The 144,179-nt window shown below is 39.2% G+C and overlaps 1 protein-coding gene across 3 annotated transcripts; it reads right to left on the bottom strand.

Annotated features, from left to right (window-relative positions):
• Positions 1 to 32,982: 32,982 nt before the first annotated feature.
• LOC126298869 (pre-mRNA-splicing factor 38B-like) lies at positions 32,983 to 118,466 on the bottom strand. Of its 3 annotated transcripts, none has more exons than XM_049990383.1 (9): positions 118,157 to 118,420; positions 93,802 to 93,966; positions 81,157 to 81,281; positions 74,263 to 74,414; positions 72,227 to 72,287; positions 67,339 to 67,458; positions 62,377 to 62,765; positions 57,357 to 57,686; positions 32,983 to 33,355 (listed from the first exon to the last, which is right to left on the bottom strand). In XM_049990383.1, exons 1-9 carry the CDS (start codon positions 118,176 to 118,178, stop codon positions 33,004 to 33,006), a joined length of 1,716 nt encoding a protein of 571 aa, XP_049846340.1. In that variant the 5' UTR covers positions 118,179 to 118,420; the 3' UTR covers positions 32,983 to 33,003. The 3 variants fall into 3 exon arrangements, with proteins under 3 accessions (XP_049846340.1, XP_049846342.1, XP_049846341.1); XM_049990385.1 differs by lacking the exon at positions 32,983 to 33,355 and adding an exon at positions 39,994 to 40,396 and having other exon boundaries at positions 118,157 to 118,414; XM_049990384.1 differs by lacking the exon at positions 32,983 to 33,355 and adding an exon at positions 43,257 to 56,758 and having other exon boundaries at positions 118,157 to 118,466.
• Between the last annotated feature and the right edge of the window lie 25,713 nt (positions 118,467 to 144,179).

Below are 144,179 nucleotides of genomic sequence, written 5' to 3'. Positions count from 1 at the left end.
ATAATGTCTTTTCTGGAGACTAGAAATCTACTTTGTAGGAATCAGCATGGGTTTTGAAAAAGACGGTCGTGTGAAACCCAGCTCGCACTATTCTTCCGCGAGACTCAGAGGGCCATAGACACGGGTTCACAGGTAGATGCCATGTTTCTTGACTTCCGCAAGGCATTCGATACAGTTCCCCACAGGCCTTAAATGAACAAAGTAAGGCATATGGACTATCAGACCAATTCTGTGATTGGATGGAAGAGTTAGTAGATAACAGAACGCAGCATGTCATTCTCAATGGAGAGAAGTCTTCCGAAGTGAGAGTGATTTCAGGTGTGCCGCAGGGGAGTGTCATAGGACCGTTGCTCTTCACAATATACATAAATTACCTTGTGGATGACATCGGAAGTTCACTGAGGCTTTTTGCAGATGATGCTGTGGTGTATCGAGAGGTTGTAACAATGGAAAATTGTACTAAAATACAGGAGGATCTGCAGCGAATTGACGCATGGTGCAGGGAATGGCAATTGAATCTCAATGTAGACAAGTGTAATGTGCTGCGAATATATAGAAAGATAGATCCCTTATCAATTAGCTACAAAATAACAGGTCAGCAACTAGAAGCAGTTAATTCCATAAATTATCTTTGAGTACATATTAGGAGTCATTTAAAATGGAATGATCATATAAAGTTGGTCGTCAGTAAAGCAGATGTCAGACTGAGGTTCATTGGAAGAATCCTAAGGAAATGCAATCCGAAAACAAAGGAAGTAGGTTACAGTACGCTTGTTCGCCCACTGCTTGAATACTGCTCAGCAGTGTGGGATCCGTACCAGAAAGGGTTGATAGAAGAGATAGAGAAGATCCAACGGAGAGCAGCGCACTTCGTTACAGGATCATTTAGTAATCGCGAAAGCGTTACAGAGATGATAGATAAACTCCAGTGGAAGACTCTGCAGGAGAGACACTCAGTAGCTCGGTGCGGGCTTTTGTTAAAGTATCGAGAACATACATTCATCGAAGAGTCAAGCAGTATATTGCTCCCTCCTACGTATATCTCGCGAAGAGACCATGAGGATAAAATCAGAGAGATTAGAGCCCACACAGAAGCATACCGACAATCCTCCTTTCCACGAACAATACGAGACTGGAATATAAGGGAGAACCAATAGAGGCACTCAGGGTACCCTCCGCCACACACCGTCAGGTGGCTTGCGGAGTATGGATGTAGATGCAGATACCTCGCCCCACTACATCCAACATGTGCTTGATGCAATTTAAGCCAAGGGAATGGGCAGGCTAATCCATTCCCCAAATGTCTGCTTATTCTGAGAGCTCCTGCACATGCAATGTTTGATGCATTCACGCTTTCTCATTCATAAATATGAAAGCAAGGATGAATACTCAACTGAAAAGACAAATGTCGGGATGGAGTAGAGTGTCACAGTGATGTTGACTGGTAAGTGCACTGTGTTCAAAGACTTGGAGGCGCCACACCCATGCAACAGTATGCCTCCCCTCCCTCACACCATAACATCTGGGCTACCAAAATAATCCTGTTTCACACTGTTCATGGGTGCATTACATATGGCCTCATATAGCAGTAATACTCTACACCTTCCCAACTTTTGTCGTCTCAGGACTGCATTCAGCCCTGTCTTCATTTTCATGGATGAAAATGTGTCACTGCATCGAACAGTGCAGGTGCAGGGTGTCCTTGGAATGAGAAAATATTTGGTGAATGGACAGACTGCCCATTCCCCTGGCTTAATTCCCATTTAGTAAGTGTGTTATGTGTTAGGGAGACGTATTGCAGCACACCCACGTCAGCCAATGACCATCCAGCAACTGACAATTGTGCTGTTGAAGAAATGGAACGTCCTACCAGAAGAACTCCTTGCCAAACTTATGGGCAGCCTGGGAGCACACTGCAGAGCATGCATTGCTGTCTATGGTGATCACACCCTATTAAGAGACATCTGATGCCTTTATGATGTCCAGATTTCTGCTTGAAACTCAGAACACACAAGTATCAATTATGATAAATTAATGGTCACTTAAAAATATTCTAAAATTGTCTTTTTCAAGAAAACACATTTGACTCTGAACTAAAATCAGTCTAATTGCACCTCACAACTGGATGAAGACTTTTCACCATAATGAAAAAGTCTGTTTGATTCTTCAACCTAACTACTTTTCCTGGATCTTTTTTTAACGAGAGGGAGGAGTGTCAGTATCACACCAGCCCGCAAATGGGTAAAAAAATTTTACAACACTAAAGACTGTCACCAATGAAACAAGCCACTTGTAAGGAGACAAGTAGTTAACTGTTGGCATCTACAAATTCAGTTTCTGTCTTTCTTTTAGCCTATAAAAGATGACTAAGGATGTGATACTGCCCCAACACCACCCTGAATATTGCTTGAATATGCCACACATATTGCAAAATAGAATATTTTCTTTGGCTTTGGCGTTCTGTTTTCTGATATGTGTGGCATGTAGTGTGCATTGTTTTGGTTCATGTGGTTCACTCTGGCAAAAGAGTTCCTTAAAGAATTGTATCTCGCATATTCGTCAGCCACCATATTAATGAAATGGAATATCTTAACTTAGTCTCATAATTGACATTATCAATAAACCAATTTTTACAATGAATTTGTAGACCTAAATAATTTGTTTTTCAAATGAAAATGAAATTTCTGGCAATAAAAGAAAAAAAGGAAACAGGTAGCAATGGGAGAAACCATAAGGAAGAAGAACTGAAAAAGTGGGGAAACTTATGTTAACAGTAAAGGAAAGACTGTCCCCGGAAAGACACATGTTGATATTAATTGTTCAGGTAGAAAAAATGCTGGCAAAAAATAAATTGTGAGGAGAAAAGAAAGTTTTTTGAGACATTTTATGGAAGTGGGTCTTGGGATGTGCAGACATCAATAACATATGGTTCAGTTAAAAATGCTCCCACCAAAAGGAAGCGTTCTACAACCGACAAGAAGAAGTTTTGTAGGAACTATTGTATTCCCAGTGTGGATGGAAATGATGTGAAGGTAAGCAAAGAAAGTTCTCTAAAGACACTGCAGATTTCTGGCAGCAGGGTGCATCAAGCCATGGCCAAAGCAAAGATAACTATTCAAATGACCAGTACGGAAAACACATACCACATAATAAAAGTGCTGACTCAATGATTACTCACATCCATAATCATATTAACACATTTCCCACTACATTGAGTCACTACAGCAGAAGAGATTCGTCAAAAAAGTATTTGGACAGTAGATTTAATCTTACTTTGGTGTACAGATTATTCACTGATAAGCTGAAAGAAGAAGATCCCAATGTTAAACCTCCCAGCCAATCACTATACGAAAAGGATAGATGTCAAACATGCGACAGGCTAAACATGCTTATTACAGCAGAGGAGACACTTAGGCCTGGTGAGGTAGACACTGAGAAGTTATGAAGATTACAAAAGGAACAGGAATTGCACCACAGGAAGGCTGAAGCTGCAACAGGTTGTCTGAAAAGGGATATGGAGAATTCCAAGATGGAAGATAATCTTACAGTTTTTTCAATTGTTTTGCAAAAAGCATTACTGCTGCCAAAATTGACAACAGGTGTTTCATACTATAAACGTCAACTCTCCTGCTTTAATCTAGGAATTCATGACTTTAAAAGTGGAAAGGAAGCAATGCATTGCTGGAATGAAAGTATTGCTTCAGGAGGATTTCAAGAGGGGAGCTCTTGTGTATTGAAGGATGCACATTGAATCTCATGATATTGGTCATATTCGTGTGTATATGGGGAGGGGGGGAGAGGAATTTTAAAGTTATGGCAATTTGAATGTGTTTGGTTCAGAGTGACAAAAATATCATTGAGGAGATTACCACAAATTTACTGAACCTGGCCACTGACATCTTCCAAATGACAGTGGTTTTGGGAATATAGAGAGGAAACTATGGCGTTATCCAAAAATATTTGCCCCACAAAAACTTCATTGTATTGTTGAGAATGCCAGACTGAAGAAAGGTAAATTTTAAGTTCTAAAATGGATTGTAGTGAATTCTAAAGTATTATGGTATTGGAAAAAGCAATGACTAGCAGAAAAGTAAGTCTTTCTGGAGAAAAGATTGAGTGGCTTAGGATTAAGGAAGTGAGATTTTCAGAAGAGAAGCAGGAGGTAATAGGGTACAAAAAGGTTCAAATGGCTCTGAGCACTATGGGACTTAACATCTGATGTCATCAGTCCCCTAGAACTTAGAACTACTTAAACCTAACTAACCTAAGGACATCACACACATCCATGCCCGAGGCAGGATTCGAACCTGCGACCATAGCAGTCGCACGGTTCCAGACTGAAGCGCCTAGTACTGCTCGGCCACCAAGGCTCGCAGAGTACAAATACAGCCACAATGACATGGAAGAATATTCTTCAGTAAATTTCAACAAGCGATTAAATACTCATCACTGTTCTCTCAGTCAAATTGCACTGTCTACACTGTATCCATCAGGGCATCCTCTATGCCCTGAGAAACTGAAAGATATTCATAGCCTTCTAATGTATGTAACCCCAATACACCATGAATTCTATAAGGTTCTCAAAATGGCTGAAGTAACAGAAATGAGCAACGGCAGTAATGAAGAAGAGTAATACAGTACCCATATGGGTAATAGGGGAGCATAGGCGTCACCTTATGTATACTCCAGTGTTCTTTCCTAATACCAAAAATTGCTTATTTAAGCTGTATTACAGAAATACTAAAATTATTTCTGTGTTTTTCAGTTGCCAAAAAGATCTATGTATGTATGTAAAACAAAAACAAAAAACTTTATGTTTTGTCTCTGAAGTGCATTAATGTGGTGCGAAAACAAAATAACCTGGCATACATGGATATTTCACATTGTTTCTCTGCAGCATTAAGTGTAATAATGTGCTGCAAGGCTCAAAATGCCTGTAAAGGTTTTTCACACGCATGCACCATACCACATGTATCACCATAATATTTTCGAATAAATAAGTTGCTACGAACTCGTAACTTCAGTCTTTTATTTCTCAAAATTAACTTAATGTCACTTTGTTCATCCTGGCATAAGATGACTCATATATCCAATGATAACATTGTGCAACAAAGAAAGTTGATCCATCTGTAATGGTGAATGGTGCTTATCAATCTTCATATGCTTGCAGTATGTTGAACTATAAACTTAATATTGCCATTAAGTCCTAATAAAGCATTAATTATGTCTTATGACTGTTGCTGAAAGTATTATTATGAAATATGCCCACAAACACTAAAAAACAGCTACTGTTCTTATTTGTGTATACTACACAATATGCTTTATGTATTCCTGTAGCAAAGAGTTTGAGGTGGATTCAGAGAAACTCATGTGAAGAACTTGGCATTCACTTCTATTTACTCTCCAGTTGAAAACAATACAGTACTTGAATTGGGGGCTCTGAGAGAACAAATAGCTTGCATAAAGTGTCTACAAGTATGGTTACATAGTCGTCTAGGATGGGAAAAACAAGAACTATTTAATAAGTTGTTGACTAAATGCTACATATAAAGAATGTTTTGGAACTGTTGAATCGTTTAAACAGCAGTAAGTGTTTATTACACAGAGCATGTTACTATGTGACAAATAGTTCTGCAAAAAATTAAAGATTCACAAAACAATCAGTGAGGGTTTATGAACATGGACTTAGACAAGAATATGTTTATATAATTTGAGATTACAGTTCTTCCACTCTTGAACATACATGTAAAGTAACAGTTGGTTTTGCACATTAAACAGCAGCGTTTACAACTATTATCTAAAACCAAGTTATTCTCAGAGAAAACTTCATAAGTGTACTAAATCTGAAAAGTATGTTGCATCAAAATAAAATTCTATTTATTGCATTGCCTGTTCAAATGAACCCCAGAATGTAAAGTTTGTGTAGACTTCAAAAATATTTTCAGGACTGAAGAATCATTTACTCACATTGACACAATTTAGACAGTTTATTAAGGAATAACTATGCCATATTTAGTACAACTATCGTATGAAGCATTTTTCTGCTGCTCCTTTTTTGTTTCAGTGGATTGAGTGGACCAAGCAACCATAATTATTTGTGAGAAACTGGCCAAAATTGACACCTGGGTCTTCATCTCTGTAAAAAATGCAAAATTTCATAAAATTTCATTGATTACATATGTAAAGTACATAAATGGTACAGAAAAAATGCTCCAAGCATACAATTGTGTGAACAGTACCATAAGTATAATAAACTATTCCTTGTGTTTCATTAAACAGTAGATGATACTGTGGCTCCAGTTGTCACTGACAGCTGACAATTTTGTCAGAGTCTTAATGCAAATAGAGAAAAAGAAGTTATTTTACACTGATATGGGGCATAATGTCTAAGAATCTCAAGATCGAGATTTCTACCAATCATGTCTAGAGCAAATCGTGACATCACGTTTAGGTGAGAGCATTACATTATTTCTTTTACAATTAGTGCTACACAATGAGGACAAATTATGTCTGCATCAATTTCCACCTGTTTAAAGCTTATGCCCACAGCATAGACATATTACAACATATGAACTATATGCAAAATCATACACTGTAGTCAATAAATACTTAAATTACATAGTAGGGTATTTTCAGAAGAATAATATTACCATACTAAGCATCAAACATGGGATGGGCTCATCTTTTTGGTCTAAAACAACACCCATAAGGCTTATGGCATCTAGTAGAGATTCATTGTTGCTTCGAAAGCAATGTTTAAATGGCAGGATCTTCAGACATTGTAAAACTCTGTGTCATCGGTAAACGAATTTTGGTACAGTATGTGACCTATGGTTAGGAAGCTTTCCATTTCAACTGACAAAACAAATACTCATTACATGGTCTTTCCAGTGGAGCCACATGGGAACAACCAAAAATAATGGAAAAGTGCTGACAGCCTACAACTGGATAAGATCTTGCAGCTTCATGCATCTTCTAACACATTTGAACCTCCATAGGTTTTCTTCCAGGCCAATTTTTGTCCTACATATGACTTTCGTATCAAGTGATGCCTCACTTCCAACAGAAAATACAGTGCCTCAAATATTTGAAAGCAAACAACATATCTGTATCACCTCTACCCACACTTGCCACCAACACATAGTTATTCTTTCAGCCACATGTCATGGTTGTTAATTTTTGGTCTGTTATCTAAATGTGAGACCAGTTCTATACAAAGTACAAGAAGCTGGCACCAAAAACAAAAATGATCACAGACAATTATTCATCTGTAGGTAACTGATACATGGTACAAATGTATACATAAGGAAGATCTGATATATCAAGTTTTCGAGCTATAGATATTTTTGTGGGTTCTAGGTGAGATTTGCACATGCACACCTAGATTGAAACATGAAAGTATCTATTTTGTGTGCCAAAGGGACCAAAATCAGAGGCTCTGGGAAGACATCACTGAAGCACTAACTGAAGTCATCTGTACCCCAAGTACTGCAAAATTAGTTTTTCTTTTTCTTTCTTCACAATACACCTCAGAGTAGGTGATTGAGAGTGTAATCCGATGATCTGTTGCAAACGCGTCACTCTTTTTACGATTTCTTATGATTAAATGTCAGTTAATAACCTATTTGTATTAAAAAGCCTACATTTCGTCACATTATAGTTGTCACCTTGTTTGCTGTAGTGCCTTTAACCTATAAAATGACGTCGAAGTATATTTGGTGCGTGGCTACCACCACAGGGATCGTTTCAAAGTATCAAAAATATGAAATTCTTGACAATATAAAGCAAGCATTACAAAGACCCCAATCGGTGATTAGAATATTGTAAAGAAATAGCTGTAACAACCAGCTGTGTTCTAAGTGACTGTGCAGTGGATGATTTAAGGAAGAAATTAAATGGACTATAAGGAGTGTATAGAGATGCTGAATTAATTGTAGGCCACATAAGTGAATGAACTGTATTTATTTGTACTCTATGTAATCTAATCTAACCTTCATAAAATCCTCCCTAAGTGAATTACGTTTTGGTTCCCCGATTTCTGGAAGAATACGTGAAATGGTACACTGTGGGGTTAGATTTCTATATTGCAAGCAGGAACAACTTTCGCCAGTTACTAAAATTCTTAAACAAACCACACGACGGTCTTCGGCAGAAATGGCAATTGTGATTTAAACAGGGAAACAAGTTACCAGTTACGTATTTTTTTATGGTTAGCAGGACCCATTTGAAGCGTTTATTCTCACAATAAAATAAAAAGTTATAAATATGTCCCGTTTGCAGATTCCAGTAAACTGTAAAAGAAAACTGCAGGGACGAGAAGCAGTACAACACACATATAAACACACAAAACACGCAACATACCTATCTAAATATTTGCTCTTGATAACGAGAATAATTTCTGGAAACACGTCGTGTAAAGCAACAAATAATACGTAAATAGTGCAGTCTTTTGTTACTTAAATTATGAATGACAGTTTCAGGCCTTCCAGAAACTTCGATTATGATGAACGAAAATAAAAAATGGCATTTCTTAAATGGGTATCTTGCTTGGAAATATGGGAGCTACTTTCATGAGGGCAAATTGAAATGTTTATATCCCCATTCTTAAATGAATTCGTAGTTCTGTATGTCCTGGAACTCATGGAGCTAATTCTGATGTACAGTTTTAGCTCTTCTCGCTGTCCATGGTTTCATCCAGAATTGTTTCCATTTCTCTTCCTTTTCAAGCAATGTACTCGCCATCAACATTAAATTAACTGCTGTTGCTCAAACGACAGACTATTCGGCAGTCCTAACAACTATGGTGTTTACGATAGTGTCATTCCAAGTGGAGTAGTTTGGTAAACTATTTTGTCAAAATCTTTGACAAAATGTTTGTGACAAATCTTCGATACGCTGTTGTTTTCAGTTGGCTTCTCCCGCCTTCGCGAGCTGAACAGCAGAAATGAGCAGCCTGAACTCGCAAAGGACCATTGTAGCGTGACCGTTTAGACATCTATTGGACTGATCGGTAGTCGAGCGTCCCCTTTTCTGTTAGCCCTAGACGCCTGTTTCACTGTGGAACAGGGATTATAGGCCTTTCTGGGATATAATTAGTACAGTAACATGTAGTGACTCTTGCCTTCACTTAGTTACAAGTGCAGAAACAGGTTAGCCCTGTAAACCAGAAGAACACACTAATCTAAAATCTTCCATTCATTGACTTATCTTTCACAGACACTTTTTGTTTTGCACACTATAGCCAAGGCTAGAGGTCCTGTTATTGAATGAAGCTATAAAACAGCAAGAGCAATATAGGTGACTGAAACAACTCAGTATATAAATGATAGGTACTGCTACAGAAAGTCCCACAACTTTAGCAAGGAAACAGAACTACATAAGTAACTCCTCTGGTGTTCAAAATGTTAAATAAAATCTTTATAAATGTATTTCTTTTAAATCAGAAATACATAAGTATAATGAGTAGATAGTACACATGTTGAAATAATGATAATTGAATAATTATGCTTGAATTTATTTTCTCTTTTTTTTATACGTACTTTTCTCTGTGTTTTAATCTTCTGTCTGGATCTTGTCTTCATGGTTTTAAGGTACTGTGGTTGTATTTGTAATTGTGATAAGCGATAAATCTGAATATCTAGCAGTTTCTATCATTAACAAGTTTCACAGTATACTAAATAAAGGTGGAAAAACTAATTAAAGGATTCAATGAGCCAAGACAACGAAAAAAATACAAAGGAAAACAGAAAATGTCTTTATTGATCGTCAGAGGATGAAGATGCATACTCAGTCAGGACATTGACAAAGACTTGATTTCCTCCTCTTCAAATTCTGAATATCAAGATGAAAATACTGGTATCTCAATAGGCCAAGGTGACTGTATGGTGGTCAAAGTATATGGTAAAACATCTTTTTGATGTTATGTTTGCAAAGTTAATTACCTTATTGACAATGGTTTTGTAGGAACATTTTTAATAAGAGTTCCTCAAACCAAAAAGTTCACAATGACTGAAGAAGAATCTTTTGTATCAAGAAATGATGATGACCTAAAAATGTCATCACCAGTTCTCATTTCAAGTGCTTGTTTCAAAGACATGCTATGTTTTGAGGTGATCTGTTTGGTTTAACAATTTACTAATAATACAGTACCAGGCTCATGATAAACAGCTATGTTCTGTTTGTTCATCTTAAGTTTGAATAAATTAGCCATGTGACACAAACATATTTTAGTTTTAAAATTAATAAACCGTTATCTTTTGAAATAAATGTTTTTCTGTTTATTTTATAATCGAAAATATATATCTCATAGCTTTTATCAACCTCTCTTTGCTTTAAAATGAAACAATGATAGTTTTATGACACAGTTTCTATTCACCCCTATCTGCTGGGTGATTAGTAGCGGCATGTTTAAATTTTTTAATTTATTGAAAGAAAATAATTTGATAATAGTATCATAAGCTGATAAGAGTTTTGGGTAGTACTCTTGTTTGAACTTGACAAACAATAAGTAAATTTTTCAGCCAGAGTTCACATTTGTTGCTATTCACACCGTTTTACAGTATGGGTAGTGAACTCATCACTGTTTTTGAAAGTGCACTACTCAAATTAGGCGACACAAATGTAGATGTTGTAAATCAACCACAAACATATGATCTAACTCGTTGGTCATGTGTAAATGAACTAATAGGAAGAGTAATCAAAGAGATAGATAAAGTATGCAAAAAAATTCTGTTTGTGAACTTAATGAAGGTAAGCATGTTATACACGTCCATGCATACCAGCCCAATCCTTCATTTATATCACAATGGGGAATCAATTTCTGGCTGAAAAAATATCTCACTGAGTATACTTGAGTCACAAGAGACATAGTATAGAAACAGTTCAAAGTATTTTGGACAAATGGATCATAAAGAGAGATGCGATGTCTTACAAAAACAGCAAAAGACATTTCTTATGGAAACAGGCTGTATCAATTTTTGTTTTTCTAGAGAACTAATTTGCAAATGCGCACTAAAGATTGTATACCAGAATGTACAGTCATTAGCAAACAAAGTTGATGAAATAAGTGTATTCCTTAATTGTGAATGGAAAAATATTTCAGTTCTATATTTTCGTGACTTTGATTCTTGATGGAGGTGGCCTGTAGAGTGCTAATGTCCATAGGAGTTGTTTGACTGGCCGTCAAGTCTCTAGGAGGAGGCTTCACGTACAGACGGAAGTGTCCCCGATGGTAACGGGTCGAGATGACAGGAGACGTAGGGGTCGAATCTGCTGGGGCCCCGTGCACCAATCTGCCCATTTCGGCAAGTCCGGTTGATATAACAGGAGACATAGGCGATGTGTCGGCGTCCGTAGGAGAAGGAGGCGAGTAGAGTTGCTCCGACAGATGATGGTCATCCGGTTCCTGCATGGGCATGTCTCCTGATGGCGTCTGTTCTTGTATTGGCACCGAGATGACGGTGAGAGGGCAGCGTTGTGAGTAATGAGAGATGTCAAGATCTCAAGCGTCAGGTAGAGCTAAAGGTGGTGTAGCGTCATTCGGAACAGACGTTGCTGGCACACGAGGCCAAAGCTGGTCTGAATGACGCACTGCAACACTTGTGTCTGTCTGGATTTCATACAGGGGTCGGCCACGGTGTCTTAAGATGCGGCCCAGACTCTATTTTGGCCGCCTGCCATATCCCCGGACCCATACAAGGTCGTTGTCGATGAACTGGCCAAGCGAAGGCACCCGTGGCAGTGAGGTGGAAGGTCGCATGAGATGAAGTAGCGTGCGGGGCTGTCAGCCATGTAAGAGCTCAGCCGGGCTGTGGTCGCCCATGGGGGTGAAACGGTAAGAAGCCAGAATTTGGAGAAGCACATCATCAGCAGCAGAAGAAGTCAGGAGTTTCCTCATGTAAGCCTTAAATGTGCGGACCAGTCATTCAGCCTCACCGTTTGATTGTGGATGGAAGGGAGGGGCTGTGACATGCATGACGCCGTGACGAGCACAAAAATCCGCAAATTTGGAAGAGACAAATTGCGGACAATTATCAGCAACAAGAGCAGAGTGAAGTCCTTCCAAAGAGAAAATGCGGGCGAGAGCAATTTTGGTTGCCGTGGGGGTAGGCGATGTGCAACGAACAATGAAAGGAAAGTTAGAGTAGGCATCAATTACGAGTAGCCAATAAGTACCTAAAAAAGGTCCCACGAAGTCAGCATGAATGCGTTCCCAGGGCATCTCAGGCGAAGGGCACGGTGACAAAGATGACTTCGGGGCGGCGGCCTGTGACGCACAAGGGCCGTAGGCAGCGACCATTTGTGCTATTTCAGATTCGATGCCAGGCCAGTACACATGACGGCGCGCCAGAGATTTTGTGCGAGACACCCTAGTGCCCTTGGTGAAGGAGACGCAAGACCGAAGCATGCAAAGACGCAGGTACCACAACAAGCGGTGAAGCATTGTCGGTGGAAAGGAGGATAACACCATTCGTAGCCGTGAGGCGGTAGCGCAAAGCGTAGTAGTTCCGCAACAGATCAGAAGTCTTAGCGGACGGACGATCTGGCCAACCCTTCTGAATACAGTGTAAACCTGGGAGAGGGTAGGGTCAGAACCCGTAGCAGCCGCCAGCCTTTCCCTGGTGATGGAGAATCCGTCCACAACCCGCTGCTTGGCAACATCCAAGCGGAAACACAAAAGTTCGTCGCTATCGAATGCCAGATCAGGACCCATGGAAAGGCGAGACAGTGCATCAGCATTCGCATGTTGAGCCATCAGCCGGAAATGAATCTCATAATTGAAACGAGACAAGTAAAGAGCCCAATGCTGGAGGTGGTGTGCAGCCTTGTCGGGAAGTGACGTTGATGGATGAAACAAGGAAACAACTGGTTTGTGATCCATAACAAGATGAAATTTGGATCCATAGAGAAAAATACCAAACATATGAAGAGCATAAATAATGGCCAAAGCTTCTTTTTCAATTGGAAAATACTTTTGTTGGGCATCCTTGAGCGTTTTGGAGGCATAAGCAATGGGTTGTTCAGGACCGTCAGAAAAACGGTGCGCAAGGACTCCGTACTGAGAGGTGTCCATGTCAAGAACAAGATACTGACCAGGTCAATAAGTAGCCAGACACGAGGACGGTTTCAGTATAGTCTTCAATTTCTGGAAAGCTGCATCGCATCATGAGGATCAGTGAAAAGGCACGTTTTTATGCAACAGGCGATGCAATGGCTGAGCCACCGAAGCAGCAGACGGTAAAAACTTGTGATAGTATGCTATTTTCCCCAAGAAGGCCTGTAATCCTTAACAGATGTAGGGCAAGGAAGGGCATCGATCGCAGCGAAAGTTTGCTGAAGTGGACGAATACCATCCCGAGAGAGCTGAAACCCCAAGTACGTGATAGATGCCTGAAAAATTGTGATTTCTGAAGATTACACGTAGGACAAGCAGTCTATAAGACATGAAAAAGGTTCTGGAGATGTTCTTCTGTGGTGGAGCCAGTGACGACAATGTTGTCCATCTAATTGATACACCCAGGGACAGTGAGCAATAATTGTTCCAAGAATAGCTGAGAGAGAGCAGGGGCGCTGGCAACCCCAAATGGCAATCGTTGGTATGATAGAGGCCGAAAGGCGTGTTAAGGACCAGAAACTGCCGGGAAGCAACGTCGAGAAGAAGTTGATGATAAGCTTCTGACAGGCCGGTTTTAGAAAAATACTGGCCACCCGCAAGTTAGTGAACAATTCTTCAGGTTGGGGCATAGGGTAAGTGTCGATGAGGCATTGTGCATTTACAGTGGCTTTAAAATAGCCACAGAGACGAATATCACCATTGGGCTTAGCAACAACAACGACAGGAGAGGACCACTCACTGGAAGTGACAGGAAGCAAGACCCCTGAAGTAGTGAGACGATCCAGCTCCCAGTTTACTCGATCCCGAAGGGCCACAGGAATGGGCCGAGTCCGAAAAAACTTAGGCCGAGCAGTGGGTTTGAGGGTGATATGAGCTTCAAAGTCGTTTGCACGGCTTAACCCAGGAGAAAAAAGGGACGAAAATGTCGTCGACAAGGAATCCAATTGAGTATAAGGAATAGCATCAGAGACGGTATTGACAGTCATCTATGGAGAACCCAAAAACGCGAAAGGCATCGAAACCAAAAAAGATTTTCTACGTTACTCTGGTCGACCACAAATATGGGAACAGTGTGAACGACGGATTTGTAAGATACCTCAGCATTAAATTGTCCCAAGAGAGAAATCTTCTGTTTATTGTACGTCCGTAATTGCCGAGTGACAGGTGATAGGAGCGGAGAACCCAATTGAAGATACATCTGAAAATTACTTATAGTGGCAGCAGAACCAAAGTTCACCTGCATGTGAACATTCCGACCAAGGATTTGGACTGTGAGAAATAACTTCCCTGAAAGGGAAGAAGTGCAATTGACAGACAACACAGAAGCAGAATCAGAGTCACAGTCATGAACGTCACGTGTGCGGTCGTATTTGCAAACGGAAGACACATGATCCTTCTTTTAGCAATTGTGACACACGGCCCAACGTTGGGGACAATCCTCGCGTGAATGTTTTGTAAAACGCCGCGTACATGAAGAAAGTTGCCGTGAGTTTTGTTGCAGTTTCTGAGAGGGTTGTTTACGGTTAGGCCGAGGCTGTGCGTGGGAGCGTACTGCGGCCACGTCGGCAGACGGGGACATGCCGCACGCGTCGTCAACAGCGCACAGAGGTTTTATGTCCCCGACGTCACCCCACGCCTCTGTTTGTGCTCCAGCGCCGCGAGAAATTTCATAAGACTGCGCGATGGATAGGACTTCAACTAGAGTCGGATTTGCCAACTGAAGGGCACGTTGCCTCACTTCTTTGTCGGGCGCCGACCGGATAATAGCATCCCGTACCATGGAATCTGCGTAGGATTCTTTGTGAACGTCAGTAACAAATTGACATTTTCGACTGAGGCTGTGAAGCTCAGCAGCCCAAGCGTGATAGGATTGATTCTGTCGTTTTTGACAACGATAAAAGGCAACACAAAAGGCAACCACAGGCGTTTGCTTATGAAAATATACTGACAGAAGTGAGTACATTTCAGCAAAGGACAAAGACGCAGGATCTTTCAAAGTAGCCAATTGCGACAACAATCGTTACATTTGAGGTGAAATCCATGAAAGGAACAGATACTTACATGTTTGTTCGTCCATGACATGAAATGTCAAGAAGTGCTGTCGAAGACGTTTTTCGTAATCAGACCAGTCTTTTGGCGTCTCGTCGTAAGGAGGAAAAGGAGGTATAGACAATGACGAGAAACGGCCCACATTGGATGCCGCGACGAAATCTTGAATCACCGATGTGAGAAGCGTTTGCTGTTCAATGAGACGTTGCAATAGTTGCTCTAAAGTAGCCATGGAAACCTGTGGGTCAACGATGAAAAGGAAAAATCCCATCCTTGTCGCCAATTGTTTATAACGTCAAGTTGAACACACATATTTCAAAACGACACAACACATGTAAGTCACTGAGAAAGTTGACAAAGCAAGACATGTGAACACGGTGATATTCAAATGAGTACTGAGCCCAAGTCTAGCGGCCGCTGGCTGGCTGGCCGCTTAGGTGGCGCTGCTGCTGCATGGCTGGCAGTCAGCGCCGCATGTAGAGGACGCGCCTAACTGTGCGGCGGCACTTTGAATGATCGGCGAGTCACAACAAAAATATTGCTTAAATTGCGTTTGTAGAATGGAAGCAACATGGAGGAACTTGTATGTGTGTAAAAGAAAATGTAGATTATAAGAGTATAGCCTCTGTGAGAAAAGTAGGTAGTGTAAGAAACTGAAATCTCAGGTGTGGAGTCAGTGTCTGAAAAAAAACTATTATTTTATGTGTGTATATATTTACTGTTAAAATTTTTTGTTATTATATATACATTTTTTTTTAACTGGACCTTCCTGTAGACAAACTCAAGACAACTGGCAAAACAGTAGTACTGTGTGGTGATTTTAATCTTGATTTTCTGAGCCATAGCCCCCACAGAGAAACATTCTTAAATAATATAAAAGCCTACAGTCTATGTCTGACTGTTAGCTCTTCAACACATGTAAGAAAACGTAGTGTCACTCACCTTGATCAGGTACGTGTAAACATAGACAAGTGTACATAAGAAAACTTTGCTACCAGCTATAGTGATCACCTTTCGCAATTACTAACCATACCTGTAAATCACATTTCAACCAGTGGGCAAAATATTATGCCTAAAAGGACTTCTAGCCAGAAAAAATTGAACACTTCCAGTACCTACTCAGCAAATAGCCTTGGAGATAAGTGTACAACACTTTTACTACCAATGAAAAGATGGAAAATTTTTGGTCATTCTTAAGCATAACTTTGACATAGCTTTTTCACAAAGAAGTGATTTTCAGAAGTGCAGACAGATTTGAAAACTGGATTATGTTGGGCATTACAGTATCCTGTAAAAGGAAGCAAGAACTTTTTCTGCACTCAAAAACTCACAACAGTCCAGAATTTCTTAGTTATTTCCAAAAATACAAGTTAGTTTTGAAATGCATTATAAAAGAGGCAAAAATTAAGGAAAATGAGAAATATATTATGAAGTCAGTCAATAAAACTAAGCCCATGTGGAAAGCTGTGCAGGACCTTATGGGGAGAAAGACAATTCAGAAAAATATTGTGATATCACACAGTGGTGAGAATGTCACTGATCCTAATGCAGTTGCAAACAACTTGAATTCTTATTGTGCAACTCTTGCTGGTAAATTAGTGAAGGATAAATTTGGTAATCCACCTAATACAACATTGAAAGAACTTTCTTCTTTTGAAAAAAATAATAAACCAATGTTCCTCAGTCCAGTGGGCTCAACTGAATTCCTAAATACCGTTAATGCACTGAAGATTAATTATTCAGCTAGTATTGATGATATTCCAGATTATACCATAAAAATAACATCAAGACAAATACTCTCCTTTTTTAGACATATGGAATTCATCTTTATCAAGTGGTATCTTCTCACAGCAACTGAAAATGGGAAAAGCAATACACCCATATAAAAAAAAGTTATCAGCAATGTAAGGGTAATTATAGGCCTGTGCCACTACTGTCTGGGTTTTCAAAATTATTGGAAAAGAAGTCTCTGGTAGAGGTGTATAAAAAAACTTTTACCCAGTAATATAAAGTGTCTGACAGACAGCAAAGTGAAATTTGCTAACCAAACTGAGAAAGTTTCTGCTTGACAACTCCCTCTATTCCGTAGAAGAATTTCTATTATTGTAAAGTGTAAAAGGTGGTGGGCAGGAATTACTAACTAACATCTGTATATACTTTTTCCTTATTGTAAAAAAATTAAAAAATAGGAATGTTCAGAATGTAGCCATATGTCCAAATTAATCTGCAGTGTGAATGTGTAATGACCAGTTCCACATCATTACGACCTGTCTGCGAAGTGATCCATGAAACATGTTACTAACTAACTAACGGCGCTATCAAATATCAGAGTTTTGTGTCAGTTGTTGTACACATTACTTGTAACAACCAGCACTGCTGAAAAATATTTTCCAATCCTCCCCAATTGAAGACATAGCTTCACAGCAGAATGACAGAAGATCGTTTCAATAGACTGGCGCTGAAGCACATCCATCAAGATATTGCATATTTGATTAACACTGAGAAAATGTTGGATATCTTCTGTATAAAACCACAGGAAACTTCCATTTTATCATGTGTAATGATGATTGTGATAAAATTATGACTGTAAGACAATGATATTTCTAATAAGTATATTGTACACAATAATGACTGTAATAAAATTAATTGTATTATATAATATACAATCTGTATACATGGTGATTCAGTTACTCCCACAGCCGGCTTTTATGCATCCACAATTCCTTAGATACGACACGGAAGGTTTTCATACTCTCTCACGCACTATGTGCGAACTAGTCGTCCTACAGAATAAATGAACAGGACGTTTATGCAGAAAATTTAATGTAGTTAAGTTCTGTACTGAGATACATTCTTGGTGGAAGCCACTGTTTTCAAGTTATTAAAAAAAACGCGTTTAAAGGTCACTTTTGTATGTTTTTCCTGGATAATTCGAAAACTACGCCTTTTGCGGAAACATATCTCAGTGCATTAAATTTCCTACAAAAAGGTAAGCTCATTTTTTCTGTAGGACTTACAGTTTGCGTGTAGCAAGTGAATCTTGCACATGGTATTTGGAGGCATTAGCGTTTGCATAAAAACCATGGTTAAGGGCAGCCAAAAATATATATAAGTTTTTGTTTTAAAATTAAACTCACAAAGACAATAAGGACATGTTGACCCTTCTAATCCATGCCCTCCCCCACCCTTCCCCCTCCCAGAAAAAGTTCTGTATCTGCCACTGATCCCATCTAATCTTCAACTATTTAGATATGTTTTTTTTTCCAAAACTCTCAGCATCATGGTCACTTAGCTAATGGAATCTTGAAAACCACCCCTGTATTTCAGACTCCTTTCTATCTAGTTTGTTTAAATCTAAGTGAAAATATCTTACAACAATACTAATTTGGTCCTTTATTGGTGCAATGGGGGTTGTGTCTACGGTAAGTGTAAATAATGGCTGCCGTCTAATTTCAACGATGATCCACTCTGCAATAAAATCATTCAACAGGTCTATCATCTTATGTGAATTTGTGAGATCATTTTATTTTATTTTATTTATTTATTTTTAGTTTTTCCATTTGCATGATGTGCCCTCATAGGATGATCATATCTGGATACAAGGTCTATTATTTTTAAGAAATGTCCCTATTTCAGATTTATGATGGCCACAGAAAGAAACTTGAAATAGAGCAAATGTCCTTCTTACATCCAGTATTTTAGAAACTGTAGCTTTCATTTGGTCACGCACTTCCTCAAAAATTGTATTAATGTTTTGCAGCATTTCCACACACTGTAAGTAATTCACGGATTTTAATGTGTAATATAGGTTTTATGTACTTTTATTTTCGTACTCTGACCTTGCCAACCATCAATTTGTCCACCATGTCATTCATTTTCTCTCTCTCTGTATAACGAGCATGCTACGCAATATACTGGATTTAAAGTAGGCATCAGCACAGCCAAAATTGTCCAATTTTCTGATATGTTTCAGTAAAATTGTACTAACAATTACAGCAAAATGATTTTTCTTATTAGTGTCTCTAGGGGAAGGACCCTGAGGCTTGCATGGCCTGCTGTCCATAACTTTTAGTTTAGCCTCTTCATTCAGTTTACCTTAGAATAATACTCTGTTAGTGATAAAAGATGCATTTTGTTTATTATTTTGAAGTTTAGAAGAAGGATCTGTTGGTGTGGACTAGTGCCTAATGCTGGTGGTCCATTTTCAAATTGCGCATCACCAGAATTTACACATCACTGATTTTCACAGCTTGTATTATGTCCTCTGGGAAAGAGCAAAATTTCAGAATCTTGTCTCCTTTCATTTCTGCAACTGTATTGACTTTTACTTTAAACTTTTAAATCTTCATACATTTCTTCAATTTCACTCTCACTACTAATTTTAGTACATGTCTGTTCTGGGCCTGCAGTGTTGTCATTTATGCCATTGGGTCTACTAGATACATACAGGGACTGGACAAAATCATGAAAACACAAAAAAATACAACACACCACCATGTCTAATATGGTGTAGGAAACACATTGGCATTCAAAACAGCTTCCAGTCATTTCAGAATGGATAAATAAATGTCCTGTAGGGTTTTCAAGCGAATGTTACCATTCTTCCTGCAAAATGATAGCAGGTTCAGGCAACAATGACAGAGGAGGATCGCAATTACGCATCCTTGTCTCCAAAGTAGACCACAAAGTCTCAATTAAATTGAGATTTGATGACTGGGGTAGCCAGGAGAGAAGTGACAGTTCGTACTTGTGCTCAGAAAACCAGCCCTTGATGATGGGAGCTGTGTGAACAGTGGCCCTGTCATCTTGGAACACAGCATGACAATTTGGCAACAAACATTACACCATGGGATGGACCACATTAGCGAAAATGGTTTCATAATCCTTGGCAGTAATGCGATCTAGCAGATTAACCATGAGATCCATGGAATATTACGATTTTGTTGCCAAATCACTGAACCCCCGCCATGTTTCACCCTTGGGACCTAAAATCAGCAGAAGTTGGAAACGGAGAGAAGCAAACTTGTCCAACCAAATGAAATTCTTCCATTGCTCCAAAATCTAGGTTTTATGGCTTAAGCAACAGCTTTTCCTGCTACAGGTACTTGCAGCAAGTTTTGGAATTCCACCTCATTCTGCAATTCCCTGCTTATGGAGCTCCATTCATGATGTTTTGATGCTGACAGGGTTCATGAGTGCAACACTCAGTTCTGCAATAACTTTTGCAGCTGTTGTCCTGAAGTATGGAAGTGTGCTATCGACACTTATGGTCCTAGATGTGCAGTGAAGCAGCTGTACTGTTGCACCCATGCACTGTGTCCAAGGAAGAGGTTTGGTGATGGAAATGTGACTGGAATTGATGAGAGTTGTTTTGTCAGTGGCATACATTTAATTTCCATACCTTGCTGGATATTACAAACAAACTGTTATATCTAATGTCCGTACTGGCTCGTTACACTGGTGGTGTGGCTCGATCTCTGATCCTGGAAGGCATACAATCCAGTGATAAGCAGTTTGTGTGACTGTATGAACCATGTGGAACAAAGGTTGTGTCTCTAAATGGTCAGTTTCTGGCGTGGCCTGTAGAATGGCATGTCTTTCCTAGACAGATGAAAGACACCGTGAAACGAACAAATGAGTAAAACTTTGTATACACATTTGTGAGCGGTCATGTTAACTCGACCCACATGGTCCTCTGTGAGAAAGATTGGAGGTGTATGTCATGTAGCGCTGTCCAGCTGGTACTGACTGCCTGGTTTGTGTTGTCCAGGTCAGTGCACGTTGCTCCATTACCAAAATTTGGAGTAACGGTAAATCTGCATGCAGCCTAGTGAATTCTGTGCACTGTTCGTTTGTGTCAGCTGTGACTGAAGTTCTGCTGTTCATGTCCCCCTGAATAGGTCAGGCGTGCACTACATGCCGGAAGCGGCTACAAGGGTAGCGGAGTACGTGTGGAGTGCACATGGGGGTTTTTTAGGTTAGAGAATTCCCTCCCTAGGCCTAACAAGATGCCTCCTGAGACGCGGCATGGTAGGAGTAGGCAAAACGGAACAGGGAATAACAATATTAATGAGCTAATAATAAACTGCAGGAGCGTCTATAGAAAGGTCCCAGAACTGCTCTCATTAATAAACGGTCACAACGTCCATATAGTACTAGGAACAGAAAGTTGGCTGAAACCAGACGTAAACAGTAATGAAATCCTAAATACAGATTGGAACGTATACCACAGAGACAGGCTGGACAGTGACGGGGGAGGCGTGTTTATAGCGATAAGAAGTGCAATACTATAGAAGGAAATTGACAGAGATCCGAAATGTGAAATAATTTGGGTGAAGGTCACGGTTAAAGCAGAGACATGGTAATTGGATGTCTCTATAGGCCCCCTGGCTCAGCAGCTGTTGTGGCTGAGCACCTGAAGAATAATTTGGAAAATATTTCGAGTAGATTTCCCGACCATATTATAGTTCTGGGTGGAGATTTTAATTTGGCGGATATAGACTGGGAGACTCAAACATTCATAACGGGAGGCAGGGACAAAGAATCCAGTGAAATTTTTTTAAGTGCTTTATCTGAAAACTACCTTGAGCAGTTAAACAGAGAACCGACTCGTGGCGAAAACCTTCTGGTGACAAACAGACCCAAACTATTTGAAACATTTAACGCAGAACAGGGAATCAGCGACCATAAAGCGGTTACTGCATCGATGATTTCAGCCGTAAATAGAAATATTAAAAAAGGTAAGAAGATTTTTCTATTTAGCAAAAGTGACAAAAAGCAGATTACAGAGTACTTGACGGCTCAACACAAAAGTTTTGTCTCAAGTACAGATAGTGTTGAGGATCAGTGGACAAAGTTCAAAACCATCGTACAGTATGCGTTAAATGAGTATGTGCCAAGCAAGAGCGCAAGAGATGGAAAAGAGCCACTGTGGTACAACAACCGAGTTAGAAAACCGCTGCGGAAGCAAAGGGAACTTCACAGCAAACATAAACATAGCCAAAGCCTTGCAGACAAACAAAAATTACGCGAAGCAAAATGTAGTGTGAGGAGGGCTATGTGAGAGGGGTTCAATGAATTCGAAAGTAAAGTTCTATGTACTGACTTGGCAGAAAATCCTAAGAAATTTTGGTCTTATGTCAAAGCAGTAGGTGGATCAAAACAAAATGTCCAGACACTCTGTGACCAAAATGGTACTGAAACAGAGGATGACAGACTAAAGGCCGAAATACTAAATGTCTTTTTCCAAAGCTGTTTCACAGAGGAAGACTGCACTGTAGTCCCTTCACTAGATTGTCGCGCAGATGACAAAATGGTACAAATCGAAATAGACGACAGAGTGATAGAGAAACAATTAAAATCGCTCAAAAGAGGAAAGGCCACTGGAACTGATGGGATATCAGTTCGATTTTACACAGAGTACGCGAAGGAACTTGCCCCCCTTCTTGAAGCGATGTACCATAGGTCTCTAGAAGAGCGTAGCGTTCCAAAGGATTGGAAACGAGCACAGGTCATCCCCATTTTCAAGAAGGGACGTCGAACAGATGTGCAGAACTATAGACCTATATCTATAACGTCGATCAGTTGTAGCATTTTGGAACACGTATTATGTTCGAGTACAATGACTTTTCTGGAGACTAGAAATCTACTCTGTAGGAATCAACATGGGTTTCGAAAAAGACGGTAGTGTGAAACCGAGCTCGCGCTATTCGTCCACAAGACTCAGTGGGCCATAGACACGGGTTTACAGGTAGATGCTGTGTTTCTTGACTTCCGCAAGGCGTTCGATACAGTTCCCCACAGTCGTTTAATGAACATCTACATCATCAAAGTAAGAGCATATGGACTATCAGACCAATTGTGTGATTGGATTGAAGAGTTCCTAGATAACAGAAGGCAGCATGTCATTCTCAATGGAGAGAAGTCTTCCGAAGTAAGAGTGATTTCAGGTGTGCTGCAGGGGAGTGTCATAGGACCATTGCTATTCACAATATACATAAATTACCTTGTGGATGACATCGGAAGTTCACTGAGGCTTTTTGCAGATGATGCTGTGGTGTATCAAGAAGTTGTAACAATGGAAAATTGTACTGAAATGCAGGAGGATCTGCAGCGAATTGACGCATGGTGCAGGGAATGGCACTTGAATCTCAATGTAGACAAGTGTAATGTGCTGCGAATACATAGAAAGATAGAGCCCTTGTCATTTAGCTACAATATAGCAGGTCAGCAACTGGAAGCAGTTAATTCCATAAATTTTCTGGGAGTACGCATTAGGAGTGATTTAAAATGGAATGATCATATAAAGCAGATGCCAGACTGACATTCATTGGAAGAATCCTAAGGAAACGCAATCCGAAAACAAAGGAAGTAGGTTACAGTACGCTTGTTCGCCCACTGCTTGAATACTGCTCAGCAGTGTGGGATCTGTACCGGATAGGGTTGATAGAAGAGATAGAGAAGATCCAACCGAGAGCAGCGCGCTTCGTTGCAGGATCATTTAGTAATTGCGAAAGTGTTACAGAGATGATAGATAAACTCCAGTGGAAGACTCTGCAGGAGAGATCCTCAGTAGCTCAGCATGGGCTTTTGTTAAAATATCGAGAACATACCTTCATCGAAGAGTCAAGCAGTATATTGCTCCCTCCTACGTATATCTCGCGAAGAGACCATGAGGATAAAATCAGAGAGATTAGAGCCCACACAGAAGCATACCGACAATCCTCCTTTCCACTGGAATAGAAGGGAGAACTGATAGAGGTACTCAGGGTACCCTCCGCCACACACTGTCAGGTGGCTTGCGGAGTATGGATGTAGATGTAGATGTTTCTGTGGTACCACCACCACAAAGATGCCCCTTTGGAGAGCGAAGCACTGTGGATGCAAGAAAGCAGAGTGATCAGTCTGTGGTGCACATGTGTTTAGAGCTTGTGCACTGCGCGATGACATCAGGTAGGTCAATGGTGGAAGGGCGGCGGTTCGTGGCGTCAGCATGTGGCACTGGCAAATGTGCGATGGGTGTGTCTCCATGTGGTTAGCTTGTGATAGCATCAGCAGCCAGTGCTGGATACAAACTGTCTGTATCAATATCCAGTGTAGTCATGCAGCCTCAAAGATTGATGCAGGGATAATTTAATAATGACGCAGAGTGTTCACTAGTGTTACAGTTAATACACTACAACAGAATGAATTTCAGTATTTTAATATTTCAGAATACATCCAGAATGACAAATCTAAGGTTCTTCAGTAACAGTGTCCCACAAGTTTGCCGAAGGACTCAGTCATGGAAGCATGGCACGGTACTTGATCTGGCCTCAATGCTCAAGACAGGAGGGATACTGAGACTGCATGCTAAATATAAACTTGTGCCAGTATGGTGTTACCATGACTCGAACACGGGTATCAGAGCTGCAACGGGCAAATCCCGTGGCACAGAGGACGATGTCCAGAGGTCAACACGAACACAAGTACAAAAGCCAATATGGACCGAACTGGATTCAACACCCAATGCAGTGAAGGCACAAGGATGTGAGCGTGAGTCCATGAGATATGACAGAGAAGCAGACATTGATGTGGGAGGTGGTGTCCGAAGCTTGACAGGAAATACTGGCTGTGTGTGCGGCCAGCTGGTAACAGGGACTCTATAGCAGATGGTGGCTGGGGGGCGCCAGATTCTAACAATGTATGACAGCTTGAGGCACATACATGCTGTGTAGTGTGGCATGTTGGTTTGATGACACAGCACAGGCGTTTGAAGCATTTGCAGCGGCTGGCACACATTACATAGTCTGCTGCCAGCTGTGTTGGTGGTGACCTGTACACCTGTGGTGTGCACAGTCTGGGCAGCAGTGCCGGCTGCCATGCTGAGGTAGTGGGAGCCACACACATCACAGTGTGATGACAACTGAATGCAGCTGTGCATCACTGGCAGCTACAGGGGTGGGCACTGGCTGACCACTGGTTTAGGGAGTATCGTCTGTTGTCAGATCCTCCACCAGATCAAAGAAATGAATGGTTGCTGAAGTGGGCAAGATGTAAGCCAGATTGATGCTGTCAGTTGAGCCCCCAGATGGCTTCATGTTGCACTAAATGTCCAGAGTTTTTTTCTCCATGTGGCATCACATGGTGCAGTCTGGAGTAGGGCAGCTGGAGCGGTGGCTGTACTGTGTGAATACACAACATGACCTGAGTGCAGCACTGCTGATTGGAATGCACAAATAATGTCCTGGTGCTGTGCCTTGTAGATGTTGTGCCGCGTCACTGCATGTGCTCAGAGCCCGGCCATGTGAGTATGCAAATTTTTCACCAGGGTGAGGGCTGCGGAATTGTGTGGGAGTGGTACTTCCTCTACAAAATCACCTAGGATTGTCAGAGGTTGTCCATAAATGAGGTTGGCATGTGATGTGTCGATCTTCTCTTTGGCGTTACTCGCAGGCCCAGCAGCACCAATGGAAGTGCCGCTATCCAGGCAGTGTCATGACACGTGAGGGTTGGTTTTAGAGTCCTATGAGGCCGTTTGGCCATGCCGGCAAATGCCAGATCGTAGCTTGTGGTTCTGTGTTTTCGGATACCACATAGTCTCGTGACATGCATGAACAATGCACAGTCAAACTGTTGACCGCAGTCAGTTGTCACGTGACTGGGGCATCCGAAATGTGCCACCCAGGTGTCAATGAAGACAGCAGCGAAGGACTCGGCAGTGATTTCCGCTATGTGCATCACCTCCAGTCAGTGAATGAAGGGATCAACCATAGTAGATATCACTTGCCTTAGGAGAGAGGGAGGAAGGTGACGATAACCATGTGAATGTGCCCAAATTGGCTTGTTGCGTTGGGAATGTACCAACAGGTGCGTGGTTTGCCTCCCAACGTTGGTGTGCTGGCAAGTGGTGCAAGAGTGTGTCCATTCAGGGCAGTCCTTCCAAAGTCTGGACCAAACGAAATGCACAGCCATGAGGATTGCAGTGGTGTTGGTCCCAGGGTCTGATAGTCCATGGACTCAGTTGAAGGTACTTCAGCAGAATTTCTCTGGAAGAAATTGTCAGTGTGTCCCAGTGGAAATGTCGGACCAAATTTTCCATGTAGAGTTGCGTACAGACACTAGCTCCAGTTGCAGGCTGCTGGAGGTATCATCTGGCTTCTACTGATGGGCAGAGTATTTCACTTTCACATATACCACAAGCAGTTCCTGATCATTAGCACTTGAAGCGTGTTGTGATCCCAATAACTTCTTTGAGAAAAAACGAAGCAGCTGCCAGTTCCCACCAACATGATGTTTTAGTGCCATGCTGAAGGTGGTATGGCTGACGTTCATCACTATGGCCAAGTCTATGTCATGTACAATGTGCACAAGCAGTGTCGCTTCTACAACATTCCGTTTTGATTCCGTGAGGCTCTGCTCCAGTGCAACTATCCAATTCACGAGAGTCTTCCCTTTTGAGCTGGGACAGGGTAGTGTTTTAGGCATATGTTCTTGCTTTGTGGCAGCGTTGGGCAGGTCACGGTTATAAAAGTTCAACATGCCAAGGTAACGGCATAATTCTTTATGCATCTGTGGATGCAACACATTCAGAACCCCTTGTACTTTCTCCGGTAGTGGCATCGATCCAGTGGGGGTGATTAAATGACCGAGGAACTCGATTTCTGTCACCCTGAATGGGCACTTCAGTGGGTTGATATCAATTCTGGCTTCACTCAGGCGCTCAAAGATGGTGGCAGCGATGGAGTTCAGGTGACTTTGAGAACAACAGGATGTCATCAACGTATGCAAAACAACATGGCAAGCCTTGGAAGACGCCATCCAGGAACCAATGCCAGGTCTGGGCTGCATTCCAAAGGCTGAACGTCATAAACAGAGTTTCAAAGGGCATGTAGACAGCTGTTTTCTGAATTTGCATGCCACTGGAATTTGTGTGTACATCTTTGCACAATTTATAATACTAAATATAGGGCATAGCTAAACGTGTTGTACTGGATATCGATCTGGGACTGTTTGTGAATTAAGGGCGGGATAGTCCAGACACAGGTGACACTAATTGTCCTGTTTGGGAACTAAATGAAGTGCAGACAACCTTGGGCTGCTTGATGGCTGAACAATGCCTTGCCACAACATGGTCTCGAACTCAGCCTTTGGTGCCATGAGTCAATTTTCATGAGTCGATGTGGGCAGCAAAGATGTGGGTCGGCCAGGTTTAGTTATCATGTGGTGCACCATTGAATGCTTGATGCCCTTCAGTGTGCCAGATGGGTGGGTGAGTTTAGGCAATTTCTCCAAAATGTCAGCATAATGTTCAGGGCACATCACAGACTTTATGCTAGAGAATGCTACCTGCCAGTGTCATCCCACTATCTTTAAAATTGTTGTCACATTGTGACACTGTGATACTGTATGTTCAGCGTGCAGTCCTGACCTACATTGATAGAGGGAGTTCAACTGCTGATCTAGACAGCACATTCTCCAGATCTCTCACTCAGTGAAAAAATGGTCACTGCTTGCTAAGACTGGCATACCACCACTCACCAGTCACTATGACTAATTAACTCTGGCAAAGAGAGAAAACTGTATCGAATGACATATCCATATATGTCATTTAACCATAGTTCAACTCTATGCCCAACACGGCGAGACTCGTTGTTCCTCAAGATGGCAGCTCTGTGTATTAAAGCTCTTACCCTGTTTAACCTCAGACAACTTACACACTTGCAATTCTTCAAGCTTTTCTGGCTATCTGTTGACATCTTGGATATTCAGGAATCCAGCCGGATATTCGTCATTCTCGCATGATATTTCAACAGCGTGCCTCGCTGTCATCTTCAGGTGCTACCCGAGACTGGTCCTTGTGTCGATAGAATCCAGTATTTATGCCTGGAAGGAGTTGGGCGTTCTGTCTTCAGTCCGCACCGAGTCGAGTGTTCCCTCTGTGGTCCGCGTCCACCAGACTCGGCTCCAATGGACCCCTCCAGTCGTGGATGTTCCGACTGCCGTCTGTGCCCGTTTTGACCATTCCCAAGGGTTGTGGAGATCATCTGAGGTGTGTCGGACCCGATCTGAGATGTTGGGTACTCTGTCTCATGACTGTTACTATGATTTCCACTTCTGTTTTGTGCTGGGCGCTCCATAATCGGTCCGCGCCATGTCGTGTGTTCCGTCTGTGGCCCACGCCTACCAGACGTGGCTACATTGACCCTCTTTGGTCGCCAGTGTTCTGACCGCCGCCCGCACCAGGCCTAGCCGTCTTCTGAAGTCGAGTTCATGATCTGGCGTGTGTCAAATCTGGTCTCTAATGTCCGACACCTTGTCTCATGTCTGTTCTCTCGGTCTCCGCTTCTATTTCTTGTAGAATCCCGGAGTGTCCGGCGTTGAGTTTTCACAAGTTCAAGTGCTGGATTCCAGGCAGTGCTGATTTGGGATCCCGAGTCATAGTTGATTAGATTATCTGTGACCTTAATCTCAATGGCTTCTTCAATGACACTGACTCAAAATCTTGAGGTCTGTGTCACAATCTTCGTGTCATTGTAATCCACTGAGTGACCAAGTTCCAGACAATGCTCTGCTTTGGCTGATTTAGTTGCCTCTCTGAGTCTGGTGTGTCTCTGGTGTTCCTTACACCTGATGTTCACAGTTCTGGTGGTCTGGCCAACATATGACATCCCACACTGGCATGGTATGCTGTAAATAGCTGGCTTGCGTAGCCCCAGGTCATCTTTTACATTCCCCAGCATAGCCCCAATTTTGGTGGGTGAGCAAAATATGCTCTTGATGTCATATTTCTGGAGAATTCTGCTGATTTTGGCAGAGATAGGTCCAGCGTATGGCAGGTACGCCATTTTCTTTGCCTCTTCTGGTTCTTCTTCTGGATTCTTTGGCTGATTGGCAGGTTGAAGTGCCTTCTGGATATCTCGAGAGGAGTACCCATTCCTGCTGAACACTGATCGTAAGTTCTGTGGCCAAACTATCAGGATCTGACAGAGTTTGTGCTCTGTGGACCAGTGTTTTGAGCACTCCATTCTTCTGTGCCAGATGGTGGCAACTGCTGGATTGTAGGTATAAATCAGTGTGGTGCTGGATTGTAGGTATAAATCAGTGTGGATAAGGCAAAAAAGCACTTGGGTTGATATGTGGCACAAGAGAGTGCCTCCTCTTCAAACCTTTCCACAAATAGGTTGGCCACCCCTTCTGTTTGTTCCTAAAATTGACCCCCATATAGGAAGTACATCGAGGTCAGTACATGCCTGAATAAGTCAAGGAGAGCCACATCGAACTTCTCTCCAATAAGCTCAAGTGACTCCTTCAGTGGTACCTGTGTGAAGAGAAACACCACATCGAAACTAACCATGATGTCTGTATGTGTGATGTGTTGCTGGCTCAGCCATTGCAGGAAATCCTCTGAGCTCCGGATGTGAGATGCACATTTACCCACATGTGGTGTCAACATAATATTCAGGTATGTCGCAGTAGGGTAGGTTGCTGCGCCAATATTCCTGACAATAGGTCGCAGAGGAACCCCATCCTTGTGAACCTTGGGGAGTCCATACAGTCTAGGTGGTGCTGGCACTTTGGGACACAGCTTCTTGATGACTTGTTCAGGCAGGCCTGTCTCCTTCAACAGAGCCGTGGTCTTTTTGTCCACTTTCTCTGTAGGGTCACTTCCTATTGACCTGTATGCAAGATCCTCCAGAAGTTGTTGCACCTTTCTGTCATATTCTGTTTTCTTTAGGATGACTGTGGAGTTCTCCTTGTCTGCGGGCATCACCACAATGCTGTCATCCTTCCGGAGTTGCCTCAGTGCTACCCTTCCATCACCAGAAACCACAACCGTTGGGGATGGCCAAAACGGGCGTGGACAGCAGTCGGAACATCCGCGACTGGAGGGATCTATTGGAGCTGAGTCTGGTGGGTGCAGACCACAAAGGGAACACTTGGCTCGGTGCAGACCGAAGACGGAACGCCCAGCTCCTTCCAGGCATAAATACTGGACTCGATCGACCCAAGGACCAGTCTCAGGTAGTGCCTGAAGAAGACGGCGAGGCATGCTGTTGAAATATTGTGCGAGAAAGACGTGAATATCTGGCTGGATTCCCGAATATCCAAGATGTCAACTTACACACTTAATCATGAATTATTCTTACAGTATTGTATATACACACTATCTTCATCATTTGCTACCCTTCCTGGAGCAGTAGTTTTAATGGGCAGCAATGTAGTTCTCATGTCACTAAGCAGTAGTAGTTGTAATAATAATAATAATAATAATAATAATAATAATAATAATAATAATAATAAGTGATTTATTTTTTTTTGGGGGGGGGGGGGGGAGTAACTCCTCATTAAAAACCTGGGGCCATCTGGCTCCAGATAGTAGCACCATGTGAGGGGCCCTGCCTGGGGTTACAGGGGAAATCTGGTCAATGGTCTCAAAGGTGGAAGAGGAGTATCAATTCCCAATGGCAGGGAGAATGGAAGAACCATTCAGAGATACCATTTCAGTGTCTCCTCAGAGTGAAGAGCGAGCAGTTGACCCAGTATCTGTTCATCTGGTTGGTGTGGCTGCAAACAAAACTCTGGAAATAACCACTCCAGTTCTATCTACCTAGTGAAAGTTGAACTCATTAACTAAGTGCAGACATGAATTATGAGCAGAATACTACCAATACCCTAGGTGATAACCAATCTTCCGGTGCCCACCTTACCATCGCAACTGGACTATCGGATTCTGGGGAGTTTGGCTGGAGTCTGGAGACATGGAGTCTGAGACCTGTGGCAAACTTTATACTAAACTGAAAACATATATAGAAATATTGAACATTAATACGCTAATCAGATCAGGGAAACTGCATGCAATAAAAAAGATCATGGATGAACAAAATAGCCTGATACTGGTAATTCAAGAGACCTTTATAACAGATGACAACACTATGGACTGCTCAAGAGCGAAACAGACGGGGAAATGAGCAAAGGAGCTTCATTCGTGTGAATGGTCTTTGCAATCAATAAGAGGAGCCTTTGATCAGTAACAGACGTAAAACAAATAGACAACTGACTGACGATGAAGAGACTGAAATGTGCCAATAAGTCTTACACGACAATTGACGAACTTGCACCAATAAACCAAGATAACATGAGAGACAAAAGAGGAGATGATAAGTGCAATTACGCTGAGAGATGAGATTCGGAGGATCAATAGGACAATACCAGAGGCACAGATTTATCAACAAGAATGGACAAGGATAACTGAATTATGTTAACAACACAATATACACATCATGTTGACACATTTCAAAAAGAGCATAGAGGTTACCAGTCAAATCCTTAAGAGAATACCAAATCAACCATGTAGGTACACATAAGAACTGCAGGTAAATCACAAATATACAAGTCAGAAGAGACTCCGATCATTATTTCACCAGAATCAAAATTAGGCTGACACCAAATAGAAAGACCCTGCTGACAAAGTTCGATATGACAAAATTAACATCAAGGTTCAAAGCTCAAAGGGAGGCAGAGATAGGCACGGCATGAGAAGAATTCAAAGAGAAGAAAACCAGTAAAGTGAAAGAGGAAATTCCTCTAGCTAACAGAAGAGATCCATGGATGAATGACACACCATAAAGCAATTACGAACACGAAAACAATGTACACCAAATGTAACAACAAAACAGAAATTAATCTGGAAACGTATGTAGCAGCAAGAAAGTAACATAAGGAGAGTCGACAAATAATATGAAATGGATCAGTTAAAAGGAATAGAAGAGGAGTCCCAAAATTACAACAAATTATAACCCATGAGACTTCAAACATTTAAAACCAGAATCATTGGATATCAACCACAAAATCTGTTTCAAAGAAAAAGGATGGAGAACTGACACTAGGAAACTATTTCAACTAACTATTGAATTGAACTGAACCAACAGAGATTCCCAAGGGAAACGATAAATCAAAAGCACCAGATGAATTGAAGATCAAGAGAGAAATTAAGAAATTGGAAAACAGTAGAACAGCAGGAGAAGATGGCATCATAGCAGAACTGTTAAAGAAAGCTGACCTCAGTACCATCAGTGAAACAAGTATCCTCCAAAATATACGCAAAACTGGAGTAATATCAGAAGACTGCACGTCTTATACAAACTCTACATATGAAATGGGATAGGACCGATGTTAAAAATTACAGAGGGATATCTTTAACTGCCTGTTACATACAAAATTATGTCACAGTAACTGCTAGATAGGACACAGTTCCAATTGGAAAACAAGTTACAAGAATACCACCCAGGTTTCAGACCGGGAACATCCTGTCCTAAACAGATACTTAATTTAAAGACAGTCCTGAGATGCCAAGCAATGAGAAGAGGAGAGACCTCATGCACCTTTGTAGACTTCAAAAAGGAGTACGGTTCTATAGATGGACAGTCACTGATCCAGGAACTAAACGAGGTGCCTGAACAAGAAGACAGTGAACATTATCTGACAGACACTAACACACACCAAATGTAAAATTAAATTTATGGGATAGTTATTGGAGACTTTCGAGATTATAACATGAGTGAGATAGTATAATTGTATTTTACCAATACAGTACAGCATCGATTATCTGAAGTAATTGGGGGACATGGGTGTTTGGAAAACTGGTTTGTTCAGATAATCGAACTGTACATGCTTATTTGCCAAAAAGAAGTACTATACAGTAAATTTATTCATAAAAACAGGTATCTCTTTTAGTATTACAAAGTAACATACAAAGACAACTGCAGTAGGAATATATAGTATGTGGCACAGTTTATTAAACAAAAATATATACATATTACATATGCATTTTGCATGAACAATACACACAGTATACAAAATTAATATTTAAAAAAATCCTTTATTTTCGTCTGTCTAAGCAAGCCTACACACTTACGAGCAGCTAAGTCACGTACGTTTTTCATTACAGATATCTGAAACTGGTCATTTTCATCTTGGGCTTCAAACCATCGCAAGGCAGTATCTAAACAACTGAATGCCTCAGAAGCTGTTGGTATACTTTCATCTTCATTTTCTGGAGCACTGATTGATGAGATGCTTGCAGTGTCATCTTTATCAGTGACGACGTTTACAATCTCACTGTCCAGCATGATTTGGTGTCCTGGATCTGCATCATCGATATTCATCCATTCATGAACGTCTTCTTCATCACATTTGTGGCAATCTACACTCCTGGAAATGGAAAAAAGAACACATTGACACCTGTGTGTCAGACCCACCATACTTGCTCCGGACACTGCGAGAGGGCTGTACAAGCAATGATCACACGCACGGCACAGTGGACACACCAGCAACCGCAGTGTTGGCCGTCGAATGGCGCTAGCTGCGCGGCATTTGTGCACCGCCGCCGTCAGTGTCAGCCAGTTTGCCGTGGCATCCGGAGCTCCATCGCAGTCTTTAACACTGGTAGCATGCCGCGACAGCGTGGACATGAACCGAATGTGCAGTTGACGGACTTTGAGCGAGGGCGTATAGTGGGCATGCGGAAGGCCGGGTGGACGTACCGCCGAATTGCTCAACACGTGGGGCGTGAGGTCTCCACAGTACATCGATGTTGTCGCCAGTGGTCGGTGGAAGGTGCACGTGTCCGTCGATCTGGGACCGGACCGCAGCGACGCACGGATGCACGCCAAGACCGTAGGATCCTACACAGTGCCGTAGGGGACCGCACCGCCACTTCCCAGCAAATTAGGGACACTGTTGCTCCTGGGGTATCGGCGAGAACCATTCGCAACCGTCTCCATGAAGCTGGGCTACAGTCCCGCACACCGTTAGGCCGTCTTCCGCTCACGCCCCAACATCGTACAGCCCGCCTCCAGTGGTATCGCCACAGGCGTGAATGGAGGGACGAAAGGAGACGTGTCGTCTTCAGCGATGAGAGTCGCTTCTGCCTTGGTGCCAATGATGGTCGTATGCGTGTTTGGCGCCGTGCAGGTGAGCGCCACAATCAGGACTGCATACGACCGAGGCACACAGGGCCAACACCCGGCATCATGGTGTGGGGAGCGATCTCCTACACTGGCCGTACACCTCTGGTGATCGTCGGGGGGACACTGAATAGTGCACAGTACATCCAAACCGTCATCGAACCCATTGTTCTACCATTCCTAGACCGGCAAGGGAACTTGCTGTTCCAACAGGACAATGCACGTCCGCATGTATCCCGTGCCACCCAACGTGCTCTAGAAGGTGTAAGTCAACTACCCTGGCCAGCAAGATCTCCGGATCTGTCCCCCATTGAGCATGTTTGGGACTGGATGAAGCGTCGTCTCACGTGGTCTGCACGTCCAGCACGAACGCTGGTCCAACTGAGGCGCCAGGTGGAAATGGCATGGCAAGCCGTTCCACAGGACTGCATCCAGCATCTCTACGATCGTCTCCATGGGAGAATAGCAGCCTGCATTGCTGCGAAAGGTGGATATACACTGTACTAGTGCCGACATTGTGCATGCTCTGTTGCCTGTGTCTATGTGCCTGTGGTTCTGTCACTGTGATCATGTGATGTATCTGACCCCAGGAATGTGTCAATAAAGTTTCCCCTTCCTGGGACAATGAATTCACGGTGTTCTTATTTCAATTTCCAGGAGTGTATTTACTGCCTACACAAACCGAAACATACTTCATGGGCACTTAATTGAAACTATTGGAACAGGTGGTGGGGAGGAAGGGGGGGGGGGGAAGGCAGGAAGGAAGGAAGGTGATCATGTAGCATCTTTCAAGTCAATATTCTTATGATTTCTTAAGAGACTTTCTTCTCCATCCTCTTCTCTTTCTAACAATAACTTACACAACAATTCTTTCCTGTAATATCGTTTGAAAGTCTCAATAACACCTTCATCCATGGGCTGTAATAAGGAGGTTACGTTAGGTGGAAGAAATATTACCTTTATGAACTCATCTTTTTCGTTTAAAGTATCACATGACGGATGAGTTGGTGCATTGTCAAGGAGAAGTAGTGTTTTCTCCCTCTTCCCATTCTTTAGCTGATGAGCTTTTACAGAGGGTACGAAAACGTCCAGAAACCACTTCATATTCTCTGCCTCGTGATGACTGGGTGTTGTGTGATGTCCTTAGGTTAGTTAGGTTTAAGTGGTTCTAAGTTCTAGGGGACTGATGACCATAGATGTTAAGTCCCATAGTGCTCAGAGCCATTTGAAACCACTTCATAAAAGTCGTACTATCCATCCAGGCACTCTTTTGTGAGGTGTACACAACAGGCAAGGCTGACATATTAACGTGCTTGAAACAACATGGTTTTTTACTTTTACCAAATATGAACATAGGCAGTTGGTGACTTCAAATAGCATTAGCACAAGCCAAAGCTATAATACGGTCCTTGCTTGTTTTAGGACCAGGTGCTGCTAATTCATGACGTGAAACAAGAGTTTTTCTCGGTAAAGCTTTCCAGTTAAGTCCAGTTTCGCCAGCATTGTAAACGTTTTCAAGAGCATAATCTTCTTCCCTTAATACGTCCCTTAGTTTGACTTTGAAAGAATCAGCTGCTGAAAAATCAGCCGAAACTTTTTCTCCCTGTATTGTAAGCTCACGAATGCCGTGTCTTGACTTGAAGCGTTTTAACCAGCCCGTGCTCGCTTTAAAGTTCGAAGAACCTCCAAGTTTTTCATTGAACTGCATTGCCTTCTCACACAGAATGGGACCTGAGATAGGTTCTCCTTCCGATCACTTTTGTGTAAACCACTTGTAAACAGCATCACCTAGATCTGTGTTAGTGGTAAGCTTCATAGTTTTACAGCTTGTTGATCCATCAGTAGAATCAAGCATAGCTGTAAAATTTGGTATGCTCGTGTTTTTTTTTTTTTGTTTTTTTTTTTATCCGTTGTTGTCAACTTCCCCACCTGGTACTCATTGGATAAAGTGGTTGCAGATTCACCTTCTTCTAACCTTTTAATCATCTCATACTTGTCCCTCATAGAAAGGACAACACGTTTATGTTAAAGCATTTTGTATCGTAAAGTTCACTTCTGCACACAGCAGCACAAAAGTGGTCATAACACAGAACAGAAGGTGACTGTTTGCACCATGAGAAGCTCTTCTTGGGGAGGCACAATCCTTCAAACTGTGCGGAGCGGCACGCCTCAACTCTAAGCTGGCGCAGCTGTTGCTGTGAACAGCTTTGATACTGACGCTACTTCTACTGCCAGTGCCAAGCCGACAGAAGTGTGCTGATTGTTGAAACACAGCGACTGGCGGATTGCCCGATCAGCAGTGCCTTGTGAAGGCCCCATTAGAAGCAATGTTCCACCAGCGGTGGACCAGTGTGGCGACTACTGTGGGAAACTTTGTTTGGGAATGAGGGGGATGATGGACGGTAGGGTGGGAGAGTAACAGGAGCGAGTGAGTACACAGTTCGGTTAAGCGGTCGTTCGGTTGACCGACATTCGGATAATCGACACTCTACTGTATTATTCTATGTACGATCAGACAGAGTTATCAGGAAAAGAGAAAAGAACAGAAGATACAGACTCTTCATAAATAAGTCAGGCTAGGAAGGAAAATGGCTGATAGTTTGCTGATGATCTGGTAATATGTCCCATACCACAGCAACTGCAGTTAGTAAATAGCAGTCCTGAAAGAGAAGGTTGAAAAAGTCAGACTACAGATTCTCTTTGAAGAAACAGAATAGATGTCAAATCAAAAAAGATGTACCAAATACATCTTGACAAAGCATGGTAAGATCAAGAGAGTTCACAAATTCAAGTATCTTGCACAGATGATGTAGGCAAATGGAATAGAGGAAGACACCAATGAACAAAGAAATCAATAGATGAGTAGAGCATTCTGAAAGACTGGAAACATCTACAATAAATCATGCATATCATGTAGTGTAAAACTGAGATGACCACTATTATCAGGCCAGAAACTTTATATGCATCAGAAACGGTCATGGATTGGAAAGGTGTACTAGAAAACATCAAGAAATTGGAAAGAAGAATCATGAGAAAAATCCTAGGGCTCAATAAGACAGAAGGAGGCTACAGATTGCAGAGCAGACAAGAGACCAAATAGATATCTAACACAGAACATGACACGAAGAAATAAAGACAGAAATTTTGCTGGCATATCAACAGAATGCCGCCCACCTAACAAACTAAACAGATCTGGAATCATGAAGAATGCCAACATGACACTCAATTATGCAAGAAAGCACGAAGTACTCAACTGGAAAATGAACCAAGAAATGAAAGACAAGAACAACTTGTCAGATGAAAGGAAGAAAATACATGGTGAGAAGATGGAAAAAGTATAATAATAATAATAATAATAATAATAATAATAATAATAGGAATGGAATAGTATAGCAAATAGTTGTAGTCGAAATAAATTTCTGTAGCTTGTATGACAAAAATAAAAGCTTCATTGCTCTATATTTCCTGTGCCCACTTCACAGCTGTAATCAAATTAGTAGTTTGACATAATACATTCGTATTTCAAGGAGCTGACACAATGTGAAGGGCTCAGCAGTCAGAAACTTCTTGGAGGATAATTTAGTAGCAGTTATTAATTACAACATAATGGTATGTTGTGATCATGGACTGTTAGTAACATTATTCTCATATAACATACCATTATTGATTATTCAGAATACTATAAAATGTCAGCCTCACCACAAAATGTAAACTGCAATATGAACATAAAGTATTACAGGTGAATACGACTACACAACTTGATACTGTTTAAAATACTCCCTCCTCCTCTGCATGCTCAGCTACAAAGTTTGCTCACTGGGCGCAAAAACGCAGTGTGTGTCAACGGACTACATACAAAATTTTAAATTTTGCAAGAGAAGTGTGTTGGACAAATGTGGACAGACGAAAGTATTCAACAGAATTTGCTCAGCCAAACTAAAATGTCATGTCACATTAAACAGTACCATCCAAATGCTGGTCTTATTCTGACAGTCTATTGAGAGGAGTTATGTGGGTCTTTAATGTATTATTTGTTCTATCGCAATGAGTGCACTGATTGATGGTTGATACACTGATATTGGGACACTGTAGAATCCATTAGCCATATTTCAACACCTGCCTTGCATACTACAATGTTGAACACATCATGGCAAAATCCATTTTTAAAAGCAGAACAGTCGAAGCACACAACTAGATTTTGTGGGTTGGCGGACATGCTTTTGCTCTGGCTTTCTCAGCCTTGGCTGCAAAGCAAACATGCGCCCACCAAAGAGAGAGACTGTGATGAATATGGGCTTTACCATCTAATATTTGTTGAGGAAAATGACAATCATGACTGGCAAACTATTGTACTTACCGAGGACTCAGTATCGCCCTCAGAAAACAATGGTCTGATAATTGTATCATGAAAATGTCGTAATCCCATCAACTTGATAACTATTTATTGAGGCAGTAATCTCTTTCCATCGGGATCATTCTCCAGTGCACCTGTTCACAACAAGGTAAGGATGATTGACAGAACAGAATGAGATTACTCTTCTCAACTGACCTACTTCTGCACCAGCCCACAACTCCATCTAAACGGAATGGGCAGAAATGAAATGGAGAAACTGGCCTAACCCTGCACTAAGAACCTGAGATAGCTTTTGGAACATAACCTGACAGACAAGGAGGAAAGTGGTAGAAAATAATATGTTTGCTGCCCACGTCAAAGACTTCTTTCCTCCTGCAATGCTTAACAGCTGTTGAGATTGAAAGCTTTTGGACAGATGTTATTTGAGTTCACAAATTCCTACTACTTGTAATTCCAACCTACTCATTTCTCTAACCTACCTGCTTAACCCATTAATCGGCCCAACATCTCATCGTAACAGGAAACATTGCATCAGAAAAAGAGTAGATTGCATGAAATGTTTGACAAACTTCCAGGGGTCATGGGAGGTCATCAAGATGTTGCATACCTAACACAACATATTACAAGGCATAGGGGATTTTTTGAAAACAAAGAAAGTTATTCAAATGAAATGGGTAGTAGATGGAAAAGTCGTGCATCAGTATCTCTTGCCGAATGTAACAGCCTTGGAGAATTGGATAGGTCAACCTGCAGTTACACAACAGATAAATTTGACAGTGTCACATTTGTAACAGGCCCTATTGCTAGTTTGAATACCATGAAGAAGAATGGATGTTTGGAAGATGGAGGGTGACATACCAATACATTTTGGCTATAGATGACATGAACATATCATACGCTCCAGTTGAGAACAGAGAAAGGTGATCAATATGCATCATGCCACAAAAAGCCAACCATAACAGCAACTACACACACACACACACACACACACACACACACACACACACAGTCAAATGCTGACTTATGGAATGAGCCCTATTATTGTATAAATGATGCATCTGTGCACAACACTGAATTCTCTTTAATTGCCCATACATTTTGTTGGCTAAAAATTTGTAGAATCTTTCAGAATTTCCTTATATGAGTATGATACTGACAAGAGGTAGGAATCTGATCTAAGATCTGCACATTACCAAAAATGGCACAAAGGGTATGATATAGATCCCATTCCTAAATAAAACTTTTTTGTAAGGGCTTTTCTGAGTTGCTTATGTATCTTTTTGAGAGGTCCTTGTATGTTAGATGTCTTCATGACTGCAACATTGAAAGCTGTGAAGACCACCAATAGTATCATCACCTTCTTAACCCTTGCATGCTATTAGCTCTGGAAAAACATACTGTATGCCTGGGGTCATTTTTGACCCCAAAGTTATTCAAGCAACTTTATGGCGATAAAATTTGAAATATGTCCACAAAAGTAATTAAAATTTATTGAGAAACATACGCACGATGTTGATATTACAACCCCATAGTTTATTAATATAATTAAGTAACATGTAAATTGTAATTATTCACTAAAGTTGTTTGAAATATGAAAACATATTTTGTTTAGTTCCAAAAATTATTTAAACACAAAATATTCATAACCCGCACACTATGTAACAATACTATAATTAATTAATACTATGTGTAGTATCACTTACATGGAATTTTATTAGAAATACACTCCTACTTGCTCTCCGTGTCATACGATGAATGATCATTACACAACACACTTATCCTAGCGTGTTCTTTACAGACAAACTTGTGACACCCATCACATTGTTAATTCACTTTCTTGTTATTTGACCTTGAGCAGAAATCACATCATTTTATTTTCAGATTTGGAACATCGGCTTCCTGGTTATTGTGTTGTTTTTCCTTTAGAAGATCCTTGGAGGCAAATGGGATACAGGAAGAAACCAATGAAAAAAAATCAAAAGATGAGTAGAGCATTCTGAAAGGCTGGAAACATCTACAATAAATCATGCATATCATGTAATGTAAAACTGAGATGTTACAACACTGCCATCAGGCCAGAAACTTTATGTGCATCAGAAACGGTCATGGATTGGAAAGGTGCACTAGAAACGAATGCGTTGTGTTCTGCAATGGGGCGACAGGATTTGTTGTTCAGTGTGAGGTCTGACTAATTCTTTTCCTAGTTCTGAGAGGAATTCTCTTCTTGCATTTCTACTTCTCATATCATGTAAAAATTTACAATACAGAACATAAGCAAGATACAAGCTACATATAGTATATAAAAAAATTACAGCAATTGGGCACCTTTTTGTTCCTTGTTTCACTGAATTATGTCTAGCCATCTTATCAACTGTACCCACTCCTGACTTTGTTGAGTTGTAGAACATTATTATTTCTCATGTCCACTTACATCAAATGTTTGGTGTAGAACAGATGTCAAAACGACTGACTTCTTTTGTGTAGTAACATACGAAGCTAAAACAGTATTCTGTCCATACCCAAAAGTGGTCAATAATGGGTGCCTCTGTTTTGACGGCAACATTTCTTTTGATATCTCTTTTTGGTTGGCCCAAAGATTTCCCACAAACGTCAATTTATTATGAGAAGTTCTTGTCCCAAATAAAAACCTGTAAAAAATTTGTCAGTATTAATGTTCCTACCACTTCCCTTCAGGTGATCAACTAAATCATGTACCACTCGTTTCTCTTGATTTATTTCCCTTCCTTCAGCAGATTTCCCCATATACACTTATGCATTTATGGCATAATTGTTCTCACAATCTACAGCAACCCACACTTTTATCCCATACTTCCCAGGTTTCGAAGGAATTCATTCATTATCATAGAATGGACACTGTCCCCTGAAAGTACACAGATGCAGGGACATAAGCCGGAATGGATGCATCGATGAACATTTCAGACACAGGCCTTACAGGTTCAGCTTTGGAACCAGAAGCAACTTTTGTTTCTTTCCTTGTAAGTTTATCATCAAACTAGAGGCACATCAAAATCTTGAAAAGCTCATTGTGGCTGACCAATATTCACTCAAAGGCTTCCTACAAGCCTTGTGCAAGCCAGCTGTTATTAGTAGACCAAAGAATGCCTGCAGCTCCATAGAATCAAGTTCAATCCAGGGTTCAAGAGTTGGGTGCAGAATTTTATTATATTTTGCACGATTATTGGTATGCATTACTATTACACTCTGCATGTGGTTGGTGATACGTCTGAAACAATCTGCCCTTGTCTGTAATTGTGGTTGAAGGTGACATGGAATATGCGGCTTCACGTAATACATGCCTTGAAACCTGCTTACACACATCAGGTGGTACTGTGTTGTGTGTTATCTGTCCACTTCTAAACACAAAAGCAGATGCACTTGTTATCTGAATACCATTATCATCATCTTCACAGTCACTCATATCCACTTCATCTCCGACCTGCATATCTTCCTCTACCATATCTCCACCAGCATCACTATCATCCTCGTTCCCAAAAATTCATTCATTATCACTTTCACTCTTCTGTAAACCTGCCAAAACCTGTTCAAGACTTTAGCTCCTTGCAAAGCATACATCATCATCTATGATGAATAAACTATAACACCACACCTTCCTTCCACAAAACTCAATTGCAAAACTGTGAATGTGTTGTAACAATATATGTGAATGTACTTTCTATTCATTGTTTACAACAATGTACAATGAATGTCAGTTTATAAGGTGCATTGTTCCTAAGATTTATTTTCATACCAAAAATTATATATGACACTGCAAATCTCATATTGCATACCTGGGGTATTTTCTGACTACACTGCAAAAATTACAAATTGTTGTACTATAGACTGCGATGTAATCATAAATATTTTACCCAGTTATATGTCTGTGAACAGCATATCTCGAGGATGAGTAATTCACACCCACATTAAAATTGTTTATTTGCAGTTAAACGAGCGTTGGGGTTTCAAAAGACCCCAGATATCATGTGAGGGTTAATATGATTAGTCCTATCTTTGATCCAACCATCTGGACTGTAATAGGGGCTTCATGTGAAGGGTATGGACAATATCTTCTTTATATAAGATTGTGTTTGCAGCTTTGAAAGTGACATTAAAAAATAAATAAATAAATATATCTTGAAGAATATCATTTTGCCCTCATAGCCTTAGAAGTACGACAAAGAGCTCGAAACCTGCAGTATCTTACTTCCACGCATATTGTGCCACTAGCAGGACAGGTATTATTGTATCACAGTCTCCCTGAGTCAACATCCTATTATAACATTTAGTAAGGCCATTTGAGTGGTAGGTAGTCACCATTTAACTGGCAATTTTGCATGTTAGAAATCTTCCGAAAGTAATTACAACTGAAAAACTTTTCCATAAGATAAGCACACCTGATATCAGTGTTTCAAAATGATTTCTTTCATTAGTAACTAAGGAACTTCTAAAATTCTGGATGTTGCTAGAGACTTTGTAATGACGTAACACATGAGACAATCAGTGTACATCGTAAGTCATCAACTTCAAGTAACATATTCACTAAAATATAGGCAGGGCAATCTCTTTTTATTTCTATAGTAATAATTCTCAAAATATGAGAAGTCGCCTTTTCAGCAGCTTATTCAATATGCAGCATATCTACACATATCCCATAAATGATAATGAGAGCATGCAGTCCAGTTTTAGCATTTTTTTCAATAACAATAATGATTCTAAGTCTGTATCAGGGTGTACATCAAAATCTACAGTTAACAGGAAGATACGAGACCAATAATTCAGAGGCATACCTATACATAACTTTATTGTATCAAAAGATATTTGAACTTTACACACAGAGACATTTCAAAAATTCTATGTTATCTTTCTTTCTTCCTTTTCATGAAAGAAAAGTCCCCTGAGACTTTCCCAATGAGGTTCTTAAATAAGGTACATAAAAATCAGTACAGAGGAACAGACTGTTTTTTTCTTCTTTACAAAATATCAATAGAATAATAAAACAATGTACTTGAGTGACTGGTACATAAGCTTCCATTTTCAGTGCAGTGTTAACATAGATGTCTATCAAGTAACAATATAACAACTTGTGCAAATGCTATGAATGGGAAAGAACATATTATGAAAATGAGGGGGTGATTTTTTTTTTTTTGCATATGTGTGTAAGGAGGTTTTATGCGAGAGAGAGAGAGAGAGAGAGAGAGAGAGAGAGAGAGAGAGAGAGAGAGAGAGAGAGAGAGAGAGAGAGAGAGAGAGAGGGGGGGGGGGGGGAGAGGGGGGGGCAGGGGGGAGGTGGAAGGGGGGAGGTGGTGGTGGAGGAGGAGGACGAGGAGGAGGAGGACGAGGAGGAGGAGGACGAGGAGAGAAAGGAAAATCATGAATTTAGTGAATCTGTGACAATTACATTTTAGGGTTGATTTCTAGTAAGTTATTTCTTCTATCTTTGTCTCTCCTCTAAACAAAAATATTATTCAAAAGTTACATTAATTTTAAGTACATATATTGCCTTTTTACACATCGGAACCTACAAATAATTTACAAAAGTAAGTACTTTGTGATTACATTAGCTCTGACAAAATGAGACTGTGATATATATCGAAACAAGAGCTGGTGAAATGTTTCATATGAATACAACGTCCTTTCAAAAGCATTATCAGTCATTTACTGCATCATGCTCAGATTATCAAAAGGCAAACTATTTCCCCTGTGTAGACATGTTGTTACGCATTTTGAAAATTCATTTAAATACATTCATTTTTCACAAATACATATCTCAGGGACCTGTGAACACAGCTGCCTGACTGAAGAAAATTGCCATCAACATGTTCTTTGCAAATTGGAAGAAAAAAAGAATTTAAACTCTTGATACATATCCTGTAATATTTCCTATTCACACAGCTTATTTATGAACTTTTTGTCTTGGTTTTTTAAAGTTTATCTGTAGTTTCATTTTCCATGAATAAATATTCAACTTATGAATGGGAGCTAATTAATATACACAGATGATGTGTAGTGGTAGAGTGTGTAACATATGTTTTGTTTATTGTGCACTTTACACAGTTTACCATTTCATATGCATGGTGATGAATATAGTGCTGTAATGCTTGTTAATATTGACAATGAAACTTTTTGGAAAAATATCCAAAAAATGTGCTAAAGTTAAATGATGAGGTGTCTAGAATTTGTCAACTGTGGTGTAAACATTGCTAAGTGGGGCTCTCATGCCAGGCTATACTGTCATTTCAAGCCCTTTAACTGTTCCCACAAATGCTGTTCTATTCCAGTATGTACACACATTTGAAATAGTTTTATTCAACCCCTCCCGACAGGCTAGAAGTTAGAATGTAGCTCCACTTACAACAACTGAAGCTGACATTGTATCTATGTAAAATAAATTAAGATCAAGAGGAAATATGTTTCATCTTAGCAGTGCAGGCTTGTCTTCTATCTGCATATTATGGCAGAGCCTAACATAACAGACCCCCCTTGTATTTATAGTGCAACAGCCAATCACAGCTATCTTGTCTTTCAATTTTAGCACATTTCTGGTATATTTTAGTCAAAAGTTTCAACACCAATGAGAGTTTAATCGTCGTACTTTCAAAAATTTTCAAATGTTGTTAAAAGAAGCACACCATAACATGTTTCAATATCTCTTTTTATAGTACCTCTGTGAACTGTCATCTTCTGAAAACCTCATTTCTGTACCCTGAAAAGGTCACGAAATAAAAGTGTTGTTACATCATCCAACATGGCTCACCCCCCCCCCCCCCCCCCCTTTTTTTTAAGTGTGGCATCCATTTATTTTGATTTAAACTGAGTATATTAGTTCATGATCAAAATAAAATATGATGCTTATGCCAGTAATAAGATGAAATTATAGAATACAGTATGTAATTGAAAATTAAGTTCGCTTCCTCCAGAAAATAAATGTTCTGGACAGCCAACCAAAAGAACAAGACCACTTTCATTTTTTGAGGTAGATTGATTAGTTTGTACTGTTTTAATTAAAATGACTTTCACAAGTTTGTTACATTTCAAATGAATAAAGGGAATATGAGTCAGAAATTTAAATGTACTGTAAGCTTTGAAACAGTCCAAACATTTTGGACTTTTGTAAAACTGGGTACCAAGGGCTACGAGGCTGAAATACAAACTATAACAGGGTACAAAGTATAAGAAAACATGGAAAGAAAATAATTATCATTTAATAAGATGGAAATTAATATTTAAATGTCTTCTGGAACACTGCCACTATAATTACTGATGGCAAATAGCTGAATGGCAATGATGTACAGTAATGTTCAGTGGGTAATTTATCCTCAGTATTACCCAGAATGAACACTTGTTTATGCTAATGATATGTTTGAAAAAAACTTTTGTACATCATGGACTGGAATGCACTAAAAGGCTGAATCATTTGAAAATTTCAAATTACAATTATTAACTACTCTTAGTGTTCCATACCATTGTTGAATTAATAATTTTTCTTTCATTGGGGACCACAGTCAAGTAGAACTTCTTGAAAGAAATTTCTTCCATCTGAGTGCCAATTTGCATTCATTCATTTCACGCAATCATGATTTCGGGTTTATAGCCATTCTCAGATGCAATTTGAAATTTCAAAAACTGTCCAACCTGTCTAAATGATATGCCATCATCAAAGAAATACTTATCTGGCCTTATAAAACAGTCATCACATTAAAGGACATGAGTGCCATACATATACTGTGTGTCTTTGATATGTATTCATATCCTTTAATATAATGACCAGTTTATAAGACCAGATAAATGTTATTTAACACTGATATGTCATTTAGGAAGGTCAGATATTTTTGTGATTTCAAATTGCACTCGAGAATGGCTACAAAGCCAAAATCATGATTGTATGACATAAATGAATATAAACTTACAGTCAATGGCGGAAATTTCTTTAAACAAAAATTGTTCAATTGTTAAATCTCATTTTCTGTATCTATCATTATATGAAAGTGTTGCCAAGTCTGTATCTTGCACAGAAATGAACATCTGGACAGATTAAAATAATGTGTAAAACTAAGATCTGTACCTGTATCACTATTTTCTGTCAGCAAGACTCTATAGCTAATCTATACAATCACAAGTAACAGACAATACTAGCATCTCCAGTAGTTCTCTCCTACTTTCCAAATATTCTTATGGAGATATATGCATGACGTCGATACTGCCACATCAGAGCCGACGAAGACCAACGGAAAACAACAACATGGCCACTGCAACTAAACTTATTTGTGCTGTGTTAGGATATATACTTGGTACACATAAGGCAAGGAAAACAAATTTACTCTATAATGGTTGTTCTTCTGCAAATTATTAATAAGAAACAGAGACCTGGAGTCCCGAAAATGAGGGATGCAAATGAAGACAACCATATGCAAATGGGGAGAACATCTAGTTGATGACAATACAGAAATTAGAGAAAAAAATAATGTTGCAAACTGTGAACACATGAAACAATTCTACTACTCTGAAGAAATGTTTCTGAAGGTAGCAAAATAAAGAAAATGTAGGAAGTTTCAAATGGGCAAAGTAAATAATAAAACTGGCTCAAAAACTGAATTAACACAATGATGACAGGTTTTACAAGTCATTTGTTTGTGGTAGTGGTGACAAGGGGAGGAGGGGTGTTAGTAAAAAGTCACACAGCATTTATATGGGTAATGATGTCATGGAAGTTTTGATATCTGATAACTCTAAGTTAATCGTTTTCTACCAACACCCAGTATTAGAAACTGAATGAATGCTCTAGAACTAAGAATTTGCCTTTGGCACAGGAAAGATAGGACAAATCATGGGAAGGGCAGAAGCTTGAATGACACTGTAATTATTGGAGAACTGGAACTTGGCCAGGGGTTATAGACCCTAGGATCAGCAATAAGGAACAAACTGTTTATCTGAATGGCAACAAAAACCAGACTATGAGAATGTGTGTGTGTGTGTGTGTGTGTGTGTGTGTGTGTGTGTGTGTGTGTGTGTGTGTGTGTGCGCGCGAGCGCGCGCTCGCACGCGCACCCCACCCCCCTCCCCCCACCTCTTGTACCTTTGTCTACAGACAGTAACTACCACGTCTAGTGTAGTGAAAGCTACACACTGAGGAGGATAAAATTATATACCACAACAATATTATACATGAACTGGAGTCACAGAGAACCAAGAAATTTGTGAAACCGAGATGGAACTTCATTACTTGATATGGTATCAGGAGTAATATATTCACGCTGTGCAAAATAATTCACCATTCAACATTTATAACAAATAATACTGCATATCTGTTGCACACATGCCTATGTTTCAATCTGTTAGTTGTGAAGACAAGCAAATGCAGATGAACTGTACAAATACAAATTAAATCAAGAGAACTACAACAAAAGAATCATGTAACACATGTATCCAATAACAACATTGGCAATCCATATAACATAGAATAACAAATATCAGCATCATCATATCATCAAACAGTATAAATGGGAGTCAGTCATTCCAGCCATATCTTACCATACATTCATCAACCCAGTTACAGTGATAAATGTTGTGAAAACGAAGTTATAACAACATACAACTAGCAGCTTTGCCAACTCTTTAACAGAATATGACAACAAAAGCCCAATGAAATTTCATTGGTAGCCATTCACAACAAATGTGCATAGTATGAGGATGGAATTGAGGCTGAACATCTGCTCACTACTAGCACATATTGGTTTATCAACAACAACAGCAAACTCTTTTTTTAGCTATAGTATAATTATCAAAAATATGCTGAACAATAAAGGGATTGCTAAAATCTATCAAAAGTCAGACAAACCTCCAACAAGAATATAAAATAGTTCTTCTTTGAATATTTCACTTACTAATATTGGTGAAGAATTACCGACTTACAAGTGCCATATTACCAGAAAAAAGCAAACAAATCTGGGAAACATTTATTTGCACACTAATTTTTGTTTCTTGGCTTGCTATATCTGACTCAAGAGGTTTGCAGGACCGGGGACAACTGTACCAACCATTAGAACTCTCCTGATTCCTAGTAAAAGAAAACAGTATTATAGTAGTCACAGGAACTGTTATTGAATTCTGTACTTTTATTTTTTGAGCATCTTGTGTTAAAATGGAGGATAAAGCTACATAAACTCTTCCTCAATGAAGCAACTTTGATTACACCAAACATTTAAAGATTCTCAGTATAAAACAAGATTCCCATATTTCTTGTGGGCTGCAGTGTACTCAAGTGAGCTGGAGCAAAACCATTGCTAACCCCAGATGAACTATGAAGGTTAGAGCTAATTTCCCTATCTGAAAACAGCGAAGAAAATGTGCATGGAGTGCAAAAATCTCTGATGAATGGTATTAAAACCTGGGAAAAACCTTACATGCAATAGTAATGATGAAAATATAACAACAATGATATATGCTGTTTACTGGTATGGCTTAATAACTTGCCTTTCATGAGGTTTTAGTGAAAAAGAGAGTCCCATGATCAGATTATATCATCTAACCATGACAAAAAAACTGGATGCGGTGATATGTTAGGGACTAGTATTAGGAGAATGGAAAATAAAAGTTAAAGGCATTGGAAAGACAATTATCAACGCCACTACAACAAAACTTGCAAAGATTTTTACTTCATACTTCTGCATGGACAGTCAATATTTATGACGTTAATATTTCAGTTGCATAACCCTCAGATGAACGACCTCCAACATTCATCACTTTCAAAGGTGAAATAGTAACAATGACAGTAGAAAAGTTAGTCTGAAGCAATACGTTACTGGAAGATCTGGCTCCAATTAACATATGGCAATAACTATACACAATGAATCTTATAATAATATTTAAATAGCAAATTTAATGGTTAATATGCAAAGTGCAAGAGAGAAAACAACGGTGTTTCATACTCACAGTGGAATAACAATCTGTTTTACAGTCAATGCGGCTATTTCGAGATATAAAAGCATAACTAAATTTCCCAACAAAAGACATTATTCTCAATCAATGTGTGTTAAATAAATGGTAGCTATCTTATTCCAGTAGGGTGGCACTCAATTCCCTCCAGCTACTGTAAAAGACAACAGATAGGGAAGAAACTTCTTAGTTTTTCAACCATCAACCATCCTACCACAGCAAACAACTTCCTATTTGGAGTTTATTCTGCCACTGTACTTCTCACTTGCCTCTTGAATTAACCCTTTGACTGATAAACCCATATATAAATGAGTGGCAATTGTTAGATGTCAGGTGTTGTGTACAGGTTCAGTTTTCAGTTTCATATGCTTCACTTGTTTTAAATCAGTTTCTTATATTGCATTGTCTTTAAGAGTAATGTTCTCTGTTATGTCTGTTTCTGTTACTCTAAGCGTCGAAACTACATTGTTCCACAGCCCCATTCTAATGCTTGTTGCTTTCCCAAAAGAGCATTTTCCAGCGTGGCCTTTCCAATGTGTGGCCATCAAGGCTGCCCATCCCACATACTGGTCTCACCAAAAAACAATGTGCTTGATAGTAAATTCATTATTATCATCCGGTGGGGTGTGGAGGAAATTCCAAGTAATCATTTTTATAAAACTGTATAAATGAAAATGTGTAAGTTATATTTAGACACACAAGAGTTTAATTTCTTACTCCTGACGAGATATATATATATTTGGCTGTGAGAGAAAGTCAATTTCTAGGGCTGCATGCGGGTTTTTCGTCATTTCCCAACACCCCAGTGAAAGGATTAATACTCAACCAATTAAATCTACCACCTTTCTGTTGGTTTTAGATTCTTTTTGGCCACAGAAATTTTTATACATAATCAATTTAGGTCGCTGTTTACATATACATACTTATGTCACTTCTCTCTACTTCTTGCTTATCACCACCTTGCTGCTCTAATAGGTTTTGGTTTGATTTATAGGAGACTTTCCCAGCATAACTAATTGATGGTATGTTTTCCAGTATCTAGCACAGCTGATTCCATTTTGGATACAATATTTCAATTACTGACAGAGTTATCTTCTTGATATATCATGTACATTACTGAATATTTTGGTCTGAAAGATATTTGTCCAATTTCCTTGCAAATGCAATTAAAAAGTAAAATATGACAAAATATTAACAATTGTAGCAGAAAATTGTTCAAAGTATTACTTATCTGACAGCAGCTAAGGAGGGATAATCAGAACACCTAACAATAAAGCCTCTGACAGTCTGTTCAGTAGCAGTAGAGGAAATGTTATGCAGAGAACTATGTCTAAAGATCATGACTCAATCCCACACTTGAGATGTCAAGAGACTGAACATTTGCAAAAGGAGTAGTGTCAGTTTATCAAATATAATATTAAAAAATGAAAACTAAAACTGATTGACATACAACTTTTAAAACTCACTTGAATGCCAAGCTTTCTGAATTTTTAAAAATGTTTTCAAGCATGAGATGTAAAATTGCCAAAAAGGATGAAAAGGCATTCCTAATCATCATTGATCATTGGAGTACAATGTAGCAGTCAGAGTGAACAATGGAAGAGTCTCAAATTAACCAAGATACAGATTTTGACACAACTATTCCTTGCCCTAAATCAACTGAAAACTTTTAATTTGTGTTTTCCGTTTTTCCATCCTCCTCTATAAGAAATTAGACAATTTGCAGATAAGAGTTTTTAAATGTGTGTTTCTGTGATTATTCCTGCTTCAGCAGCGGGTAAGTAGATGTTGTTCTGTCACAAATATTGGTGCACAAATCTACAAATTGCATTAAAAAAGAAACAAGCCAGAGGCTGTAGAATGAGAACCGCATAAGGGATTATAATGCCATTACCTATGGAAGAAGGTGTGGTCCCTATGAGAGTGCTGACACACAACACTCCCCACTTGAGGGACAGAGGCACACGCCCAAGTGACAACGGAGCAAGCACTTACACACATTCACTGTCCACTGCACTTAGTCTAGCTGAGAACAGTGGAATAGAGATTTCTGAAGAAGAAAGGTCAAAGGAGGGCAGTGCATCTTAAGACATCAGAAGGAGTGCAGGGGTGGAAATTCATCAAAGAATGACACAAATGTATGGAGAGCATGGCATGTCCATCACAATGGTCAAGGCATGGCAAAGCAATTCAAAGAAGAATGAAGGAAGTTGGCCAATGATGCACATACCACACCACATTACCGATACCACTGTCCAGCAGGTGGATGCCCTCATTATTGAAGACTAGCAAATTATGTTAGCAGCCACTGCCACAGAGCTTCGAACTGCAATAGACATGCAATGCTCTCCATACACTTGTGCCATTGTCCAATGTAATTCCATTCCCCCACACTCCTTCAGCTGTAAGGAAACACAACACCCCTTTGTTCTTCTTCTGAAGCCTCTCTTTCTCTATTTTCAGCACTATTACGTTTGTTGCATGGTTGACACAAGAATGTGCTCGCTTTGTCATCATGTGATGTGTGCCCATACCCCTCTTGGAATGGGCTTGGGGTCTCAGCATTCGTACAGGAACCACACTTTCTTCTGTAAGCAATAGCATTGTGATACTTTCAGTGGTTTTCCACTTTACAGTCACTGGCTTCTTTATTTCTGAATGCACCTTATAATTAAATCACAGAATCAAACATTTTACAAAGTTACTACTGGCGAACATTTGAGGTCACTCGTGTCTCCTATATTATCTACTTTCGTCCATCATGAGTCATTAACAATGTAACTCCATTACTTATGTATTTCCTCTACTAAATACCTTTATAAAAATTTTGATCCATGTCTAAGTATGCTCTGCAGGCTGAATTTCTATATTAATCATAAAATAGATTTCTCGATAAAGCCGATCATATTGGGCTGGAATAGCTGCCCAGTTATCATCATTTGACAGATGTTTTTTGTTCACCATAAAACTGAGAAAACATAGTTAAGAGTACATCTTTATGTCTTACACTAACATACTAAAAATGAAGTACTAACTTTTCAGAGCTATTACAAAATGAATGAAAATAAAATCCACACAACACTGTATATGATTTAATAAAAATATTCACTATACACTATTTATTGGGGTGTTTAGGAGAAGTAACAAAGAAAGACGAATTTCAGCAATAAAAATGCGAATGCCAGCAAAAAGCTGCATATAACAAAAACAGCATACAAATACTACTAGTGATACACAAACAAAATAAGTTTCCAGTGGAACTTATTGTAAAACAGATGTTCAATCAGTAAGAAAGTTGTCTGTTTTAAACTATTCACCACCTTTTTTTCACGTAGAAATCATAAATTAGCACAGTTCAAAGAGAGAGAGAGAGGCTGATAGTACACAACAATTCTGACTGATCCCAGTCGTCAGTCTGTTATTCAGAGAGATTCTCCATGCCCTCAAACTGTTGTTGTCAAACTACTGATGTACTCCTGGACACAGGATGTAGTGATTTCATGACATTATTTCCAACATGCTTAGTAAATTTCTAATTATTTGTCAGGTTTCTTCTTGACAAAACAAATACTTTCAGTGTCAAAGTAGACAACCTGTCAATACACATAGCAAAAGCCAACCAAATCTCAAAACACAATAAAACATTAATTTTCCATTTGTGCTTATGTACCCCAAGATTCGTTTTATTATCTAGTAAGGTAAATGTGTAATGCTGATACTGAAAAGGCATTAGTGCACATAAGTTGGAGTTCAAAGAAATTGGAGGATACATGACAGGTCTGTAATGTACTGTTAGAATTTAACTACATATAACATTCTGACAATAAAGTTGACATAAATAATAGAAAAGGGAAAAAATACATTCAGTCACACGAACAGGTGAATATGCACACACTTTTCGACATTTTTTGTGATACCGTAACAATTGTTTACTTCAACAACATTTCATGTTTATATATAATTATTTGATTAATCAATACTACTTCATCACTGCAATTAAAATATTCTACAGTAAAATACTTTGTTTTGTATCAGTACAAAGATCATTCAAATTAAAACCATCATATTGAGTTTCATTGTACTCACAAAATCTCACATTTCTTTTATACCACTGCCAGAACAGCAGTGTGTAGTTCACTCCTGTTGTTACATAAAAGCCATGCACCACTTTGCTACACCTCCATTTATATAAAAAGGATATTTAACCAAAAATATTCCAGAGGAAAAAAAAGCTTATCATGGCTTGCAATTCTGGACAGGAAGGAGTGCCTGGTCACCGGCACAAATCCGCCCGGCGGATGTGTGTTGAGGTCTGGTGAACCGGCCAGTCTGTGGATGGTTTTTAGTTGGTTTTCCATCTGCCTCGGCGAATGCAGGCTGGTTCCCCTTATTCCACCTCAGTTACACTATGTCGGCGATTGCTCCGCAAACAAGTTCTCCACGTATGCGTACACCGCCATTACTCTACCACACAAACATAGGGGTTACACTCGTTTGGTGTGAGACATTCCCGGAGGGGGGGGGGGGGGGGAGGGGGGGGGCACCGTGGGCACACCCAAATCTGGCAAATTATTCTGACTGCATATATTTCATTCAAATTCAAAATGACAAACGAGTCTTCAAGCACTTTTTGAACTTTAATGAGGGTATTAGGTGCATTATACCAACTTTCACATTCAATAAAGGGTAACAGATTTATTGTGAGTGGTTTTGTTTGTTCATATAATATGGGTTTTCATACACAGTATTCATATTCTTGCTGATATTAGGTTTCTTGAAGTACCTCTTTTCAGCTTCTTCTGTGGAAAGAAGATCCCCTGAGGCTAAGGAGGTAGCTGTTTTGCTATTTCTAGCAGTAAATTTGAAGCAATACTGAGTATTTATACAGTACTCGTAATTTTGATTTAAACGTTTCTCATGCTGAGCATACATGACTGAATACAAACATTTGTATATATGTAGTTAATTTTTTTTATTCTTTTCAAATTAGAGCAATTATTATAATAATTATTATTGAAACTTACTGGCAGATTAAAACTGTGTGCCCGACTGAGACTCGAACTCGGGACCTTTGCCTTTCGCGGGCAAGTGCTCTACCATCTGAGCTACCAAAGCACGACTCGCACCCGGTCCTCACAGCTTTACTTCTGCCAGTACCTCGTCTCCTACCTTCCAAACTTTACAGAAGCTCTCCTGCGAAAACTTCTGCCAGTACCTCGTCTCCTACCTTCCAAACTTTACAGAAGCTCTCCTGCGAAAGGAGAGCTTCTGTAAAGTTTGGAAGGCAGGAGACGAGGTACTGGCCGAAGTAAAGCTGTGAGGACTGTGCGTGAGTCGTGCTTTGGTAGCTCAGATGGTAGAGCACTTGCCCGCGAAAGGCAAAGGTCCCGAGTTTGAGTCCCGGTCAATGTTCGCCCCCAGTAGCTGAGTGGTCAGCGCGACAGACTGTCAATCCAAAGGGCCTGGGTTCGACTCCCGGCTGGGTCGGAGATTTTCTCCGCTCAGGGACTGGGTGTTGTGTTGTCCCAATCATCGTCATTTCATCCCCATCGACGCGCAAGTCTCCGAAGGGGCATCAAATCGAAAGACTTGCACCAGACGAACGGTCTACCCGACGGGAGGCCCTCGTTACATGACATTTCATTTCATTACAGTTTTAACCCGCCAGGAAGTTTCATATCAGCGCACACTCCGCTGCAGAGTGAAAATCTCATTCGGGATTATTATTATTATTGTTATTATTAGCATTGTTAAAATTTAGATGAAAAATTAATACTGCAAAACCAGAAGAGAGGGAGGAGGTGAGCCATAATCCAACATGCATATGAGAAAGAATGAAAATTACACAATTAAAAAAATAGGAATAGTTTGTTTTGAAAAACTGAGTTGCACCATCCACAATGCACATCAACTAACAAGATTCAAAGGACTGACAAATGATACATGATATTTATAAAAGATATATGACAATTCAAAAGCCATGATTCACAGAAGATGTTGTGTGTCCCAATTTGTAAAAAATCAAAACTTAAAATATTTCCCTATACTTTGTGAAAAACAATATGTAACAATATATTTACTATGGTATACTTGTTGACAGCCAGAAAAATTACCATAACTGTAAAATGCAGTTACAGTAAGGTTACAAATGGGAGTATCAAAAATCCATTTTTGATGTGGGTGTGAAATCGAGTGGGGGGGGGGGGGGGGGGGTGCGTATCAAATAAAAAGTTCATATCTTGTTAAATACAAAATATCATCATGTGAAGCACTGGAACAATGTCAAGATTGTTATTCAACACTGGATGAGTTGATCTTTGATTTAGCCGAACAAATTGTGGTAACTGGTATTAAATCTGCTTTGTACTGAGCCGTTGTTTGTGATCAAGGCATTTCTGATTACTTTGTAATGATAGATCATTGACGTCTTAGCACCTCAGCTCAAACACACAGTTAAGATAATATTTTGACTGGTACCGATATGGCATTAGTGTTTTCATTCAGGCTCACATTCTGTGATCTTCACTCGTAACAATTATTGACTGTTATCTAGGATGAGACCTGTGTGTGACAGACCTCATATCAGTTTGAGGCCACTGACTACAACTACTATCCTTACTGCACAAACAGTATTGTTTTGACGTGCTTGAAGTAAAAGCATTTCAAACCAGTAAATATCAGGCAACCTTAACAGTTTTCTAAACAAACTCTACTGGTAGAAGGTGAAAAATTAGGCACAAATTTGACCAAGTTTTAGTGAGGAGACATGTTTGGGGTATACTTTTATCTACAAGTAAATTACATTTCTGTAGACTTAATTCTATAGTCAAACAAATAAAACACACTACTTGAAAGTGATATGCAATGAACTGCTTTCATAGGCTCACACATGGCTACCATGCAGTCTCACATTTTTAATAATTTAGTTAATATTTCTTTACAAAAATTCTCACACTATGCCATCTTTTAACAACAATTCAAGAACCACTCTTGAAATAAAGCTCAAAACAAATTTCCTTTGTTCCAAAATAAAAGCTGAAATTTTTGATGATCAAAAATAGTTCTTGCATTTCTTGTAATGATTTGAGATGTTTAATCTATCAAATTGTATTGTTCCCAGTTTTAATTTAAATGATCTTTGTATCAACTTCTCACAAATTAGAAGTTTCACAAATACAGCCACCTATACAGCAGTCATACAGCTCACAATATCAAAATCTGTAAGTTCTGTAGAGCGGAGACTGCATACAGTTCGCTCTCTCGCTCTCTCTCTCTCTCTCTCTCTCAAACACACACTCAATAATACAAAGTGCCTGCAATTTTCAGCTCCGTTTCCTTTTATGGCTGGAAAAAAACATACCAGGAAAACTATGTTAGTATTTTACTTCATACTCAGGTAAAAGATATATTTCACTATAAATGGAAAAAAAAAAATATCATACAATCCACTAACTTTATCTTTGCCCCCTGATCTGTAATACTTAATTAGCACAAACAATAACACTGCTGACGTTTGAGATCAAATATACCGCAGTTCAAAATAAGCTACAGCACCAATTTGTAACACTTTCCTTCATCTTCTATACTGTATTTTGGGTGAAATTGAGCATTAAAGGAGTTCCAGGTTCACCACAGGCAGGAACCTCCTACTACTCTTCGATGAAATTGTGGCTTCAGCTATGATGACATGAAACATATACATATTTATTGTGTCAGCACATCTGTGTTAACTTACTAGAAGGTTAATATGAATCAGAAGACAATGCTTACATTTCATTGTTAGCAAAACTACATACAGAAGGTAGAGCTTGTTCTTTTCTCTCCAAATGCCTTATAATCTGAGTGAAGTTGACTTATCCTACTTTCTGTTGCACCCCCAGGGAAAAGGAAAAGAAAAAGTTTGTGGATAACAGATACAACTGAAATATTGAAATATCCATACCGTGTTTCTCGAGAATAATCCCTCTCTTTGTCATAAGCACGATCCAAGTCTTTATCCTTATCTCGACTGCGATCTTTGTCACGGGAATCCTCTCTGTCCCAGACCCTAGAGCGTTCATGAGCCCTGTCACGAGAACGGTCCCTTTCCCTCAATTTTTCTCTCTCTCTTTCCCTATCCCGTTCTCGATCCCTGTCTTTATCTCTGTGTCGGTCTTTTTCTTTATCCCGTTCTCTTTCTCTTTCCCTCTCTTTTTCTCTCTCCCGTTTCTGACGTTCCTTTTCTCTTCTGAGCTCTGCAGCAAAATCATCAGGTGAGCTTCGACGAACAGGGCTGCAACAAGTAAAAACAGCAGTCGCTGTTTGAACACACAGATGGAAGCACGATTTCAATGTGAGACAAAAACAGTATACAAAGTAAGCCTTTCACTGCTATAGATGAGCTCTTTGCATTCTTTGCTGAGATGGCCTTTGTTACGGCTGTACTGCTTGTCAAATGCTGGTGTTTCTGCTGAGAGATGGCATTCTGGCTGATATGAAATATTTATCCGATTTTTCAAAAACTATTTGGAAAAAAAAAAGAAATATTTTTGCACATCTTACAACCTGATATCTTCACTCAACAAAGAACTGAATTTCTTTTCATTATCCATCATTCTTACTGCACTGCATCAAATTAAGTAAAAGAATGTAGCGAATTTTTAAGAGTTCACAAAGGTAAAAATGCAATGCACAAGCTTTGTGTATTGTTGATTTGAGCTCATAAATTTCAGTAAATGAAATGAAGATAAGATACTGAAATTTTATTTAAAATTGAGAGAACAATAATATCTCATTTCATGCTTGAGTTACTGGGCTTTGTAGCTGAAGGACAGTCGCATGTGACACACCCATTCACAGCCTTGCAAATCGCGAATCGTGTGGCCATAAAAATTGTCATATCTCATGAATAGTTCAAGATACTGAAACGAGGATTTCTGCAAATGATAGCACATAATGAGGCATAAATACTCAAAACTTTTTTTTATTTGCCAAGATATGGAAATAACTCATCTGCAGCAGCGAGAGGTCGACAGCTTATGATACATTTAATGTTCATAGCACTGTAGGGAAATCCAAGCGGCAGGCATATACATGTCTGAAACACATGTCTGGGGAACGGCATAGAAGGACTAGTATACATGTTCACAACAGTGTAAGGGTTAATGAAAACTGATTATCCTCACTCTCAATAACACTACAGAGGCAGGTGAGAGAATCAACCAATATAATAATCTATTTAACATGCAAATATAGTGTCAAAGAAAAAATTAAGAGAGCACGAAAGTCCTGCAAAATAAGAAGTATTGGCTGACTGAGTTATTTATGGTCATCATAAGCTCTCAATGAGTCAAGTAAATACCAAACGAACAAAATTACTGTCAAGGTAATTAGTATCATAATAAATGACTATTTCTAACACTAATATGACTAGTCTCAGCTAGGATGATCACAATATCACCCAACTTGGTTACCTGGCTTTGAATAACAAAATTTATCATTAGAACATCATTATACCTCTGGTTCCAGCCCATCACACCACTGAATAATGAATTAATGGCATTAACAGAGATAAAAGTTGTGGCTAAACAGTTACACATCAGTTAGATTGTGGTCTGTTGCACTTAACTTTTCATAACTGATTGCCCTATAGAACCAAACAAGTTACAGAATGTGAAACACATCAGTCATGATGCCTTTACAAAAACTATTTGGAAATCTAGCGACACAAAATGGGTAAAAATGGACATCAAGTGAGGCAATCGAACACCATAAAAAACACACAAACCTCCAGGGTAACACAAAATGTGGGCACTGCCAAAATAAGACCTATTTGCACTATGGAACTTCAACACTGTTAGGGTAAAACTGGCACCAACATTTTTGGTTTCTGTACATGGGTTAAACAATTGTTTTCTTGGGACTAGCACGCTTCTATGTTGCAATACATAATTAGTAGCAAAAGGAAAATTTTACATAAATGAAAAAGTGAAAAACAGTATAATCTGTGAGTTTTAGTGACATACCATGAAATTGGCAATTTTTAGTAAATGCCACACAATTTAGCATTTTTCCCACTCCCACACAAAAATGTTATAAAACTGAGGAGGCAGTTTTCTACACTGAACAAATATCGAAATAAATATTCTCAGCAGTCTGTGTTACTGCAAGGAAAAGGTAACATGATGTCACATGTCTGTGTTGTGAGAGGCTGACTGAAGCAAAGTGAGCAACATGATATTGATTTGTGTGTTAATGAAGGTAAAAACCAAATTTCATGATTTTCTTATTTCTACTTGTGTACTACAAAAATATGTTGTTTAATTGATCCACCACATTACAGATCCTCCCAAAATTCATCATTTTTGGTCTTATTTGTGACATAAAAATATCAAAAATTCTGAAGTCACCAGATAAAACATCATTTGTATAACCAGTTAAAAGTAAAGACTGCATCATTATTGCAGGAAAATGAATTTCTTCAACCAGTAACTTTCAAGTAATTTGAAGGTATGAATACTTCAGGCAGTGGTGAAGGAAACACTGAAAGGTTGTACGAGAGCTGTTCAAACAGTACCCAAGTTTTATTCATAAAATCAATCTTTATTCAGATACAATTGTTCGACACTAGTCATGTTCGAAGTAATCCCCTGCACCTCTCCCAACGCTGCTGCTACTCCTGGAACCATTGTTAGAAAGTGTCTTCCGGTATGGTGCACAGCTGCCCTGCCAAATTCTGCATAATGTCTTCCCTGTTCTGAAATCTGGTCCCTTTCAAAGTTTTTTTTTCCAGTTTAGGGAAAAGCCATAACTCACTTAGTGCTAGGTCAGAGGGATAGGGAGGCTAATAAACAAGTTACAAAAAACTCGAAATTAATTGAGGATGATAAGTGAGTGCGTTATTGTTGTGACAGTGCCAAATGCCTACTGTCCCGAAGTCCAGACATTTGCATCTCACCTGCTTCACGAAGTTGACACTGAACCTCTTGGTAGTAGTCCTTACTGACATCATTAGCTTCTGGGATGTGCATGTGTTGGACAACACCAATGGAATCAAAAAAGATTGTCATTATGACTTTCACATTGCTGTGATCTTGTCTCAATTTTTTGGGTCTTTGGGATGATGGATGCATCCTCTGTGATGACTGGAATATTGTTTCTCAGTTATACTGATAAAACCAGGACTCATCATCAATGATCACTGTGTTAAGAAAGTTGGGATTACTGTTTACAATATCCAGCACATCCCGTGTGCTCTGCAAACAAAGTTGCTTCGGCTTAGTTGTCAACAACTTTGGCACAAATTTTGACGAGATATTCCTGAGGTCCCAAGGTTTCATTAAAACAGAATGAATGGTACCAGTACTAATTTTAACTTCATCTGAAAGTTTTCTGATCATGATTCATCTGCCCTGCATCACCAGTGTCCTTATGTGATCAATAACAACAAGCCTTACTTGTGGATGTTGAGGGTCTACCTGAATGTAATTCCATCTTCACTAATGAGTGACCATTCTTGAAGTGGTTGTACTACGGAATCTTTTATATAATTTCAACTTGACAATTGCCAAGCTTAAAATAAAATTTGAGATAATAACATTGTTTCACTTTTTCTGTCATTTTACTCACAACACAAAACTGATGACTATCAGTTACATGTGTTCATTTGTCAAAATCAGGCATGCACACTATGTATGCCTACAAACATAAGTGTGTGTGCACGCCCTGATACTATTGTTGGTTTCAGCAATAAAAGATAAAGTCGGATAATGTTTGAACAGCCCTCGTATCCTAAAATTAAGCCAACAATGTTTAGGCCAAAGATCGGTGTATTAAACGTGTTCAGAATCCTAGGTTCCTGTTTCAAGCATGGTAAAACAAAATGTGGGCAATGCCAAAATTAGACATATTTGCTCTATGGAACTTCGACACTGTAAGGGCAAAATTTGCAAATAGATTTTTGGCTTCTGCACATGGGTTAAACAACTCTTTTTCCTGGCACCAGCAAACTTTCATATTACAATACATCATTAGTACTGACAGGAAAATTTCACATTAACGATAAAGTGAAAAATAACCCACTGTTTTCTATCACTTTTTTTTCACATGGGGCCAACAGTCTGCTCACTCGCCACCACATGGCCCAGCACTGGCTCAGTGCAGGGCAACAAGCAAGTGGCCTTGCCATGCACCTCAGGAAACATGGAATCTATACAGCTTTGTCACAACGTAATGGCACTAATGAGCTCGACAAACATTGGAATGCATTTAGAATTAGAATTTCTTTCAGTTATCAATTTTTCATATTTTCTATGACTGATTTAGCAAGAATCACCACAATGACTGAGTATGCTCATGTATAATGAAAATTAAAGTGATAATCTAATATTTAGTGTTACAGAAAGTAATTGATTTAGCTGTGGAACTATGAATTTTATAAGCACATGTGGCACCTCACTCCACCAGTCTCATCTTGGACTTTACTACTGCGGATATATCAACACCACAACATTTGGCTCGCTGTCATCTGGACTTTGACTACGCTTGGAACTGGACTATTCAGAGATTTTTGCTACTCAGCACTCCAGAAACCAGATTCACCCATACACTTTGCTGGTCTCTGTCTCAGTGGCAGCACTCGCCCTATCACTTAAGTTTGTAGCAATACACCTTGTTGAGTAGTCACCACTCATGGATACAACAGAACCATTATAATACTTGACTGGAATTGTGTAGTAAAAAACAAGGAAGGTCAAATAAAGATGGCTGCATCATGTAAACAAGCCTCAATCCACTTTTACATGAACAACATTTGCACTTTCCACTGTATTTTGATGGCTTACAATTATAACAACATAATCAAATAATTTGTACCTGAATTTAAAATAGTATTCCCAAACATATTAAATGTAAAGTATAACTATAATTCATTATCACTACTTTCAAAAGTATATTAAGACAAGCAGAAATTGTTAAATACTTACGTTTCCCTGCCATTTTTTGTTCTATGTACATGTGTTCTTTCTCGATGGCGCAAAGGACTCCTCTCACGGCTGTACGAGCTTCTCCTTTCTCTGCTATTTCTGTGATGTTTTTCTCTGCTACTTCGCCTCTCAGAACTGTAAGCTCTTCTCCTATCTCTCTCCCTTTCTTTGCTTCTGGCTCTATCTGGTGATTGCCGCCTCTCTCTTGGTGGAGGTGCATCCGTCCTCCTGAGCCTTGAAAATCGTTCTGCTTCCCCAAAAGACACTTCATCATCAGGGATATGTCTTGCCTCTTTGCTTGACTGCAGTGGTGGTAGCGATTGCTTCAGTGGCCGTGAGGGTGATACTACAGGAGGAAATCTTTCTAACATCTTTTTTTCAAGTTTTTGCTGCAACAAAAATAATGTTATGTGGAATAACACATCAAGTACTAAATATGGCTAGTAGAAACATTTGAGCCAATTATGGCACAGCCTACTGCTCAATTATGATGGTGTATCAAAAATAGTGTAAACTATTTGCCATTTTACAGGAAATATTGGTATGACTTTTAAACTGAAGAAGCAGACAAAAATATTGGGAAAGACAAGGACATAAATCAGTGGGAAAATATATGAAAATAATTATACAAAGGTGGAGTTGGTTTGTTGACTTTACCAGAAAAAATGTCATTCCTGATGTAAGGAACCATAGCACGTTTTTAATAAAATGCAAATACATTATCCTCTGATCTCTCTGACATATACCATTACAGCAAGTACACAAAAACTTATGTCCTAGCTATCAGAACACTGTCTTACTTGAATGACAGTTGTGTCTTGGAAGAAAATAGCTCTTTTACAAGAGGAGACAAACTTCGTGAAGAAGGATATGCAGCTGTTGATAATCTCACAATATAGGATCTGCCTAAACATACTGGAATTATTCTGCAATAAACACTCTTAGCAAAATCAGGTTTGAATGCAATTAATAGTTTTCAAAGTATGTACTTTAAAAGTCTATACATTGTGTCTGGCATTAATGTCACTTTCCATCACAGCACTGGAAGCATTCAACAGACACAGTATTCACGGTCCTTGTAGTAGCAACATGGATAAGTTTATGGTTTTCTTTTCGGGTCTGATTTTATGTTGGGTAACCACCTTTTTACTACATGGTGTGGTATCCTTAGGTACTATGTTTTATTGTGCCTATTTTCGTGTGTGTGTGAAAGATAGAGGGGGGGGAGGGAGGGAGGGAGGGAGGGAGGGAGGGAGGGAGGGAGGGAGGGAGGGAGGGAGGGAGGGAGGGAGGGAGGGAGGGAGGGAGGGAGGGAGGGAGGGAGGGAGGGAGGGAGGGAGGGAGGGAGGGAGGGAGGGAGGGAGGGAGGGAGGGAGGGAGGGAGGGAGGGAGGGAGGGAGGGAGGGAGGGAGGGAGGGAGGGAGGGAGGGAGGGAGGGAGGGAGGGAGGGAGGGAGGGAGGGAGGGAGGGAGGGAGGGAGGGAGGGAGGGAGGGAGGGAGGGAGGGAGGGAGGGAGGGAGGGAGGGAGGGAGGGAGGGAGGGAGGGAGGGAGGGAGGGAGGGAGGGAGGGAGGGAGGGAGGGAGGGAGGGAGGGAGGGAGGGAGGGAGGGAGGGAGGGAGGGAGGGAGGGAGGGAGGGAGGGAGGGAGGGAGGGAGGGAGGGAGGGAGGGAGGGAGGGAGGGAGGGAGGGAGGGAGGGAGGGAGGGAGGGAGGGAGGGAGGGAGGGAGGGAGGGAGGGAGGGAGGGAGGGAGGGAGGGAGGGAGGGAGGGAGGGAGGGAGGGAGGGAGGGAGGGAGGGAGGGAGGGAGGGAGGGAGGGAGGGAGGGAGGGAGGGAGGGAGGGAGGGAGGGAGGGAGGGAGGGAGGGAGGGAGGGAGGGAGGGAGGGAGGGAGGGAGGGAGGGAGGGAGGGAGGGAGGGAGGGAGGGAGGGAGGGAGGGAGGGAGGGAGGGAGGGAGGGAGGGAGGGAGGGAGGGAGGGAGGGAGGGAGGGAGGGAGGGAGGGAGGGAGGGAGGGAGGGAGGGAGGGAGGGAGGGAGGGAGGGAGGGAGGGAGGGAGGGAGGGAGGGAGGGAGGGAGGGAGGGAGGGAGGGAGGGAGGGAGGGAGGGAGGGAGGGAGGGAGGGAGGGAGGGAGGGAGGGAGGGAGGGAGGGGGGGGGAGAGGGATGGGGAGGGAGAGTGGGGGAGGGAGGGAGAGTGGGGGAGGGGGAGGGAGGGAGAGTGGGGGAGGGGGAGGGAGGGAGAGTGGGGGAGGGAGGAAGGGAGAGTGGGGGTGGGAGGAAGGGAGGGAGGGTGGAGGGAGACACGAGAATCCGCACGCAATTGTACAATCACATCATCAACACAGATTTTCTGTGAACGTTTGGGCAGGCATTGTTGGTGATGTCTTGACTGGGCCCCATGTTCTTCCACCTACGCTCAATGGAGCACGTTATCATGATTTCATACAGGATACTCTCTACCTGTGCTGCTAGAACATGTACCTTTACTAGTACAACACAACATGTGGTTCATGCACGATGGAGCTCCTGCACATTTCAGTCGAAGTGTTCTTACGCTTCTCAACAACAGATTCAATGACCGATGGATTGGTACAGGCGGACCAATTCCATGGCCTCCACACTCTCCTGACCTCAACCTTCTTGACTTTCATTTATGGGGGCATTTGAAAGCTCTTGTCTACGCAACCCCGGTACCAAATGTAGAGACTCTTCGTGCTCGTATTGTGGACAGCTGTGATACAATACACCATTCTCCAGGGCTGCATCAGCGCATCAGGGATTCCATGGGATGGAGAGTGGATGCATGTATCCTCGCTAACGGAGGACATTTTGAACACTTCCTGTAACAAAGTATTTGAAGTTACGCTGGTACATTCTGTTGCTGTGTGTTTCCATTCCATGATTAATGTGATTTGAAGAGAAGTAATAAAATGAGCTCCTACATGGAAAGTAAGCGTTTCCGGACACATGCCCACATAACATATTTTCTTTCTTTGTGTGTGAGGAATGTTTCCTGAAAGTTTGGCCGTACCTTTTTGTAACACCCTGTATTCATTTTGTAGCGCACATCATTCTGAAGAGTCTGATGCATAAAACATAGATGTTCGAGGAAATGTAAGACATGTTATTTGGTCTTAAGTGTGCCAGAGTGCAGTGCCACCCCTCATCACACAGAATTCTTTTATCACACGTCACTGTATTTAGCTTTGTGGAATTGAAAAGTGTATATTTTTTACTGGATGCCGTCAAACTACATTCAGGACAGTGGAAATTAAAATGTCCTGTGGTGCCTCTCCTGCTCCCAGTCGCTCTGTTTGACATCCTGCCCGTCTTTAAAAATGAAAAAACCTCGCAATCAATACTGGATGGGGTAATTTGTAATCGGGAGAACAAGAACTCCTCAGAAAATTTGCACTCTTTATTGCCTGTTAGCTAATAACTTCCTGTTTTGGGTGACATGAAATTAGATATATTATACATAAAACCATTAAAGACAAGAGACAAGTAATACAGTACACATTTCTTCAATCCTTCGCACCTAGCATTGTTTTCACTCTAATCTTGCTACAGCTTTACATGGCAAGGTTTCCTTTCTGCGAAAGAATCTATTACCTCATCACAGTTCGTCAAACGTTTTGCTACATGAAAAATCAAAATATCGTTATCTAATACTGCGTAAGCTGTTAATACAAATGGTACCAAAGACTGGCATGGTTTCTTGATCTGATTACATCTATTTTGTCACCGTCTGCTAGATAAAACAAAATAGGCCTTTCTAACACTGCAGAAATTTTAACACGCACCAAATAAAGGATACTGTTTTGGCACAAATGATCATTTTTATAACACGACAGACTATAATTCACGAAGACCAACAAAAAATGCCTATTAGGCCTACTACAAGCAAAAAACTTTCTGTTAGAAAACAGTTTTACATTTCATTCATACGCCCCAGTTTCTCGAGCATGAGATCGAAAAGTAGTAGTACGAGATTTTTATATAAATTTGGAATCGTCATCCCTAATTTGTGTGATGTCCCCATTTCTTCGCCTTCCTAGTTCTAATAATTCTAGTCATGACTAATTCTGGAACTATTCCTGCCTTTGTCAAACCTTATTCGCCGGTTAACTTCACTCACCCTGCCAGAATCACTGGTTTAGTTGTCCCTGATTATTCTCCAATTAGGCGTTGTTATGTTCGTACAAACCATTTTCCACCCTACTTCCAGAATAGAGCTTAAGCGGCTGCTAGATGGGGACTGTACAACTGGCCCTTACTAGTGTAGCGATGTGGCCAAAAATTTTCTAACAAAATTTGATTTTTCTGGGTACACCGAGAAGATAATACGTAATCTTCCTTACCTGTTATTCCTGTTAGTCGTTTATTTCCACTCTGGTAGTCTGAATCTATGGATATCCCTAGTAATTATAACAATGCTGATCATTCACAAACCCAACCAACAACATAATCAGACAGCGATTGGCGTTCACTCGTTCGACTTTACTCCGCTCCTCTTGTATAGCCCATTCCCCTTTTGCTGCAGAACAGTTTATTTCTAGATGCGGCAAGGATTCCTCTGACAGAGACGTCACGTACACCTCTGCTCCAAGATATGAATCATCACACTACTATACACCGAAAGTAGCTGTTTGGAAATCAAGTTTCTTGAGTACAAAACTAAAAGAATACTGAATCAGTATTGTGACTGCTCATTCGTCTTTCTTAAATTTTTAATTTTCAGAAATTTGGACTATTACATTTAAGTATGTCCAGTTGCACATAAATTTCAAATTATACCAGGTAAGACGAAATTCTTCATTAAATCTTCAAAAAGAGCATGTATTTATCCACAGAACAAACACTATAGACTGTGGTACACTCACTTTAATTACAGAAAGAATGACAATTTATTAAAATCTAGTATTAGATTTGACAAGAATTTTTGCTAAAAATTGACTAATACCTGAATAGGTACAGGTATTCTAGGAAAAAGGGTTGAAAACCACTCCAGTTTTGTCAGGAATGCTCTGAGCATGTCACCAATAGTCATAACTTGGCCACCACCAGCTTTGACATCCATTTCCTGAAAATATACAACACACAACGTTATTTGGCTTTCCTTGAGAAGACAACAAAAGTGAAAGTATCATTTAAAAATGTTTGTTTCACTTTGTACGTGAGAAACAGGTTATTTCAAAGGTGTAAGTTAGGACCTCAGCTTCTAACAAGGAATACAGTTATCTAGCATATAGAATTTTACAGCTGTTTCACAAGATTAAAGTAGAAAATGAAAGTGAAAATCTGTCCCTCTAAAAACGAAATGCTTGAGTTCAGAACCGCTTTACACAATTGATATGATTCATTCACAGATGAAGCTAGACATGAATATTACCTGCTAGAAGTCTGAGGTGTAGTTTTGGGAGACTTGTATATGCATATATGTTACATAGCTTTCAAGTCAGTTATATTAACATACATTTTATTCATTCATGTTTTTCTTGTTGAAGTACTTGAGAAAATCTGTACCATCAAGCAATGAAATAAACTGAGTAAGAAGAAAGAAATGTATGAAACAATGAAAATAAGCTACCAAAGTATACTGTACAAAATTGCTAGTAAGTGACTGGAACTTCAAAAAATATTCAATTATGTGTCCCTTAACATGTCTTAAAGGTGATCATGAGTAATTCACTAAATGAATATTTTATTTGCCAGATAATTATATAGTTTCAACAAATTTAACTGGTGACTGATATGTAACACACAAGTACACCATAATCAACTCAACTGTTTATATTTCTAAAGATTCATCAAGAACAATATACAACTTAGTACTTGCAGTTAAACAAGGTTTGAAGCACAAAAGTTGCACTCCGTAATTCTTAGGATGAAGCTGGACTTCGGTCCTGTTGGAACATGGAATTTGTTATTACATTAAATGCAGATAACATGAAAACATACAAGACAAGAAATGAAGACAGGTAAGACAAAAAACTTAAGAATCACTATTCAACTTATAATTCATCTTGCAACATTTGCTTCATATTAGGAAGATACATTTACTAACCACATTTTCAAAAAAAGGACATTCAAAAACACATAACTGATGATAAAGATCTGTGCATTAATACTGTAAAACCAACATATCACAAGAAGAATACATAAAAACACTCCCTAAAGGCAGTTCAATGAAATCTGCTGCTTGTTTAATGCTCTCAAGCATTACAAAAGAAAACATCATCTACCATATTTACATCTTCCTAAAGACAAGTTTCTAAAAAAAATGTTAATAGACTGGAAGTCACTAAAAAGTACTAAATTAATCATGTAAACTGTCACTACATTTACAAAATATGGAATAAAGAATACAAAACCTATTAAAACACCCAAAAAGCATCTATAAGTTAACATGAAGGAAGTATGCTGCATGTTAGTCGAAGTGTATGGATCACTACGTTTACATGAGGCTCCCGAAACCGAATTTCATAAACAGATTTCCCAATATCGTTTCTGGTTTGTCACAGCACAATACTGATTCTGGAAATGCAGTGCTAACTGCTGGGCATTCTCTTCCAGATTTGATTTTTTCCTCCCATGTAAATGTACAACATTTTGAAATGTGTTTGAGTCAGCAAATTATATCTTGTTTTCAAATTTTTTTGGCTAATTTGGATGGAGTGACTTTTTTGTGCAGTGATGGAAACATGTAAACACTGATCTGAGCATGAAGTTGTCTACCTCCAATATTTAACTGAAGGGAAAAACAGCCATTGCGCTGACTAAATAAAAAACTGGAAAAACTGATTTCCAGAGGTCATGTACGCAAAACAGCTGATGAATGTAAAATCAATACATTAACATGTAAATGCGACAGTGAAAAATGGTTTCTGAAATTCAGTTTTTGTCTTCCAGAAGCTGCCTCTCATGTAAACTTGGTCAACATATACCTATATCCACAGCCCTAATAAAATACGTTATAGATTATGAATTCAGAAAAAGGCAACAAACTTTGGAAATAATCATGATGACGTGTACAAGGTGATTCAATAAACTCATGATCATGTGGGAATGAGGCAGTGAGGTGCTCTAGTCTATGTTTTGGAACACAATGTGCCTCCACTACTGTGACCCACCTGTCAGTCAGGCGACAAGAGCAGTAACAGTTTTCTTATTCCTTCCACAGCATGCATATGGATGCAATCATTGGACATACAGAGAATACTTCAAAATTTCTTATTTCATGGTCACATTTTTTATACAACTGATGCATCACAATCTTTATGCAAAGAGAGAAAACATCATTTTTAGCTACACTTTGAGTACATATTATGCTGTGCTACGGTAACTTTTTACTGAATCACCCTGTGTGTAAAAAAAGAGCAATTCATTAACAGTCTGAGAGATTGCAGTGAAGTACATTAAAATTCCTGGCAAATTCCACTTCTTGTATTCTTACTTAAGTTGTACAGTTAAATCAAAAAATGTCACATCAGAGCAGTTCTGTGTGTTTTTTATGCCTTCGCTGCAAGGTGTTTGTACCTAAACAAAGAAGAAGAAGAAGTAGTAGTAGTAGTAGTAGTAGTAGTAGTAGTAGTAGTGGTAGTAGTAGTAGTAGTAGTAGCAGCAGCAGCAACAGCAGCAGCAATACTAGTAGTACACAACCAACAGCCTTTTTGACAACAAACCTTTCAGAGACCCAAGGATATGGTATGAGGTATCGCATTTGCACTGTATGTGATATGTATGAAAAAAATCCATTGTTGTTTCCTTATCAGACATGTGTAACAGTGGGTATAGAACATTTAATTCTTTATGAGAAGCAATATAATGAGACTTGGCAGATTTTACTTTTTGAGCAACAAATTATGTTATGCTTTTCCAACAACACACAGCATTTGCTGTCTTATTTATTAAACACTCACCATGTCAAAAAATGGTGGGAGTTACAACTGCAATATACCAGTTCTCATCCACCAAGTTTGACTGCATCACAGCCACCAGAAAATGACCTGTGCTGCATGCATGCTCATGATTTTAACAATGAGTAATTACCAAACTACATACAAAATCTACACAGATTTTTTCATTGATTCCGAAGCTTTCCCAATTAACAACTAAATATCTGAACAAAGCAGGCACTGTCAAGTAATTTCGTGTATCGCTAACTGAAGCTAACAAACAGGTACATGCTGACAGCAAAGTCACAACATTTCCACTGAAGTTTTCACAAGTGTACTGATTTCTTCAGAGCAAAAGACAGTAGGAGTTTTGCTGTCCTGTTGGTTTTTAAGAAGCCCTGATTACGTTCAGTTGACAGGTGTTTAGTTGTTTGGAATCCTGTATTAGATTCACCATTCTGACAGAGAGGTCTACTAACTGAACAACATTTTGGTTTTCATCATATCTTCAAACTTTTTTGTAAACCTCTGACAAGCTCTCCTTTGCAAAGCAGTTCTAATTTACAGTGAATGTGTCTTACATCTGAAAGTAGCTTCCAGGCAAAGAATTTTCTTACTCTATCATCTCTGACCTCACAAATTATGAATGTTAATAAAAAAATAAAAATAAAAAATCACATGACAAGCAGGGTAAGAAACTAAATTTTGTTTTCAGACCATCTTAAAATAATAATCATGTCTTCACTAAATGCACTGTACCTTTCTGACCTAGATGTTTCACTGCTTTTATACCATACCTGGGATCTCATTTACTAAAATTGGTCTTGGTCTCATCTGGTCAGACGTAATAAACCCAGAATGAGTATATCTATATTTAAATCTGGAATTGAATATAAATCCAGCGGAACTACATATGGTCAATGGAACAGTAACCATATTTAATAGTTCCTTAAACATTACATTTTAATAAGATCATTGGTATTTTGTAATTATGGTCATATCATTTTAGTGGGTCACAACCACACTCTAATATTAAATACCCACGACTTCCACTTGAACAAGGAAGTGTTATTGGATATCTAAAATCAGGTTTTTACAAGAACATACATACCATAAAAAGATTGGAGTTAATTAGGTAAAAATACCGACAAGAGAATCTTTCTCGGATACTTGGAAAACAAAACACCAACTGACCAAAAGAAGGGTCTAAAGTTGGTACAAAATAAATAATGAAGAATGAAGAATAGCACACCAAAATATTTTATCTGCTACCAATGGTTTTTTTTGTGTGGTGAAATTGTCACACACCCTCATATCCATATGCACTGAGCTTAAAGGAGGATCTACCACAGTACTACATCCAGTTTGGCATAAAATCACTTTTTGTAAATTAAAAAGTAAGTTTTATAATGAACTTTTTAACTACTATGCCTGGTATTTGTTTCATTAAATTTCTAAATGCCTGTAATATCCTTACGCACTGTGTTCGTGGGCTGTGCATCTGCAGTACTGAAGTTAAGTAATGCTTCTTAATTGACCCTTGGAAACTATGCCTAGTCTTTTCCTTCCGTGACTGCACAAATGATACAGTAATATTAAGGTTTGTGAATAAAAACTCCCAAAACTACATCACAGATATAAATACAATCAGAACTTTACTTACCACATATATTGAGACTTTTTTACAGTATGTATAAAGAAATAGCTAACTCCGAAGGAAAAAGTACTATCAATCACTATGATTGCAACAAAATGTAAAAGAATACTTTTACACTCAGGAAAGTAAATTTACATTGCTTAAAATATGCTCTTAAAATTAACTGTGTTTTGCCTGGTGAAGCCATTACAATCAGGTGTCACTACAAATCTTAAATGCCACAAAACAATGATAATAACAATTTCAGAGTAATATCTGAGATGTTTGTATTAATGTCAGTCACTTGGAAAACATACCTCTGGATCTTCCAAATAAGGGTCATACCAGTCCCACAAATCTTGTGGAGGCTGAGTATACCTAAAAATTGCCATATAAATATGAGTCAGTCATGAAAATAAAAATCTGCTTTAAGTAAATTATTTACTTTGTATCCTTAAAAATACTTTTTACTTCCTAAAAGGTGGGAACAGTAGAGGAAATGATATTTTTTTCCAATTGTGGGTTAAATCAACATGCAAGCTTCTGTATAATGATAAAATTGAGTTCTCTCTGCCATACATCAACTTCTTTTCCTTTATTCAATTCTTAACTGTTTAGAGTTTCGATTACCATTTATATATCTAATTTCTTGACTTTTAGTTTCTGTTTAATATACTGTTCTGAGGCTCCAAGATCTGTGAACTACTTTCTGTTTATGGAGCTTCTTATCCTAATTTAGGCAAAGACACTCCTAAACATAAAACGGAACAAACGGAAATGGGTATCAATAGGGAACGACTGCGAGCACAGAAACTAGGAGATCCACTTGATTAAAATATCAAAAATAATATGATCAACATAACTGAAAATTTAACCAGAAAAATAAAATACAACAAAAAGCAGTGGTCTTGGGTAATTTCTGTTAAGTGAGGAAAGTAGCTTTTGTTAGTTTTAAACTATATTATATGTTAAATGTACAAGTGCACTAAAGTTGTCAATGGCTAGCTAAAGATCTACAGCTGAGGGTGACAACAGTAAAGGATGTGTGGGTATGAGATTGATATCACCTGCATACCAATTTCATTGCAACTGCATAGCTGCATTTCAGATAAATATGCTCAGGAAGTATTCAAAAGTTGTGTGTATTGCAATGTGCAAAACTGTAATTTTTATCTGGAGAATAAACTTTTTTCCTCTAGATGTAACTTCTCCATGAACACACATTCAAATACCATGACTGTGATGTGTGAAATGTTTGAGAGTTAGCCGTTAAAAAATATCTACTGTATCTGTGCTAAAGCCTGCATGAGAAAACTTATCTCAGCAGCATCGCCATGATAGCAACAATCAACAGTATTAGCTGCTTCCTTCACAGCAGCATGATGTACTGTCTATCTACTTTGTTTTATGAAACAAATAAGTAAACCATTACAGATGCACTGTTTTGAAAAGAATGTGAGTGATGAGTTGACCCTCATCTTGTGCACAGGAGTAACCGAGAAATCATCACTACAAATCCAAAGAAAATCAACCCAAACATGTCTCTTTCCAAGGTAAAACTTCTTTGCACTTGAACTTCACATAAAAAGCTACAAGAGAATACAATGTTCCTATCAGTATTGAAATGAAATGCACTTGGGTACATTGACCACAAGCAGACATAAGTTACACTATTTGGAGTATGGCAATGTAATGATTTTGCTAAAATATTATCCCATTTTGAGTAAGCTACAGCTTACATTCTGCCAAGATTTTCCAAACAGCTTTCATACACACTTCTTTTTGTATATTCACACTGTATGCTATATTTGTGTTCCTATTGAGTCCATCAGTTCAGAGCTTTGCATGTCCATCTTACACACTATTCAATCACACACAAAATAAACAATTAACACCTTTATATCATGCAACATTTTCATTTTCTTTGCAGGAAGTGAAGGGGACAGGGTCGAATTTTTTTATGTTGTGCAAAAAAATGAAAATGTACATTAAGTATTGGTACAAGCTTGATTAGAATCACAATTCTGGAGAAATTAGAAGTACAGGCAAGTGGACTTCAGGAAGGAAAAGGATGAGGGAGGGAGAATTGAGCGAAATTAACTCCCCACTATTTAACACATTTTGTAGTAAGGCCCAAATGCCTATATGCAGCTGTTAATTACTCTTCAATTTAATATTAGCTACAATAAGAATGTGAAAGCTACATATCAAGTTGCTAAGGAGCAATATTTTGCATACAAAAAAATGTACTGTGCTGACAGATTTGTTTGTGATTATATAAATTGCTTGTTAATTAAGTAATTCCACAAAATAAAACTATTTGGCCACATTTCCTAAAGAAAATGAAACTTACCTTATGTACATAAACCCCAGGCCTCGAATATAAGGTGAATCTGGATGAGTTAAGAGACCATTCACTTGTTTCCTTGTTAACTTTAGGGTAAACAGCTTATATAGCAAACAATAAGCTGTTGAGACAATACCACCTGCACCAACTCCACGAACCTATTAAAACACAAACTTATATTATTTTACTATTTAATAAATAATTTACTGAAACAATGGTGATTTATAGTAGTCTTGAGATACACTTTGTTTACAATGAGAACGGAGGCCTTCTAATTGTAAGTAGATAGAAGTTGAGAAACTATGATCCTTTCATGTTTTGAATCCAACTACTACCAAACTCAGGTATCTAACACAGAACATTGTGTACGTAGCCTTTGTGAAGTGACTGTTATGTTGTGTATTAAAGCAATACATCCCTTGATGAGTGATGAAGCAGTTCTGGCCCATCACGGGCAATGTCAGATACTCCTTCAAACTCTTTGGAGAAGAGCAAGGATAGTACATTATGGAGTGGAACAAGAAAAATATTTAATAATGTCGCTGAATATTGCGATCAGGAGAGCAAAAATACAGAGCTGTGACGCCCTCACTCTCAGCTAACAAAATGAACAGTGACATACACAGTGGCAAGCTTCAGTTCTGTGAAAAGAATTAATAGATTTTGTAAAGATAATTTTGGGAACTCACCAGACACTTCCAGGAAAAAAAAAAGAGGTAAATTTCAGTTCAAATTTTTTAGTTCAACAGTGCTTTTAAATTTCTTCCCCTGGTCTGAATTACTTTAAAGTGGTCATTTTGTCTGTGTGTGTAAAATAATTTTTTTTCATTTAGCAGATGTTTAAAGACGCAATATGAAAGTCGACTTTTTAGAAACCTCCATATAACATAGTGGTTAAAATACTTGGCGGGTATGCGGAAGGTAGATGGTACGAGTCCTGCCACATGTCAATTTCTTTTTGCCTTGAAACAGAAATGACTAACTTCATTATTTTTATTCAATTAATTATTGTTGCCTAGTGTGATGCCTGGTACTGTACCCTAAACTACAGTTTAGGTGGTTTAAAAAAGTCAATCTTTCCCCTGGGGACACCTCATTATTATTCGCAACTATAGATTCTGCATAGAATACAGTCCTCCTTTCTGACAGTTTTTAAAATTCTCTTTCACCGAGACCGTAGCTTACTAGGGCAAAATCCACTTGGATAACTTTGACTGTGGTGTCTTGAGACAAACAATTGAAAATTTGTACTTGGTGCAGAAGATTACTCACAGTCTGCAGAAACTTTGAGCAATACTCGAGGAAAAGATCGGCTGCAGAAAATTTGTTGTCCTTGGGATTCACATGGAAAGATGTCTTTACTGCAAGAGCATAGAGCCATTATTATCTGACACTCGTGTTTCATTGTAGAAAATAATCAAATATATTAGGACAGCAGCCATAGAAACAGTCTATCTCTGGATGAAACTTGGATGGACAGCAGTATGACGGTTGGTAAATGGTGGCAGAATGATGATGATGATGTCAGTGTTATTGGATAAGGAACATCCTTTAAAAATATTTATTATTGAAAGTGTTGGATTGAGGAAGTACAACTAAAATTCTGGGCTAAATCCATGAAAGGTGGTTAGCAAATATAGTTGTCCCAAGCCTTCCTCCTAAGTCAGTCACTGTGATGGACAATACTCCATACCATAACAGACAAGTGGACAAAATACTCACACAGTCTGATACTAAAGTGAGGATGTTGGAATGGCTGCAGAAGATGTGTTTTGCCTGTAATGAGAGCATGAGTAGCAGGCTCTCTTTCCTATAATTCAACAACACAGACCTACTGAAAAGAAAAAGGTAGTAATTGATGAAATTGCAAAAGAAAAAGGCCTCACTGTTGTCTGCTTAAGACACAAAAATTGTGTTATGAGTGTGATAAAACTGGCATGGGAAAAAGTAAAATGGTTGTTTGGGGACCGTAAAATTTCAGGTGCCATGCCCAAAGTCAAATTGTCAAAGATTGCAAGTGAGTCTCTTGTGTCAGTAAGTGCTCATAAGTGGGAAGGGTACTGCAAGAAGGTTCAACAACTGGAATAAGATTATTGGAGGTGCAATGGTGTCATTGCACTTGCAATAGACAAAAGCATTATTAATACTGCAGTAACAAAGATACTGAACCATGCACAGATCAGGAATTTTATGAGACTGATTCTAAATGATTTAAGTGCACATTGAATTCAGCATTACATATGTGAATAAATGTACAAAATTTTACTCGTTCTCTTCTAATTGGCACAGTATAATTTTTACTACTGGTTCTTTTCAATTTTGAATTGCCTATGAGAACAGCGGCTTTTGAAATGAGGTAATATAGAAGAATGCTGAATATTTGAAGGCTAGATCATGTAACTAATGAGGAGGTACTGAACAGAACTGGGTAGACAAGAAATTTGTGGCACAACTTGACTTAAAAGATGGGATCAGCTTTTAGGACACATGAGACATCAAGGGATCACCAGTTTAGTGTGGGAGGGTAGAGTGAGTGAGCGTGTGTGTGTGTGTGTGTGTGTGTGTGTGTGTGTGTGTGTGTGTGCGGGGCGGGCGGGTTGGGGGTGGGGTTCAGAAGAACAAATATTGTAATAGTTATTTGGAGATGAAGAGCTTTGCACAGTGGAGAGTAGCATGGAAAGCTGCATCAAACTAGTCTTTGTACTGAAGACGACAACAACAACAAGAACTGATATGGAATTAGAAGCAACAAGTGCTACCATTTAATATGAAATTATTAATTTTATGAGTCCTGCAAGCTTTTATTATGCCCCTGCCTCAGTTTTTACTTTCTTTGATATGCAATACTTAGCAACTGACAGCTGTTATGGCCAAGACTAATAGATGACACTGTCAACGCCACTTAGAGCACAAATTATATGCGAATGCACGTATGTTGCCATAACTGCATGCTGTTAGCATAGCTTGTCCACCTCGCATTGCCTCTCACCCCTCAAGAACCTCTGCACTGGGTGTTGGTGAGTATTGTCAGTAAAGCAAAACAGAATAGAAATTATCTGAGTTGTAAATGTGTCTCGCATGTGTTTGACAATGACGGCATTGCAACTATATTATTTATTGGTTCCAGTTGATTCAATGAAAAATGTGAATCTTAGTAGAAATGAATAATAAATTAAAACTACAAATTATTATCTTCTAATTAATTCGTGTTTTGACAACTCTATGGTTTTAATCATCAGATGCTAACATGTTTACTGCTCAATCATTACAGCACAGTCTTCTAATGAAATATTTATAGAAAGAATAATATGTGACGACATTCAACAAAAAAGCTCAACAACTGCATTAAATGATTTGTGATTGTGGTGGTGGTGGTGGTGGTGGTGGTGGTGGTGGTGGTGGTGGTGGAGGTGATGGTGGGAATTTACTATTTCAAAACACTACTGTAAAATTAAGGTTTCAGAGATATAGCTCATTCACATAATGTACAAAGATGAAGTTTCACAATTTCTGAACAGATGTCACCATAATCAAATTTATGGTTTAACATACAGCTTCCAATTTTTTTTTTTTTTTTTTTTTGAGAGGCATGTAACTTATGTCCTCCATTTTTCTTATCCTTGTCCCACTGCTTCATAAATTTTGGATTAAAGCTTAATCTTGCAATCACTCATTTCTTAGAGGCTGTGCAGTAACTACGAAGTGTTATTTTTAACAGTGGAAGCAATGTCAATATTACTAGAAAGGGTGCATAAAATAATGGTCATTATTTGATGGTCCTCAACAATTCTGGAGGATTTTAATGTTAAGTAAAGGGTGTATACGGGGACAAGGAACAAAAATTCCCGCATTATTCCTGGATTTCTCCCGGATATCCCGTTTAAAAATATGCTTTTTCCCCAGGCGAAAATACACTTTTTTGTGCTAAGTGACAGTAGGTTTTCCGTAGATTTTCCCTCAGAACTGTAAAACATATCAATCCTTTGAATGGTTACCATTTTATACAATCGTGTAGAACTTCCTGGAAAAAAAGACGGGGGAGAGAAGTTTTGGAGAGACTTTTAATTAAAAAAGGAAAGAAGTTTTGGAAAGACCTTTGATTTGCAGCAACATATACGCTGCATATTATCATATTATGAAGGTATAAATTTGGAGTGCACAAATCACAATGAGTTAGTTTCTGGGGCGTCGAAACCAAGGTTGCGATGTCCTTTTGTAAGCCAGTCATATCTCAAGCCACGAGATCTCACCAGCCGATAACAGCAGCTATTCAGAGCATAGGACACATGTTATAGTCAGCCAATAGCAAGATCACTGGTTACATAGTGTGAACACACAAGAGGAAAAGTTAATGGTTTACATTAATCTACACAGTACCATATATCTACATGAAAAGCTAAGCTTTCGCATATAATATTGGTCTCTCAGATTAACACGCTACAACAGAAGCTAAGCTTTCACATGTAATATTGATCTTTTTTTGTGTGTGTTATACTTTAACATACGGCACACAAATGTGTCAGTAAATTTAAAATTATGACATAAATGTCTCGGCTCGAAATTCTTGTAAGTGGCTGGTCCTCAAACTGTTCAGTTGCAAACGCTCTGTGATTTAGAACTCCATCCCACTTTCTCACACGTAACATAATTCATCTTGTGTGAAAGGAAATTTACTTTGAAAATAACGCTTTTCTAAACACCGTTCACAATATTATCCAGAGACTGTTAGAAATAGGTTCGATTTACCAGTTGCCAGAGAGTGCCAGAAAACATGCATTACTGTGCGTGTGCAACTGCAGTGGTGTAGGAAGTCCGCATGTTTGTGTGTATAAAGCACGAAGAGAGCTTACATTACACCATAAAAGAAACAGTGCATTGGAGGATACTCCAAAGAGCACCAGAATTTTGTAAACCATGCTAAAATGCATAATTTGGCTTGAAGTGCAAATTGTCTTTTTACAGATTCACAATGAAGTAGGTCCCACCTGATATTCAGCTTTTCTGTGTGGTTTTTGGGATGTAAATTTTCTTGGAGTACCAGTACTCTACGATCTCATTTTTGGTTCTTTATTCTGGCATAATGCCATACATGGCAGAAGATGATAACGTGCACTTGGACTTGCACTTGAAATTCAGCGAACAGTTGGAACTAGCCAATACTGTAGAATGAAACACTTAATTTCAAATAAAATGATTGCCTCAGTGGAAAGATTAATAACCCAATTTGTTTTCCTTTGACGTGGGAGCTGTACACGAAGAGAAGTAGCGAAATCACTTAACCTAAACACAGGTCACACTACAACTCAGACAACTCTGTGCATGTGCGAATCTGGCAGCTAGGGTGCGCGAGAAAAATTTTTCTCGTTTGCATCTGGATGCTTGCTGCTACTGCGGATACAGCTAACAGCCAAACTTCAAGTAGCGGGAAGTGGGAGAAGGTACTGCTTATACGCGAGTCAATTGTGCATGCGCAACAGCTCGCTGGCAACTGGTCAAACGAACTTAATGTGAACAGTTGTGACAACATGCTCATTGCAAGCAGTTTATTGTTATGAAGGATTACATAGTCTTCGCCCTATGGCCTTTGACAAATTTTTTCTATTTGCAAACACTTGTGCGTGCACGGTGTTTTGTTGTTATAAATTGCACATTTCCTTTGCCACTAAAGTTTTATTTTTTTTCTTCCTCTCGTTTATATTTTATTGCTGCAGTATCATTCTCCAGTAGCAGGATACAGTAACATTCTTTGCTACAGAATCAATTCTTAAAAATCAAAATTACAAAAATTTAACTGAAAGCTAAAACAATGAAAAATTCAGGGATTCCGAAAAATTCCCGGGTTTTTTCAGTTTTCTCTCAGATGAGAAAGTCCCGGGGTTTTTCCCTGATATCCTCGTTGTCCCGGGTCGTATACACCCTGTAAGTAATAAATCATCAGATCAAATGAGGTATTAAAGCTTATTTTTGTAATGCCCAGTATATACACAACATTCTTACAATTTTTCTTATCTTCACTACAGAGAGGGACGATTAAATTTTTATTAATGTTTTTTCTGACACTGTTCTATGAACTCTTATGAATAAATTTGTTTACATGTCCACTCTACAATCACATTTTATTTATTTATTTTTATGCGGTCTAGTCACATTAATGTGACAACTGTCTGTGTTCGACATTAAAATGCACCAACCACTCACAGACGGTAGGTGGCAGCATTAGCAGTGGATGGTACATAAAGAGCATCAGGGGGATGCAGAAAAAAGTGGAATCATCGTAAAGCGGAAATGGAACAATTTATCTGATGCCCAAATGAACATGATCACTGACTTTCGGGGCAAGGGTGGAAGCATTTTTGAAATGGCCAAGTTTGTAAATTGTTTGCATGACGTTATGGTTAAAGTACGTGGCGCAATCCAAAACCAACACTGAGGCAACTGTGGTGTACCAGGAGTCATAGATGGCAGGGGTGAACAAAAATTGCAGAGATGTGTACCAGCAAATAGATGTTCAACTGTTGAGCAACTAGCCACCCAGATGAACCATGGTGATACCAGCAGTGTCTCCTCAATGACTGTAAGTGAATGTTGCTGTGTACAGGCCTCCGCAGCAGGTGCCCGGCTCATGCACCCTAACTCACTGCTGTTCATCAGTGACAAAGGCACATCAACACCACAATTGGGACTAGTGGAAAAGGTGGCCTTTTCAGATGAATCATGTTGTATGCTCCATCGGACAGATGGTTGTTGGTGTGTATAGTGTGAAACGAAGTTTTCATTCTTGTTTACATGCTCATTGAAGACTCAATTTCTCTACTAATTGGTAAATAACGTAAAGTAAAGTAAACAAAACATGAACATCACACAATGTTCCATACGTGGAGCAATTGAAGATATACTCACTCCGCCACACATTCCAGTCTGGCCAGCTGTTTTTCTGCTACCTTTCTCCCATGGCTCTAGATGGGTAACCTTGTAATAAATTTCATCAATGACCTCATGATATGTTTTGAGTTCATATAGATTGACTGAAATCAAACAATGAAATTAAAATAAATTCAAAATTTTAACCAACGTAAAAGCTTAACAAGTAAAATAAACATAAAAATATAATAAACAGCATGAAAACAGTCACTGTTTAGTTTGGTTAGTTGTTTGTTTACTCTTGCAAAATGCCTTGGACAATTATATTAGTAATACCAGCTTAATACAAAAAGAAAACACTATTGAAATTCCAGAATGGATTTTCACCCTGCAGTGGAGTGTGAAGTGATTTGAAATTTGCTGGCAGATTAAAACCAGTGTCAGATCAGGACTCAACAGCGAGACCTTTGCCTTTCACAGTCAAGTGCTCTACTGACTGAGCTATCCAAGCATGGCACACATCATGCACACACAACGTTACTTCTGCTTGTACCTTGTCTTCTACTTTCCAAATTTCTTATGCCATGAAGTTGCAAATCAGCAAAAACTCTGCTGCTGGCAGAAAATTCATTCTGGAAACAATCTCCCAGGCTGTGGCTAAACCCATCTTTTCAGTATCCATTCTTCAAAGAATGGCAGTCCCACAAGGTATGTAGAACAACTTCTGTTTAGTTTGGAAGGTAGGAGACAAGGTACTGGCAGAAGTAAAGCTGTGTGGCCATGTTGTGAGCTGTGCTTTGATAGCTTGGCTGGAACAGCAGTTGCCTGTGAAAGGCTAAGTTCCCAGATTTGAGTCCAGATCTGCACACAGTTTTAATCTGCTGGGAAATCTCAGTATTTAAATTCAATCAATTCACAAATGTGGGCAAATAATTACTTATTGGTAACGTTTCACAAGTATTTATACATTATATAGCATACTTTTTTGGATCATGCTTGGTAATCTCATTACCACAACATTAGCATAGGTAAACCACACAGATATGTCAATGTACTGGATTTCTGGTCTTTTACAATGACGTTCCTACAAATGAGGATAATTAAAGAGCACAACAACAGCCTTTGAAGTATTTTGAAGATAATAGGGAAAGCAAGGTGGGGTACATCCCTTCACCAAAATACATCTGTCACTTTATTGCCTCACAGACACACTTTGTGATTGTGGGGGCTCTTTGCCAATCAGGTGACACAATGACAGTTTGGTTATATAAATGTGGAACACACTGGTAGTCATTTGGCTACATATTATTCTGCACGTCAAGCTAGCCATTTACTATATCAAGCTATTGGTGCAGCATTTGGATAAAAGTGCACTTATGGGGTCAGCGGCTGTTGCGTAGCATAGGTTGACAACAACTCACATGATGAACGATAGAAACTGAATACAACAAACTGAGAGTTGATTATTGGCAAATCTGAATGGTTGTTCACAATTTTCTATGGTTCATATGAAAAGTCATCTGGTATTTTGTTCTATTATGTTAAAATCTAATCACATTGTCACAGAGTTTGGGAAAAAAATTCGAAATAAGACATACAAGTAGGTTAATACAATGAAGAACTTGGGTTAAACTACAGATCAGTTATGGCAATCATATTTCTGTGTTGAGATCCATTCAATTCACAAGCTTTCAGCCGAACTGTCACATTAAAACCTAACCCAGGTCTCAGGCTATGCTAAAGGTCTCACAGTCAGTACATTTAGTTTCTTTCCACTCACATTCATTGATTTTGCCAACTGTCAATAAAATTGTGATATTTCCAACCTAACATAAGCCTAAGGCTCTGCTATAGGTCAGCGTGCCATTGCATTTAGATCAGCAAGCAAATTTAAAATTTGTAACTACCAGACCAATAAAACTGATTCTGACACTACCCACATTGAAATCAAATGTAATGAATCTGTGTCTTCTGTTGAAAGAAACCATTGGATTCAGTGATTAACAATGGCTAATTTATACTATGACCAGACTGGCTAATGACCAACGTCAATGAATTTCCAACATCAGCAAGCAACACAAGAGCTGCCAACACTGTACGTGCATTTTAGCCCAGCACTTGTATATTTGTGGTGTCAACATTGTGCAATCTGTTAAGCTCTCTAGTGAAGACGGAGGAGGAGGAGGAGGAGGAGGAGGAGGAGGAGAGGATGGGGGGGGGGGGATGTTTTCCAAATATGGATGAACATTAACAAATAAATGTTATGATCCTGAATCTCTGTTCACTTGTCAACATTTTTAACATATATAACTATAATTAATACACTGACAATTTCCTCAGTGCCAACGCAGCAATAAAAAAGTTTGTGACAGATGAATGCAGCAGCCTGTAGCCCTTTCCAAGTATTATTTCAGTTAGCAAAACGGTGAAATTGGAACCAGTTAAGATGGATCCCCAGAGAGCTTGTCCTCACATTCTTTGAAAGTATGGTCTGGATGTGTTATTACTTGGTCAGCAGGACACTGAAACTTGGTAGGGATATCTTCGATATAAAAATTTGATATCTCAATGTCGAGAAAATTTCCCATGATAAAAGTGAAATGCTCTCACAAAACATGTTGCAGCAGAAAGGGAACATCATTGGACTGTTCTATAAGCTAGGGGGAGACAGAAGGATCTACTCATATATGTGTATGAAGCTGGTGAAAAGTGAGACACAATTCATTTCTTGCAGTAATAGATCATTCTCTTTTGCATATTACCATTATTGACAAATCAATTATCAACATTACAGAAGAAAAAAATAAAAGCCTACAATGTGTAGCTTATAGTACCAGTTGCATGGTTCTTTAAAATGGTATTTGCTTGCAGGAGGAAAAGGTTCAAGGTCAGATCTCTCAGTAAATTCAGTGACTGTTTTCAAGCTTTTGGTCATATATCCAATATTTGACATAGTAAAAGTATACACTGAAAAGGGATCGTGATATCCAATACTATAAATTAAAACATTCATGTATGGCAATGTACCAAGTAGGGCTGCTTTTAAAGAGTCACTGAAAACACAAATGTGGACATGGCAACGTACCACACATCATCACTGTAGGCATCCCACTGTAACAGCACAGACACCGGCAAGCCGGGACAGCAGCTCAGCAGCAAAACCAGGCCAGTATCCACTGGCCAATGCCCTACCAGCTCAGTAGCATTAGCAGAGACACCGCTTCTGCAGATGACACTTCTGGATGTCAACCACATAACCACCGGCCCACCAGTTATGCCATAACAGGCCATCGACCTCACTCCACGCGTCTCGATGCAACCTTGACACTGTGGCTTTCCGAAACTGTCAGCATGTGGAAATGGGATTTAAATCACCAGGATAAGCCTGCTGCCATGTTGTCACAGCTCACCCATCCAATGACACACGGCCAGTGTCAGTTGTTGCCAGATCTTTGACACTTCCTCTGCAATGTCATGAACCGATCAACGCTGCTCGATTGTCTGACCTGAGCACGCAGATGTCACCTCGCTGCCGTGCTGCCACCTGGCAGTCGTCAGCCACAATCTGCCATTGTGCTGTGGTAGCTGGATCGTCACTACAGCTCATGGGGAACATCTGTGTCAGTACACCTGTACTAATATGCGAGGATCACCTCTCATCGTCTGCAGTCAGTCTGTTTCAAATATTTTGAACCACGTCTGTCTGTGTCCAACAATAAAGTGTTCTATCAATGGATCAGCTGCCTTCTTTGCCCACTCTGTCGCCAACTACCAGCAGAGTACCACTTGCCCACTCCCATCCTAAAGAATACTCCTTACAATGTTGGTGTTTGAATATCTGCCGGAGCTGGAAATCATCACCCAATGGAACTTCAAAGAGGATGAGGTGCAGCAGCAGTGGCGTTCAGCACAAGTTTTCAAGTGAATACTGGCCTCTCTTGTTGTGTTTGTCCTTTCCTTCCTATTTGCCTACACTATATGCTTGAGGTGGTAGTACTGAGCAAAATGTATGTCAGTGAGAAAGCAATAACCCAAGAGACTATTCAGCATCTACTAAATAAGGCAGCTAATGTCAGAGCTAACAATGACACTTTGAGAAGGAAACTGGATCGTCTGAAGGGTGAAAGAAGTGAAGGGTCATCTTCAGGAGTATCTTTACCTATCCTCAATGCTGGTACAGGTTCATTGGTGGCTCCATTTTATGGTGAATCTGCGAAAGACATTTTTGTCTTCATGGACAGTTTGCATACAACTGCGAAATTAAGGAATTGCAGTTATGGACATTTGTTAAGTATAGTTTGCTTGAGACTATTAGGGGGTGTCAGAATGTATGTGATGTGCAATGAGAAATGGACTTTCAGGAAGGGTTACTGGATCATTACAGGAAAAACACCATGTGGCATTATCGCAAATGACTTAATGATGTAACACAGAAAACATCGCTCTTGTGCAACGCAGCTAGCTCTTTATTCGCACGAAGTAATGGCCGCTATCGACAGGGGATCTCAAGCTGATTCCGTATTTCTAGATTTCCGGAAAGCTTTTGACACCGTTCCTCACAAGCGACTTCTTATCAAGCTGCGGAGCTATGGGGTATCGTCTCAGTTGTGCGACTGGATTCGTGATTTCCTGTCAGGAAGGTCGCAGTTCGTAGTAATAGACGGCAAATCATTGAGTAAAACTGAAGTGATATCAGGTGTTCCCCAGGGAAGCGTCCTGGGACCTCTGCTTTTCCTGATCTATATAAATGACCTGGGTGACAATCTAAGCAGTTCTCTTAGATTGTTCGCAGATGATGCTGTAATTTACCGTCTAGTAAGGTCATCCGAAGACCAGTATCAGTTGCAAAGTTATTTAGAAAAGATTGCTGTATGGTGTGTCAGGTGGCAGTTGACGCAAATAACGAAAAGTGTGAGATGATCCACATGAGTTCCAAAAGAAATCCGTTGGAATTCGATTACTCGATAAATAGTACAATTCTCAAGGCTGTCAATTCAACTAAGTACCTGGGTGTTAAAATTACGGACAACTTCAGTTGGAAGGACCACATAGATAATATTGTCGGGAAGGCGAGCCAAAGGTTGCGTTTCATTGTCAGGACACTTAGAAGATGCACCAAGTCCACTAAAGAGACAGCTTACACTACACTCGTTCGTCCTCTGTTAGAATATTGCTGCGCGGTGTGGGATCCTTACCAGGTGGGATTGACGGAGGAAATCGAAAGGGTGCAAAAATGGGCAGCTCGTTTTGTATTATCACGTAATAGGGGAGAGAGTGTGGCAGATATGATACACGAGTTGGGATGGAAGTCATTACAGCATAGACGTTTTTCGTCGCGGCGAGACCTTTTTACGAAATTTCAGTCACCAACTTTCTCTTCCGAATGCGAAAATATTTTGTTGAGCCCAACCTACATAGGTAGGAATGATCATCAAAATAAAATAAGAGAAATCAGAGCTCGAACAGAAATGTTTAGGTGTTCGTTTTTCCTGCTCGCTGTTTGGGAGTGGAATAGTAGAGAGATAGTATGATTGTGGTTCGATGAACCCTCTGCCAAGCACTTAAATGTGAATTGCAGAGTAGTCATGTAGAAGGAGACTCAATAGTGTGTTTAGTGGACTGTATCATAAAAATCAATGTAAATGTGTATGGATTAGTGGACGCCCATACGAAGTCCCAATTTTTGAACAGCCCCCCCTTTTTTTTCTACAGTCTACTCTAGACACTGTCACGAATGATGATGATGAAATGAGGAGGAAAACACCCAGTTCACGGGCAGAGAAAATCCTCAGCCCATATGAAACAAGCTGCCTCTTGGGATCAGCATGGTTCTAACACAATGCATGATAACCAAGGCGCACTGGAGAATGGTATCAGTGAAGTGTGTTTCTTTGAAAGCAATTAAAATTGCAGAATAAGAGGGAGTAAGGAGGTGTATTTCTGGCAAGTGACAGTAGTGTCCATTATAGTTCCACTCAATGATCATGTGACTGGTGCCCAGTTTAGGCATCAAGGGCCAGGGGGACCAGTCACTCTGCAAGATCGGTACTGTCTGTCAGCAGGGGGGATGGAACCACATCCACAAGCAGCAGCTCAAAATCTGACTGTGTGGGAGGATACAGCACCTTTTTCTTTTACTCAAGGGGTTATTCGCATTGAGCATGGGGACAGATAAGGAATGGACAGCCCAAGGATCCACAGGGCATGGCTCCTTCAGCCACTGTTTGATGCTGGCCCCCGGTCCGAGATGGCCGGCGAGAGGGATCCTGAGAGGAAGCCCTGTTACCAGTAGACATCGAAGAAGGAAAACACTTTCTGCCTGGAAATGGGAAATGGTTCCTGAAGAAAGTACCATGAGAGATTAGGATGGACATCTGGTTTGGGTATGGTAAAGGTGGAGGGGGAGGATGCAATGGTTGTGATTTTGGCGTAATTGACTGTCATACACACAGGATTGAGATGTTCATATTTCTTCCATGCCTCAATATATGACAGGTAGTCAATAAATTTGTATTCCTGGGTCGTGTGCTCTTTCTTGAAAATTGGCAAGCGTCGAGGGTGATGTTCCATGCAGTTTATATACAAAGGTGGATGTTCACAACTACCTTCATGGAGTGATTGCCCATAGTTGCCGCATTTTGGGTTTGCCATACAGCGGGTTGACGTATGTTCAACATGTAAACATCTGAAGCACCTCATAGATTGTGGGACATACAGTTTCGCATTGTACCTGTACACCATGACTAGCTTTCTCTGTGACGACATTCACTTCAAAAGACCATGATAAACGTGCCTATATCCGTACAATATTCTTGGGACCTTTTTGACAAGATCGATATAATGCACGCCTCACCACCGGAGGTTAGTCCGAAGCTCCTCATCTATTTGCTGTTTGGAGTGTAAGTCCTCTGTGGACGATGATTCCTTGGACCATGTTTAGTTTGTGTGGGGCAGTGCCTGAAGAGCTGAAGTCTTGGCAGCAGAGGAAGTTTAAATTAATAATGAACTATTTCCCATTTTTCCCAAAGACTCAATTTTTCCAAATTTGTCTTCAATCTTTTCAATAAGAGTTTTGTTGCAGTAAAGTATACCCATCAGTATGAGTACATTACAGGTATGGGGTGCAGTGCTTCGCACTACAATGCCTGGATTGTCTCTCTCCTCACAGCACAGCCCAGGAAGGTAGTATCATGGGGCTGAGTCTTTGTGACCACTTGTAGAAGAAACTTTAATTCACTTTGAACAGGGGCTCTCTCCATGGGTGCCACCTAGCCACAGAAAAGGTTATCTGGCCAGTAAAATGTTGCTTGGAGCCCCTCCTTCCAGCCATGACATGCAGGAACTCCATTGCTTGTTTGGGGAATTTCTAGCTCAGGATACAACAGTGTGATCCCTGTATGGTCAGGGACAACCACCATGCTTGAACTTGATAACCCAATCCCAACAGAACGAATACAATGCTGGGTTTCTGGAATAGTAATTTTGCAAGAAACGAAGCGTGCAAAGAGAGAAAGGCACAAAACGTGGATTATACACCACACACTGTGACCTTCACTGCACTTCTGTAAAAATTGGAAAATGCACAGCATGTCAAACCTAACAAGGGGACCATATGGTTAAAAATGAAAATTGGTAGCATGCTGGAAGGGAGAAAACGAGTGTCCAAAATCACAAACCACATCCATGCAAAATCGGCACAAAGAAGACCATCCAATGGAAAGGCAGAGAGGAAAAAAGAATGGTAGGAGGATAGACTTTCAGCACAGGAAAAGACATAGGGCTGGAAGGGGTGAGGCCCTGTGGTGGCTAAGCATGTACTCATAAAAGAGGTGTGAGACCCCTGAGAGGGAGGAAGGGACAACAAATGTTTCATACGGCAATTTAGTAAATAAAGAAGAATCTGAGGACACTTTTTGAATGTGAGGGGGACAAGTAGGCTGACAGGGAATTTCCTCTTCTCATGGGGTGTGGACAGAACCTAACCCAGCACCAATTTACAGAGAGCAGAAGATAGCTGTATCAATTCTGGTCACCAAACGCAAAACCAAGGAAAACATGAGAGCCAGAGAATTCCTGGTTATGGTGCTCCTGAGCCTGTGGGGCAAATCCAGAATGGCAGAAGGTACCAAGGTATGACCTTTGAGTGGTGGGGTAATTTTTATGCAGCACCCAGACATAGTGACCTCTGAGCACCATTGGACATTAAGCCTGGATTTTGATGTATGAACAGTAGAAACTAAGTTCAGCACCTTGAGGATACTTTTGAGAAATTACAAACCATGATGCAAGGCAGGGCAAGACTAAATGCTACTCAAAGTGAATATCATCTATTACAATTAGCTTTTGAACGTTTACAGGAGCAGCTGCGCCAAAACTCAGAATTGTTTTGTGATTTTAGTAAAAAAGGGTCTGGGTAAACGCACGTGGCAGAATCCTAAAGACAGTATTCGGCACTGCTAACACAGAAGATGCTGAGGACATAAATGTAGGGTTGCAACAGGTATAGGTAGATGTGGAAGGAAATCAGGAGATGCTTGAAATATGCAGCACGCAATTGGCCAGCCTAGACCAAGACATGGAGAACAATACCCAGCACCATGGCTGCCATCCTTATGACACACATCTGAGAGTAAGCAGACACAGTAAGTCATAACCTAGAAGTTTTCAAGGACCACTTGGAAACTGTCAAAACACAGCTGACCATCATGAGGTTTTTTTCACTCTTGCTGAAAGTAGTACTTTCACTAGTATCAAAGTTTCAGAACTGCTGGAAGCACCCCTCCATGCGATCCATGGGCATTTGACCCTAGTACTTTTGCAACCAAGACAGCCTCTGGCAGGGCTATGCAGAATTCGAGTCAAGTTACCAATCCCATTAGAATCATTACCATTTTATTACCTTCTGACCAACATAACCAGAACACAAGTAGGAACCAGGTTGAGAATACAGATACAGATTCCACTGACCTGTGAAGATCGTCAATTTGAGTCCTTCGCACCAATGCCCACTCAATATCTTGGAAATTTGTGCCTTTATGGGTATATGAAATATTATTTGTATCATCGACAAGAAGTCTCATGCTCTACTTACCACTGCAAAACTATTACACTGCTGAGGTAGGCAAGTCACCCTTTGCTCAACAAATCAAACACACACTCAATCTGAGTCATGTGAATACACTTTGTTTTGCTCTGAGAAGCCTGAGACCAAATGCCCCAGGAAGGCAATTACAAGTGAAACCAAATTTTCCCAGAAGTTAGTGTCCACTTGCTATACTCAGTACTGAAACTGATAGTAGTCACTGCCATCTCTTACGAGCAAGAATATTTTGGCTGCACCCAGCGCACAGAGCTACAATGTAAAGGATTGCTAATGAATGGTACTCGATGTGACGTTTAAGGTCCCACTTTCAGATTGTCTGCCACCATTACTGGAACTGCAATTCTAAACACCAGCTACTTACCAGTGCCCTAGCTCTCTTGCCTAGCTGTACACTTCCTCCACTGCCACACCACTCTGCTTGAGTGTGACAAGGGGGGAGAGGGGGAAACTGCAAATGTGCCATATTTAAATGGGAATGCAGACACACTATATACGACTTGGTTTCGCATTTCTTATTTCTCAACAGCAAGTATCACAAACAAAACATACTTTTGTTGTTATTTAATTATTTTTGGTGCACTGGAGGCGTAATATAATTTTTGTGTGTTACAGAACATCAGCATATGTACAGAGATAGAATTTAACAGATCTTCTCAAGTCAGGCTGCCACCGAATTGTGGCCTATTTATTTTCACAACAGAAAAAAAACCTTTCACACACAAATACTGATTGAAAAATTGATATCACATTTACTATTATAGAGACATGGAAACTCTTCCCAAGGAAGACAATGTACATCTCCAGGACAGGTTTAATGTAAAAGAATTTGTCTTCTTAAATTCAAAATTAACAGCCTCAGTTGCGGAGTTACCTAGATTTACCTAGGTTTCAATTGGGGAAAACCAACCTTCTTCAGTTTCAGTTTGACAATGTCCATTATGGACAAACATTAGTAAGTGTAATTCTGAAGAAGGTTGGGTTATCCCAATTGAAACCTAGGTAAATCTAGGTAACTCCGCAACTGAGGCTGTTAATTTTGAATTTAATATTTATACAGTTGCTGACAGGACCGCGAAATGCTGAAAGTATTGAATTTGTCTTCTAGTTGGAACTAACATTGCAGATTGTTCACTTCCATGTGCATATCCACATGTTCAGGGACACTTGCAACTGAAATGACAAATGGTTTTGAAAACAGATAGGCAGTAAAAAGTTTAGAAAGGTATCCATTTAATTCTTTCAAGAGAAAAATGATTTCTTCAAACCTCGTGATTTCTTTAATGCCAATGAGACAAAGGAATGGACAATGTTTTTTGTCACAATTTGTCCCTTACATAATGCAATTTTCTTTTTGAACATATCATCAAATTAGAAATAAGTTGTTTCTTATCTTGCTCTCTCTTACCATGGGCAATGTGCAGTTAAGACCACTTAAAATGCAAGGTCTTCAATCCATTCTTGTTTTAATTTTCATTCATGCACTCATTTTTCCTTTATAAATGCAACAACAGTGGGTTTTAAATCGAAAAATCATTCTGGGCTTGCCACTTGACTTAACCAATGTACTTTGCAGTAATGAATAGTCTCTCCATACTCTTCTTTCAATTAGACTGAAAGGTGGTGCAACTGACACGGAATAATATATGTGACTTCAGAAAATTTACCATTCGTACCACCAATTTTGTCACATGCTCCATGCCTGCAAATTTAGCACAGAGTGCTTCTTGATATACAGAACAATGATTCCCATCTGCCAATTGTTGAACATTTTTTCTCAGTAACCGTCAGTTAAATCTTTAAACTCTTTCTGCACAATGTTGTAATGCTGTTCCACAGCAAACAGTGATACCCACTTATAACATGACTGTGTACTGCGTAATAGATATTGAGAATTATTCTCCTTTTCCTCTGTCATTCCCATTCATATTTAAAGGCCTCTTTACGTGGAAAAAGCCACTGGACCTGTGAACTACTTTTACATCAAAAACAAATAGCGAAGGATAAACATCACTGACTCCAAGTCTGCCAAACTGAAGAAAGTCGTGCCAACTGAAAAATCGTGCACCACAATGCTAAACTAAATTTCGTGCTTTACCAAGTACTTCCAAAAAGTACCAAGTAAAGCCAAACCTCGTCCCTCACATCATGCTCGCATGTAGTTTGGCAAGCTGTGGCCAACATTGCTTTAACACATGTAACAGTTTCCCTTTCCTATACATGTCTTTAATACCTGTGCCCACAATGGGTCTAGTTGCCCACAACATCTTGGCTCACACAAAGTTAGTAATCATATGTATAACAATAATGTAAATTTCTGGATGGACACAACATAAGGGAAGGGCAGCCAATCACCTACAGCAGATCACGCGTGGAGAACAGAAACACATAACACAAAACAGCATTCACACTAGCTTTCAAGCACTAGCTCTTTTTCTAGCAACAGTAAACCTATTCACAGACACACTACTACACAGACAGCTAAATGCGCTTTCCCATTGCCACGGCAAGTCATCATTTGGTATTTTAACACTTTTGGAGATGAATTGGCTTACTTTCATGTTGCTGTTTCTTAAATAGAAAATTATTTAAAAGATTTTAATCATGTTCTAGAGCTCCTGCATTTTCTATTAACTTCACTGTAAATAAGAAGCTACTACTCAAGACTGTGAAGTCACTTTCCACAAATTGAAAAAAGTGAACAAGTATTGTATGCATTCAATTCCTGCTATTACAGTCTGCATACGGTTGACGACTTGTATTCAACACTGTATGTGTGTATTTGACTTATACAATTTACATTTTATAACAAGCAAACAGAGAAATAATGTGTGCATGACTGGGTCAGCTTGAAATAAATGAACTTTAGCAGGCACCCCTGACAAAGTAGAGTACCCAGATTTTCTGCTGAAGGCATACACATCTCCTCTGCATGCCACTTACATTGAGGCTTTAGTTTTTTTCTTTTCTTTTTATTGAGGGTTACACCTTTATTACAATGTGGTGAATGAAGTCTCCATTATCCACTGATGCAAAATATTCCACTGTCATTCTAACAGAGTCTGACATTTTTGCAGATAATTGGTGGTACCCAAATAGAGCTTGGATGTCAGTTTCCTCAATCTCGTAACTAACAATGGTTGATTGGGATAGAATGTTTTTCTTTCAGTTTTACACTACACTGTTAATTTGCACACAATTTGTGCATACTAACTTCCTCCAACAATGAAGACTTGAAAGGGATAACATTAATACAGTGCTGTGAATACTATATCCCGCCCCCTGATCCCCAAATTTCTACCGGTTTAAACATTATATTATGGACCATCCATCTGAAGTGCTGAAAAACCTCTCTCTCTCTCTCTCTCTCTCTCTCTCTCTCAAAGTATGTATATTTGCTTCATTTTCTTACAAAAATTCATATTAACATTTCTCAATGCAGCAGTGTTTTTTCATTACAGGTAAATTCATCATCAGATGAGTGATTCCCTCGTTTACAAAAACATCCTATATAATGTCATTTCCATGTACACTGGCCATCAAGTTAGTATTATAGAATTATTCTAAGACATTACAATAGCTACCCTTGAAGTAATGAGATGACTGGATGTTTGTCAAAATCAATGGGTTAAGATTCATGGTCCGCTCATTCCCCCACAATGGTAAAATGTTATTTTTCTTTTCTAGTTTCTGCGCATGTGTCTTTTTCTCTTCTTCTTGGCCAGGGCTCCGATCAAGCCAGTTGGTGTCTGAAAAGAAAATTTCCATGTCTTAGTTCCAAAACTCAACACTGTACCAATGAAATATTACCAGTCCAAAATATTAGAGCCATTTGCAAAGTATTCATTTCATGTGGGAGGAAATATGTTTGTTTCAGGTGTTTAATAGTGTTAAATTGTTCCAATAGATATGTTGGATGATGTGTGAAATCAACCAACATATTATCATCAGTTCTACATAAAAGTCTTTCTATTCCCCGAATGCACACTCTCTCAAACTTTAGCTACACAATAAGAAAAACACACAAAACTTGTAAGATTGTTGAAGGAGTTCACAACCACTCGAAGACACTTTTAAAAAGCTTTATTTTATTGCTGCAACCACTTTTGGGCCATTATGCCTCTATTCAGATAGCAACACTTGTTTCAGAAAAGTGTCAGAGTCACCATATGCATGTCATATCTACTTGCAATTTGTCAATGAACTAGAGCGTTGTCAACCTATAAATCATTTAGGCTGCTCTTAGAATTTATTAGTAGTTCTACTTTTTATGGCTGCTGACAAGCTACTGTAATATGTTCCTGAATAATGGATGCCTTTCTGGACCAAAGGAAGTGACTTCAAATCTTTGTGAAGATTATTCTTATTCCTAGTATTGATTCCATGTATTGAGCTGTTGGTTTGAAAAACAGATATTTTTAATGGCAAATTTCATTAAAAATAGGTATATTGGAAAGCAATAATTCCCCAATCAGGCCTCAGCAAAACATATTTGAGTTCACACCACAAACAATTCTTATCATTCATTTTTGGATGTGGAAAACTTAAGCTTGGCTTGATGAGATACTCCATAAAAAAATAATCCCATATGACCCTATTGAATGAAAGTAAGCATAGTACACAAGCTTTCTTTATTTTTATACCACTTAAGTCTGACAACATTTGAATTGCAAACAGAGATTTGTTTAGGTGCCTTGGCAGTTCTGTGGTATGTTCCTCCCTGTAGAATTTATCATCAAGTTGTAATCCCAAGAATTTGACACAGTCAACTTTTTCTATTGGCTTTTCATAATATTTTAGGCAAATACTGGCAGGAAACCTCTTCCGAGTTCTAAAATGCATGTTGTTTGTTCAAAGTTTAGTGACAAAGAACTGGTTAGGAACCATTTATTAATATTCATGAAAATTTCATTAACGAATATTGCTAAGATTGTATTTGATTTGCTATTTACTGCAATGTATGTTTCATCTGCAAACAAAACAAACTTGACATTATGTAATGTTGCAGATGAAAGCTCACTGATATACACAAGTAAAAGTAAGGGGCCCTAAGATGGAACCTTGTTGGACACCACAAGTAATTAGTTCCCAGTTGGAGGATGCCTGATAGCTTAATACACATCTATTTTGTAATGACATCCTTTGTTTCCCATCAGAGGTGTAAGGTTTGAATCATCTTGCAACATGTCCTATTATACTGTACTATTCTAATTTACTCAAGAGGAGATTGTGATTTGCACACCAGATACATTTCACAGATCACAAAATATACCAGTGGCCTGTAATTTACTGTCTAATAACAAATTAAGTACATTCTATGAGACTTCCTGGTAGATTAAAACTGTGTGCTGGAGCGAGACTCAAACTCAAGACCTTTGCCTTTTGTGGGCAAGTGTTCTAACAACTGAGCTACCCAAGCCTGACTCACGATCCATCCTTACACATTTAAATCCATCAGTACCTCATTTCCTACCTTCGAAACTTCACAGAAGCTTTGCTGCAGGAGGCCAGGTCATGGGCCAGGCTTGGGTGGTTCAGTTGGCAGAGCACCTGCCCGTGAAACACAAGGGTCCTGAGTTGAGTCTCGGTCTGTCTGACACACTGTTTTAATCTGCCAGGAGGTTTCATATCAGCACACACTACACTGCAGAATGAAAATTTCATTCTGGAAGTACAATCTAGCTGTATATGGAGATGACCTTCTCAATATCAGAACCCTTTAGAAATTCCAACTGTCACTCTGAAAACATATCATTTGTTGTCAGACATTTAAGAAGCTGACTGTGTATTACTTTTTTCTAAAATTATTGAGAACTCTGGCAAAAGGGAAGTTTGACAGTACTTATTTACCATATTTATTCAAGCATAAAACGGCCCTGATTATAAAATGACCCCCTTCTTCTCCCTTTCCAAGAGGCTTCTTGAGAAAAAATTATTTTTACCCTATTCTGACTAATCAAAATTACAAACTGTTTTATTGACAAAGTATCTGCCTAAAAAGTTAACATTAAGCCTATTCTAAATTTATGTCATTTATTAATTATCTACATTTTAATAAAACATGGAAAAATAAAATGAACAAAAGGAAATGATTTATATTAATTTGTGGACCATTTTCTTTTCTATTTTTTTGCTTTCTAACTGTATCACCTGTGGTATCACTATTTTTAATCATCTTCACCCCAACAACACAGCTGTGAAATTTATATATTTACTGTCACAAATATTCGGCTATTCTGAATATGTTGTGATTTCTAAGGTTGTGGTTATGCTGGGATCTGAGAATACAGCTGTTTCTATCTGAATACATATTGGATTTTGCTTCTAAACTAATGTGACAATGGCATTTGCTTCCAAACATATCATTTGCCGTCACTGTCATTGGCTGCGTAGAACTAGTAGCATACATACCATCTTTTGTTCCCATCATACATCACATTAGGTGTCAGCAACATTGTAGCACAAAACATGTAAGTACACTACTGGCCCCCAATCTAGACATTTACCGTCTCCTCCAGAAATGAACATTATTTTTGAGTATCTGTCCAATTTTTAAGTCAGTTGAATTTTGACAAGTGGATTCAGGCAAACTGCTGTTTAAATGTGGCAGATCTTCCTAAAAAAAGTCAAAGTATGAGGTATACATTCCCATGGCTGGCAATAAGTCATAATTTACTGCCTGCTCACCACTCCCCTCACCGCACGTATCTAGTTCTGAGCCAAGCTGATACCATTGTTTCCCCTCGAACCCTTCTGTAGTGCTGTGCTTGACAAACTGTGAAACACAAACTGTAGTATCTTCTACGGTGCAGGTAATATGTAACAGCAGCACCTAATACATAAATAAAATATCGCAATCACAATTCAGTCCGATTCTCCAACTTTCGCACATTCTGTGATCTACTGGCATCTGTTGGTACCATCTCCAGGGCAGATCTTGTCGCTGTGATTTATTCTCACAATAATTACAGTCACTTTAATATGAATGCTTTTGTTTGTTTGTTGAAGGACAACGTTTCCACTTTTGAATGTTAGCCTCACTTAAAAAGCAGTATTAATGTTTGTACACGGTATCCATACAAGTACAAGAACAGCAACAGACTGTTGTAGTGGCTAATTCATAATTTCTCACATACCCTTTGCACTAGCGCCGCTCAAGTCAAATGTTATGTGATCATCTGATCAACGTCAATATTGTATCGAGCACTTCAGCGTATCTGAAAATCTAGAACCTGTTCAAATGCAAGTGTCGTCTGCCCATCACCCTTCCGAATTCTTCAAAACATATCTGCATCTGTTTCATCTATAAGTGAAAGATGACCCCTATGCTATTAAACAATGTAAAACTGCCAACCTCAGCAGCAACAGTTTAATCTCAAATATAAGATGACCCTGTACTTTTTGAATGATGAATTTGAGGAACAACCTCAACTTATAACCAGGTAAATATGGTGTCTCATTTCTTAAACAAAGGCTTAACTTCAGCATATTTCAACCATTCTGAAAATATTGTTCTCAAGATCTCAAACACACATCAGAAAGGAAAATAAGAAAAGTGAGAAAAAGTGGCTGTGTTTGCCATAAGAATAATTGCCAACTCTGGGCAGAACATAGACCCCCAAAGGGAACATCACCATGTCGAAGGCATTTTCAGTGGTGGGAAAGGAGGTTTTTTCTGCTCTGAAGATGCTGGAGGCACTGTTGGTGGTAGCACAGCTACTGGCAAGGTCACCCTAACTCAAATGGCCACAGTGGAGAAACCATACAAGGTGTGTCCCACAAGATAGGGAAGGGGGAACTGTAGACTAAAGGCAATCCCACAAGAGGAACTAATTCCAAAATGAGAACCTAGTCCTCAAAGGTTGGTGGTCCAGCACAGGGTTGATACCCCTTCCTCATTTAGTTCATCATCATGAATTATTGATCAAGGATTGTCCACCAGCATTAAAACATTCATTTTAAGCAATAGTAGATGATTCTATATGTTTACTGTTCTGAAGGCCTGTCCTTCCTTCCACAGACAGATTAAACTGCATATATACCAGGTCATTATCAGGACAGTCATAAGCTATGGATGTGGGACATGGACATTAACGAACGTTAATGCGCAGTACTCAGAATATTTGAACACAAGGTGCTGCACGAGATTTACAGGGCAGTTCAGAATAATAATGGTTCATGGAGAGTTAGAGCAAAAGCTGAGTTGGAACATCTTATGCAAGGAGCAGAAATTTTAATGTAAATAAAAAGTCGAACAGACTGGCTTAGACAAGTTTTTAGGATGGATAATGTAAATATCACAATATATATTAATGAATGGAGGTCAAACAGCAAAGGACAGAGAGGGAGGCCATGAAAGAGGTGAATATACTATGTGGAAGAGGATACAAAAGTCTTAGATTTAAATGTTGGAGAAGTACCTCTCACTGGGGGGGGGGGGGGGGGGGGGGGCAGAAGCAGGAAACTTTCTGAAGGGGCTACTACCTATACAGTACTAAAGTGCTGAGAGGGGGAGGCAGAGGACAAGGTGGAGAAAAGAAGAAGTTAACACATTTTCATTCAATAATGTCCTGTGCAATAATCTTCTGGGTTACCTCTTCACTTAAACAGTATTCATTGCACAAAAGACAATAATTAGAATTGTGTGTGGAGTTCACACACATACATCATGCAGGCATCTGCTGGGATTGGGAATATTAAAGCACAACCTAGCAGTATATTTATTCACTGATGAAATTTGTTGTCAAAAACAACAAAAGAGACATAATGAATTTCCTTCTAATTGGACTAACTATGTCACAAAAATGAGTGTTTTACACTGCCGTAAAACTCTTTGACAACCTGCCAACAGAAATAACATGTCAGATGGACAGCATAAGTCCATAAAAATGAAGAAAGGCTGGCTGGCTCTCTTGTTGATTGGTTGGTTTGTTTCATGTTCCATGCATAATTTGCACAATAAATTGCAATGATGTAGAACGAGTTACTTTATACCAGTTGTACCAAAAGATAATGTCAATCCTTGATGAGAGGATAAAGGACCTTATTTGCACTGAAAGTTACTAAAGTGAAGTCTGTGTCTGAACATCCACAAAGTTTACTAATGACGAATACCAAGATAGCCAATTTGTTTATGGTTTCTGTAATCGCAACGCATCCATGGCATCCAAGTAGATGTGTGTTTCAAGCTCTCCACCAATGCATGGGGGATACAGGAATGCTACAACAATCTACACATCACATTGGTCAACCAGGAAATGCTCCATATTGTAAAGAAGAAATTCTCGATATTGTAGAAGCACGTCCATTATCAGTACAAGGTGTCCTGGGTGTCACGTTGGACTTCCACACTCATTGGGTTGGCGAGTACTTCATCATCAAGCTCTTTATCTATACCATATGGACACTGTGAAAGAATTAAAGCCACAACCGTGGACATCATCTCGCATACTATCAGTGGTCATTATAGATGATTAATGACTGACTAGATTTTGAGAACAATGTCTTGTGGACTGATGACTTAGCATTCAAAAAATATGGTGTTATGAACTCACGCAACTTATACATCTATTCTGACAACAATCCTCAAGTAGCTTGTTGCATCTCATTTCAAACAAGATTTTGTGTTAATGAACAGGAAGCTATCCTTGGTGGCACACTGACTATCCCATTCATATACAATTGGGGGGGGGGGGGGGGGTCTGATTGCCTGCTTTTTTAAGAAGTTAAGCTAAGAACAATACTGGATAATATGCCTGTACAGACAAGACAACACATAGGGTTATCAACCAGAAGGTGCTCCAGCACATTTCTGACTAAGAGTACGACAATGGCCGTACAACAATTTTCCAGCTATCCGGATTGGAACAGGTGGTCCTGTTCCTTGGCCAGTGTAGCACCACTATCTCACTAAGGACGGACATTACCTTTTGATATCCCCTGTATTAATATCATAAATTATTTTGTAAATATGACTACATGCTGAACATTTACAACTGTTTTTTCTTTAAGGATAGAGATGTGAATTGGATGTCTCTATAGGCCCCCGGGCTCAGCAGCTGTTGTGGCTCAGCACCTGAAGAATAATTTGGAAAATATTTCGAGTAGATTTCCCCACCATGTTATAGTTCTGGGTGGAGATTTTAATTTGCCGGATATAGACTGGGAGACTCAGACGTTCATAACGGGTGGCAGGGACAAAGAATCTAGTGAAATATTTTTAAGTGCTTTATCTGAAAATTACCTTGAGCAGTTAAACAGAAAACCGACTCGTGGCGATAACATATTAGACCTTCTGGTGACAAACAGACCCGAACTATTTGAATCAGTTAATGCAGAACAGGGAATCAGCGATCATAAAGCGGTTACTGCATCGATGATTTCAGCCGTAAATAGAAATATTAAAAAAGGTAGGAAGATTTTTCTGTTTAGCAAAAGTGACAAAAAGCAGATTTCAGAGTACTTGGTGGCTCAACACAAAAGTTTTGTCTCAAGTACAGACAGTGTTGAGGATCAGTGGACAAAGTTCAAAACCATGGTACAATATGCGTTAGATGAGTATGTGCCAAGCAGGATCGTAAGAGATGGGAAAGAGCCACCGTGGTACAACAACCGAGTTAGAAAACTGCTGCGGAAGCAAAGGGAACTTCACAGCAAACATAAACATAGCCAAAGCCTTGCAGACAAACAAAAATTACGCGAAGCGAAATGCAGTGTGAGGAGGGCTATGCGAGAGGCTTTCAATGAATTCGAAAGTAAAGTTCTATGTACTGACTTGGCAGAAAATCCTAAGAAATTTTGGTCCTATGTCAAAGCGGTAGGTGGATCAAAACAAAATGTCCAGACACTCTGTGACCAAAATGGTACTGAAACAGAGGATGACAGACTAAAGGCCGAATTACTAAATGTCTTCTTCCAAAGCTGTTTCACAGAGGAAGACTGCACTGTAGTTCCTTCTCTAGATTGTCGCACAGTTGACAAAATGGTAGATATCGAAATAGACGACAGAGGGATAGAGAAACAATTAAAATCACTCAAAAGAGGAAAGGCCGCTGGTCCTGATGGAATACCAGTCCGATTTTACACAGAGTACGCGAAGGAACTTGCCCCCCTTCTTGCAGCGGTGAACCGTAGGTCTCTAGAAGAGCGAAGCGTTCCAAAGGATTGGAAAAGGGCACAGGTCATCCTCGTTTTCAAGAAGGGACGTCAAACAGATGTGCAGAACTATAGACCTATATCTCTAACGTCGATCAGTTGTAGAATTTTGGAACACGTATTATGTTCCAGTATAATGTCTTTTCTGGAGACTAGAAATCTACTCTGTAGGAATCAGCATGGGTTTCGAAAAAGACGGTCGTGTGAAACCCAGCTCTCGCTATTCGTCCACGAGACTCAGAGGGCCTTAGACACGGGTTCACAGGTAGATGCCGTGTTTCTTGACTTCCGCAAGGCGTTTGACACAGTTCCCCACAGTCGTTTAATGAACAAAGTAAGAGCATACGGACTATCAGATCAATTGTGTGATTGGATTGAGGAGTTCCTAGATAACAGAACGCAGCATGTCATTCTCAATGGAGAGAAGTCTTCCGAAGTAAGAGTGATTTCAGGTGTGCCGCAGGGGAGTGTCATAGGACCGTTGCTATTCACAATATACATAAATGACCTGGTGGATGACATCGGAAGTTCACTGAGGCTTTTTGCAGATGATGCTGTGGTGTATCGAGAGGTTGCAACAATGGAAAATTGTACTGAAATGCAGGAGGATCTGCAGCGAATTGACGCATGGTGCACGGAATGGCAATTGAATCTCAATGTAGACAAGTGTAATGTGATGCGAATACATAGAAAGATAGGTCCCTTATCATTTAGCTACAAAATAGCAGGTCAGCAACTGGAAGTAGTTAATTCCATAAATTATCTGGGAGTACTCATTAGGAGTGATTTAAAATGGAATGATCATATAAAGTTGATCGTCGGTAAAGCAGATGCCAGACTGAGATTCATTGGAAGAATCTTAAGGAAATGCAATCCGACAACAAAGGAAGTAGGTTACAGTACGCTTGTTCGCCCAATGCTTGAATACTGCTCAGCAGTGTGGGATCCGCACCAGGTAGGGTTGATAGAAGAGATAGAGAAGATCCAACGGAGAGCAGCGCGCTTCGTTACAGGATCATTTAGTAATTGCGAAAGTGTTACGGAGATGATAGATAAACTCCAGTGGAAGACTCTGCAGGAGAGACGCTCAGTAGCTCGGTACGTGCTTTTGTTAAAGTTTAGAGAACATACCTTCACCGAAGAGTCAAGCAGTATATTGCTCCCTCCTACGTATATCTCGCGAAGAGACCATGAGGATAAAATCAGAGAGATTAGAGCCCACACAGAAGCATACCGACAGTCCTTCTTTCCACGTACAATACGAGACTGGAATAGAAGGGAGAACCGATAGAGGTACTCAGGGTACCCTCCGCCACACACCGTCAGGTGGCTTGCGGAGTATGGATGTAGATGTAGATGAATTAGTAATTCCTAATCATCGTCTTTTACACATTACAATAATAGAAACTTTTCTACAGAATAGGAGATGTCAAGGAGAAACTTTTTCAGTTTCTTTTCAAATTTCACTTTGCTGTCTCTCAGACAGTTCACACCACTGAGTAAGTGATAAAAAAGTTTGTTTGCAACATGGTTCAAAAATCGCTCTGAGCACTATGGGACTTGACTTCTGAGGTCATCAGTTCCCAACAACTTAGAACTACTTAAACCTAACCAACCTAAGGACATCACACACATCCATGCCCGAGACAGGATTCGAACCTGCAACCGTAGCGATCGCGCAGTTCCAGACTGTAGCACCTAGAACCGCTTGGCCACCCCAGCCGGCTTTTGCAACATGGAGCACACCTTTTTGTACTGCAGATGATCTTAATGCGGAGTAATGAACATTTTTTTCTGGTATTGTAATTATGTGCATCATTGTTCCTTCTGAATAACAGTGGATTATTTACAACAAACTTCATTAAAATTGTGAAGCAGTAGTCAAAATGTCTATCTCATTAAGCAGATATCCATAAGTAAATCCATCATCAGTAAGCAACACATATTATTATTAAAGAACATTTTTGAGCAATGAAAACTTTCTTCCATAAAGATGAGTTTCCACAGGACATTCCATATGACATTATGGAATGAAAGTACAAAATATGTTGACTTACGGATTTTTCTGTCTCTCCCCAAGATCTGCAATGATTATTAGTGCAAATGTGGCTGAACTAAGTAGTTTTAGCAGTTCTAAAATGTACTTTCCCCAGTTTGAATTCTCATCAATACAGACACCTAAGAATTTCAATTTTTTTTACCCTATTTGTTATTTCCCCACCATGTGCTACACTTACCATTACTGTAGTAGCTCTAGGTGTGCAGAATTGAATATGTTCTGTCTTTTTACAACTGAGGGCGAGATGATTTGCAGAAATTATTTGCACTGGCGGTAAGGTTAAAGCACATTGTGCATGGTAGAATGGCACTATCCAAAACTCGTGCTGAGGCAACTGGGGTGCACCACAGGCCATAAATGACAGAAGTGAATGACAGCTGCAGACACGTGTACTGGCAAATAGACGTGCAACTGTTGAGCAACTGACCACCCAGATGAACCAAGGGGTTAACAACAGTGTCTTCTCAACGACCATTCAGTGAATGTTGCTGTGCATGTGCCTCTGCAACAGGTGCCTGATTCATGCAACCATGCTGACTGCTGTTCATCAGTGGCAAGCACTGGAATTTGCACACCAATAATGCAACTGGGCATTCACTCAGTGGTGAGAGGTGGCCTTTCCAGACGAGTCGCATTTTATGCTCCATTGGACAGATGGCTATTAGCGGGTATGGCACGAAACGTATGAAAGGAAACATCCTGCAACAATTGTTGGAAGGGTCCAGGCCAGAGGAGATAGCATTATACTTTGGGAAATGTTTTTGTGGAATTTCATGAGTGATCTTGTCATTCTGGAAGGCACAATGGATCAACAGAAGTATGCATCTGTCCTTGGGGCCATGCCCACCGTTAGATGCAGTTCATTCTTCCTCGGCATGATGGCATCTGCCAGGAGGAAAATGCAACATGTTACAAAACTCTTAGAGTAAGTTCATTATTTGAATAGTGCAGGATGAGTTTTCCGTACTCCCCTGATTTAAACATATTCAAGAATCTGTGGCACCACCTTGATCGGGCTGTTTGTGCCACGGATCCTCAATCAAGAAACCCAGCACAGCTGGGCACAGTACAAGAGTAGCATGGCTCTACATCCCTGTGGGTACCTCTCAAACTTGATTAACTCTCTCCCTGCACATCTCACATTGATCCATGCAGCAAAAAGTGGTCATTCAGGTCTCTGATGGATGGTCACATTAAATGAATTGACAGTGCAATTCTGCTTATTGCATACCAGATAGATCATTTACACATATGAGGAACAACAGTAGACTTATGATTGAATCTTCGAGAACCTCATACGTCATTTCTCCACAGTTAGAATAATGTCCTTTTATTACTTTGGTTCAGTTACAAATTACAACTTCCTGCATTTTTTTGGTTATAAATGACATTATCTTTCCGTTGGCTATCCCATCAATCCTCATTTTATTTAGGAGAATACTGGAGAGGAATTCTGCCTAATTCAAGACACCATTTTGCTATCTTCTGTGGGTTGGTTTGTTTATTTTCTTTCAGCAAGCATGCAAATAAGAAAAACTGCAACATACACAACATGATTATTAGGGGAATATTGTGATTCACATAGTCAAATGTCTTAGATAAGTCACAGAAAAAGCCAACCGGTGCTATTTTATTATTTAATGCTTGTAAATAAGGCCTCGAATTGGCACTGTATGCCTTGTGCAAATGCAGTCACTGTGATGCCACTCCATTTGTCCACAGTGAACCAAAATTCGACCATCATTTTCAAATAAACAGAACCTGGATTCATCCAAAAACACTATCTGATGCCATTCCTGTCCCCACAGTCATCATTCCATACACCATTGCCTTACAGCATGTTTCATGCACATTCGCCAATTGTAGGTGGAGATGTTTTTAAGTGTAGGTGCATTAGTAGGACTAGACAGTAATGTGGTCATTAAAGTTAACACTACTCATGTATGCACATCCTGTAAACAGACTTACTCCACATAATTTTGATAAGATAATCATTAAAATGGTCTATGGAACATGTAACTGGCCGGCTAACCAACCAACCAAGTCACAGTTGTCACATTGGATTTACACAAGTTGCTTATGTCTACCATTTTGACGAAATTGTAGGTCACAGCTGATTCCTGGTATCAAACACTTTAGTATTTTCTTTGGTGGGATCTTATGGCATTCACGAGATAAACACAAGAAAGTGTGTCCACAATTCAGCTGAATAACCCTTTTATATTATTTTTTGCTTCACAGAGAACTGATCCCAGGACATTCCAAAACATCTGAAGTAAAGGCCTGCCAATAACTAAAAAGTTTAAAGAAAATGACATACAAAAAGGTGATGTAATTTATCCATTGTTATGTAAGTAAACATGTGGATGTCTGTATTTTTTAAAAAGAAACGTTGAAGAATAACTGGACACAAAAACAGTAGCATTAACAGCCATAAAACATAATAATTGTTAATGTGACCCACATGAAAACTGGATTTCACAAGGATACATAACTCACATGCTTCAAATTCCATAGCATACTTTTGCAGCATATACATCTTTATATTAAATTATGTTGCTTAAAAAAATTTTAACAGTATATTTGTGGTATCATCATTCTAATTACGCAATTAATTCATGTGTTTGCCATGTTAAACTTGAAAATTCTCACCCTCTGAATTACAAGCAGCTGTTCAACTGCACTACCATTAAATATGTCAGAGGGGGGGGGGGGGGGGGGGGACACACATCTTGCTTCCCAAGTGAACCATTATGTATCACCTGTGTCTCATTGGAATCAACGGGACTGTTAAGTCTTTTTGTACCATATTTAGCTATTCCAGATTATATGTAATGTAATGGAAATGTGCTTATAGTGTGTATATATTAATTAGTTGTCCTAGAGTGACTAAGGACAACTACTGATTGACATCAATCACAGAAACCATGCAGCAGCAGTCCACAGCATTCCATATCTGTGTATGGTTTGATACGAAAAGGTACCACTCCAGGTATTGTAATATAACATAGTGTACCAATGCTACAATATTAAGACATGGTAGAAGTCAACAAAGGCACTGTAAGGAGCTGAAATCAAAATACATCTAAAACAACAAAATATCAGCTGGTTCGTATTTTCTGCAACCTATCCAAGGCATTTGACTGTGTGAATCACAATATTCTCCTACATAAATTGGCGTTTCATAGGACTGATGGGATAGCCAACCAACGGATAATGTCATATCTAACCAAAATACTGTGGAAAGTTTTACTTAAAAGGGGAGGTCCATGGTGTTGGAATCAAAGATTTACTTCAAACTTTGTACACCTTTAGTAGGTTGTTAAAACAACACAATGAGCAAGAAGTATGGTGCACTATTCTGGCAATTCTGAGAAAATCAGAAGAGAAGTATTGTGTGTTTTTTATGATACAGATGTATCTGTGCGAAGGTGCAATTGTAAGAAGTCACTGTGATCAAGCGGTTAGCATGCCTTGCAAGAAAGTCATGGGTGCAGCAATGGTTCGAATCCAACCAACACTTACTTTTTAATCTATTTCTTTTTTTCATCACTGGTAACATAATTTAATTTATATGACGTTCTGGAGGTAATGTAATGGAAAAACTATCATGTGCATTTTCATAGAGTTGTAACAAATATCTTATGTTATTTGACCATTTGCTACTTGTAATTAAACTTTCAAGGACAAGGGACAGGCTTGGAAACCCCAAGTCAAACCTCGATAAATAATGATGCAATCAGTAACATGTAAATCACAAAGTGTCAGACCACAAGAGTAATGTACAATTACTCATCAGATGTGCTCTCAACATCAGATACTGCAGGTTGGTATTTGTCATACAGACATGGAAAACATAAACTGAAACTTGACGCAAATATTTCATGTAAATACATGTTTCTTTCCATTACATTACCTCAGAAATGTCATAACTTAAATAATATGACCAGTGATGAAAAAAATAATGATTAAAAAATAAGTATTAGCAGAATTCGAAGTGTTGTCATGCCCACAGCCTTCTTATGAAGCATGAACACTAACCATCTGACCATAATGACTTCTCGCAATCAACACCTTCACACAATTACATCTATGTCATAATAAACACATTAAACTTCTCTTTCCATTTTCTCAAACTTGCCTGAGTAGTGCACCTTACTACTTGCACATTATGTTGTTATAATGACCTATTACAGGCGTACAAAGATTGAAGTGAATCTGTGATCTCAACATTGCGGCCTCCTTTTGTTAGTAATTCAACCATTGTAGTAAGAGCACATTATTCTGATGGGGCAGAAATAAAGTATAGGGTTCCCCAAGACTCCAAACAAGTCCTGTATAAAACGCCCGTTTGGATATCAGTTGCTTTTTTATTTCAAACCAAATATCGACTGGTTTCAGTCACAGATCATCTTCGTGGGTTAGGGTTATAACAGTTTAGGTCACATCATCAAATCTGTCATTACTTAAATAATGGCCACGTCTCATATTTAAAGCATACCATGAATTCCAGTATAACACACAGGGCTTTTAGAGGTAAATACACTAATAACATGCGTAAACATGAACAGAAGTACTGCTCTGTTTATTATGTTATTAGTATGTTTGCGTTTCAAAGTCCTGTGTGTTGTACTGGAATTAATGGCATGCTCTACATGTGAGATGTGGCCATTATTTAAGCAATGACACACATGATGTTGTAGCTTAAACTGTTTTAACCCTAATCTGCGAAGATGATCTGTGACTGAAACTGGTCGATATTTGGCTTTTAAATAAAAAAAAAACCAGCTGATGGTCTCACATGCATTTTATACATTACTTGATGGTTGTTAGTAGACACCTTCCAAAAATGTCCAATATAAGCCCGCTGTTGTTCCTCATCCATGTAAACAATCCTCCGTCTAGATTAGATTAGGTTTCGTTCCATAGACCCAAAAAAAAAAATGAGATGATTCTTGAGGGTGTGGAACATGTCAAAGTACAACATAAAAATATAAAACATTTGAATATAATAGTTACAACCCTGATCATATGTCAGGAGATAGTCAAAATAGGTTAAAACGATGCAGTAAATTGGAACAGCTAATATTTACAGAATTAACACACTGTCAGAATGAAACGTTATTAATAAATTTATCATACACAGAATACCCAATCTTGACTGTTGTGACCAAGTGTTGTCAAAACTGAAATCTAACAGATATTTTTACTTAAGCTGGCTTAACAGTCTCTGTTAAGATATTAATCTATGGAGTAGGAGGAGTTGCATATCAAAAAGTCTTTCAAACTCTGTTTAAACTGTGCTTTATCTGAAACCAAGTTTTTAATGGTTGCTGGCAATTTATTGAAAATGTGTGTTACTGAATATTGGACCCCTTTTTGGACCAAGGTAAGTGATTTTACATCTTTATGTAGATTGTTCTTATTCCTAGTATCGATACTATGTATTGAGCTATTGGCTGGAAATAGATATGTATTACTTGCAACAAATTTCATTAAGGAATAAATGTACTGAGAAGCAGTGGTTAGAATATGAAGTTCATAAAACAGGTTTCTACAAGATGTTCTTGAATTTACACCAAAAATGATTCTTATCACACGCTTTTGCACCATAAAAACTTTTGCTTGGTTTGATGAGTTGCCCCAGAATATGATCCTATATGACATAACAGAATGAAAGTAAGCAAAGTACACATGTTTTTTATATTTATATGTCCTACATCTGACACAATTCTCATGGCAAATACAGACTTGTTTAGGTGCTTAAGCAATTCTGTGGTATGCTCTTCCCAACTGAATTTATTACTGAGTTGTAATCCCAGAAATTTAACACTGTCAACCTCTTCGATCTGCATGTCTTCATATGTTATACTCATGATGGAAGGATATCTCTTAGACGTTCTGAACTGCATATAGTGGGTCTTCTCAAAGTTTAATGACAGTGAATTAGCTTTAAACAGCTTATTAATGTCAGTGAAAATTTGATTAGCAGCTATTTCTAAATATGTACTTGACTTGCTACTTGTTGCAATGCTTATATCATCTGCAAACAAAACAAACTTAATTCTCCACAGCAAATGGTCAAGGGAGAAAATTATTGTGCCACAAAGTCATGTTATTAAAGACAAAGAGCACATGCAAAGATTAGTGAGAGTTGACTGGTGAACAATACTTCATAGAAGATTGTTTAACCTAGCGCTTCAACAGCCATTAACTCTGAATTGTGTCAATGCCCATTAGGGTTCATAAACAAGTTGTGCAATAACCTCAACAACAGAAAGTCAGGGGAATTTGTTTACCTGATGATTCCTTGTTTGTATGAACAGTGCGTTAACGGTGGCTGCATAATGCTGCCACACGGATGGTTAGATATGTACAATACAGCCTGATTATGCACAGCAACATCATACAGAGAAGACTTCTAGGTACACTCTTGGTCCCTTGACATCAACAGCAAGTGAACTTAACTGATTATGGTAACTCTCCATCCCTGGATGTGCCATGCACTTCTACTGTCTTCCCTAGTGGTAGGCATATCGCATAGTGGTAATGCTGTACTACAAAATTATCGAAGCGTGGTTGGTATAACATTAGTGGAAGTTCAATGTGCTTCAATGGCATCCAAATTCCATGGGTCTTACCATTATGAAGTTCCTCTGGCATCACTTCACAACAAACATAACTTCTTAAACAGTTTGACAAATTTTTAAGTGTCTTGTAGTTTACCTGGTGTCAAGGCACTACAAATTGAGCTACCGTGTTCCAATTCTTGTTTATGTTCCTGATTACCTCTCAATGTCTCCACTACAGGGTGAGAGGTTATCTTCACTCATTCCATTAGTTAAGTTATAACAACTATCAGACATAATTATGGCAAGTTTCATTAATGTGGCACAGTGTCTATTTTGGGACATAGTTTAATTATGAAATACACAACTCAGCTTGTTATGCTACTGAATGGGGTTTGTTTACTACTACTTTGCAGAAGTGTTACAGGTAGAAAATACAATAGCTGTGTGTATGATGGAGGGAAAACAAGGTTTAATCTACAGTTCAATTTTCTACACATTCTGTGGATCATATTTCTGACAATCCAGCATGATGTGCAAAGTGTCAACAGCTTTACAAAGAAGATTCATTTTATCTGTGATAACATGGCTACAAGCTGGACATTTACATAACTGGATCTTTTTTAAAATCATATGCAACAAAATTCTATCAACATAAACCAACATGTTATCAAGTAACATGCTGATCCTGAATAGTGTGTCTGGTGAATAAGGAAGAGTTAACATAGCAACCACTGCTTAATAAGTATTGATTAGTGGCAGGTACCGAAATTGGCAAGAAATGCGTGCTTGATTGCATCTAGGAGAAGTGGTATGAGTTAAAAGACCTGGAAGCTTAAGACTGTAGCTTCAACTAGCAATAAAAAAATTAAAATAATGTTTGGTGAACAATTTTGGAGCCAAGTTGAAGAAATGCGCACTGTGATTCAGTTGGTTCAATGGTTCACATTTTTACTGCTCACGAAAACCACACATTGCATGTTGTACCACCATACAGCGAGACCTTCAGAGATGGTGGTCCAGATTGCTGTACACACCAGTACCTCTAATACCCAGTAACATGTCCTCTTGCATTGATGCATGCGCGTATTCGTGGTGGCATATTATCCACAAGTTCATCAAGGCACTGTTGGTTCAGATTGTCCCACTCCTCACACGGCGATTCGGTGTAGATCCCTCAGAGTCACTGGTGGCTCATGTCATCCATAAACAGCCCTTTTCAATCTACCCCAGGCATGTTGGATAGGGTTCATGTCTGGAGAACATGCTGGCCACTCTAGTCGAGCGATGTCATCGTCCTGAAGGAAGTCATTCACAACATGTGTATGATGGGGGCGCAAATTGTCGTCCATGAACAGGAATGAATCGCCAATATACTGCCAATATGGTTGCACTACTGGTCGGAAGATCATATTCATGCATCATACAGCTGTAATGGTGCCTACCAAGCCACCAGCAACCTACGTCGGCCCCACATAATGCCACCCCAAAACAGCAGGGAACCTCCACCTTGCTGCACTCGCTGGACAGTGTGTCTAAGGCGTTCATCCTGACCGGGTTGCCTCCAAACACGTCTCCGATGACTGTCTGGTTGAAGGCATACGCGACACTCATCGGTGAAGAGAACGTAATGCCAATCCTGAGCAGTCCATTTGGCGTGTTGTTGGGCCCACCTGTACCGTACTGCATGATGTCTTGGTTGCAAAGATGTTGAGAGTCAAGTTGCGCATCATGCAGCCTATTGCACACAGTTTGAGATGTAGCACTACGTCCTGTGCCTGCACGAAAAGTATTATTCAACATGGTGGCATTGCTGTGAGGGTTCCTCCGAGCCATAATCCATAGATAGCGGTCATCAACTGCAGAAGCCCTTGGGCAGCCTGAGCAAAGTGCCTGTCTTTCTTTATCTCCTCCATGTCCGAACAACATCGCTTTGATTCACTCCGAGACGCCTGGACATTTCCCTTTTTGAGAGCCCTTCCTGGCACAAAGTAACAATGCGGACGCGATCGAACCGCGGAATTGGCTGTCGAGGCATGGTTGAACTACAGACAACACGGGCCGTGTACATCCTTCCTGGTGGAATGACTGGAACTGATTGGCTGTCAGACCCCCTCCATCTAAGAGGCACTGCTCATGCACAGTTGTTTACATCTTTGGGTGGGTTTAGCGACATCTCTGAACAGTCAAAGGGACTGCGTCTGTGATACAATATCCACAGTCAATGTCTATCTTCAGGAGTTCTGGGAACCAGGGTGATGCAAAACTGTTTTTGACGTGTGTATATTCAAATACACGTTTATATATTTGAGCTGTTTATTTTCACTGTATTTTGATAACATTTCCTATATCATAATCAAATGATCCTTGGATTAATATGTACCGCCAAAAATTTGGAAGATTCCACCCTAGGCACATTGTACTATATTAACTGTTTGTATTAATCCATTTGGTGTACAGAACTGTACTCCCACCAAACACACTTCCCCTGCTCCCATTCTCTCAAAAGCATGGGGAAATCCATTTGAAGAGAACTCTCGATACTCCCTTGAAAATTTTACTAACAAGTTCTTCTGTTGCTGTTTCTCTACCAAAATTTATTATAATACATATTGAGGCAAATGAGATACAACTGTACCATGTGGAACTACCCTGCCAGGTATCAAGGGCAAGCTGCAAACTCATATAGTTGTTCCACCATATACTTGCCAAGGCACTGCTGGCCAACACTGACAGCACAAATAGCAATAGTGTATCAAGCACGAACACCCCAGAGACTGAATTGGCAAGCTCCCTGGGTCAGTGGAGGCGTCGTATCCCACCCTTTGGCTTTGACCCATGATGTAAGGGTGTATTGTTGTGTGACGTCATGATGGTGCGGAGTTCAGTTTCAGTGTGTTGTGTTTGTAGATGTCCTCTTGTTGCAGTTGGTGTAGTGCTCTGGTGTTGTGTGTATGGCCTGCGTGTTCATATGGGTGTCAGTGCTTGAAGTGTGCATTTATCAGTCGTGACTCTTATAGGAGAACGGAAATTAGTTTCAGTGAGTTACGGATTAAGTTTCCGTTGTGTTTATGTTATTGCGGTGTCATTTGACGTTAGTGGTTTAATGTTTGTCGTACAGTAAGTCATTTAATTAAATTTGTGGTTTCTTTTGTTAGGTATGGATATGGCTTCTAAGTTTAATAGTGCGCGGGCTGAAATGGGGGACGACATGTTGTTCGTCATTACGTTTCTGCAACTTTTTGGGCTTGTAACATAGATAATGAAATGTGGTGTATGCAAGTAGAATATGCGAGTTGGGGGTTAGTGTGTAGCGCTGAAACTTTTTTATGGTAAGTAATCATTTTTTTGGATCTATTGTACGCGTGTTATGATTTTAGGTGGAGTTTTTGTGTGTTGGTGGGTCAGTGTTATTTACTGCATGTGTTGGTGGTTGATGTTTTGGTATTGGCACTTGGGGTTGATTTATGTATCTTAGGGGAAGTACTCGATTTCAATTTTTCTGGTGTCGTCAGTTGTATTTGAGCTGTAGAGGTCATGGGAAGTAACCGATTCCAATTTGTCATCGTAACTATGTGTGTTTTGGTACCGTGATTCCAACTTGTCATGGCTGTGTGTGTGTTTTGGTATGGTGTGTTGCTTTTGACCTATATAGGTCAAGGGAAGTGTCCGATTCCAATGTGTCATCGTAGCTGTGTGTGTTTTGGTATAGTGAGCTGCTGTTGACCTATATAGGATAGGGGTAGCGTCCGATTCCAATTTTTGTTTTTTTAGATGTTGGTTTTGTGGTATCGATAGTTGTGGTGTGATCATAATTTTTGGAGTAGTTGGTTTTTATTTTGTGGTATTGACAACTGCGGTTGACCTATGTAGATGAAGGAAAGTGACCGATTCCTGCTGACATTGTAAGTGTAGCAGAATTAGTGATTTTAGTGGTGTTTTTATGTCGTCATTTTTTGTGGTTTGGGATTTTGGTGTGTTTATATTTAGTTTGTTCCCATCCAAAAACCCCCAATTTTCTGTGCTGGTCCCGTTAGTTTGATTATATTTTGGAGACAAATGTGTTTGTTGGTTTTGTATGTATTTTCGCTTTTGTTGTCATTTATGTAATGACGTCATAGGCACCATACTGGAGATGTTGACAATGGTTGTTTCCGCCATATTGGTGACATCATGCGCCTAAGCAGATGGGTGGAATTGGACACATCTGTAATCCCAGCTCCACCTGTCATCTCATGATGTCAAGTCTTGTCACACTGTCAAATCACTGTATCATGGTCAGTTCTACACAACAGATCTGATCATCTGCTCTGATAAAGATGGCAATGAACAGAATGAAGGTGTTTTTAAATGCAAACAACAACAACAGAACCAACACCATAGGGCAATTCCACCATCTCATGGCCTGGCAAATACATTTAAAAAATTAAGAACTAGGACCAGTGGCTCACACCTCTCACAAAAAGGAAACATATGCAATGGACTGGACACCATAATTATGAGGCAGTCCAAAGGTAGACATCATAGCTGGGATAGGGTTGCTGTAAAATCAAGAAAAGTGGGTGAAGTTCTTGGAACAGAGGGCCCATGCAGCCAAAACAACCTTAGCAGTTAAATGTATTGTCACAAAAAACAATATATATAACTTAAAACAAGTCCATAGACTTTTCACAGAAAGTTCAAAACAAAAACTCAAAGTGCAGTTAAAGTAACTGTATTCCCTTTAGAGAATCATACACTAAATGGTTTGTAATTATAAGGAAAACTACAATCTTCTGTCTGAATACTTAAGAACATACTTACACAAGATCCATCAGAGAAGGATTTTGGACAATGGGTCCACTACTGCCCACCGTAGAAGAAGTTAGTCAAATCACAAAACAAGGCAACAACTAAGCTATGGAAGCACTGTGATGGGACAACATGGTGATAAAGTTCATTAAAATTATTCAGAAATTTGAAAACCACTTGACTGTACCTAAGCCATAATACATCCCCATCACAGGTAGCATTTAATATGATGAACAATAATGAGCATCTCTGTTCCCTCATTACCAAATAAGATCCAAAGGCCTTGCTCTCTGGAAACATAAGCAGCTGTTGACTTTAGAATGGCTTAGAATTATGTGGAGCAACAAACTCTTTGTCAAAACATTCAGCAATTAGTAGAAGACAACACACTACTCAAAATCATTATATACACTCCAAAGTAAAAGTTAACACACAGAACTGTGTTGGTTTTGAGACTCAAACACGGCTCAGACAAGGTGATGGGCTTTCACCATTTCAATTGCATTTATGAAAATGTGTCGACAAACAGGAAATGTGAACTAGTCAGAGGAATGTATCTGAATCCTAAGAAATAGGATTTATGGGCAACATAGCACTAACTGTACACTATCTCTGTGAATAGAAGGAACCTAATCCAGTGAAGAAAAAAAAAAAAAAACCCTCCCTATACCAGTTAATAAATTGGAACTATGAACTGACACAAAATACAAAAAAGTGCATGTATCTTCTGAAATGTAGCTGAACACCATATAACAGACATCCACCCTAGAGCCTTGTATGCCATGGAAAGCATCACTGAACAGAACTGAGGAACACTGATGACATTACAATTCATAGGTGGGTAAGTTTATCTGCTTTCTAGTAAAACAAAGACCTCTGTACAACATAGCCGACAGAAACTATAAAGAATATAAAGGAGATGGGGAGGAGGGGGTCAACATATTTTTAGTAACAGGGAGATTTCATGCATGCATACTTTTTAGAAACTACCAATGAAGAAAGCAACAGCACCAGAAGACCTGTGAAAAACCTGGGCAAAAATCAAAGATCAGTGCTTGAATAGACTTTGTACCCAGTTAAGATACCACGGGGGGGAAAGAAAAGAAAGGGAGAAAAAAAATCTGCAGACTATAGCGAGATACAAATGTTTATGCTATATACACACTAGCAGTGGCTTTAAGAGCATTAAGCACACTTCACATTAACACAAAGTAGGAAGGGAAAAACTTGAGTATACCATTATTGCAAGGAAAAGGTGGAAGAGCAAAAATAGCAGCAGCATGAGCATCGACAAAAACAACTCTAGTATCATGAAAATCTGTGCAAGAAATATGGACAGTAGAAAACCCACGTACGTACAATGGATCAGCATTTCTTATACTGAGGGGTCCAAATAAAAACTATCATCATTCATGTAAACAATTTCCTTTTAAAAACTTTATCAAGTACTGACACCACAAAAGTAGAAGGGGAAATGAGTAACCACAAATAATAGCCGGGTTGCTCAATAATTGTATTACAAAAGATAAAAGTTTTTATGAAGAACATTAATTTAATATATTCCACAAATCTGAGGATAAAGCAGAGGGTGGGAAGTGCACATATATCTAAACAGTTGTAAGGAGGAAACTATTCCAAGGTAAAGAGACGATTCCTTAGCTGTAAATTGTGCAGTAGCTGCAACAGAGAGAACATTCCATGGGAAATGAATCAGTGTCAGTTGCGATAACTGAGTATCAGCTTTTCAACCAGTCATTTACTATAAAATTCATCAAGTTGACAGATGAAAGCTGCCTGTAATAACTGCCAAAACTTGAATAGTTTCATGTGTAGCACAACATACTTATGCATCCCAAATAACTTTTACTCAGTCGTCATATAGCTACACATGAATTTCCATACACAGCATTTGCACATGACAGTAACATGCTAGAATTTTGTAGAAGTTTTTTTTATATTATTAATAATTACAGCAAAAAGTCAATAAATAGCGCACATAATGCCTTACAACAACTTATGACAGGTAAAATAGGAAACTTATTAATTGTACCATTGTGAAAAAATTGTTGACCAACGGGTGAAATAACAGCCACAATAATTGGCTCACTACTTAAATGTTTTATACTTTTTTTTGGCAGACAAAACGAGATAATGAAAATATTACTGAAAAATGAAGACTGACAGGGCATGACCTTTGTTGAAAATAGAGATCTAGATACTTCTGTTCAAATATTTTCAACATGTGGCAAAGTTGTTGCAAACTTTCCCGCATTAACAACAAAAGACAGTTCATAGATAGAACTGCAGACTTTTATACCATATCAAGCTTTACAAGACAATGGAGAAGACATTTAGTGCGGGTCAATAAACATTTTTTCTTTTTTTTTTTTTTTTTGGAAAATATTAAGCACAAATACAATACAACCACACCAAATTTTAACGATGATATATTGTTTTAAATGTAACGGTTATGTTGGAGAGCGGGAGCGTAAGACATAAACGCAATTCTCTTTTATAGCTCCTAAGCATAAATTTATGGGTAGTATGACAACTGTTCATAACTACAGGCCACCAGGCAGTGAAGCGTCTTGTAACAACTATATTATAACGCAATAAGTATGTCGCACTCGTCTATCGGTCACTCCTGCTTCACATCAACCGCTGCCCCCCGCCCCCCCCCCCCCCCCCCCAACAAGGCACGCAATACGTCACACCAACTGCCCGCAGCTCTACAGGCAGCCTATTCGTATGTCGCACTCAAACCCGCCAGTCATCCATCGGCCACTTCGTGCTTCACATCAACCGCCCCCCCCCCCCCCCCCCCCAGCTCACTCTCTAGCCAAATACGCGCAAGCAAACAGCGTATTTCGCACGTAAACGGTAACCAAGGCAACTACGCCTTCAGCTGAGATATCCATTTCATGATGAAATGCGTACTCTCCTGTCACCATGTAATAACCTATGGGAACGAAACTTCTTATGTATGGCGTGATAATACTAATGTGAGCAAGAATGTTTCACTCGAAAATGACAGGGAAGAGAAATTCGGATATCCAGTAACACAAGAAATGTTGGTCTGCTGAATGTCCAATTGTGATGCGTTTCGTAGCTTCATAATTTAAAAGCGGCTAACAAGTGGTGTTAATTCTTCGTAAAGCTGGAGAGGCAGTGTTTATATATTAAAATAATACTTAGCAAATACTTGGCAATGAGCATTTTCTTTCACTATAACACAACACTCGGGCATTTGGGTAACGTTACAAAATTTCTTACACATCAATAGAAACCTGCAAAAATCATAATCCTAGCATCTTCAATATACATATAGGTTTAAAGTATCGCATACAGGATGAGTAGAACACATACCATCGTATTTTTCCATTACCATTTACGTGCGATTTGTCTCACACTCCACTCTAATTTGTCACATAGAACCATTAAATATTTATATTTATCTTTTTTTTTTCAGGGTACTACCCTATTTTGAATTTCTCTAACGAATTTAAAACATACACATCCATCAATCAAGGACCACTACAAAACTGCGTCAAGGTATCCAAAGAATACAAAACGAAAGAATACTCGTTAAATTCTATTCTCTTGGGAACTTCACGAACACGAAGCCCACAAAAGGGTAGCTCATGAGACAGAACCCAAACACTCAGAAAAATGAACTAAGGCCACCGACACACATGGTGACAACAATGTTTACTGTTAACCAGAATCTCAGACGAAGCGACAGACAAAACTGCTGATTGTCATGTTGCCCCATTATTAAAGAGATATCGCAAGCATTGTTTATGATAGAGCTGAACTTTTTACGGTTAAGTATATTACTGAACAAGAAAACAATTAGCTTATTGTGAATGTCTGTATTTAGACATGACTACATTATACATTAGGAATTACTTCAGCGCTATTACAGGCACGTAAAAACGTCAGTGAATGACAAAGTGACGCAACGAATCCTGTCGCATTCATACGGAGCAGGCAACCTACTAATTTTCTAATAATCATTTCTGTCTATCCTTTAACTGTTTCACGAAATGGTGTTGGACGGGTCAAATACGTTCCTGTGCATGACAAGCACGCAACGTCGGCATATGAACTACTTCACTACCTGAATTTGTGTTACTTTTAACACACACTTACACAGGGAGATATAATGCCTCAGTTCAACATTACTTCCCGCAGAAAACGTCCCTCCTCTTTCCTCGCTACGTTATCTCCAGCAAATTGCTCTGCACATGAATGTTCGTGAAACAGATTACCTATGGAAACAATGACAGAAACATTCTCACGTAAATGCACACAAATTGCTCTGTGTTACATTTACTTTTGGGTCAAAAATCAAATGTCTAACAACTATACCCATATAGGGTATTTTAAATTTTCGTTTGACTCACAGTGTATTATCTACTATAGAACATTTTGCGAAGTATGAGGTCATCAAAGGTGTTGCCATTAGTTGGTAATTAAGGTACCATAAATCATGGCTATTTATCCGAAACATTGCGATATAACATGAATCCAAACATTCCTGGTAGTTGAGGGCTTGTCATTTACAGAGAAGTAATAGAAGAAGACACAAAGTTTGTAGAATTTAACGTCCTGCCAACTACAACGCCGTTAGAAATGGAATATAAGTTTGGATAGTGCGATGATGAGGAAGGAAATTGGCAGTGTCTGTTTCGAAGGCACAAACCTTGATCAATTAAAGCAAACCGCATAAAACCTATGCCACAACGGCTGTTTGGGTGTTTAATCTGCACTCCTTTATAATAAGAGTCCAGTGTGCTAACCAGCAAGCCACATCACTTAATAACAATAGGAGAATATCATCGCTCTACTGTTATTTATATGACATAGCTGAAACTTCTCTCGCACTTTGTGGTCAGCGAGCCTGGAATAACAATTTCTCTGCTATGCATCAAGGCACTGCTGAACAAAACGGCCAACAATGGTATAGGTACAAGCTAACTGTAAGAGCACATCTCTCGTTGATAACGGAGACAGTGTGGGTTGACGATGCAATCGACTGCGAAATTTTGGACTGTTCGTTTCGTTACTTCATAGCTGTTGGAGAAAGAAAAACAACATTCTAACGACTAGCTCAATAAGTACTAGCAGAATGCTTATTTAACAACAACATAGTACAAAAATTAATTGCCTACTACCTGCTGACCATCTGCTGACATCTCAATATTAGAAAATAGCTATGTTTTAACGAAATTGAGCAAAAATCAGCATTATGATAATTAAATGAGCTAAGATGTCTGCTGGTAGTATTTAACAGTTATTCAAGTGGTGTATATAAACATGATAAACGCAAAGAAATGTACTGAGGATGTAAAAATATAGGTGTAGAAGACTGCAAGTATTGGGCTATTTGTGACTTAAGAGCAAAAGAGAAGACAAAATGGGGAAAAGCTTTGAGGAATTAAATTCGAGTATAGACATAGCCGATGTTTGAATGATGAAATCGACTGATGTGCTCATTAAAAACAGAAATGAAGAAATCATTGAAAAAATTTCGCGTTTGGAATGTATTACAGCTATGCTCTATGGTAAAACATGCGATCTGCAGAAAGAGATTTATCCTGAAAATAGAATTGCCAGTACTGTAACAAAATAGAAAAAATCGTATTACTACGTAAATAGTTCAACAAAAACCCAAGAGAGCACCAAGTGGAGTCCAGGAATGTATAAGTTCTGAAAATAAATATATGAAAAACAGGCAAAAAAGTTCATCTTTCAAAAAACGTACCAGACAGAAGCGGTGGCGGTGTTGAAAATGACGATAAAAGAAGCACCTCCACAACCAATACATTTTACAGAAAATTCTGAATACAGATTACTGCTTATGTAAGAAAGATGCTAACAAGGGTATAAAGTGTTTAAATTGCAAAAGCATATATCACTTCAACATTCTAAGCGAAAAGTGTGGTTTTGCACAAAATCTGATGAGCTGGGCCAAAACAGAAGGAAAAGGTCCACAAAGACATAATTATTACAGTGCTTTTAGAAGAGGTACGTACATTAAAACATAAATATTACCAATAGAAGCACCCAAACAGTAACTGCAACAGTGAATCGTATAGCAGCCTATAAGATAAAAATTGGAAAGTCTATTAGTTTCATCCTTTAACAGAACCTAAGTACACAATGATAAAAATCTGTTATCAGGTTGCCCTCCATGGGGTGGGTGCACGCAACGACTGTGGTTATATTGGGTTAGATAGAGCAGCAATCAGTCGTGGAATTAAGTTGCTTTTATATGACATTTATAGTCACAACGCAGATCAGATTTCGACCTGTGTCAGGTTATTATCAATGCAGTGAGGAATTGTAGCAGTTGTTCGTGCTCAAGTGAATGCTTACACAGTTCAACCATTACCCTGGTAAATGCAGTGCGGAATTGTAGCAGTTGTTCATGCTCAAGTGAATGCTTACACAGTTCAACCATTACCATGGTCAATGCATTGCGGAATTGTAGCAGTTGTTCGTGCTCAAATGAATGCGTACACAGTTCAACCATTACCATGGTCAATGCGGTGCGGAATTGTAGCAGTTGTTCGTGTTCAAGTGAATGCTTACACAGTTCAACCATGGTAATGGACAGTATTGGCAGCAACAATATCATCACAATCACCTGCAGCAGCAAAAGAATCATCATTGGATCCAAATGAGGAATGTCACAGTCAAAATCCAGCAGCTGATATGTCACCATCAATATTACGGACATATGAAGAATCATCTGAGGCTACACCAGAGACTTCAGTGGCCACAACAACAACATCAGTATCAACAACAATTGGAGCACTGACAAAACTAGCAGCATGTGCACCATCTCCAGTAAAAACAACAACAATGCCTGAAGCACAAACAACAGTGACAGAAGCAGTACTAACTGCAGCTGTTACAGTAACAGTACCAGCAGTACCATTAGAAGGAGGGAAGAGAGCTAAGGTTGAAGAAACAGTGTCTCATGTTGTGGGTTAGTGGAAACCTATGCCTCATCTCTGTCTAAATGATTTTTAGTCGAAGGCAGCTGTGGGAAGAAGGCCATAAGATAAGTAATGGTAGTGTGAAATATTTTATAGATTCTGAACAAAATATTCAGTTTAAAAGTAATAACAGTTTTCATCTAAAAATTTGCTGTCTGAACATTAAAGGAGTAAACGATAAACAATTTACTGCAAATACTGTTGTATTCGAGAATAACTTTTGATATTCTTTGCTTGAGTGAAAATTGGGCTACTCAGAGCGAACTTACAGCTGTTAAATTTGATAAGAATAACACAGATAACAGTTATCGCAGAAAATCCCATGTAAAAGGTGGTGTGGATTCTTTGTTGACTGGTCACTCAGTTCCTCAGTTATTAAATTGGATATAAGATTTTGGTGTGAAGAACAGAACTTTCAAGCTGCTGGTACAGACATTGGCAGTTTTAAATTAGTAATAATATAATTTTACAGATCACCTAAGGGTATTATCAGCATATTGATTTAGAAAAACTGATGATATTGTTAGATGAATTTGCAGAGACTAAATCGATGCATTATAACACTCCAATAGGTGGAGATCTGAATGGTGATCTTGAAATAACGGCACATAAACATAGTGTCACAGAACTGAAAAATCTGCTAAGACAGTGCCATTATCAAAGTATTCCTGGATAAAACTAAACTTCTTTTATCAATGTGTGTACCTAATTGTGCACCTAACTATTGTGCTATATGCTACTATGCATATGTAACTGAAGTACTGCTATTTAATAGTTTTAGTAAAATCGACCATGGTGTTTTGCTAGTTTTTATTTTATCTGAATGTACGTATATAATTTTATAATCTAATGAAGCAGAATAATGTTTTTGATGTGAAGATGTGTTGATAGGAATGACAAGATTTTGTACATGATGTAAATATAAAATATTTTATACAGTTTTGTACTTTGACAAGTCTGATATGATAAATGTGATAATATGGGCGCCAAATAAATAAAATACACTCTATCAATAATAGGCTCACAAGAGATCAAGCCTACCTCGACATTATTTTCTTCGATTTTAAAACTACTGAAGAATCATGTGATGTGAAAGTGTTTCCATTTTCTGTTCATAATTCTGTATCTTTAAATTACAGAAGTACGTTCCCTGTTGATGAAAGTAATATGACTACTGTTTGGCAACGATATCTTGACGATTTCGCTACTGCTCCCAGAAGCGGAGGAATGCTGCACTGCTTGTAAGATATTCATTTCTCTCAGAGCAGTGCCAACGTCAAGTTTCTTCTAGGCCCGAAGTGCTACTAAAGTATAGTGACCATATTTTCTTCACACAAAAGTGAGACTTTCATACATTTTATTGGCCAAAAAGTGGGACAATTTTTGTTTCTCATTAAATATCACTTTTAATGCTAACATTTCTTCTTCCTCTACAAATATAGCCTTCACTGATTTGTGTGTGTGTGTGTGTGTGTGTGTGTGTGTGTGTGTGTGTGTGTGTGTGTGTGTGTGTGTACAAAACCAAACAAAGAATGGAAAGTACATTTCAAGATTTCAGAAATTTACTTCTTAAGAAATGTAACATTATAACACAGAATGTAGAAAGACATACAGTAACAATCACCACAAAGAAAGTTCTTAGTGAACACAAGGAATTTATGGTTTTGTGGATTCCACACTGCAATCATATTTCTTCGAAGATGAAATTTCATTCAGCAACTCAGGTTGGCCTAATAGGTATGAATAGAAGTCAGTGCAACTGTATTTGCTGAAGTTTAAACAGGTCAGTAAAATACACTTAACACTCCTCTCTGTAAATCTATTCCTCTCATCTGTTCACTGTGATGATAGTAAGCTGAAAACTCTTTCAACATTTGCATTGTGGGCAGGGAGTGAAAACAAGTACTGCGCTATATTAAGCGATTCTCTGAACTGTTCATTACACTGGCAAGATCTGAAAAAATTACACCATTTTTCATGTGCCATCAACTGATTCCATAGTTCACTGTCTGTTTCCACTTGTTGTTTTACAAATGACAGTATATGAACTATTTCATCAAATAACAGGCTGTCATTTACTAGAATGCCCTTTTCATTTAGTCACATTAAAGTATTTTCAACTACTGACCATTCTGGTGGTTCTGTGGGCATCATCCATGAGAATACAGAAAACTCAGCCATTCCCTGTAACCATTAGGATAAATAGTCTACTGAAGCATCATAAAATGTTGATACTGCTATGTCAAATTTCTTAACAAACTGGCCATCACAATCATTCAGAAGTTTTTTACACTTAGTGGAACAAAATGTTCATGTTTACTTGAATTTAGACTTGTCAAAGCTTTATTTAAGACTGCTAATACTTAACATATGGAATTATTCTGTTTCTCAATGCTCAGAATGGATTGTAGGAAAACACCCATTTGTGAATATACCAAAAGTAAATAACATTCATTTATAGGATCACTGAAAAAACTCTTTAAGATTGCAGGGCACTGTGAGTTAGACTGTGACAAAAAGTAAGATTTCAAAGGTTCAAACATTTTCAAGATCCTTTCTGTGGCTGGTAACTATGAAAGCCACCTTGTTTTGGAAAAGGAAAGTAAATTTTTGTAAGTGACACCAACAAATTCATAGAATTCAGTGAGTTCTGCAACACAAATAGAAAAAATATGAAAATGGTCGTGTAACTTCATGACAATGCAGTCAATGTCAACAGGTAAAACATCACAAGCACTTTGAAGTGTGTTATGAACAACATGTGGTGGACAACCTATGCCAACTATGTTACAGTTTTTTAATTTTTCTTTCAGATGTGTGAAAACATTATTACCCTCTTTCTTCATTAACCCCCCAAAATTACAGTTAGTGTTGTCTGCACCAAATGCAACACACTTTGAGATGATATTGAATGACTGTATAACACGAGAAAGATAATTGGAAATTGTTTCGGACTTTTCGTTCTGCAGTTTATCAAGATCAAGCAATTTCGTCTGCAGTGTACCCTCACTTACAGAAAAATACTGAACTATCATAGGAAAAATTTTCTGATGTCCGTGGTTGCTGACATCAGTAGATATTGAAAAGTATTTGGCACTGTATACAGCAGCTATTATCTGTTTCTGGGAATGCAGAGCTATAACATTGTTGATAATTGCTTCACAATTTGTTCTTCCACACGAAACATTTTCTGCAAGCTTAGAATCAGGAAAATATTTTTGTTTAGTTGATTGAACACTACAGTCATTAGAACAATAGCTTTGGTGGTGTTCAACAACATGGCATGACATGGTTCCTTCTGCTGCAGCTACGTTTTTCTGTTCCTTTGTATTTGAAGTTACAAAATATCTAGGCATTTTTTGTGGTTCTCTGATTCCATATGATGCTTGAGATCTGCACCACCACCATGAGACACAGATACAGCACAGTTACATACGTTACATTTTTCTGAACAGTCATTATCTGTAGCAGTGAAGCAAGGAAATTTCCTCTGAAGCTCTTCCGAAAACTTTGATTTTCGTTTCGGCATCGCCACGATATGCTAGCACTTCACGAAACTGATACTGAGTGCTGACAACAATGACAAGCAAACGCAAAGAAAGTAAGAGTACGCTACAATTATAGTGCTTTAGCTGTACATTATCAGGGGGTACCAACATATGGAATGTCAGTTTCAATTGATAGTTTATAAAATCGACACTCAGAAAATATTTTAACCACTTTGTAAATATCTGAAAATAATCCTTGAAAATCGGGACAAATTGCTTGTTTTTTAAAAAAAAGTCGGGACAAATTTTTGACCTCAAAAAACGGGACAATCCCGATTAATCGGGACGTATGGTCACCCTATACTGAAGGCTTGTGTTCACTAGCGAGTAACTTCTATATGCCCTTGTATTGTTTCCAATGTTGACATTGGAACTAAACCTTACTCAAGAGTACTTCTTGAAGTCACTATACCAAGTTTACTTGAGGAACCTGCAGCGAGTACTAGCTGAAGAAGTGCAGTTATTCTTAAAAACCAGAGCAGTCGCAAATGTCGTTGCATATTGTTAATGATTAAAAATGGTGACGAAACACAAAAATAAAACAGGAAAAATGTTAGAGGAGCACATATGGATGTTACCAAGAAACACTATTCAGTTAATTGAAATCAGAGGAATTTCCTTAGATTAAAAATCTTTGAGGATGTTGTACACAAGTTTCAAACATCTCTTGTCTATTGTATAAACAAATATTCCATAACACGAAACAAAAATACGACACACAATCTCACCAAGCAACTGCGTTTTAATCCGCTTCCACTTTTGCAAGCAATATTTGCTACTTTATCACAAATGTAATGCATTTATGGGTTACAGTAACATTAAAAAATCAGTTAAAATTTAAATACTTCTTTAGTGCCATTTTATTTTCTCTTCTGGTGAAACAAAGGATTGGTAAACGCATATCGCAGTTCCTTGACTAGTGATGTCAATTATATATATTTATGGGTCTTCTGTAGTGCCATTTTATTTTCTCTTCTGGTGAAACAAGGGATTGGTAAACGCATATCGCAGTTCCTTGACTAGTGATGTCAATTATATATATTTATGGGTCCCAATGGTACATTTGTTTTGGCCCATTTGTCTTTGCGTCAGTCTCCTTTTTGACGCTGATACTTTCACTCCTGTGCTGAATACACAGAACCTTGGTAAGATTGAGAAAACACTCTGCGAAATGATAAATTCGATAAGTGCTTGCAGTAAGATACAAGAAATTAGAACGAATTTTCACGCTGCAGCGGAGTGTGACTGATTTGAAACACTTCCTGGAAAATTAAATTTGTATGCCGGACTGGGATTCGAATCTGAGAAACTGGTCTGGCACACTGTTTCAATTTGTCAGGAAGTTTCAGACAAGAAACTGTTTCCATTACCTTGCTGACTTCTTGAAGCTGGCGAAGGTAACCAAACTTGACTGCTGGGGAGAGGTTGAAGGGGAGTTGCAGATATGGTGGTTCCTAATATTCCACCCAATTCTGTGATTGTATTGATAATGCGCAATTCTTAGATTAGATTAGATTAGTACTTGTTCCATAGATCATGAATACGACACTTCGTAATGATGTGGAATGTGTCAAGTTAATAAAAATTGTCTATACAAGATATTACAGTATACAAAATATTACATGACACTTAATATTTTTTGTGGGGGTTGGGTAAATTACCCACTTACTATATCCAAAAATTCATCTAATGAGTTGAAGGAGTTGCCATTCAGAAATTCTTTTAATTTCCTTTTAAATGCTATATGGCTATCTGTCAGACTTTTGATGCTATTAGGTAAGTGACCAAAGACTTTTGTGCCAGCATAATTTACCCCCTTCTGAGCCAAAGTTAGATTTAACTTTGTGTAGTGAAGATCATCGTTTCTCCTAGTGTTGTAGCCATGTACACTGCTATTACTTTTGAATTCGTCCAGATTGTTAATAACAAATTTGATAAGTGTATATATATATATATGAACACTCTTTTACTAAATTATGGGTTACCCCAGAATATGATGCCATACGAAAGCAGAGAATGAAAATAGGTGTGGTAAGCTAATTTACTGAGATGTATATCGCCAAAATTTGCAATGACCCTAACAGCACAAGTAGCTGAGCTCAAACGTTTCAAAAGATCCTCAGTGTGTTTTTTCCAGTTCAACCCCTCATCATGGCATACACCTAGAAATTTTGAATATTCTACCTAAGCTACCGATTTCTGATCTAAGTCTATATTTATTAATGGTGTCATTCCATTTACTGTGTGGAAATGTATATACTGTGTTTTGTCAAAGTTTAATGAGAGCCCATTTGCAGAGAACCATTTAATGATTTTCTGAAAAACATTGTTCACAATTTCACCAGTTAAATCTTGTCTGTTGGATGCGATAGCTATACTTGTACCATCGGCAAAAAGTACCAGCTTTGAATCTTCGTGAATATAGAATGGCAAGTTATTAATATACACTCCTGGAAATTGAAATAAGAACACCGTGAAGTCATTGTCCCAGGAAGGGGAAACTTCATTGACACATTCCTGGGGTCAGATACATCACATGATCACAGTGACAGAACCACAGGCACATAGACACAGGCAACAGAGCATGCACAATGTCGGCACTAGTACAGTGTATATCCACCTTTCGCAGCAATGCAGCCTGCTATTCTCCCATGGAGACGATCGTAGAGATGCTGGATGTAGTCCTGTGGAACGGCTTGCCATGCCATTTCCACCTGGCGCCTCAGTTGGACCAGCGTTCGTGCTGGACGTGCAGGCCGCGTCAGACGACGCTTCATCCAGTCCCAAACATGCTCAATGGGGGACAGATCCGGAGATCTTGCTGGCCAGGGTAGTTGACTTACACCTTCTAGAGCATGTTGGGTGGCACGGGATACATGCGGACGTGCACTGTCCTGTTGGAACAGCAAGTTCCCTTGCCGGTCTAGGAATGGTAGAACGATGGGTTCGATGACGGTTTGGATGTACCATGCACTATTCAGTGTCCCCTCGACGATCACCAGAGGTGTACGGCCAGTGTAGGAGATCGCTCCCCACACCATGATGCCGGGTGTTGGCCCTGTGTGCCTCGGTCGTATGCAGTCCTGATTGTGGCGCTCACCTGCACAGCGCCAAACACGCATACTACCATCATTGGCACCAAGGCAGAAGCGACTCTCATCGCTGAAGACGACACGTCTCCATTCGTCCCTCCATTCACGCCTGTCGCGACACCACTGGAGGCGGGCTGCACGATGTTGGGGCGTGAGCAGAAGACGGCCTAACGGTGTGCGGGACCGTAGCCCAGCTTCATGGAGACAGTTGCGAATGGTCCTCGCCGATACCCCAGGAGCAACAGTGTCCCTAATTTGCTGGGAAGTGGTGGTGCGGTCCCCTACGGCACTGCGTAGGATCCTACGGTCTTAGCGTGCATCCGTGCGTCGCTGCGGTCCGGTCCCAGGTCGACGGGCACGTGCACCTTCCGCCGACCACTGGCGACAACATCGATGTACTGTGGAGACCTCACGCCCCACGTGTTGAGCAATTCGGCGGTACGTCCACTTGGCCTCCCGCATGCCCACTATACGCCCTCGCTCAAAGTCCGTCAACTGCACGTACGGTACACGTCCACGCTGTCGCGGCATGCTACCAGTGTTAAAGACTGCGATGGAGCTCCGTATGCCACGGCAAACTGGCTGACACTGACGGCGGCGGTGCACAAATGCTGCGCAGCTAGCGCCATTCGACGGCCAACACCGCGGTTCCTGTTGTGTCCACTGTGCCGCGCGTGTGATCATTGCTTGTACAGCCCTCTCGCAGTGTCCGGAGCAAGTATGGTGGGTCTGACACACCGGTGTCAATGTGTTTTTTTTCCATTTCCAGGAGTGTATATTAAGAACAGCTGAGGACCCAAAATTGAAACTTGCGACACTCCATTCTTGATTGTTCCCTACTTTGAAAAATCGCAATTTTTTTGCATATTATGTGAACTGCTTATTTCAACTTTCTACACTCTTCCAGGTATGTATGATTTAAACCATTTGAGCACTGTCCCATTCATATCACAGTACTTGAGCTTATCAGGAAGTATTCCATGATTTACACAATCAAAAGCCTTTGATAGATCACAAAAAATCACAACAGGTGACTTCCAGTTACTCAGTGCATTTAATATTTCATTAGTGAAAGTATAAATAGCATTTTCCGTTGAAAAACCTTTGTGGAAACCAAACAGACATTTTCTTAAAACTTTATTTTTACAATGGTGTGAAGCTTCTCTACAATACATTAATTTTTCAAGAATTTTGGATAAGGCAATCAGAAGAGAGATTGGGCGGTAGTTATTGACATCAGACGTATCCCCTTTTAACAATGGCATACTTCAGTCTATCTGGGAAAATACCCTGCTTCAGAGAGCTATTACATATGTGGCTAAGAATTCCACTTACTTTTGAGAACAAGCTTTTATTATGCTCCTGGAAATGCCATCGATTCCATGTGAGCTTTTATTCTTGAGAAAGTTTATTATCTTCCTAATTTCAGAAGGAGAGGTGGGTGGAATTTCAATTGTATCAAATGGTGTGGGTAAGGCCTCTTTCATTAACTGCCTTGCTTCTTCAAATGAACATTTAGATGCTATTTTCTCTAAAACATGATTATTCGAAATGTTTTCGACTTCCGGCTTGTTGTTTATCATGTTTCTATTCGCTCTGATGGTGATGCCGTCATCCTGTAGTCTTGGTTGCCCTGTCTTCCTTGTAATAATTTTCCAAATTGTTTTGATTTTGTTATCAGAGGTACTTATCTCAGACATGATGCACATTCTTCTGGACTTTTTAATATCCTTTCTTAATGTAGCACAGTAGTTTTTATAATATTTGGTTGTTTCTGGGTCATTACTCTTTCTTGTTGTTAGATACAGTTCCGTTTTGTGGTTACAAGACAGTTTTATTCCTTTAGTAAGCCAAGTTTTTGCATGGTTTCTTATAATTACATTTAACTACTTTCTTTGGCAAACAGTTTCCAAATTCTCTTACAAGTGTGTCATGAAATAAGTTATAAATTAGCATCGGGTTCATTCTACACCTCATCCCAGTCTAACTGCTAAAGATTTTCCCTGAAATTTGTAATAGTTAAGTCATTAATTGAATGCACAACTTTGGAGGGTAGTTTTGAATTACTGAATGGAGCTATGTCACATACTGTAAATAGCTGAGAAGCATGATCAGAAAGGCCATTCTCAACAGGACAAGAATTTACGTTTTTAAACTTATCTTGGTCTATAAAAGTGTTATCTATCAATGTGCTACTGTCCTTTACTACCTGTGTAGGAAAATTAATGAGGGATGTCAAATTGAAAGAACCAAGCAAGACTTCCAGGTCATTCTTCCTATTACACTCTTTCAGTGAATCAACAGTGAAACCCCGCAAATAATAATTTACTTTTCTCTGTCTGACAGACAGCACAACAAGGCATCCAAGTTTTCCAGGAATAAATGAAAGTTTCCTGAAGGGGACCTATATACTGCTACAATTATAAAAGAGCCCCCATTCAGTTTAAGGTGACAGGCACATGGTTCTATTTGTTGCTCTAGACAAATCTTTTTTGCATCTAAGCTTTTTGCACAGTGATAACTTTTGACATACATGACAACTCCTCCTCTCACCTTATTCTCTCTACTTATATGTGCAGATAGTTTATAACCACTGACATTTACCTTTCCCATATCAGACACAATGTGATGCTCAGACAGGCATAGTATATCTATTACATTATGAGATTCAATGTCATCTAAACAAACCAGGAGCTCATCTACTTTATTCTTCAATCCCGGAATATTTTGGTGAAAGATGGTAACATTACTTTTTACTTTACTTTTGTGAGAATCTACTTTTTCCTTTAATCCACCAATATTTTGGTTAAATATGGTAACATTATTATTTGCTTTACTGTTGTGAGAATCTTGTGAATTTTGGACCTCTTTAGCACCTGCCTGCCTGAACTTCTCATTGGACACTGATATTAGTCTAAAAAAGAGGTACATCCATGAGTACTGGTGTCCCCCCTTATGGATTTCGCTAACAACTCTACCAGTTTACCTTTCCTACTGAGGTGTAGGCCATGCCTTGTGAAATCCCCCCTATCAATAGCCTCGACAGGTACTAATCCAATATCTGACAGAGTGGAAGCCCAACACAACTGTTCCAACTCCATATTTACCCTCTTGACAGAGCGGTTCAACTGGGGCTCACCATGCCGCACGAAAGCAGGCACCGACCCAACATTGGTATGGGTCGCTGCAGAGGCTATTTTCACCAGGTCAAACTGAATACTATAGCCCTGATCCATATTAATACTGTTACCCACTCCACCCACTATCATCACTAGTCCTGCTTTGTGAAACCCTTGCACAAGGTACCTATATCCTCTACCACCTAATTTTTCCTGCAAAATCTGGCCCACACCTCTTCCATGGCTGCTACCTAGCAACAGAACTTTCCTCTTACTTTCTACTTGTTTTTTGAAACAGTTGGTTTCCTTGTGACATTCTGTTCCATCTTAACTACATCTATCTCTACTGGGGCCTCTTCCTTACTTAACTGTGGTGGCAAGACAAATCTATTGGTTGAGCCAATTGGGAAACTGTCAGACACTGTCCTGTTTCTGTGGCCCCTGTTCCCAACTACCACTTCCCACCGCTGTTTACCCTCCTAACCCCTTAACCTCTTCAGTTCCTCCATCGCTCTGTTCAAATCAGCCTGAACGGTTCTAATTTTATCCTCCTGTTCAGCTATAATCCTATCTCTTGAGCAAAACCTGCAAAAGAATGGCAGAGTCTCGTTTGCTTCCCCAATTCCCACACCGCTACAATTTCCCAAATGAAACCACCTGTCACAACAGCTGCAGAAAACCCCTGAACTAACTTTCCTACTGCAGCTCACACACTTAGTATCCATGGTAGTTTGGAAATTAGTTACAAGATTTACTAAGTTATAACGATAATATATTAAATACAGATGCAAAAGGACACTAAATATGTTTTGGAAACTAATATTTAAGTAAACTATTACCAAACGCACTTAAATTTGTGGCATAACGCTAAAAATGCAAGATGAAAAATTATTCCTAAACATCCAAATGTAGCCAAAACCAACTTTTTGCGATAAGTGGAAGAATACGCAAATAAAAGAAAAACCTTTAATTGCAAGATTGAAGAGCACACTAATGAACGTATTTAATTAGTTAATCTATACCAAATGCACTTAAGATTGCGGTATAACGCTAAGTATGCACACTCAGAAAGTAAGGCAAAGCCGCTAAATATAAACAAAACTAAATTTTAGCGATTACTGAAACAATACGCAAATAAAAGAAAAACCTTTAATGGTGAGCTTGAAAAGCACCCTAATGAATGTATTTAATCAGTTAAACTACAGCAAATGCACTTACAATTCCGGTATAACGCTAAAAATGCATACTTGAAAAATGAGGCCTAAGCAACAGTAAGTAAACAAACGAAGGTTTTTGCGATTACTGGAACACTACGCAAATAAAAGAAAAACTTTAAATGCTGAGCTTGAAGAGTAAACTAAAGAACGTATTTAATTAGTTAAAAGTGTTCAACTACAATTAATTACAACCTATATTACTTGTCTTTCACGAGAGATCTGCCTCTACAGCATGAAGTTGGACAGAATGCCTAAGAAATTTGATTTCGAAATTACGGTGTTAGAGTGATTACAAGATAGAGAAATAAATTCCTATGAATCATTGAGGAAGGTTGAAATGTTATCTAAAATGTAGGAAAAAACTAAACATGAAAGTGTATGTCTTGAAAAAATCACTGAGAGCAGAGGCCACAAGGAGTCCGTTTACCGCGCTACAACTAGGATCTACATCCGCTAGAACTGAAATGGGGCAAAATAGAACAATTTCAGGGGGAACAATGTCACTGATGACATCTCGAAGTAAAGATTGCAGGAAACGTTGCTTTCCTTTCAGTTATTGCACAGGACTGGCAAGGATACTGCAGGAAAGTGCAGCAACTGGAGCAAGAGTACTGGATGCAAGAGGGAATAATGAATGAAGTTATCGTCAACACCACGCCCTCAAACGATGATGATGATGATCTTGAATCAAACGTAAATGACAGTGATCTTAAGTGAACATCATTTTGACTTTTCTTTCCGAGATGATTAATAACAAACTGTAAACATTTCTGCTGAGCTGTGCTTAATAAATGCAATATACAAACAGATTTAAAAATCACTTTTTGACTTTCGATTCATAGTATAGTAAGTTGTACATTCATTTACTCTCATTTTTCATTATTTTGGATAAATAAATAATACATAAGTTGTAAGGTAAACCGCTTGAGCATGAATGCCAGCACTGCAGGAAGCAACCAACATTGCCTTCCCCTCACCTCCCTGTCGCTTCGGCAGCCGAAATGGGGGGCATGGGCGACAGTGTCAGCCACTGCGCCAGTCGTCAACTTATCGTGAACAAACAGTAGGGCTGTCCCAAAAATTGTCATCACCAGACCTGTCGCTGATGAACATATTCTCTGGCTTTATAAAAGTCTTGCTGACAAATTTTGATTTGGACAATGTTATTGTAACACACAATACACTTTAAGTAACGATTTGTCAGCAAAAGCTAATATTTGATAGGTTTTTTAAAGCATTTTTGATATATTTTGATGACAACATCCCCATAAAGAAATGCAAAGTAACTGACAAATATTTCACGACCAAGGTCCAAAAGAAACTAAATCCATGGTATGCTATACAGTTGACACATTTGAAAAACCAAATTATGTTGTTGTACAACTTATTTAATAGTCTGAAATCTGACCATGCCACATTAGCCTATTTTCCATATAGGAATGAGCATAAAAAAAGTTATTGTGGAAGCCAAAAAAGCACACTGTTGCAGCTGTATTGAGAATTCCACCAATAAATACAAATCTGAATAGAAACTAATAAATAGTGTCGCCAAAATGCAAGAAACAAAAAATTACTATGTGTCCCCAAAAACTGAATGAAAATTTGAACTGAATTACAACGCAAATCCTGTTTTGAGTCCTGGTCTGGCACAAATGTTGATTGTCGTCATTCCATTATACAGCTGGTAGTTGTCCATATTCACAACTGCGAATACATTTCATAAGAGCTGTAGACGCTGAAGTGTCTGTTCCTTTGGTTGGTTGGTTGATTTGGGGGAGGAGACCAAACAGTTAGATCATCAGTCCCTTCGGACTAGGGAAGGATGGGGAAAGAAGTTGTAAGTGGAAAGAAGGAGCAATCCCAGCACTTGCCTGAAGTGATTCAGGAAAATCATGGAAAACCTGAAGCAGGATGGACAGACACTGGTTTAAACCATTGTCCTGCCAAATGCGAGTCCATCATGCTAACCACTGTGCCACCTTCTTCGTTGTTCCTTCAAATATGCATTTATGGCTGAAGGAACATTGTGTTGTAATTCATAACAACACAGGCACTGCAGTATCATACTTGTCTGTTGACACCAGGCAAGCTACTCTCAAGTAAAATGTCTCCCTTGTATGGTAATACACATAATGTATGTATGAGTACAGGCTGTAACACATGGTTGACGACATATGGAAGTTTGAGTCTGCCCATGGGTCATGCTTGGACAGCCAAATGGTAGGGTGACCACTCAGGATAAGCGGTAAATCCGGTTTGAGGTCTGGTTCAGCACAATTTTTCATTCCTGTAATAGAGCTGATAGTTGTGCATATTCGCAACTGAGAATAGATTTCTTGTATTTCATAATGGTTGTAGTTGCTGCAGTGTCTGTTAGATGCATGCTTGTGCAAAGGAACTTTTTGTTGAGTTTATGTGAACTCTTTCATGGATTAATTAATGCATATTGCTTCAAAACGTTCCACATGCATAAAAGCCCTTTACAAATTTCAAGCCACAGCACCTTGCACCTGTTGAAAATATTAGGTTATGGAAATTACTATGTTCAAAATATTGAATCGTAAGCTGTCAATAAACAAGCTCAGTATATGTTTGCTCGCCATAAATGGAACAGGTTAGAATAGAATATTTATACACATTTAAACATGTTTAAATTGTTATATGGCTCATTGCCCAATTGCTGTGTCTCTGCCAGAGGTGATATACAGCGTTAGACTTCAGAGTTCAGAGGGCACCACACTCCAAGAAGCCTCAGCCTGGTATCATACACAGTAGGGTCAATTGTATCCCAGATCGCACAAATTCCAGGAAAAAATTTATGCTTACGCTACCAGACACGCAGACAGTCCATTTATTTGCCAATGACTCCGTCTGAAGCCACAGAGAGCACTTAAACATGGAACAATACGATGCATCCAGAAAATAGACCACAGATACAAATTCAAACGCGATGTGCATTAATTAAGCGGCTGCACGCCGACACTCGGCCACTTATCACTCACAAGAGAACATTCTCAAGTGTCAATAAACATCTTGATGAATCTTGGTGGGTGTCTACAGGGGACCAAATATCGCAATAAATATTTTTTGTTTGTGTACAGTTTCACTTTTAAGTGATAAAACACGCCCCACACGGTAATTTAGCATATTAGGTTTGGAGGGAATATCTTCGAAACAATGATAAATAAAAATGTTTCTCATACAAAAGTTGATATTAAATTAACGTTCTTGAAAACGGTTGAATAGAATTTTGTAATAATTTGAAATTATGCCAAATATCCCATCACCACTGCTTAATGTTCAAAACTGAAAACTTTTATTACAACATAAATTATAGAAGCTCTCAAGCTATCTACATAGATAAGTAATGAAGCTGGTTTATGAAATACCAATTTTGGAAATTAAGCCATACACAGTGAGCAGTAGGAGTATTTTCTACATACCTAGTTTAAATATCTACATATTCATTATTAGTCTAGTTATTTATTTTGCTTCCATTTGTTTTATGTTTTAAACTGTTATTATAATTTTACTATTTTTAGTCTACCATTTCATGTATGTGTATTTTTTTAATGATTCAAAATCATTTCAGTAATGATAATCAGTAAGTTAATGCTTAAAACATAGCATTTTCCGATACCATGCACATAAAATGGACGAAATTTCTTTAGACAATGTACATGTACATGTCTATACAATATAAAACAAAATTCAACAGGATTCTGAATGATTGTGAATGATACTCTAAATACCCTGATTTACATCAGGCTAATTTCAGTGCATTGGTGATCAGTGGGGAAAATAATTGATTATGTACTAATGACTGAAGGTTAACTATACTGTTTCTCAAGTGGAGATTGACATAAAAATCATTAAACAGTACCATATCTGAAAATCTTCTCACAAGATTCTTCCAACATTGAAAGGTGTACATACACGATGTCTGTACCTGTGCCATCGAGTCTTTTGGGATCACCAGCTGAACAAGTTTCCTGCCCTTAGGTATGATCGTCAAAACGATTTTCATAGTTTCATATTTTTCAATTCAAAATGCCCTTGTGACAGCAACGACATCTGTTCAACAAACGTCTGACCACGTCGAAAGATATTTGAAAGATGTTTTATTTCATAGTGAGGATGGAATGTCTTTATTGTTGTTAGATTCTTAGGACTGCCAGTAAAAGGGACCATGTACGTCATCGAGTCCCTGAGGACAAGCAACTTGTTTATCTGGTGATCCCAAAGAACTCAATGGCACAGGTACAAACATGGTATGTATACAGCTTTCGATGTTGGAGGAATCTTGTGAGAAGATTTTTCGGACCTAGGTCTGTTGAATGATTTTGATGTCAATCTGCACTTGAGAAGCATTGTGGTTAAGCAGCTGTCACTAGTGCACAATCAGTTCTTTTCTCCAATGCCTGCCAATGAACTGAAATGTGTCTGATACAAATTTGGATATTTAAAAGGATACCTACCACAATTTGAAATCCTATTAAATTTTGTTTTATATTGTGTTCTCCATCATGTATATTATATGAAGAAATATCGTTCATATTATGTGCATGATGTAAGAAAACGTCATGTTTAACCATTTATTTACAGCAACAAAATTTGTGTGTATGAAATGGCAAATTTAAAAAAACAAAAAAATTAATGTAGAACATAAAATAACAGTTTAAAATATAGAAAAGTAAGATAAATAAATAACTTGATTGATAATGAAGGCTTTTCAAACAAGGTATGTTGAAAAGACTCCTATTGCACAATGTGTCCAGCTTATTTTCCAAATATGTTATTTCAGAAGCCAGCTTTTTACACATGGATGTTGGTGCCTTTAAAGCGTCTTTAATTTATGTTGTAACAAAAGTTTTCATTTATTAAAATCAGTTAATGGTGGTTGGGTATTTTGCAAAATTTCAGATTATTACATAATTCGATTATACATTTTTCAAGAGCATTTATTAGGCCTACATTTCGACTTTTATATGAGAAACATTTTTTACATATCATCATTTTGAAGATCTTCCCTCCAAATCCAATATGCCAAATTACCTTTTGCATTGCGTTTTACCCCATAGAAAATTGTGCATAAACAAAAAAAAATCGTGTTGCATTGTTTTGCCCCTCTACACATCCACATTCCCTTGTTAGTTCCAGTTTTCTCCACTTGTCCAGAGATTGGAGAGTTCTCAACTGCAGTCATCAGATGCTAATTAGCCACAGTTATATCATAGTTAATGCCAAGTGTCGAATATTAATTGAAGTGATAGTCAAAGTGTTTACCTGCTAAAGGACTGAACCTATCAAGTTTCTAAACTGTAGTCCAAACAGAACTGCCTGGAATCCAGCGCTTGAACTTGTGAAAACTCAATGCAGGACACTCCGAGATTCTACAAGAAATAGAAGTGGAGACCGAGAGAACAGCCGTGAGACAAGGTCTCAGACATTAGAGACCAGATCTGACACACCCCAGATCATGAACTCGACTTCAGAAGACGGCCAGGCCGGGCGCGGACGGCGGAGGGAACACCTGCGACCAGAGAGGGACAATGTGGCCGCGTCTGGCGGGCGCGGACCTCAGACAGAATACACGACGCGGCGCGGACCGATTAGGGAGCGCCCAGCACGAAACAGAAGTGGAAATCATAGTAACAGTCAGGAGATAGAGTACGCAACATCTCAGACCGGGTCTGACACACCTCAGTTGACAACCACATCTGCTGAGGAAGGCCAGAACGGGCGCCGACGGCAGTCGGAACATCTGGGACTGGAGGGGTCCGTTGAAGCTGAGTCTGGCGGGCGCGGACCACAGATGGAACACTCGACCCGGCGCGGACCGATTAGGGAACGCCCAGCTCCTCCCAGGCATAAATACTGGACTCGATCGACCCAAGGACCAGTCTCAGCTAGCACCTGAAGAATACAACGAGGCACGCTGCTGAAATATCGTGCGAGAACGACGGGAACATCCAGCTGGATTCCCGAATATCCAAGATGTCAACAGATCGCTGGGAAAGCATGACGAATTACATCAGAACTTTAATTAAATTGGTTCATAATCATCTCTCGTGTTAGGTTAGATTAGGTTCAGAATTAGATAAATACCATACCTTCTCACAAAAAAAAGTTCATTATACAGGGTGATTCAAAAAGAATACCACAACTTTAGGAATTTAAAACTCTGCAACGACAAAAGGCAGAGCTAAGCACTATCTGTCGGCGAATTAAGGGAGCTATAAAGTTTCATTTAGTTGTACATTTGTTCGCTTGAGGCGCTGTTGACTAGGCGTCAGCGTCAGTTGATGCTAAGATGGCGATCACTCAACAGAAAGCTTTTTGTGTTATCGAGTAAGGCAGAAGTGAATTGACGACAGTTGTTCATCGTGCATTTCGAACGAAGTATGGTGTTAAACTTCCTGATAGGTGGTGTATTAAACGTTGGTATAAACAGTTTACAGAGAATGGGTGTTTGTGCAAAGGGAAAAGTTCTGGACGGCCGAGAACGAGTGATGAAAATGTAGCACGCATCCAGCAAGCATTTGTTCGCAGCCCAGGAAAATCGACTCGCAGAGCTAGCAGAGAGCTGCAAATTCCACAATCAACTGTATGGAGGGTCCTACGACAAAGGTTAGTTATGAAACCTTATCGTCTGAAATTGGTTCAAGCACTGTCTGCAGCTGATAAGATTAAAAGAATCGATTTCTGTGATTTTATCCTTGCTCAAATGGAAATTGATGAATCTTTCGTTTCAAAGATTGTGTTTAGTGATGAAGCAACTTTCCACACTAACGGGAAAGTCAACCGTCACAATGTCTGTATATGGGGCACTGAGAATCCGCGGGAAACAACTCAGTATGAACGTGACTCGCCTAAGGTGAAAGTTTTCTGTGCCATTTCAGCCAATAAAGTTTTTGGTCCCTTTTTCATCGAAGGTGCTACTGTAACTGAACTACAGTATCTGGAGATGTTAGAGAATTGGCTGTTAGCTCGAACAAGAAGCACAACAATTCATATTTCAGCAGCATGGAGCGCCACCACATTGGCACTTATCTGTCCGTAGCTACCTGAACGTCAACTACCCGAGGCGATGGATAGGCCGCCAGGCAGCCCGTGACAGAGCACTTCATCACTGGCCTGCAAGAAGCCCTGATCTTACTCCCTGCGATTTTTTCTTATGGGGTATGTTAAGGATATGGTGTTTCGGCCACCTCTCCCAGCCACCATTGATGAGTTGAAACGAGAAATAACAGCAGCTATCCAAACTGTTACACCTGATATGCTACAGAGATTGTGGAACTAGTTGGAGTAACGGGTTGATATTGCTCGAGTGTCTGGAGGGGGCCATATTGAACATCTCTGAACTTGTTTTTGAGTGAAAAAAAACCTTTCTAAATACTCTTTGTAATGATGTATAACAGAAGGTTATATTATGTTTCTTTCATGAAATACACATTTTTGAAGTTGTGGTATTCTTTTTGAATCACCCTGTATTTTGATATACCATTACATTTAAAAAAATAAATGATTGTTCTTGTTTTTCATGTGTTCAAAAATGGTTCAAATGGCTCTGAGCACTATGGGACTTAACATCTGTGCTCATCAGTCCCCTAGAACTTAGAACTACTATAACCTAACGACATCACACACATCCATGCCCAAGGCAGGATTCGAACCTGCGACCATGGCAGTCGCGCGGTTCTGGACTACGCGCCTAGAACCCTAGACCACTGCGGCCAGCTTTCATGTGTTGATCTAGTCATTCTGTTTTAAACATATTTCCCTGTGATTTAACTGTTGTAAGTGTACTAGTGGACCATTTTCCTATACTCCACAGAATTCTGTATCTGAGGGCTCACTTCATGTCACCTTTATACTGGTCATCTATGGCACTGGTGAATATAACATTAAGCTATAATTATGTTACAAGAAGGCATTAGCCTAAGTTATTAGTTTAGTAACACGCATTGTTATATGAGTTTTGTTTACAGTTCCAGCATACACCTGCCTTATCATACAACATTAATAGCTTTACTACATATTAGAATTTATAAATTTATGTTGTTACTCTGGAAACAAAATTCCATTTAATCTATTGTACAATATTAAGGAATTCAGTATAAAATGCCCTTCCTTTTATCAATTTTGTTGTTATTTATTTGCATTCATTCAGAGTGAGCATTTTTAGGCAGTTTGTTAAAACATGAGAGACCAATATTTCATAACTGTTGTGGATCTTTGCTAGTCTGGCACATGGCTTGTCAGTTATATGACCATTTCTTGTGTTATGGTGGGGTACTGATGTCTAAGTTCAAAGCTATCCAGCTTTTCCTTAGTGTATACTAGGAAACTATAAATATATATGCTAAGGACAGCTAAGGACATCCAGCTTTTCCTTAGTGTATACTAGGAAACTATAAATATATATGCTAAGGACAGTCATCAATTACTCATTTCCTTGAGGTAGTGTCAGCCTGACTCCTATGGCATTAGCCCCACAATGTATCTGATTGTCTTTTTATCTAATTTTAATACAGTCTTTGATCCAGGTGAGTTCTCCTATGGCAGTATTCGGCATGTCAGATAGGAATTGAAGGGAGCAAAGTGCATATGCAGTGAAATACTTTCAGTATCATAGCTTCTCGCCTTGGACAGTAGGCAAATTACACATGAGAGTCTGGTGCATAATGTATCTGTTTGTATAATCCAAGTGCGAATATGGAAGCCGAGAAATTTCTCTGACTTAGTTTCCTACTTTGTGGCATTTAAATTAAATACATTTTTCTGCTTTGTTGCTATTTAAGAGTAACGCATTAATATGAAATGTGTGGGTGCACCTATCTATTGCTCCTGTAACATTTGGTTGTAACTCATCCAGGCTGGTAGTCAGCACAATACTGTGCTGTCTTCTGCATACAGTAGTGCATCGTAAGGCAGTATGGACGCCAGATCATTTACATAAATAGTACACAGAATGGGTCCGAGAATTGAGCCCTGAGGCACATCTTTGCCAATAGCTAAAGAATCTGATTGTTTGAAGGCTTGTTACTTACACAATAACAGTTTCCTATTTCTTAAGTATGACTGCAGTATCAGGAGGATATATGCCCCTATTTCATAGTACCATAGCTTAATTATCAGGACTTCAGATACTATATTGATGGCTTTCCTTGGATCCAGCAGAGTCATGCAGGTTATTGACTTATTCTGAAAACAGTCACATCCTTCTGTTATAATGTTTCAATTGCTTCCACAGTGGCACAGAGTGCAGATATAATGACATACTGTGCAGGACAGATTAGATTATTTTATTGAAAGTATAAGTTCATGTGCTGTTGTGTACAGTACTCTGTTATTTTACAAATTATTGGGATAAGTAAAATGGGTTGATAATTATCTGATGATGCTGTATTACCTTTCTCATAGACAGGCTTGCTTACAGATACTTTTAGACAATCTAGGTAGGCACCCTAACCTAATATTTTGTTTATGATTTTTGTTAAAGGCGTTATCATCTGTTTAAGAAAAAGTTAGAAAACCCATAGTGATCTTCATCTCAGGAATTACTGAGATTAGCTATAGCTTCACTGATTCTATCCAAAACTGTCAGTTTCTCTATTGTGTTAATGATGGTAGTAGTGCATCTACCTTGATCCGATCATTATTGAATGTTGTGTTTACAAGGAGCTCCCAAAACCAGTTTTCATAAACCGATTTCCTAGTATATAAAGACTCCACTGTTTATTATGGAAATGCAGTTCTAGCTGTTGGATTTCCACTTACAAACAAATTTATGCTTTCATTTTTGAAACATGCTTGGGTTGTCAGGTGACATCTTATTTTCAAAACATTTTGGCTAATCTGGATGGCCTGACTTTTTGTCCAGTGACGGAGATATGCTAACTCAATTCATTAAAAAAAAATACCCCTAAACATTATAAGAAGTATTGCAAGCGAAACTTCAATCTAAGCCAGGTAGTTAGTACAGAATAAGTCAATAACCTGCTTGACTCTGCTGGATCCAAGGAAAGCCATCAATGCAGTATCCTAAGTCCTGATAATTAAGCTATGGTACTGCTAACTGAGAATGACTTTGTTTACCTCTGCCATTGTAAAAGCATTGCATAAAAAGGGGGATACGTCGGATGTCAACAACTATCGCCCAATCTCTCTTCTGACAGCTCTATCAAAAATTTTTGAGAAAGTAATGTATTCAAGAGTAGCCTCCCATATATGTAAAAATAAAGTACTAACAAAATGTCAGTTTGGTTTTCAGAAAGGCTTTTCAACAGAAAATGCTATATACGCTTTCACTGATCAAATATTAAATGCTCTGAATAACCGGACATCACCCATTGGTATTTTTTGTGATCTCTCAAAGGCCTTTGACTGTGTAAATCATGGAATTCTTTTAGATAAGCTAAATCATTATGGTTTGAGGGGGGCAGTGCACAAATGGTTTAATTCATACTTAACTAGAAGAATGCAGAAAGTTGAAATAAGTGGTTCATGTAATGTTAATACAACAGCTGATTCCTCAGACTGGGGGCCTATCAAGCACGGGGTCCCACAGGGTTCGGTCTTAGGTCCTTTACTGTTCTTGATATACATTAATGACTTACCATTCCATCTTGATGTAGATGCAAAGTTAGTTCTTTTTGCTGATGATACAAGTATAGTAATAACATCCAAAAACCAAGAACTAAGTGATGTAATTGTAAATGATGTTTTTCACAAAATTATAGAGTGGTTCTCAGCAAACGGACTCTCTTTAAATTTTGATAAAACACAGTGTATACAGTTCCATACAGTAAATGGCACAACTCCAGTAATAAATATAGACTTTGAACAGAAGTCTGTAGCTAAGGTAGAATTTTCAAAATTTTTAGGTGTGTCCATTGATGAGAGGTTAAACTGGAAGCAACACATTGATGCTCTGCTGAAACGTCTGAGTTCGGCTTCGTATGCTATTAGGGTTATTGCAAATTTTAGTGATAAGAATCTCAGTAAATTAGCTTACTATGCCTACTTTCATTCACTGCTTTCGTATGGTATCATATTGTGGGGTAATTCATCATTGAGTAGAAAATTATTCATTGCTCAAAAACGTGTAATCAGAATAATTGCTGGAGCCCACCCACGGTCATCTTGCAGACATCTATTTAAGGATCTAGGGATCCTCACAGTAACCTCACAGTATATATATTCACTTATGAAATTTGTTGTTAATAATCCAGCCCAGTTCAAAAGTAATAGCAGTGTGCATAGCTATAGAAAGGATGATCTTCACTATGCATGGTTAAATCTGACTTTGGCACAGAAGGGGGTAAATTATGCTGCCACAAAAGTCTTTGGTCACCTACCAAACAGCATCAAAAGCCTGACAGATAGGCAACCAACATTTAA

Source organism: Schistocerca gregaria, chromosome X (genome assembly GCF_023897955.1).
Source record: "Schistocerca gregaria isolate iqSchGreg1 chromosome X, iqSchGreg1.2, whole genome shotgun sequence".
Lineage (NCBI taxonomy): Eukaryota > Metazoa > Arthropoda > Insecta > Orthoptera > Acrididae > Schistocerca > Schistocerca gregaria.
The sequence above is the reverse complement of the archived record's forward strand: the minus strand, read 5'-3'. Positions and strand labels throughout refer to the sequence as shown.

Excerpts from the sequence above, each read along its gene's own strand:
- LOC126298869 (XM_049990383.1), bottom strand. The coding sequence starts at position 118,178 with ATGGTAATGGAAAAATACGATG. Across the intron at positions 93,967-118,156 it reads GGTAATGGAAAAATACGATG|ACACCAACTGGCTTGATCGG; the intron begins GTATGTGTTCTA and ends TTTTCTTTTCAG. Across the intron at positions 72,288-74,262 it reads CTGGGGTTTATGTACATAAG|GTATACTCAGCCTCCACAAG; the intron begins GTAAGTTTCATT and ends GGCAATTTTTAG.